Source organism: Patagioenas fasciata, chromosome 30 (genome assembly GCF_037038585.1).
Source record: "Patagioenas fasciata isolate bPatFas1 chromosome 30, bPatFas1.hap1, whole genome shotgun sequence".
In the NCBI taxonomy this organism is placed as follows: Eukaryota; Metazoa; Chordata; class Aves; order Columbiformes; family Columbidae; genus Patagioenas; species Patagioenas fasciata.
This window is the reverse complement of record NC_092549.1, coordinates 1,063,907-1,205,262: the sequence shown is the minus strand read 5'-3', so window position 1 is coordinate 1,205,262 and position 141,356 is coordinate 1,063,907. Positions and strand designations below refer to the sequence as shown.

The 141,356-nt window shown below is 52.7% G+C and overlaps 2 protein-coding genes, 2 long non-coding RNA genes, 1 other non-coding gene and 1 pseudogene across 10 annotated transcripts in view; 5 read left to right on the top strand and 1 right to left on the bottom strand.

Moving 5' to 3' along the window:
• The window catches only part of LOC139825914 (uncharacterized), a 9,235-nt gene extending 7,770 nt beyond the window's left edge, over nt 1-1,465 (top strand). Inside the window, exon 3 of the long non-coding RNA XR_011736080.1 lies at nt 1,012-1,465. This is a non-coding gene — a long non-coding RNA (uncharacterized lncRNA). The remainder of the gene's footprint in view (nt 1-1,011) is intronic.
• An 848-nt stretch (nt 1,466-2,313) lies between these two features.
• On the bottom strand, nt 2,314-5,574 carry LOC139825911 (uncharacterized). Its single transcript, XR_011736077.1, has 2 exons — nt 5,015-5,574; nt 2,314-2,865 (listed from the first exon to the last, which is right to left on the bottom strand). It is a non-coding gene; the product is annotated as an uncharacterized lncRNA (long non-coding RNA).
• A 259-nt stretch (nt 5,575-5,833) lies between these two features.
• On the top strand, nt 5,834-15,156 carry LOC139825907 (ral guanine nucleotide dissociation stimulator-like 1). Of its 6 annotated transcripts, XM_071800493.1 has the most exons (9): nt 7,744-9,619; nt 10,326-10,373; nt 10,938-11,039; nt 11,541-11,764; nt 12,213-12,279; nt 12,940-13,155; nt 13,387-13,490; nt 13,641-14,193; nt 14,504-15,156. In XM_071800493.1, the coding sequence occupies exons 4-8, from the start codon at nt 11,670-11,672 to the stop codon at nt 13,795-13,797; spliced, it is 639 nt and encodes a 212-aa protein (XP_071656594.1). In that variant the 5' UTR covers nt 7,744-9,619; nt 10,326-10,373; nt 10,938-11,039; nt 11,541-11,669; the 3' UTR covers nt 13,798-14,193; nt 14,504-15,156. The 6 variants fall into 6 exon arrangements, 4 of the variants coding, with proteins under 4 accessions (XP_071656595.1, XP_071656594.1, XP_071656593.1 ...); XM_071800492.1 differs by lacking the exons at nt 7,744-9,619; nt 10,326-10,373 and adding an exon at nt 10,380-10,532; XM_071800494.1 differs by lacking the exons at nt 12,213-12,279; nt 12,940-13,155; nt 13,387-13,490; nt 13,641-14,193; nt 14,504-15,156 and adding exons at nt 5,834-6,089; nt 7,567-7,731; nt 10,497-10,532 and having other exon boundaries at nt 9,528-9,619; nt 11,499-11,640.
• On the top strand, nt 6,562-6,646 carry LOC136113058 (small nucleolar RNA SNORD45). Its single transcript, XR_010652963.1, has one exon. It is a non-coding gene; the product is annotated as a small nucleolar RNA SNORD45 (small nucleolar RNA).
• Nucleotides 15,157-31,992: 16,836 nt separating the features above from the next.
• On the top strand, nt 31,993-89,538 carry LOC136112680 (dynein axonemal heavy chain 9-like; annotated as a pseudogene).
• A 564-nt stretch (nt 89,539-90,102) lies between these two features.
• Nucleotides 90,103-104,428, top strand: LOC139825444 (dynein axonemal heavy chain 9-like). Its single transcript, XM_071800308.1, has 6 exons — nt 90,103-90,684; nt 93,642-93,815; nt 95,199-95,406; nt 100,040-100,205; nt 104,255-104,379; nt 104,424-104,428. Exons 1-6 carry the CDS (start codon nt 90,544-90,546, stop codon nt 104,426-104,428), a joined length of 819 nt encoding a protein of 272 aa, XP_071656409.1. The 5' UTR covers nt 90,103-90,543.
• Nucleotides 104,429-141,356: the final 36,928 nt, after the last annotated feature.

Genomic DNA, 141,356 nt, shown 5'->3' with positions numbered 1-141,356 from the left:
TGTGACACCGTGGGGACCCCCTTTGTCCCCAGAGCCCATTGTGACATCCCAGGACCCCTCTATGTCTCCAGGGCCCACTGTGACATCCTGGGGACCCCTTTTTTCCCCAGGGCCCATTGTGACATCGCAGGACCCTCCATTGTCCCAAGGGCACATTGTGACATCCCGGAGACCCCCTTTTCCCCAGGGGCCATCGTGGCACCATGGGGACCCCCTTTTTCCCCAGGGCCCATTGTGACATCCCAGGACCCCCAATTGTCCCCAGGGCCCATTGTGACATCCTGGGGACCCCCTTTGTCCCCAGAGCCCATTGTGACATCCTGGGGATCCGCTTTGCCCTCAGGGCCCATTGTGACGTCCCAGGACACCCCGTTGTCCCCAGGGCCCACTGTGACATGCTGGGGACCCCCTTTGTGCCCAGGGCCCATTGTGACACCGTGGGAACCCCCTTTGTCCCCAGGGCTCATTGTGACATCCTGGGACCCCCCTTTGTCCCCAGGGCCCATTGTTACACGGTGTAGACCTCCTTTGTCCCAAGAGCCCATTGTGACATCCCAGGACCCCTCTTTTTCCCCAGGGCCCATTGTGACATCCTGGGGACCCCCCTTTGTCACTTGGGCCCATTGTGACATCCCAGGACCCTCCTTGTCCCCAGGGCCCATTGTGACATCCTGGGGAACCCCTTTGTCCCCAGGGCCCATTGTGGTGTCCCTGGACCCCTCATTGTCCCCAGAGCCCATTGTGACATCCTGGCGACCCCGCTTTGTCCCCAGGGCCCATTGTGGCACCATGGACACCCCCTTTGTCACTGGGACCCATTGTGACTTCCCAGGACCCCACTTTGTCCCCAGGGCTCATTGTGACATCCTGGGTACCCCCATAGTCCCCATGGCCCATTGTGACATCCGGGGTACCCCCTTGTCCCCAGGGCTCATCGTGGCACCGTGGGGACCCCCCTTGTCACTTGGGCCCTGAGGTCCTGGTTTTGTTAAAAACAAGTTTCTCTTTTAGTGAATTTGCCTGTCAGCTCAAGCTTCATATCAGCTGCATTTTCCTGGAGAACCCAACACATGTTTTGGCAAACCCAGCAATGGAATGGAAACTTATTGATAAGCACGGATGGACATCTCGCGAGAGGGGCAACGAGAAACTGGTGACCGAGAGACTGACCAACGGTGAATAACATTCCGTTCACGTGAATACTTCATATAAAAGTGGGAGATCACGAGGATCTCGGCCCTTTTTCCCTTTTTCCTTCCCTTCTGCTCATGGCCGACATTAGGAGAGGACCTTGCTGGTTGTCCCTGCGAACTGAGGCCAGTGACAGACTGAATCCAGCTCCGGTTGGCTGCAGAGTCCAATCCAGGACTTTGGGTGCCTGCTCTGCAGTTGCTGAGACTTACAAGATTGGTTTTGTATATTTTGTATTATTTTCTCTATTCTTATCAGTAGCATCAGTAAAACATCTTGAACTTTTCCAACTCTCTCCCCTCTGTGCTTCTTCCCCTCCCGATCGCCTGCCCTGAGTGGGAAGGGGGGAGAGGGAGGGGCAAAAGGGGGAAGCGGGGGGGAGAGGAGGTTGACAACACATCTGCCAGGGTTTGATTGTCACCCCGCAATCTTAACCCTCGACACCAGCCTATCTCCATTTCCCTGCCCACCTCTATGTCCAGGCCTCCTGGGCACTGGTGCCCTCTGCGAGGAAAAAGTGGGTGGCCCTGTGGCATCCCCAGGGATTTTGGGCCATGAAGGCACCCAAGAGTGGCCCTGAGCAGGCGAGCAGGTGCCACCTGCCAGCGATGCCCTGACCACTCAGGACAAGGAGCCTGGACCTTCCTGCGGTCTCAGGGGAGGCGCCCACCGCAGTGGCCCAGGAGGGAGGGGCCGCAGCTTTTGTTGGCTTTTGTTCACTTTTAAGAGAGGCCTTTGGAGGAGTCAGGTGGGAATCAGGAGCTCCCTGCCGCAGGTTCCCTGTACACTGCCTTTTAGGGAGTTTCATTTGCAGACAAACGATTAAACTCCACTGCTTCATCAGATGAAGTGAAAAGATCAAATGCAGAACTCAGAACATCACTTTGTGGAGCAGCAGTGTCTACATTCATGGCAATCTATCCAAGACAAACTTACACTCAGAGGTGCCCCAACAATATCACTCCTGTTACACAGTTTTAGTACAAATGCCCAAGTATTTAAGGACAAGAAAAGGAATCATTTAGCTGCACAGAACTGTCTTCCAAACATATGGAAGGTATTCGTTTGGGTATTTCTTTGAAGCCCCAAGTCACAAGTAAGAAACAGCACCAAGTTTAACAATAACGGTTTCTCAGTGGTTTTTGAGAACTTTTCCAAAAACCATTAGGCAAAAAAAATGCATTGAAAAACAAGAGCTGAGTGATACAATGTGAAAATGGCAAAAACCACACTCCAAACAATTGTTATTGCAAGAAACAGAAATCACACACAAGCTGTACAAACATACACATTACCGGCTCTGGACAGACAGACGCAGACCACGGCAGCACGTTCAGCTGTGCAAACCTTGAACCCACACGATCTAAAACCAATCTGACATTATCTGTACAACACGAGCCAGACTGGAAATATTCCAGCACATTCACAATGAAATACAATGTGTTGCTGGGCACAAACACCAATATTCACATCAGAACTGTGCAAACCATGGCATTACTCGCTTTGGATTTACAACACAGCCTATGTCTTACTGGAAAACACATTATGTTAATGTTTGGAAAGTTAATACAAGGCTACATTGCTTAGAATTCAGTGTAGTGTGTAGGGAAAACAGTGAGAACGTGTGTTTTTCGTGCTGCTTTTGATGTTCCACTCACTGGCTCCTTTCGACTTCTAAAAGAAAACATAAAGGTGATCAGAACTTCAAGTAAAACCCAACATGAAGCAGTGAAAACAGATTGTAAAGCCTGGACATCAAAACCTTATGTTCTGACAGGCTAGGGAATGTGGCAATTTATTTGTATAAACTGTTCTCTCTCGGTACATTCAGGGCAACTAAAAAAAACCCAAGCCAACATCACATTCCTACTTTGTCAGAAATTCAGAGTTACAGATCTAGAACACAACCGTGCCAGAGGAACTCCTCAGATATTTTGTCTCTGCTGCTTAAGCATCAGAAACATGAAATCTGCACTCCAGGTTTGTGTTCTTACACAGTCAGCCACCAAAACAGGAAGGCACCTTTAGCCAACCCGTATATCCCAAGTATTACAAATGGGTACCATCCACAGTACTTGAGTTTCTGGGAAACAACAGTGACAGTCCGGACACTTCAGAGTGCAAATTAGCCCTCTGACAAAGAAATAACCAAAAAGCCTTTAGAACAGCGTTTAGTCGTGGAAGCTCAAGTGCTGTGTTCAGATATCTACCATGTTAGGGGAACACCGTGCAAGTCAGATTATATACTCTGACGCAAGAGGACGAAGAAGCTATCGATCCTATAGTATGGTATAGGGACAAGGAGAAACAAAGAGTAAAGGTAAACATCTGAGTAGCTGCAGTGAAGGAGTAATGGTTTGAACTTCAGCAAGCAGAGAGAGAATCACTGACAACAAATGAATCACAGGAGACTTGCAGAACAGCCTGCAAGATGCTTTTTAGTACTAACTTCTTTTCCTTGTAGGTATCTGTTTAAACGGTACAGTAAGATCACAGATCGACCCAAAACATACATTGTGTGACGATGAGCAATTCAGCTCTTAACTGTGCGAATGTGGCGATGAGGTTTTGTGTGTGACAGCCGTTACTTTTCTTTCTAGCACGCCAGCTTCATTCCAGCATCCAGACTTGCGCAGCTCTGTGATCGGCTGTGTCTCATCTCGGTGTGCTAAATGTGGCTTTTCTTCCGTATGCACAGCGAGTACAGACCCCTGGTTTTGGGATAACAGTTGTATCACCCAGATGGACACCAATCAAAGCCTTGCCCAGCCCAGCTCGCTGGAGCAGCGGGGCGGGTGCCGATGGGGCTCCAGCCGCACTGCCCTGTTTGTCAGGAGCCCCAGCGGTGCCTCCACCCGGCTGAGCAGCGAGCGGCCCAAAGGCGCAAGGCTAAAATCGAGATATTGTCTTCAATGAATGTAACTGTGATCTGTTTGTATATTTGAGCTTGGCGTGCGGTTTGCGTGTCTGAGCTCAGCCTTTTACTTCGCATATTTATATTTGGTACCAAAAGAATTTTGTTCGGGGAGATAATTACAAAATGAGAACCGGTTCCATTATTAAAGTGCCACCGCGCTCCCCGTTCAGATGCATCTGTACACATGAGAGTAAATGAGAGGGGGAAGTGATGTGAATGTGAAATTCTGGGTTAGCTGTGTTGACGTCAGTGTTGTTCTGCGCACAGACTGATCTGGGTCTGAAATTAGTGTAAGAAACTACAAAAGGGAGGAGCTGAGGGATGTAACTATTGCTCAGCTAATTGAAATTGCATATAAAGTTTATAGTCGCAGGAACTAAATGAAGGGAGAAAGAGATTTTAAATCAGACTCTGCCTTTAGGGTTTCCGATTCATAAAATACAACCTGGGGATAAAGTACTAATTAAAACCTGGAAAGAGGAAACTCTGACCCCACGATGGGAAGGACCTTTTCTTGCCTTATTAACTACAGAACCAGCCGTTCGGACTGCAGAGAAAGGGTGGACACACGGCTCTCGAGTTAAAGGACCACGGACGGGAGAAAGAACCTGGGGAGTAACCCAAGGACCAGGGGAACTGAAATTGAAATTGAAATGGACACGGGATTGGTGATGTAACCACTATCAGCATGGTTAATGTGAATGTCCAGTACAGAGAGTGAATCGCCCGTGCACCCAGCGCTGTTTGGCTTGTGCTCTAACGAACACGTGTTTGAGGAATACAGTTAAGGAATTGGATTAAATGTTGTTTATCCATAGAAAAAGCGTAAGCTACTTATTTCAGTTCTTCATTTGGCAAAAATGCTGTAACTCTGTGCAGCACGACCCCTCATCTTTATCTCTTTACCTTTCCACCTCTTTCTGGCGTTAACAACGCCCAGATCAAACCTCTCAGCACAGACACTGAGAAATGCCCGCGGCCCATGCTCTGTCAGTTCCTTGGAGCTGCTGCTGTTCTGAGATCCCAGGAGGAGAAACTTCTCTTCAGCCGAGTTTAACACGGAACCTGTTCTCAGCAGCCGAGCCTTCTCCTCTGTGCAAGGGCAGCAAACCGCAGGTTTGGAACCCACAGCCCCTCAGTCCCGCTGCAGCCAGCGAGGAGGCGACGAACGAGCGCGGACACCGAGTCCGCCCGCGGGACGCGCCGGTCGCGCTTTGTGCTGCGGGGTCAGCGGTGCGGAGGGCGGGGAGGAGCTCATCTGAGAGCTGAGGCTGACCTGCAGTTCAGGGGGTTTTCCACTGCACTGAGCCACCATGACGGCACGGCTGCCAGAGACTTTGTTATTTTAATAACTGCTCAACTCATTCACATTTCGTATAAAAATTTGGCGGGTCAGGCGAATAATCGGACAGCTCTGGCGGGGTCCTGCCGGCAGCGCCGCTCGGCTCGCCCCTCCCGGTGACGCAATTTCCGGCTACAGGGCTGGGGCGAGCGGAGGCTGCTGAGCGGGTCCGGGGGGGCGAGCGGCGGGTCCGGGGGAGAGAGCGGCGGGTCCGGGGGAGAGAGCGGCGGGTCCGGGGGGGCGAGCGGCGGGTCCGGGGGGGCGAGCGGCGGGTCCGGGGGAGAGAGCGGCGGGTCCGGGGGAGAGAGCGGCGGGTCCGGGGGAGAGAGCGGCGGGTCCGGGGGAGAGAGCGGCGGGTCCGGGGGAGAGAGCGGCGGGTCGGGATGGGGGCGGGAGAGGCGCCCGCGGTCGGGGCGCGCGCACAAAGATCCGTGTGCGAACGGGCCCTTGGAGACCCCGGTCCCGGGAACCCCCGGAGCTGAGCCCACAGCTGCCGGTCTCTTGGTGCTTTGTGCAGGTGACAGCGCAGAGGCCGCCATGAGAAACCCGGGTGTCCCCAGCACGTTCCTGTTGGAGCAGCGCGTGGCCTGTGCAGCTTCGTGTGGGCCAAGGGAGGCGACTGTGTCCGTGTTGGCTCAGGTCGGTGCAGCTGCGCTTGGATTTAGAGCAGTGATCCTGGCTGGCTGGTTGAGCCTTGGGGGTTGTTTATTTCTGAGAATGGCAGGGGTCTGTTCAGCAGGTCTTGAATTGCTGTGCACTTTACCCTGCAAGAAGGGTTCATTTTCAGTGTTATTCATTCAGCGTAGCTCTCTCCATTGTACGGATAAGTTTTCCCGCTCTCAAAGGTTCCCTCTCCATTTGGTGGTTGAATTTCTCAGCGTCTCTTCTGCCGTTTGTTTTCCTTCTCCTGCAAAGTGGGGTGGGAAGGAGAAGGCAAAAGGCTCCGCTGCTTCCAGGCGGGGACTTGGTTGCTTGTATAACGTATGTCTGGTTCATCTCGAAGTAAGACAGAGAAGAGTGGTGTTAGAAATCAATCAGCTGCCTCCTGTTGGAGGGACAAAGTGTGTTGGGTTTGAAGGCGTTGGGCAGGACAAGAAGAGCTGCCTTCCTGGGTCAGTGATGGGCGTTGGCATGTATTGTCTGAGCTGGAGCTGATGGCTGTCACCACTTGAGCTCTAGAATTACTCTGAGACCCAGGAATCTCCAGTTCCTTGTGGAGCTTTTCCAGGCTGTGGAAGCCCCTTTCTGTCACAGATTGTAACGCAGCCCTTGGAGAAGGGGGCACTGCTTGAGGTTCCTCAGTTTGGGCATTGGGGAGGCGTCGTTCTTGGGCTCACGCTGGGCGTTACGAGGAGACGTTTTCACGTGAGCTGAAGGCAGCTCTGGGTACCCAAAGCTGTGAACCGGTGTTAACAAACGCTGCTGCTGAGATTTGGGGGTAAAAGTGCCACAAATGTGATTTCCCAGGGAAAACAGAGAGATTTGTCAGTGCCTGGTTGTTCCATGGCACATTGTAGTTAAGCACAGTGGTAATTTTGCATCGATTTTACACAGGATTACTGGCTCTAACAGACTGGTTGCATCAAATGAATGTTGACTTGCTGCACTGGTGGCCTTGTGAACAGCAGATGGCTTCTGGAGGGGGTGACATCTCCTGTGAGCCCAGGAGTGCTGAGCCCATCATACAGGGAGCGACCTCCCCTCCCCGAGCAGGGCAGAGGACCCAGGGGTCCGGGCTGCCTGTCTGTGCTCCTCCCCTGCCCCAACACCAAAATACATTCCTTGGGGACAGATGTGGGCCTGGACTAAGATGTTACATAAGATGTTTTTCCAGTAATTGTTATTAAAAACACACTAAAGTCATGTGATGTTTATTTCAGTTACATTCCCACTCGTTGACAGACCAGGCCCAAGGACATTCACACATGCCATGCATTTGGGGGCGGTTATCCGGCCCGAGATACCATTCTCACGAGTCTGGGCTATAACTTTTTACAGTTATGAGAAACGTACTTCAAAGTACTCTGTCCAAGGCCCTTTCTATGTTATTATGTTAGTATTATGTCTTTGACCGTCCAGATGGTCATGTTAGTATTGATGTTCCTTTATCATCCAGATGGCTGGAACCGCACATCTTGCTTTTCCACATTTACTTTCCAAGAGGCTGCTGAACTGTGGCAAGGTGTTGCTGTCTGTACGGAGAACATGGTTGTAAAAGTACATCATGGAGATGCTCACACAGCCCAGGGTCAGCCACTGAAGAATATCAAAGCAAACACAGGTATGTCCCTGAAGGGCTGCCAGCTCTGCAGGGACAGAAATCAGGTCTTGGGAATCTGAGATCCCTCTTCTGCTCCAGTCAGTGAGCACAGACTGGTGCTGGAAACCGCTCAACATCCAGGTCGCCCGGGCAGCAGCCACTGAGACTGGAGTTATAAACCGATTGATTCCCCCACTGTCACACTGCCCCACAGTGCCCAGAGGATGCTGACCAGGGCCCCCAGGATGGGGATGTTTGGGCCAGGGGTGCAGTGAAGGGAACCCCACGCCCCGCAAAAAGCCAGGGAGAGCTGCAAGGCGGGCGGGGGAGAGGGCAGGGGAGGCCGTGCCCCTGGGGACACAGCTCCATCCCCCAGCTGCTCTGAGCCCCACTCCGGCAGGACTCCCCAGGCTGTCCCGAAGCAGAGCGGCACCCCGCCTGTCCAGCTGCTCCCCTGGGACCCCCCGGCCTCTGAGCCCCAGGCGTGCGGGTGCCCCAGGACCTGCTCCTCCCCGCTGCCCCAGCACTGCCCTTCTCTGTGGGCTCTGCCCGCTGCCAGGGCTGGGGGAGCCCAGGCTTCCAGGCTGCTTTAACTGCCCTGGATCCCCGATCGGTCACTCTGTGAGGCACCGATCTTGGTGAACGGGCTTCTTGTGCCATGGGCCCTGGGCAAACAGAGCTTATCAGAGCCGCTGTGGGAGCAAACATCCCTCCTCGTGCCAGGGGAGCTCCGTCCTGCAATGAGCTCTGAGCAGCTGCCTGGGAACAAGCGCCCGCTTCATCACGTCCCTCTGGATGGCCACGTCCTGCTCAGGGACAGCGCTGGCCTGGGCCGAGGATGGGGGCATTGAAGGGACACTCGGTGGGGACAAGGGCCTTTGGTGAACTGTGGCCAAGTCCCAGGAAGGGACAGGGCTGGAGCCAGAGCCTTGGTGGGGACAGGGACACTGGGACCCACCATGTGGGATCAGCTCTACAGGGCGGGACCCAGGTTGTCTGGGAGGGCACAGTGACCCCAGGCAGGGACAGGTGAGAGCCAGGGCAGGGGATGCTCCCTCTGCTCTGTTCTCAGCTGTGGCTGCAGACTGGACCAGTTGGGGGCTGGCAGTGCAAGGGAAATGGGGTGGGCTGGAGCTGGGCACTGACACCACCCCAGCACTTCCCCCAAGCCCAGCCCTCCTCTCCCAGAGCCCAGGATTCACCAGTGCTCCCCATGGGCAGCGCCACCAGTGACTGAGGATCCCAGTCACCAGCTGTCCACATTGCCCCAGCTGTCCTCCCACCTCCCAGAGTTCCCTAATCCTGGGGTCCCTGGTGCCCCAAGAAGAGGAGTGACTCCCAGCCCCTCATTTATTTAAGGGGCTGGAAAGGGCTCAGAGATAATTGTGCTTAGAGACCCCAGATTTGAGGCTGGTGTCAACTCTGGGGGGGTTCCATAGGGAAAGACTGGCCTGGGAGGTGAGGGGCACTGGGAGGTGGGGGGATCAGGCTTTTGGGGTTGTTGCAGGATGGTTTCGAGTTGGAGCAGTGGGTCATCACCATAGGGTGTCTGGCTGTCAGGGACACACTGCTGTCCCCCCTCACCACTGTGGATGCTTGGGCCCTTCCCCGTGCAGCTGCCCCATGCAGGAAGCGGCACTGATGCCAGGGAAGGCAGCTGGATCAGTGCTCAAGGCGGGAGTGACTCTGTGCCAAGGCTGGGTTGCCAGGGCGGGTGTCTCTGCCAAGGTTTGCCCTGGGGGCTGGAGGCGTGGGGAGGGGCAAGGAGTCGTCCTGGGAGGGATAAAGGTGCCCTCACCTTTTCTGGCATCACCCAGGACTCGCTGCACCGCAGAGGAAGATGAAGGTCGCAGTGCTCAGCGTGGCCGTGCTCTTCACCATCCTGCTGTGCACCCTGGAGGATGCGCAGGTGAGGCTCCAGTGAGGGCCCCCACCGGTTTCTTGTCTTGGTGCCCCCACACCCCTCTTCTTTGGGCCTCCCCATTCCATCCTTTAAGACCCCTCAGGTATCTCCTCCTCAGGATCTCCTCTGTGTCCTATAGAGGGTCCCCAAATGCTCTCCCTTTGATGGATGCCAACGCCTTTCTTTCCATCTTTCCACTCCGCCCTTTGCCTTTCACCCTGTCCCCTGCGGTAGTGCCCCCAGATCCCCCTCCTTGAACACCCCCTCCCAAGCACTTTCCCGATCCCCGCGTTTTGTTCCTCTGCTGTCCTCTTCCTCCTGCCCCCACCAACAACCTCACTTGAATTCCCCGTGTCCCCTCCCCTTGAATTCTTTACCCCTCACTTGCATCCCATGCAGTCCTGTCCCTCCAGCACCCCCAGCCCGGTCCCTTGGGTTCTGCGAGTTCACAACAGTGCCCTGCCTCTGGGTCCCCCCCAGCCACCGTCCTCCTTGGAGGCCCCAAATTCCCATGTTATCCTTTTCTCCAACCCGAGCCCTGGTCCGCCATGAACAGGTATCCCAGGTGAAACTTGGAGGAATGAGGTTGGGGGGAGCAGAAGGGATTTTCACGCTCAGATGAGGGAGAATCCAGGGGCCTGGGTGGGGCTGGGGACACCTGTGCCCCACCCACAGCCCCATTTGTCTCCAACCCCTTTCTCTTCTTTCATAGGCATTTCCAGGAACATTGCTGGAAGCAAGTGGAGGGTCCCTCCTGCATGTGAGTAGGGGGGCGGACTTGGAGGACATCCAGTCTGGGAACTGGAGGGCACCTTGGTCCTCCCCTCCCTTGCTGGGGCTGGGACATCCCAGTGACCAGTGAGGTCTCATGGTCTCTCTACAGGAGGGACTCAAACTGGGGCGAGTGAAGAGGGCTGCGGTAGGTGTCACAAGTTCTGCTGCCCCACATCCTCCCTCCCACGGCCACGAAACTCCAGGGCATCCCAGTGTGCCCCAGAACATGCCAGTGTGCCCCAGTACACTCCCATGCACCCCCTGCAGCCCCACAGAACATCCCTGCTCCCCAGTGTTTTCCCAGGGATGCCCCATTGCCCAGGGCTCCCATTGCATTCCCTTCCATCCCATCACAACCCACTACAGCCCAGTGCACCCCACGATACCCCAGGACACAGCCCCTTCCCCAGGACCTCCACTGCTTTCTGTGCCCCACCACACAAGCTCACGCACCCCATTTTCCCTGGAGTCACCTTCCCCAAGGACCCCATCGCTTTCCCCTGCCTCCCAGTGCACCCAAGTGTGTCCCTCACCCAACCTTTCTCCCCAGCTCCCTCTGTCTCTCAGGGTGGATGATGTTTTGCAGCAGAAACACCAGGTTCCAGATCTTCCAGATGCTGAAGTGCTAGTGCACCCATCTCCTCCATTGCTGGTGAGCAGCATCAGGGCATCTCCAGCCCCACAAAGGGTCCTGGGTGGGCAGAACGTGGATCTAGGAGAAGAAAACAGAGGAGACTGTCCATGCCCTGTGTCCCAGGCCACGCTGGACAGAGCTGCCCCCATGACTTTTGGTGCACCCAGCGGGGCTCTACGGACCCAGAGGGTCACCGTGCAGGCCGGGCTGGGGCTCTGGGGCCTTACAGACCCCAAGGATCACCCTGAGGGCTGGGCAGGGTTCTGGGAGATGTAGGGGCATCCGGGGCTAATGACACACTGGCCAAGGAGCTCTGGGTGCCACATGGATCTCAGGAGAACCGAGTCTTGTCCTGGGTTGATTGAGGGCTCCAACTCTTCTCTCCTTCCCTGGGTCTCTGCAGAGAGAGACGGTGGGGAGAAGCCTCCCCTCGTGTCCCAGCTGACACTGGAGATCTAATTTGGGCTCTGATTTCAGAACTGAAACTGATGGTGACAGCCGTGTCCTGTCCCCCTCCAGTGACATGAGGAGATGATCATCCCTGGATGACCCCGTCTGATCCCCTGGGAGCCCTGGGCCATTTCCCTCTCATGATCAGTAAATCCCTTCAGCAAAGCTACGCCTGCGTGTGGATGTGTGTCCGTGTCCATGCTCCCACTGCTGTGCCGGTGCCCGGACACCTGGGTCCTCTCTGTCACTCTGCCCGACACGTTGCCCCTCATGTCGTGGCCTCAGCAGAGGAGGTTTTTACCCTCATGATTCTGCAAGTATTGCGCTAAAAAGCTGCACCCAGCGCATGTGCCTGATGTGCTGCTCTGAATCACATCAATAGTCAAAACTGCTGTGTTTGCTCCCCTCCCAACTAGAGCAAAGTGAACACCTGCATTTCACTCTCTTTCCCAAAGAGCCGATCGTAGGAAGTTACATTCACATCCTAGGATGGAAAAAAAAAAAAGAGAAATAGGAAAAGCAGTCCAGACAATGGAAAACAAAATGGAAAAACATTCTATAAGGAAACAAAAATTTTGCAAGAGGCATCCACCTGTATTTCATATCAGAAATACGCTCAGTGCCGATGTTTGCAACACGAGGTGTACAACGTGGCATTCTCTGCACTGCTTTAAATCTGTTATATAGTATTACTAGATAAGTAAAACAATGATTAACTTGTATGAAACCTTGTTTCATCAGAGTGCACCCACTTCACCTTGTTTCCTCTGACAAGCTGTTCAACTGGCCATATGGGAGAGATTCTAAGGTAATGTCTTGAGGACTCATGTTGGAAAGTAAATGTGGAAAAGCAAGATGTGCGGTTCCAGCCACCTGGATGATAAAGGAAGATCAATACTAACGTGACCATCTGGACGGTCAAAGACATAATACTGACATAATAATATATAAAGGGCCTTGGACAGATTACTTTGAAGTACATTTCTCGTAATTGTAAAAAGTTATAGCCCAGACTCGTGAGAATGGTATCTCGGGCCGGATAACCGCCCCCAAGTGCATGGGATGTGTGAATGTCCTTGGGCCTGGTCTGTGAACGAGTGGAAAAACAAGGGAGACAAACATCACATGAGTTTAGTGTGTTTTTAACAACAATTAGTGGAAAAACACCTTTTGTAAACATCTTAGTCCAGGCCTGTACCTGTTTTTGAACAGTGGTACTGTCTGATGGCTTTCCTCCTCGTCTCCAGATGAATGTGGTAGAAAATATAAAGCAAGGAAACGTCCTTTGGCCCAGCCGAGCGCCCCCTAGGGGAGGGGGGGCCTGTCATCCCCGGGCCTGTCACTGCCTGCTGTCCCCCCTGTGAGCAGCGAGGCCTCTGATTCAGCTGCAGTTTGTACTGTAACCGTGCATTTCTTGCTGTGGGCAGTAGCGCTCCAGGCTGAGTTGGACACCTCTGTTTCCCTCTAGACACTCTTCCAGAACGTTGTGCCCCACCACTGCCTGGGCTGCATCTGGTCCCGAAGGGACAAGAAAGAGAACAAACAGCTGGCACAGAGCATCAGAGCCACCATCTCGCAGTTCAACGCCGTCACCAACTGCGTGCTCAGCACCATCCTGGAGAGCAAAGAATTAAAGACACAGCCAAGAGCGAAGATCTTGGAGAAGTGGATCCGTATCGGACGTGTAAAGCGTTTATTCACGACTGTTTAACGTTCCTTGTGCGGGTGCCGTGGAGCTGGGAGGGGACAGGGGGGTTGTAGGGGGGAGTGATATTTTTGATGCTCAGTATTTGTAGAGCTGCCCGCTTAGCAGGGAGAATGTGCAGCAAGCAGGACACGGGGCAGACAGAAGAGCACTGACTATTGGTGATGCTGACGTTTAACGCTCCTGTGTTTCTAACCGCTCCTTTCACAGCAATGTAGGATCCTGAACAACTTTTCGTCTCTGAAGGCCATCGTTTCCGCCTTGCAGTCCACCTCGGTTTATCGCCTGAAGAAGACCTGGGCCTGCGTTCCAAAGTAAGGCTGTGCAGTGTGTCACTGGATGTGTTTTGGTGCTTTTATCTTTTCTGTGCCCAACTGTTAACGATTCTTGAGAAAAAAATTGTACCCTGGTCTGATTCAGAGTGCTTACAAACAACTTAAATCATTGAATCTTTTCCTGTACAGGGACACAATGCTGATGTTCGAAGAGCTTTGCGAAATCTTCTCCGACTGTGACAACTTTGCGACGAGCAGGGAGCTGCTGCTGAAGGTGGGAATGAGCTTGAGTTGCCAGGTTGTGATCTCACCCAAAGCCGAGCTCAGCCCTGTTCCTGACCAATGAGCTCCCGTATGCGGTGCTTTGGGGAAGACGGGTCTGTAAATCCCGGCTTTTCTGCTGGGGCGAGAGGTGCCGCACAGCGAGATTTGACGCAGAGGAGTTACGAATGAGCACTTTGGCTTATATACCGCTCTGTGCAGACATGAACCGCTGGCTGAGATACCAAGGATGATGTCGTGAAAGCATCATTTACAAGAGCGCTGTTTGGTGAAGCAGACTAGTTGTGTTTTGTTTGCTTCCACAGGAGTATTCTAATTAGTATAATTATTACTTCTCAGTCAGTTAATCCACCATTGCTCTGACCGTTTGCAGGGAGTCACACAAGGCACGGTACCTTACCTGGGTACCTTCCTCACTGACCTCGTCATGCTGGACACAGCCCTTCAGGACTATCTCGAGGTAATTTGGGGCAATTTTTGGAATCCTAAATCTCCTCCCTCCCTTGCAGACACTGTGTCTGCTCCTGCATCTTCCACTGGGTGCTAGTGCAGTTCTTAAAAAGAGAGGAATGTATTTAACAAATAGACTCAGGTACACGAGTGCTGTGGCTTATCCTAGAGCTGGAAACGGGTCTTTGTAGAGGCCTTTGGTCAGGGCAGCTCTGGCCTGTCCCTTGGTGTCGCTACTTCATCCTGTTCATCCTGTTTGTGATCAACTCCAGCTGAGCCTGTGCTCTTCTCCTCTGATCCCTTCTCTGTCCTTCCAACAGGGCGGCCTGATCAATTTTGAGAAGCGGCGAAGGGTAAGTGGAACGGTGACTGTTCTGTGATCGTTAGTGCCTGACGCTCTCTGCTAGAGCGTTCTCTTGGCGAGGCCTGTTGTCTTTGCTGGGCGTATCCAACAGCCGCTCACGTTACTCAGAGGGTGAGGAAGGAACAGTCCCCGGCACGCTGTGAACCTCTGCCGGGCTGTGCGGGGCGGCGCGGGAAGAGAAATTCCTTTTAGATGCGGGCAGCAGGGGAAGAGGAGCCGCAGGGCACTCGCTGCCGCGGGAGTTACGTCTGGGGCACGTTCCCCCCGTTTGGTGTTCACGGGAACACGTTACACGAGCGTGTTCTGTGTGCTGGGAGCGCATCAGACCTGCTGGCGTGAGACCTTTGCTGGCCACAAGATGCAGTCTGTGACCATCTTCCTTGTGCTGCAGTAAATAGTTGTGGGTCAAAGGTGCAGAGAGCGAAGCGGGTACCTGGGACCGAGAAATCAAGGCTGAGCGTTGCCTTCCAGCCTGAGCCTTGTTGGTCAGAGATCAGTAGGAGCGAAGGTGCCGGGGTTTCCTCTGTCCGAGGGCAGTTTGTCCTGGATCTGTTGCTGCGTGTGTTTAGTGTATTAACGAGACTGGCTTGATTTTTCTAATTAGAATTCCTATTTTATTATTTGTTTTCTTAGGAGTTTGAAGTAATGGCACAAATTAAGCTGTTGCAGTCCTCATGTAACAGCTATTGCATGACAGGAGATGAGAAATTCGTGCAGTGGTTTAGGAGGCAGCGGCATTGAAGTGATGAGGAGAGGTAGGGTCTCAGCCCAGCTGGCGAAGCAGCTTTTCTTCCCCCGCAGGCAGGTTCAGGTTCTCTCAGCCTTGAGCTCTGCGCTGCCAGGAGCTGCTCCCGGAGAGTGGAAATACACACGCACAGAGCTGCGCTCCTCCTCGTGGGGATGAACCCTCTGGGACGTGGGAGTGACCCAGGGCTTCTCAAATATGGCCACTTTGAGATATTTAACTAACGGTATTGCCTGTTCTGCAGTTTCCGTCTGTCACGTGAAATCGAAGGAGCAGCTCCTGACCAGAGCACCGCAGCGGGCAGAGCTCAGAAGAGCGTGGTGAAGAGATTCAGCCTGTGAGTACAACGGGGAGGGGGTTTGGTGTGTGAATATGAACTGGAATAAATCAAACACCAGCTGACAAACCTGGCTGGGGATCCAGAGCACTGCAGTGCTGCGAGGAGACACCGCCAGCTAGAAATACGTATTGCTGTTGTCTCTTTCTATTGGTGTAAGTAGCCATGAGGGTTATCGACTAAAGACTTCAGAAATAACTCTAAGGTGTCAGACAAAGGAACGATTTTAGTGCTGGATTATAAATTCAATTCAAATTTGCAGCAGCAAAACAGAGCAAATAAGGATAGAGTCTAATTTGCTATACACACACAAACAATAGGCCACTCGAGATAGGAAAACACAACAGCAGGTCAGATTGTTGAAGCAAGTGACAGCTGTGCTCAGCCCAGCTCTGTTGTGCTTTCTTTTCTCCCCTAGGCCGTTCCTGGGCTTGGGGGTGAGCGCCCTCAGCACCCCCGTCAACGCGCAGCCCAAACCTGCTCCAGGTGGGAGCTCTGGGGACAGCACCGTCACCATCGTCCCTCCCACCGACACTGCTGAGGAGCCTCAGCACAAGGTAGGGCCCGGGCCCTGTGTTCAGCACAAACAGCCTGTGCGAGGCTGCTGACGCTGCCGGCGGCCCCAGGCGCTTGCCCAAGCCTGTGGGTCTTGACTGGAGCGTTGCTGGCAGTGGAATGGAGGGACCTGAGCTCTGGGAAAGGCGATTTTGGGGGGAGGGCTCATGTACATCAGCACAGCCTAATTCTGGGGCAGGCAGAGCAGCTGAGCAAGTGAGAAGCAGGTGAGGTCAGAGCTCACCAGCCCTGTGGTTTGACCTGCCAGGAACTGCCCAGACCAAGCCTTGGCTGGGCTGGGTTCCGTTCCCAGGGAGCTTTGTCCTGCAGACTCTGCTCTCTTGACCTAAGCTGCCTTAACTGGGTTGCCGAAGCCCTTGTTAAGGCTGTTGTGCTGAAGAGTGTCATCTTTAGCTTTTGGATCTTTGAAATTCAATGGTAATGAATGTGTTTGATCTCGTCTCCCCCCTTGCTGCCATCTGATGACAAGTGCTCCAAGAAGTGCCCCGGCCCCGTGACTCCCGTTCCATCAAAAGAAGTGCCGCCAGTCCTGCCAGTCTACAACCAGCAGAGCGGAGAGAGCTGCGTCATCCGCACCAGCGTAGAAGAGGACAGAAGCGGCAACATCTACAGGAGCATCCTGGTGAGCGGTGGGAACAGCAAAGCGCTGTTACTGTGGGTGGTGTTTTCACCCCAGGTGACTTGAATGGTGCTTTTAGTTTCGGAAACACCTATTCCCCGATCAGACCTCCTTGACAGGGAACGTGACTGATGTTACAAATCAAAACATGCGGAGCAGGGGATGAATGAGAGGTTTGCAAAGAGCATCTCTCAAGGTTTCTGGCCTTGAAATTGAAGCTTGTATTTGATCAACAATGCCAAGGGAAGCACTCTGAGCAAGTGCCGGCTTTGCTGCCCCTGCTCTTCTGCCAGCGCCGGCTGTTGTGTGTCCAGCTCAGCACTGGGGTGTGTGAGCTGTGACACAAGGTGCCCCTTCCCCAGCAAACCCAGCTCCAAGGCCCAGAATCTTTGCAGGACATCGCAGAAAGTGTTTAGCAGGGGAGACTGTGGATTAATGGATGTCTGCAAACAGCAGCTGGGGCAGCTCTTGCTGCGGATTCGATGGCTGCTGAGAACAAGGTCTCACCTCTCCGAGCGGTTGCTCAGGAGAGCAGAGGCTGTGATTCCCTGCTGCATTTCTAGAGCAGTGTCTGTTGTCTTGAACTAACTCCACCCCCAGGTGTCGCAAAGAGCGTGTTTTAGCGTCTGGCAGAATCTGCGACTTGGTTACCAAGCGACTCCTTGCAACTCCCTCTTTGCAGCTGAGTAACCAAGAGAAGGCTCCTGCTGTCACCCAGCGAGCCGTGGAGAAGCACAACCTGCAGTCTGGCTCGGCCGAGGATTACGAGCTGGTCCAGATCATCTCCGAGGACGAAGGTGGGGAAGCAGAACTCTGCTGCTGCTGCTGCTGCTTGAAGAGCTCTGCTGCATTTTGCCGGCAAGAGTAACATGCGAAGCGACGTCAGAAACGCCATCGCCACGTTGTCCCAGCTGCCGGTGAGAATAAACCCCCAACGCTGAGTGGGGCGCCCATGAACGCTCGCTCTGCTCCCTCTCTTGCGGAGCTGGCGATCCCACCCAAGGCGAACGTGTTCTACGCCATGAGCACCCAGGGCAACTTCGACTGCATCCTGAGAAGAAAAGCTGCAGCACAGGAGGAGCCCGCACTTCATGGGTTGTAATGGCTGAGCTCTGGATAGGATTTACTGTTTATATTATAAGTATGTAAACTTTTTTCCCCCCAGTTTTAGTCTGGAGTTCATATATTTTAATATGTGACCTGTATATAATGTTTGAGCTTTGTATCATATTTAATATTTCTACAACGAGTATATTAACTTTTTTCCAGTTTTTGTCTGCAGTTAATGTATTTTAATACTCGATGTGTTTATCGTATTTAATCTTTCCATACTTCTACAGAAACCTTCAATATTATATCATCTTTTTTCTACTGATGTCTGCTTGGAGTTACTATATTTAAATAGCTTAGCTTTATAGAATATTTTAGCTTGTATAATATTCAGTATTCACAGAATAAGTACGTAAACTTTTTTCCACTAATTTCTCCTTGGAGTTAATATATTGAAATGGTTTAGCTGTATCTCGTATTTGAGCTTTATTTAATGTTATTTATTTAACATACTGATATTTAATATTTATGTGATATGTTTATTTAATGTACTAATGTTTAATATTTATTTAATATGTTTATTTAATGTACTAATATTTAATATTTATTTACTATGTACATAGACCTTCCCCAATAATTATTTTCTGGAGTTGATATATTTTATTACTAAATCTTTATACAATATTTGATCCTTGTATAATATTTAATATTGATATGATAAGTATATCAACTTTTTTCAACCCATTTTTGTCTGGAGTTAATGTATTTTAATGTTTCTTCTGTAGATAGTGTTTGAGCTTTATATCACATATCTAGAGATGCATATAAAATAAATAGAGAAACTTTTTTCCACCCTTTTTTCTGGAGTTAATAGATACTAATAACTGAGCTTTATAGAACACATCATCTTTATTTAATATTTATAGAATAAATACTTGAACTTTTTTCCACCAATTCTTGTCTGGCATTAAAATATTCTAATATTTGATCCCTATGTCATATTCAATCTTTACATGGATGTAACATCTCTATCATAAATACGTCACTTTTTTCCACTAATTCTTCTCTTGAGTTAATATATATTAAGATTTGAGCTTTTATATCATACATAATCTTTATTTAATACATAATCTTTATTTACATAAGAAATCTGTGAACTTTTTTCCCCCACCAATTCTTGTCTGGCGTTAAAATATTTTAATATTTGATCCTTATGTAGTATTTAGTTTTTATAGATATGTAACATTTCTATCATAAATACGTAACTTTTTTCAACTAATTTTTGTCTGGAGTTAATATAGTTTAATATTTGATCTTTAGATCATATTTAATCTCTATATATTATTGAATGTTTCTATAAAAATACGTAAACATTTTTCCAGTATTTTTTGATCTGGAGTTACTAGGATTACTATTTAAGCTTTATATAACACATAATCTTTATTTAATATTTATATAATAAATACTTGAACTTTATTCCACCAATTCTCGTCTGGAGTTAGTAGATTTTAGTGTTTGATCTCTAGATAATATTTGATCTTTATATGATATTTAATCTTCATATAATATTGAATGTTTCTATAATAAATAGATTAACTTTTGACCACTAATTTGTGTCTGGAGTTAATATATTTGAATGTTTGATTTTGTATTCTATTTAATCTTTAGTTAATATTTAATACTTATATAATACTTATATACTTATATACTTATATACTTTATACTTATATAATACTTATATAATAAATATGCAAACGTTGTCTGGAGTTAGTAGATTTTAATGTTTGATCTTTAGATCATGTTTGGGCTTTGTATAATATTTAATGTATCTATAATAAATAGATGAACTTTTTAACACTATTTTGTGTCTGGAGCGAATGTATTTAAATATTTGATCTCGTGTAACATTCCATCTCTCTATAACCTTTAATGTTTCTATGATAAATACGTCAACTCTTCCCGCTCATCAGTGTCTCGTTCATCTCTTTTCCTCTCTGAGACTGCACCGCGGTCTGAGAGTTTCCACCTTTTCCCCGTTGTCTCCATCACGGCATTTGTTGCTCCTGGCAAAAAGACGACCCCGAATTTAAGCTGCCTCTTGCGTTCTGGTTGTACTTCAACTGCCCGGGGAGCCAGCACACTGTTGTCAGGTTGTCAGGTTCTGGTGACAGCCTTAGAACCGGTGACGTGCACCAACCCTGCCTGTGCCCTTGGTGTGAGCAGCTCCACTTGCTCCTCACCCTGGGGAAACTGCTCCTGGCTCCGGGTCTGTCACCCTCGCTGCGGGGTCTGCACCAGCCGGGGCTCCGGGGGCTTCGCTCTCGTGCTCCACAGCAGAGGACAAACCCCACGCTCACAGGAGAACACAATAACTCATGGAGCAGCTGAGCTTCACAGCAAAGGGGAAAAATAGCAGAAAAAGAGCAGAACAGCGGAGAAGGGTTTGCACTGGCTCCTGCCTTCCCAAAACACAGTCAGTGCTGAGCAGGGAAAGCCCGGACAGCACCAGCCCAGGAGCTGAAAGCACAAGTGCGGTCACCTGCTGAAGTGAAGGGTGTTTGGGGTTGCACTGGGAAGCAGTTTTAGTCCTTCTGGGTGAGCAGCCTGGGTGGTGCTCACCGCATTGGGAAGAAGAAACCCAAAAGAACAAAACAAGTAGAATTTCTGGTAGATATGGGGGCAACACTAATGAAAACCTGGATAGAAGAAACTCCAACCCCATGATGGGAGGGACCTTTTCTTGTTTTGTTAACTACAGAAACAGCTGTTGGGAGGGCAGGGAAAGGATGGACACGCGTCTCGCGAGTTAGAGGAGCCCTGACGGAAGAAAGAACCTGGAAAGTAACTCAAGAACCAGGGGAACTGAAATTGAAGTTGACACGGGATTGGTGATGTAACTACTATTAGTGTTATTGATGTGAATGCCCAGTATAAATGAAAATGAGAATGGCTTAATAGCTAAATGTGTTGAACCGAGTTGTATATGTAATTCTCATTTTATATTTGATGTTTAGGTTGTAAATGGACTGTGGTATAAGCATATCCACAAAGGGAACTTACCGACAGGATTGTGTAAGAAATGTCTAAGAACAGAAGATAAGGAAACCGGGGCTCGGTTGAGGATTCCAGTTGCCGCTGGAAGAATAGAAAAAGAATAGCGGAGAATGGTGGGAGGTATTTACTGAAGGGGTGAATGGGAATTTAGAGAGCCCACCAGTGATGAGGAGAACAGAGTGCAGACAGAGAAACCACATTCCGTGTTGCTCCTGTTGTTCCTGGGAACTGAAGGCCAAGAGTTGGGAAACGATAAAAAGTCGCCACGCTAACGGTAAAAACAGGAAAGGCGGGGACACGGCCCTTGCTGCCGAGAAGATGACGAACTCGGCTGCAGCTGCAGCCTGCTCGGCCAGAGAGGCAGAGGGTGCAGAACCCTGGACCTGATCCCCTTGCTGGCAGTGGTGACTTATTGTTCCCAACTTAGCCTGGCCAATCCCTGTACCAAGTGCTACGAGCGTGTGAGAATAGGGAGACTAACCCAGCATGTTCTACATTATCACGCTCCTATTAATTCTGGATGTTATGATAGAAAAAAATTGGAGAAGTGTGAAATCCAAGGGCAGGAATTATGGGTAGCAACTAACCTAGAGTGTAGTGGCAGAGCCCCCCCCCGCCCCAGGGGGATGGGGTTGTCCCCAGCCTGGCTGAGAGGTGAAGCCAGAGACAAAAGAGACTAAAGGAGCACCATTAGAAGGTAATAATGAGTGAGCAATCGCCGGACACATGCGTGCAGAGCGCGTGGACAGTACATGCAGCCTATCATGTTATTGTATAGCACGAGTTACAACCAATCACGTTGTTGTAAGGCGCGTGGACAGGGCAGCTTTGCTATAAAGCCAGCCCGGTCCGACAATAAAGCGAACTCTGTGAACATCATATTGGTGTGTCAGGTTCCGTGGCTCGCACGGATAAAGCAACACTTTGGTGACCCCGACGTGATCCTTCGTATCGAAGCAAGATCGCCGGAAGTGAAGACGCGAGGACGCCACCTGGGGGCGACACCAGCCCAGCGCTCAATCATAGCGGAAAGTAGGCCTACGAAGAAGCAGGTGGCATGGGAAACACGGCATCCGTGGAAGAAAAAATAATAGTGAAAAGTATTCTGCAGCTGGCTGCAAGAACAGGAAGAATTTTGGAAAAAGACGCGGTGGAGCGCCTTTTACTATTCGCCCAGCGTAAGGGCTGTGTTCGTTCGACGGACGAATTTTTTTCTCCCGGTACATGGGAGGACATAGGGACCGAACTATGGGAAGCGGTTACAAGGGGGAGCCGCGAGGCTTGCGATCTCGCCGGACCCTGGCGGGAGGTCAGGCAGCTAATGCGGGAAGTCTCAGAGGAGCCGGAGCTGTGTGCCGTCCCCTCGGAGCCGCCCGCCGCGAGCTGCCCACCCTCCGAGAACTCCGAAGAATCAACACCGCTGGTATGTCCCGTATCAGATCTGGAGTTCTGGGGCGGAGAGCAAATTACACCCTCTGCGCCCATTGAGCCATTGCCTGGCTCCGACAACGAATGGCAGCAACCGGCAAGTTTCAACAAGCCAGGACAAGTTAATCCAGCCGACGTGCCTTTGCCGGAGGACCCGATGGAACACCGGGACGGAGCCCCGCAGAATCGCCCTGACTGCCAGGAGGAGAGCGACGTGCAGAGCCTGAAGGACTTACTGAGACGGCAGGAGAGCCAGATGCAAGAAGTTCTAGAAGCTATGAAACGACTAGATGGCGGTAACAGTAAAACTTCGCGGTTGATAGCATATAAAAAGGCGTCAGATGCAATTAAGGACGGGCTGGAGGCAATTGGCAGGGAATGTGAAAAACGGGGAAAACAGGAAGGGGAGGGGGTGGAATTAGACCTCACTCCGGAGGAGCTCCGTATCAAAAGGGAGCGAATACAAAAATGGACTAGACAATGTGTTGAAGATGGGATGTGGTCTGTAAGAGAAGCAGATGAATATTTGAGAGCGCGATATGGAAAAGGGCTGGAGACTGGGTTAGCAGATCGGTTTGCAAATATGCGTCGACTTACTGATCCACAGGGAAACACAAGGGAATTGTATAGCAGTGATAATAATGATAATTTGGGTGCTGCCCCTGTGCATCAGGGTAGAGATATTCCTCGAGATCATTCTTATAATGCAGGGCAACGTTGGCAAGGGGTAATCAGAGATGCAACTATTGAAGGGATCATGTTACCTGGTAGTATTACAGCAATGCCAGTGCACATAGATAATAGAGGACAAAGGCAGTGGTCGCCTTTTGATTGGAAAACGGTTAAGCAATTGCAAAGTGCAGTTATGCAATATGGTATGGATAATAAGCATGTGATGCAGCTAATCAATTCATTTTTCAAGGGGCAAGTACTAACTCAAACAGATATTAGGGCATTGATGGAGTTATTGCTTCCTCCAACGGGGTATTTGCTGTTCTTGGACACGTGGCAGGGGAAAGTGGAATTGGCAGTATTAGAAAATGTTCGTTTACCAGCTGATGATCCGTTGCGGTTAGCTAGCATGGACCGGTTACTGGGTCGTGGGCAATATGCGGATGGTGCTACTCAGGCAGCACTTCATCCAAGGATTTTGCAGCAAACGCAAGGGCTTGCCTTGGCAGCAGTGAAAGAATTGCCAAATAGAGGTAACCCTGTGCCACCCTATTCTACAATAAAGCAGGATCCTGGGGAACCATATATGAAGTTTGTAGATCGTTTGAAAGAAGCTATAGATGCCTGTCCTAACTTGACTCCAGAGGCAAAAGCTGCTGTGGGGAAAGATTTGGCTATGATGAATGCAAACACCCAATGCCAACAGATACTAGCCGGTTTGGGAAAAAGTGCTTCTTTAGCAGAGATGGTGGAAGCTTGCACACGGGTACCAATTATGCAACAGGAGGTAGAAAAAGCAAAAATACATGCTCAAGCCCACGCTGCGGCCTTGGCTGCAGCACTTAAGCCTGCAATGAAAGGTCGAAGCCCTTCTTCTCGCGGCCTAGCATGTTTTACTTGTGGACAAACAGGACATATTAGAAGAAATTGCCCTCAGTATACTCGGAGAGGGGGACCTAGTAATGGCACTAGTCAGTCACCAGCCCCTCTCAATAATTTGCGCTTTGATGGCACGTGCAGTCGGTGTGATAAGTATGGACACCGAGTAGTGGAGTGTCGATCAAGATTTAAAAAAGATGGGACACCGCTGCCGGGAAACGGGAGGACCAGCGCCAGGGGCTGGGGCGCGATGACACCACAATACCAGCCGAGAGGGGGAACAGCCATGGTTGCTTGTCCGAGCTCAGGGCAGCAACCTCAGGAAGCGCAGGCGTCGATCTGGCCGTGGGAACAGACGTCACAATAACAGACCGGTCTGTACATGTAGTTCCATCTACAGTAACAGGGCCCCTAGGGTATGGATTGAGTGCACTTTTAATAGGTCGTTCTTCTGCTTCAAGACAGGGGTTGTTTGTTTTGCCAGGATTAATAGACTCTGATTATGTTGGACCCATAGGTATTATGTTGCAAGTCTTAACACCCCCTGTGACTATTAAACAGGGGACCCGTATAGCACAATTGGTACCTTTTAAAGCATGTGTTCCAAAGGCTTTAAATACAGAAAGAGGTCAGAAAGGTTTTGGTTCTACTGGAGCCCCTGTGGTTGCTTTCACGGAAAAACTGACTTTGGACAAACCATCTAGGGTAGTTTCCATTATTGGGCCTGGCAGTGAGATTAAGAGGAAAAGAATGCTTTTAGATTCAGGCGCAGATGTGACGATTATCCCTCGCACTGACTGGCCTTTGTGTTGGCCTTTAGAAGCAGTAAATACCATGGTAGTGGGGATAGGGGGGGCCACTCCCACCCACATCAGCACACATATGGTTAAGATAAGGGAGGAGGGCGAGGGCTTAGAGGCATGGGTACGACCTTATGTTCTAAACACAACAATTGCATTATTGGGAAGGGATGTGATGTCTCAGTGGGGAATAGTTATGCAGTCACCTTTTTAATAATGGCCATTGCAGCGAGCGACACCCGGCCATGTATGAAGCTGAGTTGGGAAACAAATGATCCTGTCTGGGTGGATCAATGGCCATTACCAAAAGAAAAGCTCGCACATTTAGAGGAGCTGGTTGAAGAGCAACTCAGTCTCCGACATTTGGTCCCTTCCACCAGCCCGTGGAATACACCTGTTTTTACTATCCAGAAGAAATCAGGGAAGTGGCGTTTGTTACAGGACCTCAGGGCAATTAATGCAGTAATGAAAGATATGGGGGCACTACAACCAGGTCTTCCTACCCCAACCATGCTTCCAAAAGATTGGGATATAACTGTCATTGATCTGAAGGATTGTTTTTTCACGATTCCTTTACACCCAGAGGATTGTGAAAAATTTGCCTTTACTGTTCCAGTGCTTAATCATCAAGCTCCCACAAAAAGATATCATTGGGTAGTGCTACCTCAGGGAATGAAAAATTCTCCTACTATTTGCCAATGGTATGTAGATTTGGCTTTAAAATCATTCAGGCAACAACACCCTCAGATGATCATCTATCATTATATGGATGATATCCTTTTGTGCAATAAAGAGAAAATTAGTAAGGACATAATAACTCAGTTGACAAAGCAATTAGGTCAATGGGGTCTGGTTGTGGCACCAGAAAAGGTACAGCAAACCGCGCCATGGAAATATTTAGGATATGAACTAACTCAGGCCATGATTAGACCTCAGAAGCTTACTGTGAAAGCAAAGATAGCAACCCTTCACGATGCAATGAAGTTAGTAGGGGACTTACAGTGGATAAGAAATGTTGTGGGTATTACAAATACAGATTTGCAACCGCTGTTTAGTCTCCTCCGTGGGGGACGAGACCCCCAAGAACCACGGTGCCTCACACCAGAAGCACAGAAAGCGCTTGAGCAGATTGCAAGAAAAGTTTCACAGAATACTGCTCAGCGGGTAAGATCAGAATTGCCTGTTACTCTCTATGTCTATAATACCAATAAGGAAGTGGCAGGACTTTTGGCCCAGTGGAGCACGGAAGAAAAGGATCCATTGGTAATATTAGAATGGATATTTTTAAACAGCCAAAAACAAAAAACCATCATTCAGAGGTGGGAAGCCATTGCCCAAGTGATAGTGAAAGGACTAAGCAGATTTCTGACATTGTCTGGACTATATGTTGCTAAAATTGTGATCCCTATTTCCCTCAATTTGTTTGAACAGATCCTTCTCAAACATGACGATCTTGCCTCAGCTCTTGCCCGGATTCCGGTGCAGGTGGACAATCATTATCCACCACATCCTATATTTAAGACCAACCTCCCCTTAGAGCCTATGTCAATTTTTAGTGAGCATCCACTAGATGCTATAACCATTTTCACAGATGCGAGTAGTCGCTCATGCAAAGGAGGCTTTGTATGGTTTGAGAATGGTCAGTGGCATTCACAGATTGTCATAGCTGAAGGATCGGTTCAAATTTTAGAATTGCGAGCGGTGACAGCAGCATTGCAAAAATGGCATAACTCTCCAGTTAATCTGGTAACAGATTCTCTTTATGTTGTGGGAATTGTACAAAGAATACATAGAGCACTTTTGCAGCGAGTTTCCAATTCCTTATTGTTTGAAGCATTGTTAGATTTGTGGAACGTATTAGATTATAGGACAGCACCAGTATTTATCATGCATATAAAAAGCCATACTAACATACCAGGTGGTCTAGTAGAGGGAAACAGCACCATAGACAAACTTGTGGCAGTAGCAGATATATCCCCTTTTGAACAAGCCAGACAAGCTCACGAATTCTTTCATCAATCCTCAGCAGCACTCCGAAAGCAGTTTACAATTACAAAGGAACAAGCTCGAGCCATTATCGCAGCTTGTCCTGATTGTGCCCGCATAGTCCCTCTCCAACAAAAGGGAGTAAATCCTCGGGGCTTGCAGCCAGGTCAGTTATGGCAAACTGATATTACTGAATTTGCACCATTTGGCAGACAAAAGTACATTCATGTCTCCATAGATACCTGTTCAGGACTGCTGTGGGCTACAGCCTTGACCTCAGCAAATGCAAAGGCAGTAAAACGTCATTTACTACAAGCTTTTGCTGTCATGGGTGTCCCTACACAAATCAAAACAGATAATGGTCCTGCATACCACTCTGACAGACTTGCAGCCTTCCTCACCCAGTGGAAGGTACAGCACCTGTTTGGAGTCCCTTATAATTCTACTGGCCAAGCAATTATTGAGCGTGCACACCGTGCATTAAAAATCTCTTGTCTGTTTTGAAAAAACAAGGGGGAATTGGTGTGAGCCCAGAAGAGGTATTGATGAAGGCATTGTATGTGCTGAACTGGCTTAATCCTAAAAGTGAAACTGAAATGGAACCGGTTGTTATGCACCAAATCAAAAATGTCAAAGATTTTTCCGAAAATGTGCCTAAGGTCAGTGTGTTTAATCCGACAACACAACAATGGGAAGGTCCTATGTCACTAATAACCTGGGGAAGGGGATATGCTTGTGTTTCTACAGGTAACCACAAAAATTCATGGATCCCAGCAAAGTGGGTGAGACCTTGGCCAGCTAACAGAGAAGAAACCGATTGCAGTGATGACAACCCTTAACCTCAGACATGTTATCGCTTTAAGCAATGAATGTAGCCAATGTTGAGAATACCAGAGCAGCAATTAATTTTTTGTTATTGGACATGTTCACAGTTATGAAGAGTTTGATTGTATGTGTTGTTTGAACTTAAAAGTTAAAAAGATAGAAGATTTGCAGAACAAGAAAATAACAGAAGATACTGGGTTTTTTGGGGTGAATGCCTTGTTTGGTTAAAAGGAATATTGAAAACAGGTTTGTTCTTGTTAATTGTAATTGTATTAGCCTTAATGTTCTTACCCTGTATTTCACACTGTATTTAAAGCATGATATGGCGTATTGTTAATATTAAATAAAAGAGGGGGAGATGTAGTGGCAGAGCCCCCCCCGCCCCAGGGGGATGGGGTTGTCGCCAGCCTGGCTGAGAGGTGAAGCCAGAGACAAAAGAGACTAAAGGAGCACCATTAGAAGGTAATAATGAGTGAGCAATCGCCGGACACATGCGTGCAGAGCGCGTGGACAGTACATGCAGCCTAGCATGTTATTGTATAGCACGAGTTACAACCAATCACGTTGTTGTAAGGCGCGTGGACAGGGCAGCTTTGCTATAAAGCCAGCCCGGTCCGACAATAAAGCGAACTCTGTGAACATCATATTGGTGTGTCAGGTTCCGTGGCTCGCATGGATAAAGCAACACCTGGGCAGTGCCAGGCGGTGTGAGCAGGACAGAGCTGAGCACACAGCGGGTGGGACGGGGTCTGTGACACGGACAGGGAGCAGACCCAGGGACAGAGACACAGCTGCAGGAGCACAGACATGGGCAGGAAGAGTTAACTGCTACCAGAAATGCTGGGGATGGGATTTAGGAACCTCTCTCACATCCCCTGCAGTGCAGACACATTTCCCAGTGCAACCCCTGATCTCCTCTCCTCTCCATCAGAGCCTCTGCCCCGAAGCCATGGGGTCCAGGTCCTGAGTCTCCACCTCAGCAGCTGGACCTCCAGGGGAAGGGTTCCTGGAACGTGGTACACAAAAAAGGTGCTAAAAGTACTTGCTCTACAGTGTCATTTCATGAGTGGCAGCAGCACAGTCGGGTAAGGAGAAGGTTCCACAGCATGCCCGTCTGCCTTTCTGTCCTTGCTTTATTTCTCAGAAGCACTGCAGTGTCCTTCCCTGTTTCTTCACCTGTTCCTGGAGCTCTTGCTCTCTGGGGTTGGGGTGGGACATGCAGCTGAAATATTCCCATGGTATGCATGGTCTTAGGAGCAAAGCACCGTGACTCAGCCTAAGTAGATCTGCCGCTTATTCTTTTGTACTGCCAGCAGATTGTGGAAGTAGAGTATAAAACCCATCCTTATGGAGAGATCTGTGCATTTTAGGCTTACTCTAAGTAAGCGGGACCGGCGGGCAAGGACTGAACCGGACCGGACCGCACCGGACCAGCGGGAAAGGACTGAACTGAACCGGACTGCACCGGACTGGCGGGAAAGGCCTGAACTGAACCGAACCGAACCGAACCGGACCAGACCGCTGCGGGACAGTGTACGCGACTCTACGAGTCGAGCTTTTCGACCCTCGCGATCCGTGCACACGCTCGGCGAGTCCGTGTCTGGAGTTTCGGGGCTCGCGCGTGGCGTGGGGATGCGGGTTTCGTGGCGGTGGTTTTTTTTTTGGTGGGGGTTTATTTCGGCAGGGGCGGCGGGGTCGTGGTGGTGTCGTCGTGCCCCCCACCCGCACCTGCCGCCGCCGCCGCCGTATAATTTCACTTCGTGTTCCGGCTCAGACTGCACGGCGAGCACAAACACCCCCCCCCCGCCCGCACCCCAAAGCGCGGTCTCTCCCGCCCTCGCCTTGCCCCCCGCCCCCTCCGGCCCACCCGCGGGAAGGGCCGGAGGGGGTCGGCAACTGCGCGCGCCGCGCATGCGCGCTCTCCCCGGCAACCGGCCCCCTGCCCCCCGCCAGGTGCCCAACGGTCAGTCGCTCGGAGTCAAGCCCGTCGGGCGGGCGGTCGCGGGGAGGCCAGCGCGGGAGCGTCTTGCCGATCGGCCGAGGAACCCCGCGCGCGGGTAGGCAGGGAGGCAGGCGGGCCGGGACGGGGAGACGGGGACGGGGACGCGGTGTCTCTATGCCTCCCCGGGGGGAGGCAAAGCCGCTGGCGGGGTCGGTTTCTTCTTCAGCCCGCGGCCGGGGCGGGCAGCGGGCCGAGGGACCGAGCGAGCGAGCCACCGAGGAAGAAGCGCGGGAGGCGGCAGCACGGGCAGGTGAGGGGGTTAGGCCTCCGACAGCGGGGCTGAGAAACCGCGGGACGCCCGCGTGCCCACCCCCCCCGCCCACCCCCCCCCGCCGTCCACCCCCGTCCACCCCGGGCACGGAGCCGGCAGGGACGCCCCGGCTTCCCGGGGGGGAGGCGAACTCGCTGGCGAAAGGCCGGGGCGGGGGGTGGGGAGGAACTCTGGGCGGGGATGGGCGGCCGGGCTCGCTGCGGCGGACTGGGGCGGGCAGGCGGTGGTTGGGGCCGGGGAAGGCCGCCGGCTGTGCTCTCATTGCCCCTCCTGGTACAGTGTTATTTGGAGCACAGAGTTTAGGGGATGGACAGTGAGCAATGAACGGTTATAGAGTTGCAAAGAAAAATGACCCTATCTAAAGGACAGTCTCTCCCAGGATGTGAGTCTCTGCAGTGCAACCCTTTGCTAATTGCAAGGCAGAGAGCAGATGATTCAGTAAGTGGGGTTTATGGATCACAAATAGACATTAGTAGAAAAGATGCCCTGGGAAGGTTCAAAATATATGGAGGTACAAATGCCTGGGTAGAATGGATCAAATATATGGTGCAAAGCCTAAACGAGCAATTGCTATGCCTGTGCAGCAGGAAGGCCTGTGGCCCAAGTGGTACCCTTCCCTCTGGGGTGGAGCGAAGATTGACAGGGGATGGAGTGCGTCTTAGCCTTATGCCAAGACTCTACGGCATGGAGAAATAAGTCGTGTCATACTCTCTCCCTCCTGTTTCCAGCTTTGCAGGGGAAAATATCAAAATTCCCCTGGCATTTTCAGGAATAATTGGAAATCATACTGCCTGTCTCTCACGACGCGGCAGGAATGATACCAAGTTCCTAGGAACATGAGTAGGTGTGCAGAGACACGGGAAGTTGGTCCTCATATGTCCTCAAATGCTTCTTGAGTGGATCTTTGGTGGTACTGTGGGAAGATGACACTTCATTCCATTTTATCCCCCACTGGGAAGGTACCTGTGACGTCGTACAATTGGAAATTCCTTTTACCCTGGCATTTGAACACTGTGATCCATCAGGGCAACAGAAAAAGGAGTTGAGGGCTTTCCTCTGATGACAGGGTTTATTTCAATTAGATTGGGGTCCCCAGAGGAGTCCCCAAGGAACACAAAGCAAGAAGTCAAGTTAGCTGCGGGTTCTGAGTCCTTTTTGTTTTGGTAGGTAACTACAAACAAGAATGTAGACGGGATAAATAACATTTATTTATAAGTTATACTAGACAAGCAGTTAAATGAATCACCAAGCAATTAGATGCTACTAGTAGAATGGCATGGGAAAATAACATGGTCCCAGATACGATGTTGGCAGAAAAAGGTGATATATGTCTAACCACAGCTTCAGCAGAAGAATTGGCTGAGAATTCAGGTGTAGATAGTCCACTCATGGGATTGTTAGAATCTTGGTTTGGAATATTGAGAGAAATTACTTCTTTAATCGAAGTAACAGAAGCACTGATTTCTATAGCATGCTACATCATTCCGTGTCTGCGAGGACTTGTTCAACACCTTATTGGACAGCTCTATCAAAGCAAGTGCCTTTAGGGCCACTGCCATGCTCAGATAAAATGATCCTGCTAGAAGAACAAGAAGAAAGAAAGAACAGCAAATGCATAACTCCAGAAGAAAAACGTGAAATCGTGTTGTCTAGGCTTGAAGCCACCTATACAACTGTATCATAAGAAAGTGCAAAACCTCCTCCATTTCAGTCCTGCAGCTCAGCACTAGTTTTTCCTCTTCCCTCCCTTTGTCCTGCTCCCTTTGCTTTCTCCCTTTGTTCCATATCCTTCTGCACAAAACCACCGTGACTCAGCCTAAGTAGATCTGCCGCTTATTCTTTTGTACTGCCAGCAGATTGTGGAAGTAGAGTATAAAACCCATCCTTATGGAGAGATCTGTGCATTTTAGGCTTAGTCTAAGTAAGTGGGACCGGCGGGCAAGGACTGAACCGGAACGGCGGGGCGGTTGGTCCTACGCAGGGACAGGAGCTGGACGCGACCGAGCGAGCCTCTCGCGGGTGGCTGCGGGACAGTGTACGCGACTCTACGAGTCGAGCTTTTCGACCCTCGCGATCCGTGCACACGCTCGGCGAGTCCGTGTCTGGAGTTTCGGGGCTCGCGCGTGGCGTGGGGATGCGGGTTTCGTGGCGGTGGTTTTTTTTTTTTTGGTGGGGGTTTATTTCGGCAGGGGCGGCGGGGTCGTGGTGGTGTCGTCGTGCCCCCCACCCGCATCTGCCGCCGCCGTATAATTTCACTTCGTGTTCCGGCTCAGACTGCACGGCGAGCACAAACACCCCCCCCCGCCCGCACCCCAAAGCGCGGTCTCTCCCGCCCTCGCCTTGCCCCCCGCCCCCTCCGGCCCACCCGCGGGAAGGGCCGGAGGGGGTCGGCAACTGCGCGCGCCGCGCATGCGCGCTCTCCCCGCCGCCCGGCAACCGGCCCCCTGCCCCCCGCCAGGTGCCCAACGGTCAGTCGCTCGGAGTCAAGCCCGTCGGGCGGGCGGTCGCGGGGAGGCCAGCGCGGGAGCGTCTTGCCGATCGGCCGAGGAACCCCGCGCGCGGGTAGGCAGGGAGGCAGGCGGGCCGGGACGGGGAGACGGGGACGGGGACGCGGTGTCTCTATGCCTCCCCGGGGGGAGGCAAAGCCGCTGGCGGGGTCGGTTTCTTCTTCAGCCCGCGGCCGGGGCGGGCAGCGGGCCGAGGGACCGAGCGAGCGAGCCACCGAGGAAGAAGCGCGGGAGGCGGCAGCACGGGCAGGTGAGGGGGTTAGGCCTCCGACAGCGGGGCTGAGAAACCGCGGGACGCCCGCGTGCCCCCCCCGCCCCCGTCCACCCCCCCCCGCCGTCCACCCCCGTCCGCCCCGGGCACGGAGCCGGCAGGGACGCCCCGGCTTCCCGGGGGGGAGGCGAACTCGCTGGCGGGGGGTGGGGAGGACTTGGACTGCTGAATGTATTAACTGAACAAAGCACGGGGTCGTACGTGGCACAAACAGTAAACCCAGAAATGCACATACTATCATGAAGCCTATTTTCTTCCACCAGGCTCCCCCAAATAAGTTACCCCACCAATGGCTAGTAAGTACAGAATTCCACTTCTGTACTGGTACATGTGCAACGCGTTTTATCTCCTCTGCTATTTTCATTATGGCTTCCCCATCGTTATCTCTTTCCAAACAACACTCCGAAGTATTCAGTTTCCCACAGACGCCCCCCTCTCTTCAGCTAAAAGCCAATCTCACGCTCCCTGATTTTGGTACACTGCAGCTCTGGTCTGAGACAATTGTCTCGCTATGAGATTCGGTGCCTCAGCCGTCTGGTTGCTTATTATTTCAACCACTGCTTGCAACCGAATAATTTGGTTTAGCATATATATAGGGGTACGGGATCCCCAGTTTCCACCCCCCGCAGTGAATCACTCCCTGACAGCCGGGCAGGATGGGGGTCTCGGGCCCGGTCCCACTGCCCTGGGCGCTGAGCAGGCAGCAGCTGCAATAAATGGTGATGGGCAACCAAGCACTGGTGTGGTCTGAGTGGGGTTCCATGGGGCAGGATGGGAGAAAGCCCCACTGTGTTTGCTTTTTCAGGAGAAAAATAAGTGCTAAAAAGCCACTTTGGGGGTGCCCAGGTGGATCCAGTGGTATCCAGACCCCCCCCAGAGGGAGCATCCCCCAGCACCCCCAAGTCCTTCGCAGGGCTGCTCTCAGGCCCTCCATCCCCAGCTTGTGTTGATAGCCGTGGTTGCCCGGGGCAGCTGCGTCTCCCAGGCGAGCTGGGTCCCGCCCCGGCCCGCCCCCGGCTCCTCGCAGTGTCCCTTCCCCCGGGCAACGCGGCTCTTCCCCGCAAACACCCGCCGGTGCCGGCCGGATGGAGCAGGCGGTGGAGCCGGTGCCTGGCGCCGAGCGGCTGTGCCGGTGCGCGGCGCGGGGGCTGGGGGTGCCGGCGGAGCGCTGGGAGCGCTGGGCAGGCGGGGAGGCGGCGGGGCCGCTGCTGCGGAGCTTCCTGGCGGGGCCGGCGGGGCCGGCGCTGCTGCTCTGGCGGGGCCCGGCCGGGGAGCTGGAGCTGGGGCCGCCCCCGCCGCCCCCCGCCGCCCGCCGCAAGGGGCTGTTCTTCCTGCGGGCCCCCGGCGCCGGCCCCGGGGAGCTGCTCTGCGGGGACCTGCCCGCCGATGCCCTGCGGCACTTTGCCGCCCTCGTGGAGGAGGTGAGGATGAGGGGCCACGGGGGCAGGCTCAACATGAGGAGAAATTTGTTTGCTGGGAGATGGCAGAGCCTGGCCCAGGCTGCCCAGGGCGGGTGTGGAGTCTCCTTCTCTGAGACATTGAAACTCGCCTGGACCCACCTGTGTGATCTGCTCTGTGACCCTGCGTGAGCAGGGCTTGGACTGGGGGATCTGCAGAGATCCCTTCAACCTAACCAGGCTGGGATCCTGTGAGGCCTGGGCAGCCCCGGAGGTGCAGAGGGAGCCCTGGCACCCATGAGTACCGGGTGCCCCTCGCACATGGCAGCGGGGAAGGTGTCCCCTCCTACAGACAGGCTCCTTGGCCTCCCTCCCTTCTCTGCTGATGCACTTGTACCCTTAACTCTGCCCTTTGCAGTACCATGGACGGCTTTAGAACTCATATAAACCACCTGAATGCTGATCCACATCAGCTCTGTCTATCAGTGGGGTCCTTGTGGGACTGATGTACCCACAGGTGCTGGAGGGGACATCTGCAGGTCACCTACTCCAAACCCCTGCTCAAGCAGGGCCATCCAGAGCCAGTTGCCCAGGGCCATGTCCAGGTAGCTCTTCATTATCTCTAAGGATGGAGACTTCACAACCTCTTTGAGCAACCTGGGCCAGTGCTCGATTACTCTCATAGTGAAAAAGTGTTTTGTGATGTTCAGGAGCCTCCTGTAGCTCAGTGTCGGGTTATCTCAGGTGGGCTGATGTTTTCTTAAAGAGATCGTCAAGAGGTTCGAGTGCTTTTGCTTTGCTGTGTTATTAGCCTGAACTAGACAATGTTGTTTCGGTTTATTCCTGATGGCTCCTCACCTGGAGAAGTCTCAGGAATGAGGCTGTAATGGGAAAGCAGAGGAGCTGCTGGATTTGAGAAGCTCTGATCATGATGTTTGGTATATTAAGATGGTGACTGATAGATTGGATTCCCAAGAGCAGGCTGCCAGACTGGTTATCCTGGTTTTGTGAGAAAACACATTATTTATACGGGGAGCTTTTGTTTTGATGAGCCCCGTGGTCTTGCGAAGTCTGCACAAACAGTGGTTTTGCATCACGGCTGGCCAATAGCATTGCAAGCACCGTCTGCTATGGGTAGATGGTGGGGTAGGAACACTTTGGCAGATCCTGTTAAATCCTGTTTTCTGAATGCCTTTGGGAGCCGGGATTGTGCGTCCCAGCTGCGTGTTTGCAGGCTTTGCTCTCCCCTGTGCAGACATGCAGTATTTCTGCAGGGAGCAGATTGTGCCTGGTTTTCATCCTATTTTCCTCTCAAGCTTCACTTGAAGGCAAAAGCAGCGGTGGTGCTGGGTCAGGCAGATGGGGTGGGTCTGCGTGAAGGTGAAAAAGGTCTTGAATTTCCTGGGGTTGGGGTCGTGTGTTCCTCTGCCCACACTTTGTCTTTATTCAGTGAGGGGTCACAGCTGGTGACCTTGTCCACTTGTTGCTTCACTCCTGCGGTGCCGAAGGGAACACACCTGCTCTGTGGGCTGGGGCTTCATCCTGAGTCCAGTTATCATTTTAACAGTCAGAAAGAAAATGAACGGCTATCATTTGCCTGGTTACAACATCACTGGCATTAGCAGTCCACATGCTTTAAGTAATAGAGACACATCTTGCTAATAATGCAGCTAAAACTGCTGAAGGTGAACTCGTCAGCACCTGCCCGTGTGTTCCCTGGGGTTGTGCTCCCCCTTCCCACGGCTCCCTGGGCACGAAGGTGGCTGGTCGGGTCTTCTTCGGGTCTACAGAGCCAGCCACAGTTCCAAAGAGTCTTCAGCATCCTGGGACAGCACCATGGAGGTGCTGAGCTGCTTTATTCCGTTTCAATTTTATGTCCATTTGCAGCTATTTTTATGCCTTTAGTCACCTCCCCCCCCTCCCCTACCCCCACCCTGAGTCCAGTAACACAAAGGGCTGTTGTTTGTCACTAGGGACAACCTGGCTTTGTTAGGCTGTTGCCACAGGCTGGTCCCAGTGCAGAGCCAGCCAGGATAGGTGACAGACACGGTGTTGCTGTCACAGCTCAAACAAGCCAAAAGCAGCTCAAATCTGGGCAAACCCCGACCAGCCCCACAACCCCATGCTGCCGGGTCAGTAAAAGTGCTGATAAAGGCAAAGCTCCTGTTTGGTGGGCTGCAGCTGGGACCTGGGGGACCCTCACCACCAGTGTATCCCAGGGGGTACCAGCAGACCTTCCCTTGCAGCACACTGAGCTCAGCCCAGCCCTGGCAGGCTCAAAGGGCAGCCTGACGGCTGTGCCCATGGGCAGGGACATGGGGACCAAGCACCGGGGACAGTTGTGAGGGCAAGGGACAGCAGCCCATGGGGCCATCTCCAGTTGCGGGCTTGAAAGGCTGGGAGAGCCTGGGGATGGGGCTGCTCACTTTGCCTACTGGCTTCCACCCTCCTTGGCTGCTTGGATTTGGGGAAAAGGGTGTTCTGCTGTATAAAGTGGGCCTGTAGAGATGCCCATTCATCATCAGCTGCCTCTATTTCACATGGGAACTGCTTGAGACAGCAATGAATATGGGTCTCCAGGCTTGGCCAAGCACAGACCTCAGAGCCTGGTGGCCCGTCCGTCTCCTGCTGCACTTTTTTCTCCATTGGTCTTCCGTGACTCCCGCTGTAGGTGATCGTGCCCATCCTAACGAACAAGAAGAACCATCAGGGCTGGCCACAAGTGGTGTCACAAGACATCGTGCGTCATGTCCACAACCTCAAAAGTACCATTTTCACAGTTGTTGGCCAAGTAGACGGCAAGACCTTGCTGCCTCTCCCAGCTGGCTCAGAGGGAATTGAGGACATTGATCTGGAAAATGAGAAATCGTGAGTACCACCCCAAAATAACAGGTTCTGGAAGGTCCAGAGAAGCAGATGCGTTTGTACATCAAGTTGTCATCGTGTCTGGGCTGCGTGCGTGCCCCTGTGGAACCCCAGGAGATGTGTGGGTGCAGTGGAATGAATCACTCCTCAGACAGGACGTGGTGCGGGTGGGATTTTGTGAGAAGTTACTGCTTCCAAGGCAGTGGGGTGACCTGTCCTCAGCTTCCCAGCCCACTTGGTGGTGTTTCTTGCTGAATTAAGTGAGTTAATGACTGCAGGGATGTAGAATATTTTGAGGGAGAATGGTATGGGGAGAGAGAATCTTGCTGGATGTGTGAGTCTCCAGGTCAGATCCTGAACCTGAATGGATCTGATGTGACAATGACTGGCTGTGCAGAGAGGTGGCGACTGGCTCTTCATTTCCACCATTCACTTTATGAACAGTGTTGTTGCCCACACTGCTGCAGACATTCAGCCATTTTCTCCAGAGTGTAATTCCTATATTAAACCAGTGACAAAATCTTATGGGGTTTGATTGTTTTGTGGTTTTGAAATGTGAAACCCTGTAAAATCCAGCTGCCCACACGGCCATTGGAAGTAGATCCAACTGAGCAATGCACATCAACAAAGTTAATCACGTACTCTGTTTACTACAGCATGGAACGGATAGATAAATCTCTGGTGTATGCCATGGAGTCGGCCATCATAGACTGGAGCCACCAGATCCAGGAGGCACTGAAGAAAGAGTCTTCAGAGCCTCTCCTGCAAGGCAGCAATCCGAACCCGAAGGTGGAGCTGGAGTTCTGGAAGAACAGGTACCCAGAGCAGCCTGGCCAGTGCATGGTGCCCTGTGGTGCTGGTTTTGTGTAGAGGGAGAGTGCTGGTGGTGGAGCTGCTAATTCCATGAGTTGAGAAGAACAGGCCACCTGGGGTTCATGTAGGCTTCAACTAAGGAAAATTGCTCCCGCACAGAAAATCATCATGATCTGCAAAGTGCCTGGGAGGTCACTGGGCAGCTGGCTGTGTTTTAACTTAGCCCCACCACAGGGGCTACACCTCAAGGGACTTTTTTCAGAAATGCCCTTTACAGGATCCCAGGCTGGTTGGGCTGAAGGGCCCTCTGCAGATCCCCCAGTCCAAGCCCTGCTCACGCAGGGTCACAGAGCAGATCACACAGGTGGGTCCAGGCGGGTTCGAATGTCTCAGAGAAGGAGACTCCACACCCGCTCTGGGCACTCTTTCGTCACTGTTCACTAGGAGCCATCCACAGGAGTAATTGCTGATGGACACCTGCTGGGGGCTGTCTGGAAATGGTGCATCTCAGCTGGCTGCTGTTCATCTGTCAGGGCCAGAGGGGCTTTAGATGCTCAGGAGCCTGGGAGTGGTATTTCCTCCTGCCCTTTGAAAACCTTTGTGCTGTACTGGTTCAGGCTGACTCGGGGCAAAGCCCTGCTGGCTGGAGAGCTGTTGCTAATGCCTGCAGAAACACGATGGCTTTTTTTCAGCGATGTTCTGTCAGTAGCAGAGCTGCTGTCATGCTGAACTCAGCACTTTCTGTCCTGTAGGGTTTGTCTGTGCCTCATGCAGCTTTCTCCCATTTCCACAGTCCATGTGTAGCTGGAGGAAGCCCTGAATCAGGCCCAGGGGAAACAGATGATGTTGGGGGACAGCTGATGGCCCAGTGTAGGTGGGTAACATGGCCACCAGCATCCTGGTGTGCATCAAGAACAGTGTGGCCAGCAGGCCCAGGGCAATGACTGTCCCACTGTACTCAGCGCTGGGGAAGCCAAACCTCAAATCAGTTTTGGGCCCCTCAGGCCAAGAAAGACCTTGAGGTAGTGGAGTGAGTTGAGAGAAGGGAATAGAGCTGGTGAGGGGCTGGAGCACAAGTGTGATGGGAGTGGCTGAGGGACCTGGGGGGTTCAGCTGGAGAACAGGAGCTGAGGGGAGACCTTCTGATCTCTGCACTGCCTGAAAGGAGCTTGGAGCCAGGGGGGGTCGGGCTCTGCTCCCCAGGAACAAGCGCCAGGAGCAGAGGAAACGGCCTCAAGTTGCGCCAGGGGAGGCTGAGGTTGGATATTAGGAAACATTTCTTCCTAGAAGGGGTTGTGAAGCATTGGAACAGGCTGCCCAGGGCAGTGGTGGAGTCACCATTCCTGGAGGGGTTGAACAGTCACAGAGATGACATTCTCAGGGACACGGGGCAGTGCCAGGGGTTAGGTTATGGTTGGACTCGATGATCTTGAGGGTCTCTTCCAACCAACTGATTCTGTGATTCTGTGTCTCGGTTGCTGTAGGTGTGATGACCTGGAATGCATTTACAACCAGCTGACAACGAGGAAGGTCAGGAACATGATGGAGCTGCTGGAGAGAGTTGAGAGCAGCTACATCCCAGCCTTCAAAACCATGCTAATGGATGTTGAGGCAGGTGAGATGCTGGGGCAACTTTACCACAGTGCTGGCTTCTGGCCTTTCTTCATGGCCTGGTGTGACTGATTTCAAGCCAAATCTTTCTAGTTTGTGAATTGAGACTGGGCTGCTTGTGCTTGAGTCTAGGCTTTTGTTTCCAGGCTGGGACAAGCTCCATCGCTGGTCTGTTGAGCCAGACTCTTGCCAAAGTTCAGGGTGAATGGGTTTGGGAATTTATTCTGCTGTAATAAAGTGTTTGCATTACTCTAACAGGACTCACCTCAACTTCCACCAGCTCCTCTGGTGTTATTATGCAGGAATGGGAGTTCAGACTAAGAGGACAGATCTTGTACCTAAGACTGCTTTGTTAGAGCGCTGCTTCTCAGGCTTTGGCCACTGCAGCCCGAATTTCCTTGCTTTGCTTTGCTTAGGGGAGTTGAGCGCAGCCCAAGGAAATATTGCAAATCCCTGTCTGTAGTGAAAAACAGTGTAGTCCTGCTGGTCTGTCCCTGCAGACCAACACAGCTGGACATCCATGTCCAACCCAGCTGCTCTCTGGCACAATGAAACCATCCAGACTGTGTTAGCTGTGCACGTGCTGGCAGAAAACACTGTTCTTCACCACTTCACGTGCAAACATTGAATCTCTTAAGGATCTGTGTCACACTCTGCATTGTGCAGTTTAAATGGGCTGGAGAAACACCCCTTATATAAGGAGCCAAGGGTTCATTGTTAAACTAATTAATACTTTAAGGGTTTAATCAAAATACAACAAATATTTGGTTTTAATCCGGCTACAGCGATACTAACCCTAATTGGATAATTTGGACTATAATTGTTAATTTCCATTACAGCGCAGTTCAGATTTGTGTGCACCTGCTTTTAAGTCTCTGCCCCTTTCCCTGGCATTGTACTGGTGTGGCTGCTGTTGGTGGATTTGCTGGGAGGGTGATGCTGATAGTGGGAGTCTCTTCTTCCTTGGTCTTGGGCCTTAGGGGTTATTTTTGCATGCATTCAAGCACTTCTGTCACTTCTTGTTGGTCCGCAGGTTTAATTGCACAACGATCTGGTTTTATTAATGCTTGCGCTCTGGGGTAATTCTTCAGGGTAAAACCACACAGCTGTACAGAGCTAAGCTAAAGCTTTCGACGAGTCAGACATCAGTTGCTTTACTGTTGACAGGTTTTCTATTACAGTCAGGACTAGTGGGGCCGTCGTCATCTGCCCACTGGACAAGGAGTTGCTTGAGCCAAAACTGAGCTAAAAAGGGCTCAGGCCAAGGCTGTACAGCCTGTCGTGCTGTACAGCAAGGCCATGGCTCACAGCCATGGCAGCACTGTATTTTTGGTGCTGTTGGGCAAATTCCGTGTGACTTTTTAGCAGTTGTGGACTCAGGCTCTCCACGAAGCCCTGTCCCAGCTCCCTGTCCCCTGCCATCACATCAGCTTATTTCTGTTCTGGTTACTGCTGCAGGTGAGTGATGTTCACGAGTGAGTGACCTGCAGCACACAGGTGGCTGAGGGTGCTCAGTGCTTGTCAGGACAGTTTCTTTTCCCAGGCACTTTTCCATGTGGTGAGGCCAGCACCTAGCTGGGAACCCAGCACACCGCAGCTGGGTGGTTCTTACCGCTTCTCACGTCTCTCAACACAGCTTTGACTGAAGCTCAGGACGTTCACCTGCACCTGACACCCCTCAAGCGCCGCTTGGAAGACGTAGAGAGGGTTGAGTTCAGCGAGGTGAAGCCTTTCCTGCTCCCCCTGCTCCACGTGGTGTGTTTGATCTGGGTCACCTCCAAGCACTACAACATGCCCGTGCGGATAGTGGTGCTGCTCCAGGAGATCTGCAACCTTCTCATTGAGCAGGTCTGTGGCTGTGATGCCTGTGTTTGCAGTCCCCTGTGTCCCCTCTCCCCTTCTTCCTATTGTCCTTCCCTGGAAAAGTGATTCTTTAGGCAACATTTAACTTAATAAACAGGTTCAAATGTGTTCAACACAAGAAGTCCTTGTTTTCCATGATGGCATTAGTGACCTCTCAGGTGTGATTTTGCTCTTCCAGGCCCTGGTGTACCTGTCTCCAGAAGACCTTCTGAAAGGGGACATGGAGGAGAGCCTGGGCAAGGTGCGAATGGTGCTCGGTATCCTGAACATGTTCAAAGAGGCATTTGAGGAGAGAAGGGAAAAACTGCACATGTATTATGAACCAGGCCAAGAAGTGAGGGAGTGGGACTTCAGCTCCACGATGGTGTTTGCGAGGCTGGACACCTTCCTGAAGAGACTGGAGATGGTGGAGGTGAGACTCTGGTCTTGAAAAACATTGCAAACCGTCAGGAGAACTCTGTAGCCAGGAGATCACTTGCTGGCATCTTTCCTTTCTATAGCTTCACCTGATACCAGGGAATGGGGCCACTCTTTTGCTGTTAGGTCTCCTGTTACAGCGAGTCTAAGACTGTGTTTTACTATGTCCTGCTCAGTGCATATGTAAGCTGGTCAGGTTGATAGGTGTGTTTTTTGCTCTCAGGAGTCCCGTTGGACTCCTTGCTCCTGTTGGGGCAAGAAAAGGAGGATTACTGGAGGTGTGGTTTGCACAGCTGTAAATAAAGCAATGTAATCTCCCAGGTCTCCTGGTGCCATCAGAGACAGATTTAGGTTATGGTTGGACTCAATGATCTTAAGGGTCTCCTCCAACTGAAATGGTTCTATGATTCTATGACACCCTAGAGCTGGGTCCTGCCTGTCTTGGAGAGGCCAGATGGCAGGATCCCCTTGGCTGTGCCACGTGGGCCTGGGGAGGAGCAGGGACACGTTCCTCACCAGGTTGTCCCTTCGCATCCTCATAGTCCATCAAACTGGGGTGCTGTGGCTCAGGGGTGTCCCTGTTTGCCAGATCTGTCACCTGAGGCAGGGACATTGGGGTGTCATCCCTGAGCTCCCAGTGTGGCCAAGGGCTCCTTGAGCCACAGGAGATGTTCTGCAGAGAGCAGGTCTGAGTGTGAATGTGGGAGCTCCCTATGCTCTCCTTACCACATGGCTGTGTCTGGAGACCACAGACATACAGACACCATATGTACCTGTTATACAGACACTGTATATACCTCTTATACAGATACTGTATGTACCTCTTGTACAGACCTTGCATGTACCTGTTATCTCTCACGTGGCTAACCACACACATTCATCTGCTCTCCACACACATCCCAAATGAATTTCTTTGTTGATTGTTGCTGCGTTCTCAGTGTGTAGGGTTGGATGGCCAGTGTACAGGTTGCTGGTGTTTGCAGTTTTACTGCTTTAAATGTGCCATATACTTTTATGTGTTCCTTAATTAACTATGTTGAAAACTGTCATGGCTGGTGCCTATTTTAAAAGTATTCATAATGATGGTTTCCAGTAGGGTTTGATGTGAAATAAACCAAATTATGCTGGTCAGTGTAGAGAGGAATATAAATAGACACAGGAATAACTGCAGGTTATCATGAGGACAGTGTTGGTGACAGGTTTACTGGGACCCTGTAAAGGCTCTGGGGCACTGACTGCTGGGATTCCATGGATGCCATGGGCACACTGTGGATATGGGCTGCAGACAAAAGCCAGTGGGGAGGTTTTGAGCTGGGGCACTGTGCGTTTTGACCAGTGTCTGTTTCCTCCTTCCGTGGCTGTCCCACACTCCAGGGACAGTAGAAGCTGCAGTATCTGGAGTCAGAGGGAGAGCCTGCGGAGTGAGCTGTAAAACAATAATTAAAAGCATAGTGCACACCAGCCTGTTAATGAGGAAAACTGCTGCATCTCTCTCCGTCTCAATTTCCCCTCATCACTTCATTTCAAGCAACCTTGCAAGACAAAGCAAGGGACAACTGGTATTTCCACATTATTTTTTTGCCTTACTAGGTATTTGTTCAAGCGGATGTGCTGGTGTGTCGAAGTGAATATGAATGCATATGTGCATTTGTTTTCGAATTTTCATAAAAGCTGCAGTTACACTGGTGCATGGGTAGCCCGTGAGCACGTGAAGAGGGAAGGATCCCTTTCCTTTGGTTCGTTGCACTGTTTCATATTACGTGTCTGTGGTAAAACCTGCTGCCCTGCTCGGGTGGCCCCAGGACAAGTGCAAGCAGAGAGTGGCCACCAGTACATTCCTGTGCACATTTCTCCTGGTCCTCTGAGACAATGGATGTTCAACCAGCCCTTACTTGGCCCTACCTAGGGAGACAGATGAGGTGGGATGGCAGCAGAGCTGCCCAGTGCTGCCACCACCACTGGGGGAGCGGGACATTTTCCCAAGAGGTGACACTGCCAGGCTGCAGAGGATGGGAAGGGAAGGGAAGGACCCGTGTGCCACCTCAGCAGAGAGGGCCAGCGGGGCAGGTGCTGCAACACCCACTTGGACACGTGGAGGTTTGACTGCGCAGGAGCTTTGGACAGTTTGGGTGCCTGTAAACATTAGAAATCTGTCCTTGGTTAATACCTATAAAATTGGGATTCTTAGCTATGCTGGATGACATATAAGAGTCTCATATCCTGCTTTGGATCTGTCCTTTAAATACACTTAAAAGCGATTTTACAGTTGTCATGGTATTTCTAGTGGCTGCAGCAGGTCTCACTGGGCAGGGACGTGTTATGAGCAGCCACTGATGCTCAGGACAGGCAGATCAGGCTCCCCCCTTCCCATCCCTGCCACCCAGCCTGAGCACCAGCGCTGTGCTTGGGAAGGTCCCTCAGCAAGTGCAACTCTGTCGTGACAACTGTTGTCATCTTCTTTTGTCAACATCATGACCTGTGTCTCCCTCCGTTGACTTTGAAGGATCTCCTGGCAACTTCCTTGGACTTGATGAAGCTGGAGAAAATTGAATTCAGTGGGATTAAAGGGAAGACCCTGGGCCAGCAGGTCCTGGACATGTATGAGGAATTCCAGGAGGCATACAAGGTGTTTTCAGAGCGAACCTATGACTGTCTTGACCTGACCAACACGGTAGGTGGGACCAGTTTGCGGGAACATCAGGAACATGTGCATGTTTCCAAAGCAGCAGTTTCCTGCTATCTTCTTCCCAGCTCTTTCCTCCTTTCATTATGATCTGATCTGGTACTGGAGGGAACAGGGAGCCGCTGGCCTTTCCTGCAGAGATTTGGGACTTCTTGCACGTCTATATCTAACATATCTTGCTAGATCAGCACCTTAGATCAGTGCAGCTGGGAAACTGGGATTTCCATGAGTTATGCACAAGCTTTTGCTGTACATGGTGCTTGCTGAGGTATAAGAGCTATACCAACACCCACATCTCTTTGCTTTCCTGCTCTTGGTATTTACCATGTTTCCCCAAAAATAAGACCTACCCCAAAAACAAGCTATAGCATGATTTTTCAGGATGCTTGAAATATGAACCCTATTCAAAAAATTAGCCCTAGTTACAGTTCATAAAAAAGTCAATTTAAATAGGGTCCAGGCAGCTATACATGTAAAAAAGTAAGCATCTTTTGCAGCAAAAATTAATATAAGACTCTGTCTTAGTTTTGGAAAAACAAGGTAGTTTGCCTGATGAGGGCCAACTCAGATCATCTCTGGGATGTGTTCGCTCCTGCCTAGATGAACACATGGCATCTGGGGCTCTCAGAATTCAAGGATGCTCTATTTTATTATCAGTAGTGCTTTAATTAAAGGAATATTCCCAGCCCTCTGGGACCTGCCTGGTGTGGGGATGGGTGGCTCGTGCTTTGCTTCCTGCAGCTCCCAGTACATCTCTGCAGGGGGTGGCACGTCCCCAGTGTTTCTTGCTGGAAAGCTGCTTGCTCCATAGCACCCCTCCTTCAGCAGGGCAGGCACAGAGGAGAGGTGACAGTGGCTCTGCAGGAGGTGGCTTGGGTTTGGTGACCCCATGGCCATTTGTGTGACTCTGAGTCATGTTTGTTCTTTCAGTGCTCTAGTTTTGCACCCTCTGCCACTGCTGGAGCCGTTTTTTTTAGCTAAAACATGGCATCTGGATCTGCTGGAGCTCAGCAGTAGCAATAGTAAAAGCTATTTCCTTGCACTTTGTCCTTTGGAAAAGAGACACATGACCTCATTTTTAGTGGTTTTGTCCAAGCTAGAACAGAAGGACTGTCACGGACTGTCAAGTTCAGTCTTTGATTTGGACTCTTTTACGTGTAGGAAAACAAATAGAGATGTTACTCTTGAAGTTCAAAGGATTTATTACAATTGAAGCAAGAAAAGCAGTGCGAGAAGATGATGGAAATTACAGAAACCCAGTACTGTTGAGTTTGAAAAGGACCTCTGGAGATCACCCAGTCCACCTTCCCTGCTCAAAGCAGGCTCAGCTAGAGCAGGACTGTGACTGGTCAGGTGAAATATCTCCAAGATTACCTATGTCCAAGTGTGGAGACTCCACAGCCTCTCTGGGCAACCTGTGCGAGTGTTTTGAAACTGCCTCACTCACAACCAGCTCACCATGGAACCACAGGCTTGTTTTGACTTGAAAGTAGGTTGGATTTGGGACTCAGCAGGTGCATCCGTGGGTTTTCTGGATGATGGTGTGGTCTTCAGGCCAAGTGGTGGGGGAGAGGGTGTGGAAATAGTCCATCTTGCCTGTAGGCTGAAGATAGTGCCATGTGGGCTGTGGAAAGCCCTCAGGACCAAAGGGTCCCTCCCAGAGAAAGGGCCAACATCTCAGCCATGGGACAGCACAGAAATGTTCTCAAGCTTCGTGAGGACTTTGCCACGTTGCGATGGCTGAAGATTGGCCAGAGGAGTGGCTTAGTTCACGGTGAATAAGAGAGGGCATCTCTGGATCGAGGAGTTACAGGTACCTTCCTAGTGCCATCTTGCAGCCTCACAGCTTGTGTTTTGCCTTTGTGCAGGACTTTGAGCAGGATGCCTTTGGTTTCCAGCAGAAAGTAGAAGACATGGACCGTCGGCTGGGCACCATTTTCATCCAGGCTTTTGATGACGCCTCCAACTTGGACCACGCCTTCAAGGTTTGTTTATCGCTCCCTTGCTCTTCCCTAAAAGGGAAATCAGGGCACCCGGCTCGGTGAGAATCACGCTGAGGAGACCAGGCAGTGCTGGAGCCACAGGCACATGGGGCTGGTGTTTGCTGGTGGGACAGTGGGACTTGTAGCTTTTGGGCTGCTCTTGGTTTGGGATGCTCAGGCTGGTGGGTCCCTCACAAAGCTTTTGGATGCCAGGAGATATATTTGTGTCTCTCTCTGCAAGTTGGGGGAAATCATGCTTTTTCTAGGATTTCCTGGTGAGAATTGATATTGTTAGTATCAATTTGTTAATATTATTAATACATGGATCTGTTTCAGTTTTGGAAACAGGTTTTCTAGAAACAAAGCTGGTTTATTTATCAATTAATCTATCTTGCAGAAATAATAAATGGTATTTTTTTAAAAAAATCAATATAAGCATTTGTAGAAAAGCCTTTAGCAAGTGACAGTGTTTATCTTTGTAAGTTTTTTGAAAAAAATAGAAAATCTTGAAGCATTTGAAGAACAACAGTTGGAATGTGGTCCAACCCCAGAGAAAGTCGGAGAGGCCCCGTAACAAAGGGAGCAAATTTCCTTTTTCCAAAGTGCCCGTCGGTGCGGACAGTATTGAAGCATCTGGGCTGGGGAGGAAGGTCCCAGCTGATCTCTCTGCAGGAGTCGGGGTTGTAAATTTTTCCCCTCTTCTTTTCCTGCGTGTTCACCCCAACAGCTGCTGGACATGTTCGGGAGCCTTTTGGAGCGACCGGTAGTCGCTGCAGATGCTGCTGGCAAATACTCCGTCCTCATCAGCATGTTCAGCAGGGCCCTGGACCACGCCAGGCTGATCTACTCCCGGCACATCCAGGCAGAGCTGAAGCTCGGTAGGTAGAACGTGCTGAGTGAAATGGGTTTTACAGGGAGTTTGATTGAGATTAATTTGGGGGGGAAATGATTTATTTTTCTAAGGAACCCAAAACTTTACAAATTGCAGATGTTTTCAGCCTCTGTAGCTCCTAGTGGCAATGGAAATGCCTGGGAAAGCTCTGTTCTTAGTATTAAAGCAAATAATTGGTTAGGAGTAAAAATACCCTTTTTCAAATGTGTATGCATGATATGTGACTGGGAATGGAGACACATGCTGAGCTTTTCTCCCAGCGAGGCTGTGACAGGAGGTTTCTCTCCACATTTGTGTGCTGCCTCCAACACCCCATGGGACCTGCAAACCCACTCATGTGCTCCTCAGAATGAATTTATTTTGTTTCCCTTACAATGCTTAAAATGCAAAGTATGCGAGTGGGACTTTGTAACCAAGGGTTTAATCAGCCTTTTCCAAGTTTATTATTCCCCGTGACTGTTGGCACAGGGGGGAATGGGTGGATTTCTATCAGATTATGAGGATTCAAGTGTGTCATTTTGAACAATAACCTATTTACTTGCCTCAGAAAGATCATACTGGAACGAGACAAGTCCTGGACTGGAGAGAATCATGGAGAGAATCCTTTGCTGTGAATTTGTGGTTATTGTTCTGTGGCTGTTAGATAAGACGGACAGAAGTAACTCCTGGTCAGAAATCCCTATGTCAGTGTTTGTGAGGGGCGGGGAATGTGTCCCAGGCAAGGGACACCTCACATCAGCTCAGGTTTGGACATAGTCTGGGCTTCTCGTTCGATCTCAGCTCCTTATTCAAGATCCAGAGGCACTTGCCTTGGTCACAGACCTACATCAGTGTGGCAGATGTTGGATTTAAGGAAGGAAGCTGGGAAATCAGAGCAGTTTTCTGCAAATGAGGTTCTGTTGTTGCATCTTTGGGGTTACAAGTGCAGCGTTCAGTCAAATGCTGTTCCAATGTGCCCTCCCCAGGATCCCCCCTGTGCACAAGAACATGCCGCCGGTGGCTGGAGCGCTGCGCTGGGCGCAGGAGCTGCGAGCGCGAATCCAGGTGCCGTTTGATCACTTCAGGCACATCCCACGTCTGTGCGTGTCTGTTCCAGCTAAGTTGCTTTATGACCACCTTGCTATCTTCTCTGTAATCAATCTGATTTTCTTTCTGTGGTGAACATTATCCCATGGTTATAGCTGAAATAATTCTTAGTCAAAGAGGTGTGAAGTGGTTGCACTGGTGCTTTTCAGCTTCCTTGTGATCATTATTTTTTTTAAGAAACTCATTAACTGGATTTGTTTTGAAGCGATTAAGAGGCACAGTGGGCTATTCAGCTTTCAGACATAGTTCCCGGGTTGCAATTGAAAGAGGTATCAGAACCTTTCCTGCTGCAATCCCACTCAGCATGTTCTCCAGGACCTCCTCAGCTGCAAGTCCTGGTTCTGGCATCATCCAAACTGTGAATAGCAGAGAAGTGCTGGGCTGGACTCAGCTGAGATGGATCGATGGAGCTGGGTTTGCATGTTGGGGAGCAGACGAGCATTTTGTTGGGCAGAAGAAAACTTTCTCAGCGTTAAACAAAGGAGCCATCTCCCAAGATCAAGGAAAGAAACCAATGCTGGTATATTTATCACCCAAATGCTTGTTATAACGGATGGTGTCAGGGAAGTATGGCCTCATACTCACAGCTGGCACCACATGAGACAACGTTTAAGAGCTCTGTAAGCAAGGCAGTGTTGGACTTATGACAACTGAGGATGTTCTAGGGACTGCACCTGGTAGCTCACAGGAATGGCTTCACGTGTGCTGGTCAGGATTCTGTGTAAATGGATCCACTTTTTTAATGTACTTGACCAAAATAACTTGACCGTCACTGTACCATGTTTGTAACCTTCTCTCACTGTATCTTGCCATTAAGTGTCTTTAAGTGCACAGTTATTCTGCAGCAGCAAAGACATTGGTGCAATGAAACAAACTCTTGGGCTGTTCCCAGCACAGAGCCCAAGTTATCATGTCTGATTTGAACCTAAATGGCAAATTTTTGTCCACCATGAAGGACCCAGATCTGCATTTCACACTGATTTTCTGTCCTCTGTTTAGAGTAGTTAATAACATGCTCTGCAACGGTGGTGACATGATGCTGTTGAAAGGGAAAAAGGATTAAAAAGGAGAAACAAAAGTGGTTTTGCTGGGATTTACTTGGATTTGCTCAGAGGACTTGTTTACTTCCAGCAGGTTTCTCAGCACTTGCCCAGCGGTGACTGCTCAGGCGCTCCTTTTTTCCAGCTTTTGGTTAAGTTAATTCAAGTTTTGTCAATATGTCCTCCAAAATCAACAACCATCTTGAGGAAAACTTGGATATTGTAGATGAAACAGTGGGGAAAAGACAGCATGATAAGAATTCCTCTGGCCTGCTGTTCCCTGGGCTGTACAGCCCTGGCAGCGTGGCCAGGGCTCTGCCTCCCGCACTCTGGGACACCTTTGCTCTTCGGTTTGAGGGGCATGAATTGGGCACCGCCAAGAGCTTCATCTGCCGGGAGCCACACTCTGCTTCTTTCTGTGCCTCTTTGACCTCAGAAAGTGGTGGCTGGTGAGCAGAGGTTGCCCTGCTCTGTGCAAACACCGGAGCATTGAGTATGTTACGGAGACCAGTGTTCCTCCAGCAGCTCTGGGCCCTTGTTCTTCCCCCAGGACGTGGTTCTCATTTGCCAGTTGCCATGCAAACACCCGCAAAAGGGCGCACTGGGGCTTGGAGAGCTTTTGTGCAGTGAAATGGTTTTGGGCGATATGGTGGGGTTGGAATGTAAGATCCCCAGCCAGGCTCTGCCTGCAAGGTGGTGGGTGGTTTTGGGAAGGGGTAAATAGAGACTGCAGCCTCACAGGGCTAAATGTAACGCTGAGCTTGTCTGTTGTGCCACCAGCTGCTTGGACTCTGCTGAAGGAAGAAGGGTGGTAGAGAAGTATGAAGAAATGATCCAGCTGCTCGACAGGTAAGTGGTGGCTCAGGCATGACTGTAACTATATGAAAAAAAGCCAAACCTTATAGAATCATAGAATTGTTTTGGTTGGAAGAGACCCTCATGTCCATCCATTAACACAACCCTGGCACTGCCCCGTGTCCCTGAGAACCTCGTCTCCACGTCTGTCCACCCCTCCAGGGATGATGACTCCACCACTGCCCTCGCAGCCTGTTCCAATGCCCGACAGCCCTTTGGGGAAGAAATGTTTCCTAATATCCAGTCTGAACCTCCCCTGGTGCAACTTGAGGCCATTTCCTTCTCCTTCTCTAAACCACCTTTCAGCACATTTGCAAGCCCAGGGCCTGAGAATGTCTCTTTCTAAGCCAGAAGGAATTTTGTGATGAGAGAGGAGGAGGAATCCTTTGCTACACACCACAGTCTTTCTGTGATATCTTGAAATGAGAAGTTTGCATGGGAGGGACAGGGGCTGTGCAGCCCAGCAGAAATGTTGGAACGAGATTCTTTTGGATGTAGGAGATGCTGTGGTAGAAAACCTGAGCTGACCAGAAGTCTCGATCCACTTGTGCCCATTCACAGTGTACTTACCGTGGCTGTAATGTGTGTATTCCACAAGTGGGAGTGGGATTCGTTGCACCTCACTTAATATCTTAATGTTTGATGCTAAAACTGAACTGATTGCTCTGAGCTTTTGAATGTTTGTCCCCAAATTTGAATCCTCTGCTAAGAATGGTACTTGGGGGATCTTTGTTTTCCTGACTTGATGCTGTCACTGGTTTTCAGGTGTTTGTCTTTGAAGCCAAGATCTTTATGGAGGTGGTGTGGGTGGGTTTTAAATATTCCTTGATGTTCTTCAGCCCTCAGAAGTGGACTTGGCTTTTATTTGGTTCTATGTCTTGGTGTGCGGGCTTGGCAGCTACGTGGTGGATGTTTTAATTTGTTTGTTTGTTTTTCGGCAGGTATCAGGAGAAGCTCTATGCAGACTGGTCCCAGACAGTCTCTGAAAAATCCCAGTACAACCTTACTCAACCGCTTATCCGGCGAGATCCAGAAACCAAACTGATCACAGTTAATTTTGATCCCCAGGTAAGAACTAGCTTTCCTGTCTGCTGGAGGGCACGTCTCCAAGCTGTGCCCCACCGTGCATGGCAAGTCTGGTGGGATCGCTACTAGATCTGTTCTGCTGAGGTCCCTGGAGCATCTGTTACGGGTGACATGAATTAACCATCCCCTTTGTGGGCTCTGTCTCCTGGTAAAATATCAGGATTACAGTTTAAGCAGCGCAGATTGTAATTAAAGCCAGAAAGTCTGTGAGTAGCCGGATGTTAACTGGTGTCAACATCTCCAGAGCAGGTTGGTTTGACGCTGGTGTGGGGAGCGTAGGAGCATCATCCTACAGACGTGGGTTCGTGTTATGTTTACCTGAAATCTGAGCTTCCTGAAAGGGTATAAAAATCCCAGGAAAGGTTTGTTTTGTTACTTCAGTGTTGTGGCTGTTGGATTTCCTTAATTGTGGTGCAGGAGGCTTCCAGTAGGTCTCTGTTCCCTAGGGCTGCCCTCTCCAGCACAGGGAGGCCTGACCATCCCCCTGCCCAAAGCAGAGGCAGGGTCCAAGCCAGCAGAGTGCAGAGGTGGATTCAAAGGTTCTGGGGCCTGATGAGAGCTGGGGCCTCTCAAATGTGAAATGCCATTTGCTGCGGAGGTGCTGAATCTCAGGGGCCTGGGAAAACATCAAACACTTCCCCCTTTCCCTGGGACTTGCTGCTGTTAGAGAAAAGTGTTGAGGTTCCAGAGCTCATTCCAGCTTGGCTCTCAGACAAAGGATTTGTCCAGCTCCTTGGAATCTCCTTGCTAAGGTGGGAAGCAAATGGCCCCAGGGCATGTTTTCCACCCTTCACCCTGGTGCCAGGGTTTGGAGCCTGTGACGTGCTGAGCGTGTTCTCAGCTCCAGTCTCTGAGTGCTTCTGCGCTGCTCTCAGCTTTCCATACTGAGGACTGCCTCATGTCCTCAGGTGCCTGCTTAGCAGCCCCTTCATGCCCTTCAGAGCAGATAGGAGCACCTCATTTTGCCTAAAGGGAGGATGTATTTGCAACCCTTCAACATTAAAGAATCTTCCAGAGCTCACCTTCCATGGAGGAGAGGGAAAGAGGGTAAGACATCCTTGACACCATGGTGGGGATGTCTCAGACATTCCAGTGCATAAAAGGGAGGGGAGTTTGGTTCTATCTCACTTGGCCTCCTGCTCCCTCAATCCCCTGCTTTTCCCTTCCTCCCATCCCATCCTCTTCCATCCACCTCCTCAAACTGCTCCCTTCACCCTTCTGCGCTCCATCTTTCTTTCCTCTTCTTGTCATTGTGGACATAGTCACTTTAATATTGTAGATACTCCTCACCCCTGCCATTGCCCATACAATATACTGAATTTCTGTCACCCAGCCAAAATGTGCAGTTTCAGGAGCATTTTCCCTCTCACAAGCCACTAAACTGAGCAAAGATTTTTTTTTTTTGTCTTAGAAGTGATATATTGCGTTGGAAGACCTTGCTGCTCCGTTTGTTGCAGGGACTCACTTCTACTTGGGTTTATAGTTTAATAACCCACTCAATCCCGTTCCATCACAACTCAAAGATGCTTTTGGTTGTGCCTCCTCCTGCAGGCACAGTATTGCTGAAAGACTGTATTGATGAGGATAGCTGAGAAGACCAGAGATCATCATGGCTTTTAGAGGCTGCACAGGGTTTGCTGGCTGGGTAGTTAACAGAGCTATATGTCTTTGATTGGGAAGCAAATCAGAGGCAAAGATCAATGGGAGGGAGATGGTCTGGACTAGGAGGTGTCCAGGCCCTTCTCAGAGCGTACTGCTTTGTGAATAAAACAGCAGGAACCCCCTAAGATCCCCAGAATTGACGGGAGGGTGTCTACCAGGTGAATGGGGAGGATTGTCTCACATTCAGCTCTCTGCCTTGTTTCTGCAGCTGGTGTCGGTGCTGAGGGAGCTGAGCTACCTGTCTGGCAGCCGGCTGGGAGCCATCCCACCCACGGCAGCAGAAATCTATTCCTCCAAGGAGTCATACCGGCAGCTGGCGGCCAACTTGGAGCTGATGGTGAACAGATACAACAAGGTCCTGAAGACAGTCCTGGAGGTCGAATACCCTCTCATACAGGAGCAGCTGTGGGATATTAACTTGAAGCTGAAGAAGGCAGAAGAAACACTCAACTGGAAGATGGAGGGTGAGCTAGCTCTGTGTTAGGGCAAAAGAGGCCGTACAGGATTTCACAGAATCCCAGCCTGGTGAGGGCTGAAGAGACCTCTGGAGATCTCCCAGTCCAACCCCCCTGCTCACGCAGGGTCACAGAGCAGATCACACAGGTGGGTCCAGGCGGGTTTCAATGTCTCAGAGAAGGAGACTCCACACCCGCTCTGGGCAGCCTGGGCCGGGCTCTGGCACCTCCCAGCAAACAAGTTTCTGCTCATGTTCAGATGGAGCCTCCTGTGTTTCAGTCTGTGCCCGTTGTCCCTCACCCTGGCGTTGGGCACCACTGAACAGAGTCTGGTCCATCCTCTGACAGCCACCCTGAGATATTGATCCCATTGATCAGATCCCTCTCAGCTTCTCTTCTCCAGCTCAACAGCCCCAGCTCTCTCAGCCTTTCCTCAGAAGAAAAATGCTCTAGACCCCTCAGCATCTTGGTAGCCACCGCTGGGCTCTCCCCAGTAATTCCTTGTCCTTCTTAAACTGGGGTGCCCAGAACTGGACACACCGCTCAGATGGGGCCTCACGAGTGCAGAGCAGAGGGGGAGGATTCACCTCCCTCGACCTGCTGGCCACACTCCTACTCACGCAGCCCAGGTACCATCAACCTTCTTGGCCACAGGGCACATTGCTCATGGTTAACCTGCTCACTTGGGTCTCATCAGATTCCTCCCATGTCCCCAGCCTCCATCACCTGGTTCCCAGTGACAGTTCACAGCAGGGCAGGGGACTCTCCAGCAGAGCCAGCACTGGGGAGACAAAGGGCAGCCCCCAGCCTGCCTGCTCCTTCCCATCTTACCTTGATCTGCTTGGGCTGGGGACAGGATCCTGATCCCTTCAGCTTCCCTCTGGGCTTTTGGGGAAGAGAGGCTGCCCTGTAAGCAGTGATGCTGAGGAAACGGCAAGATTGGGGTTTGTGAGAGCTGGCAAGGCTGGGGTTGAAGAGTCTGCTCCCTGCCCGTGCCAGCCCAAGTGACCCACTGTGTGGTCATGTCCCTGTGTCCCCAAGGCACTGCTTTCTCCCTGAGTTGTGCAGGGACTGGGACCCCTTGGCCCAGCCATCTGGCTTGGGACAGACTTCTCCCGGTGGGGGCCAGGGCCACCTCGTTATCCTTTCCAGCCAGATGAAATACTGTGGTTAGTGGTGAGGTTTGTGCACCGTGACTTTGGGATGATTTAACCAGTGTTCTTGCTTGATCAGTTTTAACTGCAAAGCAGAATGGAGGAAGACAATTTGTTTCCTCTTGGTGAAAGCAAACTGCTCGCTGTTGGAATATATATTTCTGTCATCAGGCTTGTGGTATGAACAGGAACAAGTGTCCTCCCTTGGGAACTTGCAAAGCAGAATTCCTCATGCTGAAAAACTCTTTCTCCATTGCACAACAAAGATGAAGGGACTTTCCTGCAGATGAAGTTCCCTGAATCTAAATGCAGCCCTCGCTGGTACCTTGGGCTGTCACAGCCTGTGTTTGTGGGGCTGTGGGTCCCTGCTCTAGTGACAGTGGCAGGAACACTCAGCCTGTTGTCCTTGTTCTCTCTCTGGTAGCAGATTAAATCTGGGTACGGGAAAGGGGGAAGTGTCAGACGTCCCCACGGTGCTGGTGCTCCTGGCAGAAAACAGAGGCTGCAGCTGTACCATGGATTGTTGGGGTAGGAGGGAGCTAGAAGTGACTCTTTTGGTTGAGGTGGTAAGTCTCTTGTGTTAATGATGGGTGAGAAATACATGAAACCGTGGGGGAAAAGTCTTATGGAGAGTGCACAAGAGCTTGGCCATGCAGCTCTGAAAAAAAGTAGTCAATCATCTCATTTTTTACCAGGTGTCTGGGATCACATCTCCATGGTGATGGATGATGTCCATGACCTCGAGCAGAGGATACAGAAAGCCAAAAACAATGTTGAGGAGATCCAGACCATCGTGGGATCGTGGGCGTCGCCCATATTTGTGAGAAGAGATTGTAGAAGAGAATCGCTGCTGAGCCTGGAGGACTGTCAGGACCGCCTGGAACGGCGTTACAGCCTTGTCCGAGAGTCAGGGCAGAGGATTCATCTGCTGGTGAAGGTGAGGGGGGACCTTCTCCAGGGGTTTGTTGACTCTTCATAGGCTCTGGGTGTCTCTCCGCTCTGGTGAAAATGTCCAGAGCTGCTTCACCTTAAAATTAACTCCCTTAACTCATTTGAAAAACTTACCTGTTGTTGATTAAGGAATACTTTGATGGGTGAGCTGGTACAGCTGAGTGTGCGGGGCTGCTGACCAGGCACCGAGTTTGGAGCAGGAGTGGGAGCCGATGCAGCCCAGTCTGGCTCCCAGTCCTGGTTCTTGTGAAGCCACTAGAGGGGAGTCGTGCATCAGGCTTTGGGATCCTGCTCAGAGGAAAAACTCCTCCGAAATATTCACCTTAAAATGGAGAGGCAGCTGGCTGTGGCTGACCTTTCTGCCTTAGGCTTGTTGTTCCTCTGTGGGAGCAGGAGGTGACGCTGTCAGTCCAGGGAGAAGCTGAGTAACAAGAAAAAAGCTGCTGTCTGAACCCTGGGTTTTTTCCAGTGGCTTTGCCAGAGCTGAGAGTCCTCTTTGCAGAGCAGGAGAAAGCCCAAATCTCTGCGCCTCACCTGCCCAGAGGTTTTAGCGTGTCAGGGACAGCACCTTGGCTGGAAGGCAGATGGATTTTAGGTCCAGCCCACTCCTGAGGGTCACCATCTGGCCTTGGACTCTGGAGAGACTGGGCTGACCCTCTCTGGGACACTGAGCCCTTGTTGCTCACCTTACTTCACTGTCTGCACTCAGCCTTGGGCTTCTGACCCACTTCTGTACCCTCTGAACCCACGGCGAGGATTTTACTATGCCCACGTTGTCCTGCTGCTACAGCTGTGACAGGCTCAACCACCTCCAGCTACACCCAAAAGATGGGAACACTTCCTAAATTGACCGGAGAGAACATGGGGCTGTGGCCAAGGCAGAAGGGCTGGCACCGCTGCTCTGGTGGCTCACAGGGCAGGACCAACTGCAAAGCAGCATGAAGGTCCTGGGGAGGGAAAGGCACCGTGGCCCAAAATAGGATGTCCCCATGCCTCTGTCCTGCTGTGCTGGTCAAACCTGGAGGAACAGCAGCAAAGGGGCCAAGAGCTGGTCTGCTGTGTTTCCCTTGGGTGTTCAGGTCTTCTTTTGAGCAGGTGAGTCTTGAGGCTGCTGAGAGAAGAGCACAGAGAGTTTGGGTACGTGCACCCACAAGCACAGGCAGGACAGTGAGATGCTGGCTTGCATTGCCCTTTTGCACCAGGATGAGGCCTCTGGAGTAAAGGTTCAGTAGAACACCAGTGACAAGGGGGCATTGTCAAATACAAGGGCATGGGACGGTGAAGAGGGGGTGGTGCTTTCAAATGGGCATTCCCATAGTGTTCAGTCCTGTGAAGTTCCCCTTTCTCTTGTGTCAGCAAAATGTGGAGGTGAGTCTGCAAGGCACCAGAGCCCTGGCTTGCTCTGTTAACAGTTTAATCACTCAGCGTTGATGTGTAAAGTTGGGGAGCAGCAACTCTGGGTTGACTCAAGCCCAACTGGCAATGCCACTCTATCTTGAGGAGGCTGAGGCCAGACCTTCTTGCTCTCTGCAACTGTCTGAAAGGAGGTTGGAGCATGGAGGGGGTTGGTCTCTTCTCCCAAGTAGTAAGAGATAGGATGAGAGGAAGTGGCCTCAAGTTGCACCAAGGAAAGTTCAGACTGGATATTAGGAAAAAATAATTCACAGAGAGGATTGTGAAGCTTTGGAATAGGCTGCCCAGAGCAGTGGTGGAGTCACATCCCTGGAGGTGTTAACAAATGTACAGATGGGGTTCTTAGGGACATGGGTTAGTGGTGGAGTTAGGTTATGGTTGGATTCGATGATCTTGAGGGTCTCTTCCAACCAGAATGATTCTATGATCTCATGTGTGCCAAGCTGCCATGCCACTGGGAATGGCACCCTCTCCTGTGTCCCCAGAGATGAAATACAGCCAGCTTTGAACCCCTGGCAGCAGACTGCAAGCTGGACCTTACGTTTTTTTTGAGCCCGTGCCTGTGTTGAGAGCCCCTGGCAGGCTTAGGAGAAAGAGCCCTCAGAGGGCATAGCAAGGCCGGAACAGGATCACGGCAGAGCCTGGGAGGTGCAGGGGATGGATACCCAGGCTGGTCTTGTGGGTGTGGAAGAGGAGACGCAAGAAGGATGGGGCCATTCTGTGGCCTAGAAAACCGTGAATTTCCTGACTGTGAACTTGCCTGGAGGTAAGGAACGCAATAAGCTGAGAAGGGAGGCTGTAAGCCAACCCTTTGTCTTCTGATCCCAATCTTTAACTATTTTCACTTGGTTTATTTAAAAACCCTTTTCTGAATTTTAAAGTTCTCTTGTTTTGAGATGACCATTTGTAGGGCAGAGGTGTAAGCAGTCCACTTGGAAGGACTCATCCACCCGAGGTAACATTATACAGGCCACAAGGACTGAGGCTTCATGCATTGGGATGAGCCTTTGGCCCAGGTCTGCAAAGCACCCTTGAGCCCTTTGGCCTCAGAGAAGAGGGAGGAGAAGGTTGCAGGGCTGCTAAGTCTCTCACGCACTCCATTTTTACCTTGTGATTATTTTGAGTTGCTTCAGATGACAAAGCAGCCCTTGACAGAAGGAGAAAATTGTGGCCATGCTACCAGCAGCAACATCCGTCTGTCTGGTTTCTCACCCCCCGCAGGGCTGGTACCTGTGTGCTCATTGCCATGAGTCCTCAGCTGTGGGCAGCTCTTGTAGGACAGACTCAGCCCCGCTGTATTTCAAAGTGTCGTCTTTTTCTTCCAGGAAAACCAGAGCCTCTTACTTGCAGACCCAGCATCTGACATCTGGAAGGCCTATGTGGATTACGTGGATGAGATAGTTCTGGATGGATTCTTCACTGCCATTGAGTGCTCACTCAAGTACCTCCTCGAAAACACAGGTAACTGCTGGTTCCTCAGCTCTGGCCGTGATACCATCTTCAGTCTCACCAAAAGGAAGTTTCTGTTTTGTGCTTTGACTTGTGGTGGTCTTTCTACTCTGCCTCTTGCATTGTCTACAGCAAGTGCTGGAGGAGCCTCCAGACTCAGAGGGTAACTCTGTCCCCTGGTCACTGGAGCAAAGCCTTGCTCAAGGGAAGGGACAGAGATGACTGTGCACCATTTGCTGGGATTTGTGAACAGACAAAATTGAGGCATCATTCCAAGTCTGTTCTTGGGCATCAGCCATCTCCTGACCTCCCATGCACAAAGCATCAAGGTGACACAACCTTTCGTTTGTGGAGAGTCTCAAGAGTTGGTTCTGTGGATGAAAGACATGAAAGAAAAACCTCCATCACTGAGGAGTGAGGAGAGGGGTCACCAAAGCAGAGCTCCTGCCTAAGGCTGCCACGGAGGGTCACTCTGCTGAGAGCAGCTGTGTCCAGCTAAAGCACATCTTCAGAACGCTTCCCTCCTGGATGTGGAGGCACACTGAGCTGGAGAATTGCATCCAGTTCCTCACCATCTTGTTAAAAACAAGCACAGAATTTCACATTTGTGGAACCAGTTGGTGTTTTATTTTTTCATGCCTTTCTCCACTAAATTAAAGAGCCTCTTGGTTCCTGTTGTTTTTCTCCTCTTTAAGTACTTATGCGCTGTAATTGTTCAGCTCTCAGACTCCCTTTTGATTAGCTGAAGAGCCTGGTCTCTTTAAGGCTTCCCTCCACAGCATTTTTCCGGTCCTTAAATCACTTGTGTCTCATCTGTTCTCCAGTATCTCCTGTGGGTACCAGAACACCAGCTGGTTTGGCAGCCTCCCCTCTGCGTTGTATGCAGACACAATGTCACTGGACCCAGCGAGTGGGTGTCCCACCTGCCTGGTGTCCCTGTGGGGCATGTGTGTGTCTTGTGGTGGGATGTTAGTGGTGGCTCTAGATCACTTTTCTCCCCTTCAAAAATAACCTGGCACCTCTGTTCTTCCCTACCAGATCCCAAGGCAGGGCTTCCTCCCCTGTTTGAGGTGCAGCTGGATTTGGTGATCCCAGATTTGATATTTCAACCCTCCTTGGACCCTGGCACAAACGATGGCTTCTGCGATGTGGTGGAAGGTCTTCTCAACGACATCTACCGGATCTCATCGCTGGTGCCCAGGCTGGCTGAGCACAGCGGCTTCCTCCACTACCAGGTCCGTGGCTGTGGAGCTCCCTCACGCTGTGTGGCAGTGAGGAGGTGCCACGCTGCCCCCGCATCACTGCGAGCTCCTCTCCTCTTCTCTCCAGGCTGACATGGAGGACATGGCTGACCTGGCCGACATGCGCCATGAGCTGATGGGGCGTGTGCAGGCCGTGATGGCGGCCTGCTGTGATTACCGCAGTGCCTTCGACCACTACTCCTACCTGTACGGGGAGGACAGAAAGGAGTTCTTCCGCCAGTTCCTCCTCTACGGGCACATTCTCACTGCGGCAGAAATCGAGGCCCATGCAGAGAACGGGGTCCCTGAGTCACCTCCCACGCTGCAGCAGTTCCGAGAGCAGATTGACTCCTACGAGAAGATCTATGAGGAGGTGAATCGCATCGAGCCCATCAGCATTTTCCAGAGTTGGATGAAAGTTGATGCTCGGCCTTTCAAAGCGTCTCTGCTGAATGTGATTAAACGGTGGAGCTTGGTGTACGGTGGAGCTTGGTGTTCAAGCAGCATCTCATGGACCACGTCATGCACAGGTAGGAACCGTTCTACCTCTTCTTCCCAGAACCAAAGTGGGTTTCTCTTGTGTTGGCTGGGCTTTATCATTTCACACTGATAAGCAAAAGGCTAATACAGGAGCGAGAGGAGGGGGCACACACCCCCTGCCAGCTCCATCGCATCTCTGCTAACTTTCATCCCCTCGTCTCTGCTGGGAGCAGCTGGTCCAGCTGAGTGTGTAAAGTGCAAACAGTTCCACGAACTCGGTACCATCGACATCCTGCGAGCTGATGCTCCTACGACCTACTGTGTGGTGTTGGACAGGATGTCTGTTTGTCTGTTCATCCTGGTCCAACTAATCTAATCTCTTCTAGGGCTCTATGCTTATTTTGTTGAATTTGCCATCAGTAAAGCTGCATTAATGCCATGAGATACTTGCTCCGTTTCTAAATGCAGTGCTCTTTTGAGTGCACTCTTTGTAAAAAAAGTAATTTGGGTTGCCTGGCATGAGCAGTCATGGGGAGGCAGTTTCAAGGTTACAAAAAGGAGGAGCTTTGGATGTAAGTTTTGAATTAACATGTGTTCCCTGCTCTGAATAGCTGCTCAGCCGCCTGGTCTCTGCAGGATGATGTGTTAGGTGATTTATTTGAGTAGTAGCAGCTGAAGGATGCCACAGGGCTTGGATGCTTACGAAGAAATATTTACAGACATATGTACTAGTGAAGGCTGCTGCGTGTGGTGGCTGCTGTGATCTCTTGTGTTCTTTTCAGCACGATAATTCCTGTGCAAAGAGGTTTTTGCATAGGTTAGAACAGGCATTTAGGAGTTCTTATTAAGAGCTCCTGACTCAGCAGTTTAGTCTTTAATAGGTGAAGTGTTTAGGGCTATGTTTTGGTCCAGCAGCATCCACAGAATTTAAGCGGGCACTTCAAAAGTAAGCGTTTTGAGAAGGGAAGAATGGAAAGGACCAAAGATCCAGGAGCCCATCAAGCTCTGCTAACAGTGTCCAGCAGCTGGTGAGATCAAGAAGCAGGTAGGGAAACTTCCCCCAAATAGTCTCCTTGTCTCTAACCATTCATACCTGAGGACTTTGAGAGTCATGGGTTGTACCTTTGTATCTAAAGACCTGGATGGATTTTTTTTTCTCCCACAAATGTTCGGTTGCTTTTCTGAACCGCTGTGAATTTTTAACATCTGCATCCTTCTGCAGCAGAGACTTACCCTCTGAAATAAGGCAGCGTGCGAAGAAGAATCCCTGTTTGTTGTAGCTTTACAACCTACCAGGTTCATTTGTTGAATTCTTGTATTGGAAGAGATGACATGAAAACTGTCCTTTCAAATTCACTCTCTTCAGACCACAGACCCGAGCTCACAGGTCTCCCTTATAGAATCATAGGATAGAGTCATAGAATCTGTTTGGTTGGAAGAGACCATCAAGATCACAGAGTCCAACCATAACCTAACTCTGGCACTACCCCATGTCCCTGAGAACCTCATCTATATGTCTATCCAACCCCTCCAGGGATGGTGACTCCACCACTGCCCAGGGCAGCCTGTTCCAAGGCCCGACAGCCATTTCTGTGAATAATTTTTTTCCTAATACCCAATCTGAACCTCCCCTGGAGAAATTTGAGGCCATTTTATCTTATCACTTGCTACCTGAGAGAAGAGACCAACCCCCTCCATGCTCCAACCTCCTTTCAGACAGTTGCAGAGATCAGGTCTCCCCTCATCTCCTGTTCTCCAGGCTGAACAGCCCCAGCTCCCTCAGCTGCTCCTCGTAAGACTTGTGCTCCTCAAATGCCTTTTCTCCAACCTGTGAAGTCCCAACCCATTTATCCGTTCCTCACAGGAAGCCGTACCACATCTATGGATCCCTGTGAGCATGAACTGTGGTTCTGATGCCCTCAGCATGTTGCCATGTGATGGGCAGAGTTAGCCAGGCCTTTCCCTCTCCGTGCCAGTCCAGCTGCCTGGATGATTCCGGTAGGAACTGCTCTCATTTGGTGCTTTCCTGTTTTGTGTTCTACAGCTTGTCTGACCTGGACGAGTTCATAAAAACTGCTGACAAAGGTTTGAGCAAAAAGGTTGAAAAAGGCGATTATGATGGTTTGGTGGAGATCATGGGGCATCTCCTGGCCGTTAAGGAAAGGCACAGTGTCACCGATGCCATGTTCGAGCCCCTGAAGCAAACCGTCGAACTGCTGAAGACGTATGAGCAAGAGCTGCCGGAGGAAGTCTATAAGCAACTGGAGGTGGGTGAAAAGCTGCGGTGGACACGGCGGTTTGCCAAGTAGCCAGCGTCAAAGAGTATGAGCTTAAGAGCATTGCAGGAATATTTAAAGCCCCACTCCCTGTCATTAGAGGGCCTCAGTGGATAGTATTTTACTATTGTGGGATGTGCCTTAATAGCTCTAAATTTTGGAGTTATATTGAGGTTTTTCTTTTAAAGCAGAGATTAAGCCTTTTGCTATGTATGAAAAACATAGAATTGCCTGCTCCAACTCTCAGCGATTACTCTTGAAAAAAATTAATGCATTTTCAAATACATCTGTTAATTAGTTTGAATTATAATTATTTTTAAATAAGCCAGTTCTTGGCAACTGTGGAGATGGGAAGGATAATGTTGGCAGAGGAGTCGCCTTCTCATAGGACTTCAGTCCTCCACTAGGTCTATAACACCCAATCTGCTTGACCCAAAGGACATCACTGGGAGCACGTTATGAAAGTATTTCAGCACCTTTCCACATCTGGCCCTGATGAATCAATTTTTCTTTGGGGAATTCTTCTCATTTCTGGACAGGGGACCATGAGGTGAAGGTTGGAAAAGCCTGTGGGATGCCCAGCCAGCCTTGGGGAACTGGCAGCAGTCACCGTGTTACGGTGGAGGAGCGTGTGGCTACGTACTGATGGATACCCCTTAGTCACGGGGCGTTGTGTGCAGAGGGCTCTGTGTAGGACACCAGGTTTAAGGCAGAGCTTTTTGGGGAGAAGTTCCTCCCTCTGCTGCAGGCTTGGATGGGACCTGAGCGGGGTTTAGCAATCCCCCAGTTTTCTGCTGGTGCAGCCGTGATCCACGGATGGTTGTATCACCAAATCTGACACGGGTAAGGGTCCTAAAGATAACTGGATTCCTACAGACACCCTGAAAAACAGAAGAGCTGCATTAAATGAATGTTTTGGCTGCTACAGCAGCTTCAGTTCAGCATAAAAAATGGTGCTATGGGGAACCCAGCTCTGCTGATTCCTCTGCCCAAGAGCTGCTTGCTTGGTGCCTGTTTGTGCGTGTAGATTTGAACAACTGATTTATTTTTCTGACAGAAGAAATGAGGTATGCAGGGCAGCCATTCAGATGGAGGAGATAACAAAACAGTTTCGTTCTTTCTGGCAAGTGACAGCAACACATAGTTGAATAATTCATTCACTGCTGTACACAGTAGGAAAACCAAAGTAAGTTCCTCCAGGTACCGCTCCCTCCATGGCCATGAAGATGGATGGGCTGGAGCTGATAGTTTGTATGAGAAGGACAAGGAAGCAGCTCCATGTGTGCCCTGCTATGGTCATGGATAGTGATTTCTACAGAGACTGGAACATGAAGTGCCAGAAAGAGACCCCTCAGGAGGGACTGGCCCTGCTCTGGCCGCCTCTGCTGCCTCCAGGTTATTTCGCTTCTTTGCATAGTGTTGGTGCATCTCCATTAGTCTTCTCAACTATGTGCACTGGGATGAAAAGAAGCCCAAAGTCTTTCCTGTAGGCTGGCACAGTACCTGGGGAAGTGGGAGAGCAAAGCTGTGGGACTTGAGGACAGCAGAGCCCTGGCTGGTGTCACTGTCTGGGGTGAGGATTTGGCTCGAGAAGTCTAGTGAGAAGAGAAGAAATCAAATCTCTTTCTAAATAAAATCCCAGGTGCAAAGGGTGGATTGTTAGCAGTGCTGTGCACCAGCAGCTTGGATGCAGTCCTGAGAAAGAAACTGTCTTATTTAGTACTAATATTATACAGGCAGGCTGGAGGGATTTGCCCCAGAAAGCTCTGTAGAAGTCCTTCTGGCATAATATCTTCTGCTCTAAGAGCTGGCTGGAAATTTCCCAGGCTCTGTTTCTTAATTAGCTCTGGGAAGCCGGACGATGTGATGAACTTGCATCCTCAGCCCACCCTCCTGCCTCCAGCCAGCTCTGGGTCCCGCTGGGCTCGGTGTCAGGAGAACTGTGCTCTCTCAACCACTGAGCCATCCTGGGAGCCCAGGATCTGGTCTGGGACCCTTCTTCTGAAGTTATTTAACATGTTTTTGCAATCAGAGCAGTCAGTTTTAAAGTCTCAGTCTTCATTCGTCTTCAAAATTGTGGATAACTGATAAGTTTTATCCCAAATTGTGTTTAGCTTTTGCATCACAACAAAACTTCCTTGCAGTTTTAGGCATGGAATCTGTTGCTTTTCCTGTTCTGTGATTGTCCATAAACAGATCAGTCACATCTTATATCAAATAGCAAATACTGCCTACCGTCATTTAAATTTTGCTTGCAGGAGCTGCCAGAAAAATGGAACAATATAAAGAAGCTGGCGATAGCTGTGAAGCAGCATGTGGCTCCTCTGCAGGCGGACGAAATGACAGTTGTGCGCAAGAGCTGTGCGGCGTTTGATGTTGAGCAACACAGATTCAGAGAGCGATTTCGGAAAGAAGCACCATTCAGGTACAGTGAAATTATAACATCAGAGAAGCCCTGAGGAAGAAAAGCTTCATGGGATCATCTCGGAGTGTCCTGAGGATGTGTTCTTGAACCCTTGCGTACATTTCCTACCTGCTCACGGTGTTGTATCTGTTATGCCCTGGGTGTTTTGTCCCTGCAAACACTGTAAGGTGTTAGCAAGAGATTCAATCTGGATGCTGAGTGCACAATATTGCTTAAAGGGGTTGTCAGCAGTGCCATGTGGCTGCACCATCAATGGGTACTATAGATGTATCATGTCTGCTTTGTGTCTCAGAGGCACCATTTGTTTTATGTTTTCTTTAGAAGTTGTTACAATATCACTTATGAAGAATAAACGTTTCTTTCTAGGTTTGACACCAAAAAGCCTTATCAACTGCTGGATACAAAGCACATTGAGATTAAACAAATGGAGTCAGCCATGACCTCGATTTATGAATCAGCTGGTCTGTTTGAAGTCATAGTGCCAGACTATAAACAACTGAAGCAGTGCTGAAAGGAGCTGTGTCTTCTCAAAGAGCTCTGGGATATGATCTCCCTTGTGGGCACTTGCCTTGATGACTGGCAGACCACCAAATGGGCGGATATTAACGTGGAAAACATGGATCTGGAGTGTAAAAAGTTTGCAAGAGAGATTCGGAATTTGGATAAGGAGGTGAGGGCGTGGGATGCTTTCACTGGGCTGGACAGCAAGGTGAAGAACATGCTGACGGCCCTGAAAGCTGTGGCAGAACTTCAAAATCCCGCCATTAGGGAAAGGCACTGGAATCAGCTGATGCAGGTGACGGGTGTGAGGTTTGTGATGGACTCGGACACCACGCTGGCTGACCTCCTGAAGCTCAACCTCCATAACTTTGAGGATGAGGTTCGTGGCATTGTGGACAAAGCGGTACGAGAAATGAGTATGGAGAAAGTCCTGAAGGAGCTAAAAATGACTTGGAGCACCATGGAGTTTCAGTATGAGCCTCACCCCCGGACGAACATCCCGTTGCTGAAGTCAGACGAGGAACTCATAGAAACTTTAGAAGACAACCAGGTGCAGCTGCAGAATTTAATGACATCCAAATGTATTGCTTTCTTCTTGGAGGAAGTGTCCATATGGCAGAGGAAGCTGTCCACAACAGATTCCGTCATTTCTCTCTGGTTCGAAGTGCAGCGTACGCGGTCTCACTTGGAGAGCATATTCATAGGCTCAGAAGATATACGGGCACAGCTTCCTAAGGTATGAAATCCCAAATCCTATTTTTCCTGTGTGGAAAGCGTTGAAGAAGAGCCTCCATTACACAGAAGAAGGTTGTCTATATTGCCGTGTTCCCCCAAGCAGGACTGTTCTCTTGCTGCATTGCTTTCTTGGAGGCTCCCTTAATGCTACAGCAGTTTCCCCAGTGTTGCCCCAGGATGTTTTTGTACTGTTGGTTGTGCCTGAACCCTGCTGAGAAACTGTTTTTCCTCCCCTCCACCATTGCACAGCAGATGCAGAGTTCCTGGAGGCTGAGCAGGAGGCTGCTGGCTTCCTTCAGTGATACAGGCATGTTCCCTCTTTCCTTGGAGGGGAGAAGACGGAGATAATTACTCAGATGGTGCAAATTGTCAAATCAGAGCTGGACCAGGCAGCTTTGCAGTATCCGCTTCCCTGCCTCCAGTGCTGGTGCAGCAGGAGAGCAGCTCTTCTCCCACTTCAGCTTCAGAAAATTGAGCAGAGTTGTCACTGATGCCCTCCTCAGGGTTGTGACCTCCTCAGGGCTGTCTTTGAGTCCAGCTTCCAGTCTTATTCCCTATTCTCTTGATTATTTAGAAAATCTTCCAAGCTTGTTCCTGGCCCCGCTGGACCACTCGCAGCCCTGTGGAGGAACCTGCCTTTCACTCACGAGTGACCCACAGTTGGCTGTGTGACCCCCATCCCTGTTCACGAGCAGCATCGCTGACAGCACCACTGTGGGACGAACACCCACGAGGGGATGTGCGCAGCCCATTGACCCCTGGACAACACACTGTTCTGTCTCCAACCCTGCACTCTGCTCTGCTTGGACTGTTCCTCCATCTGCTTCAGAGAGCACGCTGTGCTGAGTGTCCTGGGGGCAGTTTTTGGCCCCTCACACCAAGAAAGCCCTTGTGGTGCTGGAGCAAGTTGAGAGAAGGGAATGGAGCTGGTGAGGGGCTGGAGCACAAGTGTGATGGGAGCGGCTGAGGGACCTGGGGGGTTCAGCTGGAGAACAGGAGCTGAGGGGAGACCTTCTGATCTCTGAACTGCCTGAAGGGAGCTTGGAGCCAGGGGGGGTCGGGCTCTGCTCCCCAGGAACAAGCGCCAGGAGCAGAGGAAATGGCCTCAAGTTGCGCCAGGGGAGGCTGAGGTTGGATCTGGGGAACAATTTCTTCCCCAAAGGGCTGCGGGGCATTGGAACAGGCTGCCCAGGGCAGTGCTGGAGTCACCATCCCTGGAAGATGTATAGATGAGGAACATGGTTTAGTACTAGATTTAGGTTATGGTTGGACTCAGTGATCTCAATGGTCTCCTCCAGCTAAATGATTCTATGATTCTGGGCACACCTCGCTCACTGGGCAATATATACAGGTGCTGATAACCAGTGCCCTGAGGCTGTACCATGTGCCAGCAAGCTCTTAATATCCAGGAGCTATCTAATGTCATGTATGAAATTGCATCATGATTTACATTTGCATCCTGCTGGGCAGCTGTCTGCATCTCAGTAGCTGTCTGGCAGTGGTATGAACCATAGAACCATAGGATGTCCTGACTTGGAAGGACCCATCAGGATTGTCAAGTCCAACTCCTGTCCCTGCACAGGACACCCCACAATTCACCCCATGTGTCTGAGGACGTTGCCCAGTCTCTCCTTGAACACTGTCAGGTTGGGGCTGTGACCCCTCCCTGGGAGCCTGTTCAGTGTCCAGCACCTCTGGGTGAAGAACCTTTTCCTCATGTCCCACTGACCCTCCCTGGCACATCTTCTGCCATTCCCTGGGTTCTGTCACTGTCACAGAGAAGAGCTCAGCCCTGCCCCTCCTGCTCCTGCTGAGGAACCTGCAGCCCCATGAGCTCTGCCCTCAGTCTCCTCTGCTCCAGCTGAGCAAACCCAGGGACTTCAGCCGCTCCTCATACGGTTTCCCCTCCGAACCCTTCGCCAAGTTCATGTCCCTCCTCTGGACACCCTCCAGTAGCTTTATCTCCTTTTCTCCTGTGTCCCCAGCCCTGCACACAGTGAATGCTGCAGGTGAGGCCGCCCCAGCACAGAGCAGAGCGGGACAATCCCCTCCCTGCCCGGCTGGCCGTGCTGTGCTGGATGCACCAGGACACGGGGCCCTCTTGGCTCCAGGGACACAGGTGGCTCAGTCAGCAGCTTCTCTTCCGTAAAAGAAAGACTGAAGCTCAGAGTCTCTGTAGCTGAGCACCCTCAGGATGCATCCAGGGCTGGGGGGATGTGCTGACAGGCTGTGGGATGCTCACCTGGAGCTGGATCTGTGGCGTGAGTGTAGGGAGGGCTCAACCTTCCAGATGGAGCCTTGCTCCTGGGGCTGAACACAGGGTAGCGTGGAAGTGTTACCTGGACTGCTTGGAACACTTGTTCAGTGTCCCGCCTCACTTAGGAGGCCTGACCTGGGAAGAAGGGAGGAGCAGAGATGTTTTGAACATAGCTTGCTTTATTCTTCAGTGTTTAGCTCCAGAAATTCAGAGTCCCTGTTAGATATGGAGCATAATTGTTGATGTGGGCCTCCGGTGCTGACGTGGGGTTTCCATACCCTCATTGAAGGCAAGGAAGGGCTCTCCTCTACAAGAGTCATCATACCCGTTTTGTGGATGGGTGTTGGGATTCCTGTGCTGTAGCAGGAGGGGAGGAGTGCACTCACATGAGGCTGGGAGCCTTTCCACGGTGTGGGAGCATCTCCTGCTGCTGCAGCCAGGGAAACTTGGTACTTCACCTGGACATGGGAGAGAGAGATTTATGAGGTTTTCCAAGGGGAATTAAATCCCATGAAAATGGTTGGTCCTAGACATTGCCTCCTGCATGGAGCACTTTATCCACAACCCCTTTGGGATACAGTGACAAGAAGGCAAGTGCCTGTTTGCAGACTAGTTTCAGGCAAGTCAGTGGAAGAGCCATTCTGGAATGGTGGAGGGGTCCCTGTCTGCACTGGACAGAAGGTTTTCCCCTCAACCCAAAGACAGCACCCAGAGGATGGAGACCTTTAGCACAAAATCCATGTTTTACCATGAACATGTTTGTGTTGCTTTTTAGGACTCCAAACGCTTTGAAGGGATTGATGTGGACTTTAAAGAACTGGCCTATGAAACTCAGAAAACCCCAAATGTGGTTGAGGCCACCAATAAACCAGGTCTGTCCCAACAACTGGAGGACATTCAGAGTAGGTAGGTACAACTTCAGTCCCAGGATTTTGTCAGAGACTGGGATCAGCTCTAATAAGTTGGTTTAACCTGTGCTCCAAGGCTTTCCTTCTGGACTGTGCGTTCTTTGCATTCACGCATTGAGTCTTTTTATTCATGATCCATCACCCTGAAGCCCCCAAGGTGGATTCTGGCTTTGCGTATGTGCAAACTCTTATCTTGAATATTGATTTGCACACATACAAAGCTAGGCACTCAGTTGGTTTTAATAACATGTGGCCTCACTGCCACCCCAAATTTGGTGTCTTAAATATCTATTTAGCAGTCCAAGCAGGGATATCTGCAGCAGAGCTGATCCCATGTGCTTTAATTAACAAAATTATCTTTGTGTGTGTACCCTTCACAGATGGTATAACTAAACTCCCTGAGAAAGACCTTAATGTCCAGAGATGGATACAGTTCTCACCTAACATATGAGCTGCTCTACCTGGAACACACCTAACAAGTTAACGTGATAGCTGTTGTGTCAGTAATAACTATCCATTTAAAATAGAGATCTAATTTTACTTCCTAAACAGATAAGGCCCGTGTTCCCCACAGAGGACTAACTGCATGTTATTTATGAACTTTGAAAGCTCAGCAGCAGTTTAACATGTAAACACTGAGAGATTCATTTTAGAACGGAGCAAACAAGTTTCTTTTCAGGCTTCACAAGCACAAAAAGCTGAGTAGGTTTGAATCAGACTTTAAAATGTGCTCATTAGAATAAAAGCAGTTTTGGAAACTTTCATCCTAGTGTGAAATCACCTGTGGCAGTTGAGAGCTTGTCTAAAACAGTAAGTCAGACTGCAAAGCCTTTCTAGCCTCTTCTTCCACCTGTGTTTCTGCTTTTTGGTGAGGATTCTCTGACTCTTTGTCTGTTTGACCCTTGGGAGTGGAGAGAGATCTATGAGTTACTATGTGCTTTGTTATCTATTTGGAAAATGCTGTAAAGGACCAGCCTGCAGGCTCAGCTCATGTCTGGCATTTCCCCATGGGAGGGGAGAATCTGCTCGATAACCCAAACTGTAGCACGACACATTAAAGGATATTCACCCGCCTGTCCTGGGCTCTATTTTTCTGCTCTTCTCCCCAGGTTGTCCCTGTGTGAGAAGGCTTTGGCTGAATATTTGGACATGAAAAGATTGGCCTTTCCCAGATGTTACTTTGTTTCTTCAGCAGATTTATTGGATATTCTTTCCAATGGCACCAACCCACAGCTGGTAAGCCTTGCACTATGTCACCTTCGCATTTTCCAGCTGTCAGTAATGTCAGGGTGGAAGATGCTGTCTAGGGACTCAGCTGTAGCTTATCCTCTCTTGAGTGCCTTTTCTCCCACCCTCACTTGGATTAACAATAACTCTTTCACTGCTGGCCTTCATCTGTCGTCTCTGAAAGGCAATGCGCACACTGTATGTTGTCCCATCTGTCCCTGGTGATGCTTGCAGATGGTTCTGAAAGCACTGCACAGAGCAGAGCTATGTTCTTGATACCATAAAAACAGTGGGTTTGTTTCTGCTGGGATACAGTGAGGTTGGGGGAAACCATTTCTTGAGGATCTCAGCCAAAACTTGTTGCTGAGCTTGGTTCCCCAAGCTGGGATGCCAGCAAACAGCATCTGTTGTTGAAAGAGCCACAGACCGATCATTCAAATGTGACAGTGTTGACAACCGAGGGCTTGGAGACGTCTCTGTTTTTAGGCAGAGGAGACATCTGCTAGTCAGCCACTTCTTCCTTCCCCATGCAAAGGTCTTTGGGATGGCCTGTTTACAGGGGAAGAGCAGAACACAGCCTGGAAGAGGTAAGACAGCTGGTGGTCAGACAGTGGCTGTGGCCAAGGCAGGACTTCCTTGGGTTGCCACCCACCCCTGCACAGCTCTGCTTGGCCTTGTTTGGGACGCATCTTTTATTCAGAGGTTGGTGCATAAAACCAGTCAAAACGTTCACAGCAAAAGGCGAGTGTTGGATGATGAACAAAGTCCTAATTCTGTCTTTTGGTAGCGAGTATTTTCACTTTCTTCAGGCTTTCCACCATTTTCAGTATTGATGTGAGCACAGGAATGGAGCAGGTTTGCATGTGTATTTGGAAATGCTGTTGTTTACCTCTAACCTTTAACGCTGCTTCTATCTGTGTCTGCTGCTGGGTGATTTCAGCCCACAGAGTATCATAAATACATAGTTGATTGATATTTAAAATGAAGAGGAAAAAAAAAACACAGGAAGCAAAGATACTGTGTTGAAATGCTCTATTGAGTAAGAAGAAATTCCTGGTGTTTTCTGTTATTCAAAAGTATTTGCAGTAAAATCAAAGTAAATGTCAAGCAGTATCATACATAGATACACTCTCAGCCTTCCCAATGTAGTTTCAAAGTCTGATGATTCCTAAAGGAGGATTAAATACACAATGACATTATCCTCGTGAACTGGGTGCTGAACTTGTGCAGATTCAGGTGCGCTCGGGCTCTGGCAGCAGGATCGCAGCAAGTGCTGGGGTTGTGTCCGAACCCTCCAGACTGGACAGGGTCTGGGAAGGGGCAGCTGGGGATTTGTGACCAGAAGCTTCTACATGTAAGAAAAAGTTTCTACGGTTTACTTACGGTTTGAAAAGAGATAAGCTTATGGCCTCAAGATACGCTTAATGGCCTCAAGTTGTGCCAGGGGAGGTTCAGATTGGATATTGTAAAAAAATTCTTCCCAGAAAGGGCTGTGGGGCATGGGAACAGGCTGCCCAGGGCAGTGCTGGAGTCACCATCCCTGGAGGGGTTTAAAAGACGTTTAGACGAGGTTCTTAGGGACATGGATTAGTGCCAGAGCTAGGGTATGGCTGGACTTGATCCTGAGGGTTTCTTCCACCCAAAATGATTCTGTGATCTGGGGGGATGCTGAGTGCCCTGTGCTTCTCAGAGTCACTTAGCACCTCCCAGGGTTTGGCCCTGCTTGTATGTGTGTGAGAAGCTGCGTCCACTTGCAGCACAGCTCGTGAGAGGGAGGGTTGTAGTTCTTTGTGAGTCAGTGAGTCAGAATTAGATGGACAAATCCACCTCCACCCTTCCTTCTCTGAAAGCATCAGAGCATTGGGCATCTCACGCAGAATCCCAGAATGTCAGGGTTGGAAGGGACCTGGAAAGCTCATCCAGTCCAATCCCCCCCATGGAGCAGGAACACCCAGCTGAGGTTCCACAGGAAGGTGTCCAGGGGGTTTGAATGTCTGCAGAGAAGGAGACTCCACAGCCTCCCTGGGCAGCCTGGGCCAGGCTCTGCCACCCTCACCAGGAAGAAGTTTCTTCTCAAATTTAAGTGAAACCTCCTGTGTTCCAGTTTGAACCCATTCCCCCTTGTCCTATCACTGGTTGTCACCGAGGAGAGCCTGGCTCCATTCTCCTGACACTGCCCCTTTATATATCTGTAAACATGAATGAGTCCCCCCTCAGTCTCCTCTTGTCCAGCTCCAGAGCCCCAGCTCCCTCAGCCTTTCCTCACACGGGAGATGCTCCACTCCCTTCAGCATCTTGGTGGCTGCGCTGGACTCTCTGCAGCAGTTCCCTGTCCTTCTGGAACTGAGGGGCCACAACTGGTCACAATATTCCAGATGTGGTCTCCCCAGGGCAGAGCAGAGGGGCAGGAGAACCTCTCTGACCTACTGACCACCCCCTTCTAACCCACCCCAGGTACCATTGGCCTTCCTGGCCACAAGGGCCCAGTGCTGGCTCATGGTCACCCTGCTGTCCCCAGGACCCCCAGGTCCCTTTCCCTCATTTCTCATCTCCCCTATGGGAGTTTTTCTACCTCTCTGCTGTAATTGAGAGAGGCAGCTCCTGTCTGGGACTGCTTTGGGAGCTTCCCCTTTCTGTGGGGACGTCAATCCTAGGAGAATCTCACCTTCATTGGCGTGGGGCGCGCAGTGATGCAGTTGTGTGTTACGCAGTGGTCTGGAAGAAGTGCTGGTGACCTGCTCAGCTCCCAGCAGGCAGATGCTGATGTTGAGAGCCCACAGCATCTCCCTGTTGGCTTTGCAGACTCAGATGGAGGTGAACAGGAAAGAACTGAATTATTCTTTTCCTTCTGGAAGAGTGCTTTTGGTGAACATGGTTGTTCTATAGGAGGTCTGGGCTGTTTATCATAGGTCTTAGGCAGAAATAAAGATCTTTCTTCTCCATGAAAGAGAATTTAGGATATTTCACTAGCACAAAATCAGTTTCTAGTAGTGGAAAAACAGGAAAGTTCATAGTGAAGAAAACTCCACGTTGTGCTGAGAATAGGATGAGGTGGAGAAATGGCTACAGACTTCTCATCACTACATGTAGGGAAATTTGGGGTAGGAGTCATGAGGTGTTTCAATGTTTTCTATGCTTTTGCTCTGTATGGAAGATTTCCCAATGGAGAAACATGATTTATTAAGGCATGTCTGTTTTCTAAATTACGTAGAAATAGGTGGAAGTATTACAAGAGACAGCAAGAGGCTTTTGTTGGCAGTATGTTGGCCACATTTGAGAAGATGTGGTGCTACCTAAATATCCGAGATATTTTGTTAACATGATTTTGCTTGTGACATGTATAGTGATCTTCATTCCGCTCGTCCTATCTCGGTTGCTTTATTTATACAACCCGTTTTGCAGGTGCAACGTCATCTTTCCAAACTCTTTGACAGCTTGGCCAGGATGAAATTCCAGCTGGACTCTGAGCAAAAGCCAACCAAGGTTGGCCTGGGAATGTACAGTAGAGAGGAGGAGTACGTCAGCTTCAGCGAGCCCTGCGACTGCAGTGGGCAGGTGAGAGGGAAGTCCTTGTCTATCAAAACTGTCCGGTGGAGTCTGCTCCCCTGCCCCTCGTGTGAGATCCCTTGCCAAGACGTCATAGAGCTTCACTGCTCTCCCTTGGTGCATGAGAAAAGCTGGAAGAGGTGGTGATTTAGTACCTCCTTACACCACAACCTTTCGTGTCACTCTGGATAGGTCCTCACTAAGGGGGGACGTGGATGTCGCAGTCCACTGTGAGAGAAAGAGCTGTGCCATTTTTCTGACTAGGTTTTTAATTTGATTTTTTCTAAGACCTTTTGAAGGTTGGTCTTAAAGCTTGCTACAAATATCCTCGGTGAGGGAGGGGATGCAGACTGAAAAGAGACTAAGCTATTCCATAGTACCTCTGCACGGGTGTGTTTGGCAGGAGAAGGCCTTTTACCTGTTTCTCAAGTCTTCATTATTTCATACCACGAGTGAAAGTATGAAATGTAAGAATCAAGCTACTGCTCAGCTTATCTATCCTGGTAGTTTCACCTTTCTGCATGGTCTATTACAGGAAGCTAAAGTACGTAATACCGGCTACTGAGCTCCCCAGCAATGGAGCTTGCTGCGTTCAGTCTGTCTTCTTGTTGAGGGCTTTGCCTGTGAAATATGAAACTCAGCAGGAATTGTGTTCCCAAGTTTGGCAGCATCTTTCTTCTGCTGCTGGCAGACTGCCCACATCCCACCAGGGATTCTGTCATGGCCTGGAGGTGGAACACACCTGACCAAATTATTCATTGACGGAGTTCATTTTGGTTCCTCCTGTAGCTAGAGTTCAAGAAAAAAATCTGTCTTCTGTTCTTGGTGTCTGGAAGTAGATGCTAATCCTACAGTACCAGAATTAGCCAAATCTACCCAGTCTGAAGGAGGCTGTGAGGTTTGGTTAACTCATAGAATGTCCTGAGCTGGAAGGGACCCACCAGGATCATGGAGTCCAAGTCCTGTCCCTGCAGTGACAACCCCACAGGTCACCCCGTGTGTCTGAGGACGTTGCCCAGTCTCTCCTTGAACACTGTCAGGTTGGGGCTGTGACCCCTCCCTGGGAGCCTGTTCAGTGTCCAGCACCTCTGGGTGAAGAACCTTTCCCTCATGTCCAGTCTAAAGAGAACTGAGATGCTTGCCTCATTTCCTATCTTCACTAATTACCAAAGGCACTTAAGAAGAGCAAATGTGTTACTGGGATTTAATCTCTTTTCCAGGTTGAAGTCTGGCTCAGTCATGTACTAGACAGCATGAGGGCTACTGTGAGAGATGAGATGACAGAAGCCGTCATGGCTTATGAGGAAAAACCAAGGGAACAATGGCTCTTTGACTATCCTGCCCAGGTATCTGCCACTGCTTCTTATCACCACTCAGGCTGGCTCGTGGAAAGGTAGCTCTTGGGTTCCCCATCAGTCCTGCCCTTCCCTTCTTTCAGCAGCTGTGGACAGGCATGTTTCTGGCCTCCACCTTGCTATCCAGGAGAGAGGGAGGATGAGTTGTCCTTTATCCTGGCGGTCTCCTGATGGAGTTTTCAGGCTGAGCTCCATGCTCTGGTTGGGGCTCTTGGTTGGGTGACAGAGCCCAGGGGCTTGGGCAGTGCAGTCTGTACAGCCAGAGCAGTGAGAGGTGCAGCAGGAAGGCAAAGTGGTGAGGCCTGACAAGAGTGAAGAGCCCCTCAGATGCACCTCTGACAACCTCGTGGTCTCCAACTCTTCCTCCTCTGCTGTGTCAGGCATGTGAAAGGTGCTGATTTACTTATAACTAGCTGCTAAATGTGTCTATCACTGATATGGTGTTTTAAATGAATGTCATGGAGCAGATCCTTGTTGTACTGTCTGCTGTGACTACTGTATGAAAAAATACTTAATTTCATGTCACGGATGTTTCATCCTTGATCTCCCTGTGGATCCGACACTCTTGAACATAAGGAAGCTTTGGTATTTTCCCTGATACTGAACCAGCCTATTTCCCTAGGTGGCGCTTTGCTGCACCCAGATCTGGTGGACAACCGAGGTTGGGATTGCCTTTGCCAGGGTGGAGGAAGGCTACGAGAATGCGATGAAGGAATAGCACAAGAAGCAAGTGACCCAGCTGAACACCCTCGTTACCATGCTGATCGGGCAGCTCTCCAAGGGCGACAGACAGAAAATCATGACCATTTGCACCATCGACGTGCATGCTCGGGATGTGGTGGCAAAGATGATAGCACAGAAGGTTGGTGTTGGCAGTTCAGCACAGTTCTGTGGGTGCTGGAGAGGGGGCTTCAGGGGGCCCAACCACTGGCCATTCAGATCACTGCCGGTCTCAGTGGGAGACGTATGACTAAATTTATTTCTACAATGTTTGTAGTAAGTGTGCAGAAAGCCCCTGTAAGCCTGCAGAGCTGTGCTGTGTCATGGCCCTGCAACACCAACTTGTAGTTGCTGCAGATTCACACCAGGAGTGAGAGCGCGGCACTGCGTCCTGGTGCCAAGACATGTGCTGGTGGATGATGGTGGTGTGTTGGGAGGCTGCTGGACTCAGTCTCAGTTTTGACTTTAGAAAGTAAGAAAAAGCATTCAAGCTTTGTTCTTTGTAGCGTCCTTTGTCTGGTGTGGGGCCACAGGGACTTATGTGGGACTCCCTTCTCCTGCAACACCTCTCCCACACTACTCCCCTGTCCCTGACACCATGCCAAGTGTTTAGCCTTGCAGGTGGGTGGGAAGATGCCCTGAATGTATTGGGTTGTGGCTCTTCCGTCATCTGTGTCATCTCAGAGGCAGCCAGGCTGCTCACAGGGTTTCTGTCTTCAAGGCTCAGCTGGGCTCAGTGGTGCCTCGGTCCAGCCTGGGGTGAAGTGATGCATCTGGACCTGCCTGCTGGTTGTGCAGAGAGCGCTGGCCATGCCTGTCTTTGTCCACCTGTCCCCAGTCTGTTTCCTTGGTGCTGTCTGCAACCTCTTCCTTGTCTAGATGGCCTCTGCTCCTTCTCTCACTCTGGTTGCGTTATGAGACCTTCTTCATGACTTGCTGCTTCTTAAATCTATTCAGGAGTCTTTTTGTAAGGCTCTTTCTCTTGGCCATTAATTTTTTCCTCTCCCACCAATGTGGTCACTAATTTGGTTCCTCCCCTTTACTGATGGGAGATGGGGAGGTGACATTTCTCACCGCATTGCAAGGAGGCGGCCTTCCTCACCACACCTGCCTTGCAGTGAGGACCAGTCATCCCCCATGAAAATTTTATAGCAGTCGCTATTTTGGCCCCCGAGCTGCATGTGTCTGGCATCCCCGGCCTTCCTGTGATGGTGTTTGTGGGTGTGTTGCAGGTGGACAAAGCCCAGGCCTTCATTTGGCTGTCACAGCTCCGGCACAGATGGTCAGATGAGGAACGGCACTGCTTTGCCAACATCTGTGACGCCCAGTTCCTGTACTCCTATGAATACCTTGGCAATACCCCTCGGCTTGTGATCACTCCGCTGACCGACAGGTAAGTCCCTGGGACACAATGTCATAGCTGGGCTTTGCCACACAGGTAGAGAGAGAGATGCCAACCAAAGATGGATTTAGTTCAGACACCTGTATCCCTCTTGTTCTGTCTCCATGTCCCAGCACTCCAGTGGTCGAGCTCTAACTCTTATCTGGTTTTTGGTGGTACCCTCTGGGGAATTTGTACATCAGATCCCTGGGTGGGATTCAGCTCACACATTAAAACACTTGTGGGTGTCTTCCTGTGCACAAGATGTCCACAGTCCATAAAGCTGGTGAGTCTAGAGAGCTTTCATCCCATCTTGAAGCAGACATCTACCTGGTTGCCTCAGTGGGGACACCTAGGGTTACTTGAGATACTCTGTGTTGTCCCACCTGGCTTCCAGCTGCCAATCCAGAAGTGTAAAAGTCTCCTATGGACCCCTTGTCATATCTCTCCACCCTATGTGACATTTCAGCAACCAAGAGCATCTCAGGTGGCTCTAGTCACCTGTGTTAGTCAGCTGCGTCAAGCCCCCAGGTATCATCAGGTTTTGTTGGCTATATTGACTACACCTCTGTGGCTTATACAGGTAGTATAGATACTCACATGTGGACACCACCCCAGTGTCCATCATCAACATGATGGAGAAACTTTGGGACTTGCTGCAGCTTTGAGTTGGGTTCACTCGTAGGCCACCTGAGCAGGTTTCTGTCAGTGACAGGTCTTCCAGAAAAGCTGTCCTTTTCTCATACTGCCTGAGATGTGCCCAATATCCATGAGTTGTATGAGGATCCAGAGAGAACACAAGCTGGACATGAAGAGGTTTGGGCAGACCTTGGTGGAAGATGAGTATCTCTTGGAGAAAACAGAGCTGAGCAGAGGTGGTAATTAATGCCAAGAAGGCTTTCAGCTCAGACATGACCCCTGCTCACGTACAGCTTTTCAGAGGAGAGGCTCTGCTGAGTGCAATGCTCTAGTGCTATTGCCCTGCAGCCCACAGTTGACCTATTGGACATATTTCCTTTTTTCATTCATCATTCACTGTGAAAGATGTTACATCACCCTGACCCAGTCACTGCACCTGACCATGAGCGGAGCACCTGCAGGCCCTGCGGGCACTGGCAAGACGGAGACTACGAAAGATTTGGGGCGAGCCCTGGGCATCATGGTGTACGTGTTTAACTGCTCCGAGCAGATGGACTACAAGGTATGGCTCCCACCTCGGCTGCAGTGCGGTCACATGGGGCTGGGGATGCTCAGGGCCCGAGCAAACCTGAAGGATGAGAGTAATCCAATGGTACCTGGGGTGCATTAGGAGAGGTATGACCAGCAGGTCAAGGGAGGTTGTTCCTTCCGCTCTGCTCTGCCCTGGTGATGCCACATCTGGAGTTGTGTCCAGTTCTGGGCTCCCCAGTTTAAGAAGGAATAACTGCACAGAGTCCAGCAGTGGGCGACAAAGATGCTGAGGGGTCTGGAGCTTCTTTCTTGTGAGGAGAGACTGAGAGAGCTGGAGCTGTTGAGCTGGAGAAGAGAAGCTGAGAGGGATCTGATCAATGGGATCAATATCTCAGGGTGGGTGTCAGAGGATGGACCAGACTCTGTTCAGTGGTGCCCAACGCCAGGGTGAGGGACAACGGGCACAGACTGAAACACAGGAGGCTCCATCTGAACATGAGCAGAAACTTGTTTGCTGGGAGGTGCCAGAGCCTGGCCCAGGCTGCCCAGAGCAGGTGTGGAGTCTCCTTCTCTGAGACATTGAAACCCGCCTGGACCCACCTGTGTGATCTGCTCTGTGACCCTGCGTGAGCAGGGCTTGGACTGGGGGATCTGCAGAGGTCCCTTCAGCCCCACCAGGCTGGGATTCTGTGATCACCTCTCTCCAAATCCCTGCTACACTCCTTTAAGCTGAATGCCTTTTCCTTCTCCTCCCGTTCCTTCTCTAAGATTTGCACAAGGTTCTTCAGGAGGCAGAGACCCGAACTATCTTCTCTGCCTCATTATGCATTTCCCTTCCTTTCTGGAGTTAGATTTCATGTGTAATTCTTAAAAAATGTTGGTCTGTTCAGTTGAGACCAAGGCTGTGCTGATAGTTGGGCCCTGGTCGTTTCTTCTCGGCGTGCTCGCGACCTGGCAGCCCCTGGCACGGGGAGGGACCTGTCCTGGTTTTCTCAGGATCCTCTCCCAGAATAAACCCAAAACATAGTGAACCTTCAGCCGCTACAGAGCACTGAATCATTAGGCTGAGTCTTGCTCTCTGCCAGTCTGGCACGGTACAGTGATTTTGGTAGCCTCGGATCATATTTCATTTAGCTTATGGGCTCTCCCAGGAAACGGGACCATCAGTAATTCAGCACAAGTGACCTTTAAATGAAACTGGTGCACAGATATATCGAGAAAGTGCAATTAGCAGATAAAGTGGCAAGCTGCGCAGAGCTATAAATATTATAATTGAGTTGTGCCTGCTGTTTCCATGCACTTTTCTAAATACCCACAATAGACTGTAAATTGCTATAAATAAACAGGCTGGGAAATAAAATCAATTTTTTGCTGGAGTTGATTCCATTTATGATTTCACTCTTGTAATCTTTGTTTTTGTTTTGTTTTTCCAGTCTTGTGGGAATATTTACAAAGGCCTTTCCCAGACGGGAGCCTGGGGCTGTTTTGATGAATTTAACAGGATCTCAGTTGAGGTCCTTTCTGTGGTTGCTGTACAGGTGAGTGGAGAAACACTCATAAATAAATACAAACAGAGCAGAGCCGTTCTGCAGTCTTTGGAGCAAGGGTAAAAATGGCAATTGCATATTGCCGGTTTCAGTTCTGTGTATAGGCAGGTGTGGGATTAGATCTCAAGATTAATCACATGAATATCACAGCACTGCCAAGATGTCGCAGTTACGTGCTGCAAAGATATTTGTCACTTTTCTTGCCCCAGTTACAGCATTTGTGCCAAGACAATTCTTTGTAGCATCTTTTCCCAGACCACTACGCACCATGGCTCTGTACCTGTTCCTCCTCAGGAAAGCACTCGTGTCGTTAATCTGCTGTGAGATAATTGCAGCACATCGTTTCAAGACAGAGAAGCTGCCTTGACTTGCGGCTGCTCAGTCTGCAATGTAGGGAATAATTTTCACGGAGGGGAAGAGGGGTGTTTGGGGCAGATCCGCTGGACTTCTGGGGGTTCCTTATCACCCCTGGTCAGGCACAGGTTGTGTGTCATACTCAGGAAATGGGAATACATTCAGGATTAATTTTCTTAACCTGTCTCCAAAACTGTATGGCTGTGGATTTAGTTCTGGTGTCTGTAACGACAGCTCTGCCAAGTGGCTTTGGAAGGTATTCCTGGCCAACTGGCACCATTCCTTGGAGGAATGTGTGCAGCCCCGTGGTGCTCCCAAAAGCCAGTGTCAGCTGGTGACACTCGGGAGCTGGAATCTGGGGCAGATCTGCGGCCCTTGCTGACGCGCTTGCCCAGGGTACCCTGACACCGTGGGATTAAACCTGGGACAGAGCTATTGGAGCGGTGCCCAGCTGGGCATGGGTGTTTCCCCTGGCGAATGGTTTCTCATCTCCTCTGTAGTTCAGCTGCTCAGTGCATTGTGTTGGTGAGTCTCGTGTGAAGCGCAGCAGCATCCCTGGAGAAGGGCTGGAAGGGAGACTGGCCTCCCCATCGTGCCAGAAAGTCCTGTGCTCTCGTGCTTATATATATAATCTGTCACTTCGCGTCCTCCTTCCCCTCCTCTTACCAGCCCATGAGGAAACCTGGCATTATTTTATACAGGGGAAGCCTTGGGGGGCTTCAGTGCAGAAAACTGAGGTGCCAAAGTGCCCAAGTTCTTCAGGATCCAACTGTCAGCTGAGTGCGTGTTTTAGGATCCTAATATCTGATTGAGGTGCTGAATTGTTCCTGGACTCCCTTTTGGGCTCAGTGTTATAGAAAGATATAAAGCTCAGAAGTTTCTACACTTCTGTAAATGTTTCGGTCAAAGACATTGTTCTTAACCCCTCCATGAACTCCTCATTCTTCTCATCTGTTTCACTCATAATTGGTACCTTATGTGGCATCCCAGAGAAGCCCCAGGCAGGTACAAGAGTTTATGTATCATTCCCTCTCAATTTCTCTTCCGTCAGGTCCTAGTTTAAAGTTGTCATTGAAAAAAAGTCTTTGAGGATCTTGAAATAAAAAGGGAAGCTGAACAAAAGAAGCCCAGGAATGACTCAACTGCTAATGGTTCCCTCGCTCCTGGCTGGAGCGTGGCAGCTGAAGGAAGCGGCACGGCCGTCATTCCATCATGGTGTCTCCTGGCTGCTATTAGGAGTGTTACCATGGCGATGTTTAATTGGCTGTCTTACTCATGCAGCTGATGTCGATATGGTTCCTTACAGGGAAAAATTCCATTAATTGCTTTACTTTGAGATGGCAAACAGTAGTGAGGTTAGAGCGGTGAATAGAGAGAGATTTGCCCCTCGCTGAGGTGCTGTTTGCAGAGAGGTGAACTCTTCGGAAGGAGAGGAATGAGCAGAACAAAGCTGCAATCAGGCAAATATAAAAAACAATATAATATTAGTGAGTGAAGGTGTTAGGAGAGGTTTTACAGCTTCTGCCTTCTGGTTTTGGTTTTAAATCAAACATCTGATGTCCCAAAATCTTTAAAAGTGATATCAAGTGGTCAGTTTACAACTGAGCTGAGGCCAAGCTTATTGGGAGGTGCTACCCCTTCTCTGGGCCTGGTCAGGGAACGGAGCAGGCACAGGAGGGTTTTGGGATGTCCTGAAGAGCAACGCTGTGTGGGGAGAGGTGAGATGGGTAAAGGGAATAATGGGCCCATATTGTGATAGACTTTGGGGAGTGCGTTTGGGTGTTGGCTGTGTTGTGGATACCTGTACTGCCCTGTGTCTCTCTCACACATCAGACCTCTGCTGGGCTGGCTGGTTCAGAGATGGTGGAGCCTTTGGTGGTGTTTTTGCTGTGAGATGTGCTGAGCAGTGTCCCACAGGTGATGTCAAAAGCCAAGGTGAATGCAGGCAGTGCTGGGGACATTTCCCGCTCCTGAGTTGCTCTTCCTGACCCACGTTCATCATTGTCTCATGGAGCAAAGGTGTGAAGTCTTGCAACTCCTTTGCATTTTGACTTTCCACTCTCTTCAGCTCTTTTTTCTGCTTTGCCAGAGTTTGACTGAGATGGGAAATTGATATTGCCATGCTGATGTACTCCAAACAGTGTATAAAGCTTTATGCTGCCGGTAAAAAATAAAACAGTGATTAGCCCCATTTGTCACGAGGCCAAGAGTAACGAAGGAAGCACCGTTGTCTGATGTGTTTTTCATAAGTGAACGCTGATACTATAGTACTGTCTTGATTTCTAGGTGAAGAGCGTGCAGGATGCAATACGGGAGAAGAAGAAATCCTTCAATTTTCTTGGAGAAGACATCAACTTAGTACCATCAGTAGGCATTTTCATCACCATGAACCCTGGTTACGCAGGGCGAACAGAGCTACCTGAGAATTTAAAAGCTCTCTTCAGGTGAGTCCAGGTCAGGGTTTGTGACCTGGCAGAAACTGTCTTTTGGAACATCCAGGCTCGACCTCATGTCCTTGGGGAATTCACTTGCACAGGGCATTCGCAGGTAGTTTAAGCCTTGCACAACAGGCCTGGGTCTGGGCACGCACAGGCAGGGCAAAGGAGCTCTGTCCCTTGTCGTGGGGAAGGCAGAGGGTGACCTGGCTCGTAAAAGAAGGCCTAGAAGATGAAGCTGCAAATGCGCTGCCTGTAAGACCTGTAGTCAAGAAATACTTGTTCTGCAATGCCTCCTCACCTGTCATTTTAGGCCGTGTGCGATGGTTGTGTCAGACTTTGAGCTGATCTGTGAAATTATGTTGGTGGCTGAGGGATTCATCGAGGCCCGGGTGTTAGCCAGGAAGTTCATTACTCTCTACCAACTCTGCAAAGAGCTCCTGTCCAAGCAGGTGAGCCTGGTTCTGTGGCTGAGTGGTATGATGAATCTCCAAAATCAGCAGAAACATGGCACTGTGCTGCTCAGCTCCATGGCTAACGTTTCACAGCTTTTATTTAATGGCTGCATTTGCACTGGCTGCTGGGGGAGGAGAGGGTTGGTGATCATCGGAGCAATAAAATTTTCAGACTGCTTTACTGGAGCATCTGCAGGGACAAAAGCATTTGACCAGCTGCATTAATGGGAGACCTTTCAGTGAGTTTAAATGACACCATGTTTGGGGTAGTATTCAGTGACCTTTTGCTTTCCAGTCTCTTCCTGTTGATTCTCCTGCCTGCAAAGGGTTTATGGTGTCCCTCTCTGAGTTCAGCCTTAGGCTGGTTCCAGGTCTTGTTAGAGTTACTGTCAGTGCAAAGCAAATCAGATTTTTCCTTGTCATTATTTGTGTAGATCGAAGCTGGGTCCAGAGGAGACCTGAATCAGGATTCCTGATGATACAAACCTGATCTTGGCTGTGCCAGCATGAGGCTGGGTGGGATATGCTCTGTCGCAGAAACTTGGTGCTGTGCCTTGAGGGGCCTGGTGGAAGCCATGGCCTCCCACACAGAGCAGTCAGCTGTCGAGCTGTGCTCTGGAGGGTGTTAACAGGACAGAAATATGAACAGTTGTTTGTTGGCTTGAGAGTTCTTCTCATGCCGTTTTGTGGTACTTTTTCAGCAATGTCTTTACTGACCCCTTATTCCTGGACCTCCTCTGAGACCAAACAGGCTTGTCATCTTGTGATGGGCAGGGTGGAGAAACTTGGGTCTTTGGGGCCTCATAATGGACTCACAAGCCTTTCACCTTGGTGGCTCCTGCAGATGCAGGGGGCTGGCTGGCCTTGCTATAGGTGCTTTATGATTTAGGTGAAACAAATTGCTTTGGTCTCTGGAGTGCAAATCCTGCTGCTGTCTTACTGCCAACTGTGAGCCCATGTGATGGTCTGAACAGCTGAATTATTTGACTCTTTAATACTGTCCCTGACGGGAATCTCACCTACTGAGATGGAAACCAGGTCACTCAGGCTGGAGAAGGTCTCTGGCCACAATGCAAATAACAGATTTAGATGTATTTTCATTGCTTACTAGTCTGGCAGTTTGGGAATGGTGGTTCTTCACCCTACATGGTACTGTCTAAGCATAAACTCATGCCTCTTTTTTTTTCTTCCTCTGGTGTAGGATCACTACGACTGGGGCTTGCGTGCCATTAAGTCAGTGCTAGTTGTTGCTGGCTCCCTCAAGCGAGATGACCCAGAGCGACCCGAAGACCAGGTTCTGATGCGCTCTCTTCGTGACTTCAACATCCCCAAGATTGTGACGGATGATGTGCCGGTGTTTATGGGGCTGATTGGGGATCTGTTCCCTGCACTGGATGTGCCTCGGAAGCGTGACCTGAATTTTGAGTCGTTTGTGAGGCAGGCTGTGCTGGACCTCCGGCTGCAGGCTGAGGACAACTTTGTGCTCAAAGTAAGACCAAGAGATCTTCTGCTACACCCACGTCGCCATCAAATCATTTGGGTTTTCTCAAACAGCTTTGCTTCTACAAAGAGAGCTCTGCACAGCATTGTCCTTGCAGGCAGATCTCGCTGGAGGGCAGTCAGCTGTGCTGGGTCTGAGGCAGTTGCACCTGCTCCTGAAGTCAGCACTGGATCAGTCTCTGGGCTTCCAAAGGGGCCAACTTTTGTAGGCTCATGAAAGTGTAGCCCCTGGAGAGCAGGGCCTCATCAGGTGGTGGTTGTCAAGTATAAACAGCGCTGAAAGTTTATCTGCAGGCTGAGGATTTCACCCATTGTGATTAGAGTGGCTGGACCAAACTCAATTGTCAAATCTGCTTGTGTCTCAGGGTCACGTCTTTCTAAAGAGGTGGCCCAGTGGGACCTATTTTATAGACCTGAACTTCAGTTTGGCATCTTTGTCTAAAATTTGGGAGTGTTTTTCTCAGGTGGTGCAGCTGGAGGAGTTGCTGACGGTCCGGCACTCTGTCTTCGTGGTGGGTAACGCGGGCACGGGCAAGTCTCAGGTGATGAGATCCCTGAACAGGACTTACCAGATAATGAAGCGACGTCCTGTCTGGACAGACCTCAACCCCAAGGCAGTCACCAATGATGAGCTCTTTGGCATCATTAACCCAGCAACAAGAGAATGGAAAGACGGTAAATGTCATTTCATGTCTGAAATATGTAGATAAAGACGGGTATTTTTAATGAATTTCCCGAGCAGCAGCAGGGTGACTGGTTCTTCATGTGCAGGTCTGAGAGCCCAGGTGCTTGTCTGCTGCCTACAGCCACATGACAGTTTGTTGTTGAAAGGATACACAGGATGTTTTAGCTCTTTGATCTTCAAATGGGAAATATAGCATAAGCCTACTTGATCCTATTGCCCTAAGAATAATTTTAATGCCCATTAATACCAACACTTACCAGTTCCTAAGTGGGGCAGGCAGTTTTTGGGAGTTGGCTGGACCAGTGATGGAAGAGATGTCCCTCCTGCACTGTGGTGTGCACTGGGACCCCAAAAAATGTCCCATCCCCAGGTTTTCATTGCTGATAGCACGCACAGCAGCCTTAACGTCAGTTTTTCCACTCAGTATGGCTGCCCGATCTCTGCAGCACACCAGCGTTTGCCAAGCTGTTGATCCTGCTCACTCCTGAGGAACATTTCAAACTTGCTGGAAGATTACAGAAAATCTGGAGTGGAAATGTTGGGTTGTGACTGATACATAAAGGCAGCTTCGATTTACGTGTGCGGCGGGTTTGGGAGGTGTGGGGGAGGTGAGGGAAGACATTACCATGAATCATCCACAGCAGCAGATGAGCTGCCACCCACCTCCCCTGGCCCCGCCATGGACCCTTCCCGACCCCCTGCTTTGCTCCAATGCCAGGTTAATTTCTTTCTAATTGTAATTAGGGAGCCTAAATCAAAGTGGCAGAGGGACGTGCAGGGTACAGCCTGAACTGTGCAGACTGGCTGCAGCAGTGGCTGCAGATCGAGGGCAGCGGTGACACCGAACAGCAGGAGGGACATTTTACAGGTGACTGTCCAGTGGTTTCTGGCCTGCGATGGTTTAAATGAAATAGTGGCACTCCTCCCTGAGCTTTCAAGGCAGATATTTTCTGCAGTAACCATTCCTGAAAATGTTGTTTCATGTTGTCAAAGACCAGCAAGGCAATCTTCACCACAGCCTAGCAAGAGGTGACCTGTTCCCTTACAGATCAGCCCCTGCTTTTCCGCTCCCCAGTTTTATCCTGTCACATTATCAGAAGTTGAAAAGGTCCTACATGTTAGGTGGTAAAAGGTCCCATATGGGAATCCCAAAAGTGTTCTTTGCAGAACAAAACTCTTCTTTTAAACCCCAAGAGAGCCGTGTGCTGTGGATGCACAAGGTCAGGACAGAGGCGCTTTCCTCTCCCCGCTGCCGCGGTGTATCCGAGGGAAGCCCCGGTGCCCTGAGACAGCAACTGTTTCTGATGCTAATAATGTCGGAGTGGTTCCCAAGGCGTGTGTCCAACACGTAAGGAACTGGCTGGAGGCAGAGGCGCTGAAGCGTTATTTTTGTTGACCCAGTCTCGGGATCACACACCTGTTCCAGGTGAGCCGTTCTGCATTTGCTGAGCACAAGCTTTGTCTTCAGTCAGATGGTGCCACCAGCTGTTCCTGATCTGGATCACAAAGAAATAGCTTGTCCTGGAGAAAAAAAAGAAAAAAAAAAGAGTTCTTGTCACAATTCACTGGAAGAGAGGCTTTTTTTTAATGTTTGCCTGATGTTTTTTCATGAAGACCAGCATCTCCCGAGGTATTTTCACATGTAGAGGAGAGCAATAGTTTTGTGGAGTTTTCATTTGCTCTGCAGTGCTGCTGCTCTATTGCCAGCCTTCGTGGTCTTCTTAACATTCATTATTTACTCCCCTTGAGACTCTGTATCCTCTCTCTCCTTGATTTTACCAACATTTTGTTCTGTCATTCAATGTCATTCTGTGCTTGTTCTCCCCTCAGTCTCACTAAAGCCATGACCCAGCGTTTAATGCATCTTGATTGCCCTGATATACTTTGAGCCACAAAAAAATATTTATAAGGATTTCCTAGGCATATTCAGGTGGTTTTCTCTGCATTGTATAATTCATGCCGCCTTTTGCCTTTGAGTAGCTACTCTACGTTTTTCTTATCCCTTATGATTCTCGGTGGGAATGAAGCTCGTGCGTAGGTCTGCAATCATTTTCAGTAGTGATAACTGATAACCCTTTTTTCACTTTAAAGCAAACTAGAACCGTATTGTGATATAGTAATATTTACGTATAGGCACATAGAGTTGTGCATGTTTGAGAGGAAAGCATTAATTAGAGTAATTTTTACTGTGTTGCTGGAGAAAACCGTTAGAGCAGGTGTCAAGTTCAGTGTTCATCACCATCTTCCTGTCACCCTCCCAGGCCTGTTTTCATCAATCATGCGAGAGCTGGCCAACATCACGCATGACGGTCCCAAGTGGATGGTACTAGATGGAGATATTGATCCAATGTGGATTGAGTCTCTTAATACTGTGATGGATGATAATAAGGTAATGAATATAAGTTAAAGAAGGAGATATTCTTTGACTGCATGGCATGGTTCAGCCTAAAAATGCAGATGCTGAAATAACACCTCCTAGAATAATGCGGTTGTGTTTCTTCAGATACACCAAACAATATCACATATAGAAAATGGTGCATGAGGGGAAATAGCTCAAATCATGGTTTCATTGTAATTTCCCTTCCTGGAACTGGGCTCATGGATAATCACAGATGTCCTGATTGTAACTCCAGGCCCTTCAAAAATAGGGTGGGGTCATAATTCCACACCTTTTTCCGCCGCTCGAAGGGAGTGCTGTTCCTTTGAGTCATGGAAGACAGTTCTACTACCTGCTGGAAATCAGCTGCATTCCCTCAAGGAACTGTGCTGGCAGCAACCAAGCTTTTTAGTGCAAAGTGCTGAATGCTTTTCATTCCTGTTCCTGGGGAAGATGTCATTCTGTCTGTCTGTCTGCCCAATGCAGGTGCTGACCCTGGCGAGCAATGAGAGAATCCCTCTGAACCCAACGATGCGGTTGGTGTTTGAGATCAGCCACCTGCGCACAGCCACCCCAGCAACCGTGTCCCGAGCGGGTGAGTCCTGGCCTGAGCTCCGCACTGGGATTTGCCGTGAACCCAGGAGGATCTAGTGCCATTAACCAGTCTTCTGTTGGCCAACTTGACTCCTGTTGCAAGTACCCAACCTGAGATCACAGCGGCCGTGGGTGGACAGGGCAGGTTTCTGACAGACAAACTGAGGATCCTGACCCCAAATGCACATGTGGAGCTGTCATCATCCTGGAGATTTACCCAGAGCACTCTGACTGTTGGTGGGTGATCATGGCTTCAGCGTTGCTGAGTGCTCCTGTTGTGCAAAGCCCTTTGGATGGACTTTATGAGGAGAAGGACAGTATCTGTCTCAAAGAGTTCTTGATCTTCTGAAGAAGTGCATGAAGTATGGGAGAAGGGAATGGAGGTGTCCCCTAGTTTTACACATGGGGAAATGGGGCCCAGAGCAATGAAACTGCTCAGACAAGACAATGTTCTGAATTTAGGGCAAGGTCATGAAAAGCGCCGTGGTTTCAAGGGTGAAGTTTCTTCACTGTTCATGTTTCTACTCTGCAGTGGGGCAGGAAAAGGGGGCAGGTAATGGGACGTCCCGTCATATTTGATAGGGTTTTAGTTGTGTGAAAGTACCTGGTAAACTCTGCTGGAAGAAAGGAACAGTTTCTGCTATGTCTTTACTATATGTTCTCTCCTACCCTGGGCCTAAAGGGATCCTGTACATCAACCCGTCGGATCTGGGCTGGAATCCTCCAGTGAGCAGCTGGATCGACAGGCGAGAGATCCAGTCCGAAAGAGCCAACCTGACCGTTTTGTTTGATAAGTACCTGCCCATTTGCCTGGACACCCTCAGAACAAGGTACCATCTGATGAGTGATTGTGTCACCCGTGGTGAGGGCATGGGGACACCTGCCACTGTCCAGCCCAGCTGTGCTGCGCTGGGTTGTGCTGCACATGATCCTCCTTGCCCCTGGAAGCCCTGAGCATCATTGGCTTAAGCTCAGAGAACCAGCAGGGCGAGGTGGGCAAAGTGACGCTCCTGCCTGTATCGTGTTGGTCAGATCTGGTTTTCATCTGATTTTGATTTGATTTTTATTGTATTTCCTGTATCAACTCTCTATCTCTTGGAAAATAATTCCGGCAGATCCCAAAGAGAAAGCTTTTCAGCCTCCTGATGTGTCAGGCTAGACCTGAGCCCACTCCACAAGTTATTTTTCATTAAGAACTTGGGTATTTGGAAGGGTCCTAGTGCTTCTTGGCTTGATTTGGCTTTAAAGCAGTGTCCACAGGGAAGTCATGTGGTTCTTGCTTATCATCATGTGAAACCATTCTCTTTCTCATACTGTGGTGAGGACTGGCCAAAGTAGAGTCCCAGAAAACTTAAGGGAGCATCTCCCATCCTCTACTTGCTTCCTATAGTTGCACTTTCCTTTAAAAACAAAAGAAAAATCAGTGAGCATGGGAGATGTCAGCCAAAAGGGGGATGTGTCAGAAGGGTCTGGAATCAGGACTTAAACATTGTGCTAGGGAACTTCTCTCTGTGGGACCAAGTTGGTTTTGACTGTTGGTAGCAAAGTCAATCGGACGTTTCCCATTCTGTTTGCTGAACATTGTCTCAGAGCGTGAAATCCACGGGATTAGCTGCAGGCAACCCTGAGCTGAGTGTTTTGGTAGCTTGCTTAATTCAGAAATCGTAGAACCAACCTTTCAAATAGCTATAATTACTTTATGGAGGACTTCAGTGCAGCTACAATATTAGTTTGGAATTCTGTAAGTGTAGCTTAAATGAATGTAAAATGGCAAGATGAAAGGGTTTATTTTATTACTCCTCTATTTGACCGCTTTTGAACTCATCGTGCTTGCAGGAAATCATTGCCTTTAGCAAGTCTTCCATTCTGCTTCTTTCAAGAAGATCAAAGTTTTAAAATGCTTGAACTTCTGATTATTGTTATTACTTGTATATGTGCCGGTGCCAGCGGGTCTGAGTGTGAGAATGGGTGTTCTCTTTATTGTACCTGGGAATAGGACACGTACCGCTGACAAGCAGAATGCCAGTATTCTGAAAGAGCATTTCTAGTCTTCCTGGGTTGTGATGGACGTATTGCTTTCTAATTTCCATCCCTTAGATTTAAGAAGATTATTCCCATTCCTGAACAGAGTATGGTTCAGATGTTGTGCTACCTCCTTGAATGTCTCCTGGCAGAGGAGAACACACCTCCTGACTGTCCCAAGGAGCTTTATGAACTTTACTTTGTCTTTGCTGCCGTCTGGGCCTTTGGTGGATCAATGTTTCGAGATCAGGTAAGACGGAAGATGCCTCTTCAGCATCTTTCACACAGTTTGTTTGTGTGGTTTTGTGTTGTTTTGATTTCTTCATACTTTCTGAAACATAGTGCTATGCCAGTAATGCTGTTTTCCTGGGGCTCTCATATAGGTGATAATAAACTAGAAACACAACAATTCCTTTTACGAAAGGCCTCGTTATCCAGGGTGTAACACCACCGGAGAACAGCTGAGGGGTCAGTGGTAAAGGTGGAGGGATGTTTGCTTATGCAGATGCATTTCACTGGGGAGAAACATAAGGTTAACTTATAGAAGCCTGTGGATGTGCATAATGTGATCAAATTAAGACTGATTTATCAGATGGATGTATCAGTGGAGCAGTCTTTCAGCCTTCTGACTGCACAGGTAGACGTGCTACATAACACAAACCAGCCGGTGTTTTGTCACCAGGGCAGAGCAGAGCCGGAGGAACAACCTCCCTTGACCTGCTGGTCATACTTTTCCTAAGGCACCCCAGGTGCCATTGACTTTCGTGGCCACAGGGGCACACCTACTCTTGGGTGGTTGCATCCCCTAGTCAGAGGACGCCTTATCCTCAGATCTAAAGTGTGTAGTCCTGATGTCTGGGTCTGCCCACACTGCACTGCTGTCAAGGGCTTGGAGATCCACGTCTGATCTCCGCTGGGCTTGTGTCAAACTCTGTGTTGTCTGGACTATGCGGGAGGTCTCTCCACGAATGTAACACCAGACACCCCTCCCCAGCTCGGGTGGAGGCACTGCCGTTCTTGATGGCTGCTCAAGTGCTCCCAGGGGTCTCTTTGTGTGTTTTCATGTACCTTAACGCCAGACCTAGAGTGTCTGCTGGTCTCTTCAGATTTGCTCCATGCCAAGGATCAGATGCTTCAGGAAGTGCTGAACAACACAGCTCAAGCTCAGCTGGGTGCTCACTTGGTGCCATCACACCTTGTGACCATTGAATGAGCTGTGCGAGACCAGCTTCCTTGGTCCTTGTGGAGCCTCCATTTCCCATGTGCCAGCTGGGAAATACTCAGCCTTAGTGTTGCCAGTCTAGGATGACTTAAAGAAACAAAACAAAACACAATAAAGCCTGGGAAGCACTACTTGTCTTTGCTTCAGCAGTACAAGCGCAAGTATGCTGGTGTGCGGTGCTGTGGCAGCTGGCCGCTGTGTTCCCCATGCCGCACAGTCAGTCTCGGGTGCATCAGGCCGGGCTCCTGCCTGCGGTAGTGGCTCTGGGTGGGCTGCAGGAGCAGCTGCAGGCACAGCGACCCTCCGGGAGGCTCCGCCGGGAGCCTGGCTGTGCGTTACTGCCCGCGGTGCTCTGTAAATGTCAGAGCTGAGAGTGCGAGGATACAGCAGTCCGAGCAATGGGGAGCCTGATGAAAAATGATCCAATATAAAATCTGTTTATTGCTTTCCACCGAAGGTGCCCTTCGCGCTGACCTTTCGCGGCCAAAATGTCAGGAGAAACAGTCTGGGAGGCTTCCCACTACTCGGTGCTTGTTGGTGGGTAGCGGGGCCCCTGTATAAAAACAGATGATAGATTTGCCATTTCCTGGCTCTGAAATTAGCGGTAATCCATATGGGGTTTTTATTAAGGAAGTGGTTTGAATTCCACACCGTTCTGGCAATAGAGCTGGGGCTGGAGTGGCTCCATTTAACCGCGGGGTCAGGGAGGGCGGGCAGCGCGGCACAGCGCGCTTGCAGGCGGTCTGGCTGTGCGGGGTAAGGGCACCCTTGTGGGAAAGCTTTTAGCAGCCATGCACGTCCCGCTCCACTGCGGGCTACTCTGCTGCCGCTGCTGAGGAGTTATAACAACAGGAGAATGGAGAATTACAGGGATTCTGCCTCTCTGAATAGCACGAGTCTGCAAAATCGTGGATACTATTAATGTGTTTTTCAAATCCACTGGTCTTTTGAGGGACTGTGGCTCAGGAGGCTTTATGGAGGACACTTGGTTCAGTTCAGCAACAAACCCAGGTTTCCTTATGGAGGCCGAGCAGCCTATGGACAATGTGTTGGTGACCCCACATTGTATGGCTATGGGGAGGAGAGACCCGCAGACACCCCAGGAACAAACTGTGCTGTTAAAACGGGCTAAATGATGCGTCCGGTATTTCACAAACATCTTTCTCACAGCAATTTTCCTCTCCTCCTCCCCTCCACCTCTCTCCAGTTCCCATTGTCCACATGGGAAGGTGTTTGGGCAGAATGGCTGGCCCAATGTCATACAGGAGACCTAGGGCAGAGGAGGGGACTAAGCACATTTTGTGAGTCCTGACCCAGCATCTAAAGCAAAACTGTCACCCCAGTTGAAAAAATTCAGATGCTCCAAAATCTCCATGTGTAGAAAGATACAATGGGGAAAAGCAAGGAAACGGGTGCTTTGAGGGGAATGTGGCAGCGCAGAATCACGGCGGGGTCAAAGGGGCAGCCCCTCGCTGCTGCTTTGGTACGCTGGGGTCTGCAGTCCTGCTTGTCTGAAACGTTGTGGCTTGAAAAGAAGCCAGAAGACAACAACTCACTCTGAATAGAGTGGTGTGATTGATGAGGAAAGGCTTTGGTATGCATGCTGTGACTGACCATGAGCACAGATGTAGACGGATGTTGTGTCCTTGTCTGTTGGAAGAAGTAGGCACCAAGAATCAATCAAGTGGTCTGTTTAGTCATAGGCACGTATTTCTCTTTTTCAAATTGATCCATCTATCTAGTCTCAGACATACCAAGAGTGATCAACACAGAGGATGAATTATTTAGATGAATAAATAGGACTGATGAGCAGAAATGAAGAAAATGAAAAATTAGGCTTAATAGCAGGAAAAATGATAAGAACTTTATGCTGTGGAATATATTTTAAGGACTAATCCCGCTCTGGTGGACTGGGATAGATAACATTCTCCATTACTAATTAATTGATCCAGATTAGTGTATTTTCTCCACTTTTTGTCTTATAGCTTGTGGACTACAGAGTGGAGTTCAGCAAGTGGTGGGTGGCAGAATTCAAGACTATCAAGTTTCCCTCTCAGGGCACAGTCTTTGACTTCTACATTGATCCAGAAACGAAGAAGTTTGAACCTTGGTCTAAACTTATTCCTCAGTTTGAATTTGATCCAGAAATGCCCTTACAGGTATGTGAACCTTGCACGTGTTTTGTCTGGGAAGAGCACATGCATTTTAGTGACTGTATGCAGGCATTGCAATTGAAGTCTCATTCGAGGTCAAGCACTTCATAATAAGAATGGCATTCCGTCCTGGTTTTGTTAAAAACAAGTTTCTCTTTTAGTGAATTTGCCTGTCAGGTAAAACCTTCATATCAGCTGCGTTTTCCTGGAGAACCAGATCCATGTTTTGGTAAACATAGCAATGGAATGTGAGGTTATTGATAAGGACAGATTCGCATCTCGCGAGAGGGGCAATGAGAAACAGGTGACCAAGAAACTGACAAACAGAGTATAACATCCCATTCACGTGAATACTTCATATAAAAGTGGGAGATCACGAGGATCTCGTCCATTTTGCTTATGGCCGAGATTAGGAGAGGACCTTGCTGGTCGTCCCTGCGAACTGAGGCCTCATGACAGACTGAATCCAGCTCCGGTTGGCTGCACAGTCCAGTCCAGGACTTCAGGTGCCAGCTCTGCAGTTGCTGGGGCTTTCAAGATTGGTTTTGTATATTTTGTATTATTTTCTCTATTCTTATTAGTAGCATTAGTAAAACATCTTTAATTTTTCCAATTCTCTTCTATCTATCCTTCTTTCCCTCCCAATCACCTGTCCTGAGTGGGAATGGGGGAGAGAGAGGGGCTGAAGGTGGGGGAGAGGGGGCTAACAACACATCTGCCATGGTTGTATTGTCACCCCACAATCAAAACCCTTGACACATTCTTTATGAAGTACAACTCAATTACCCATCTTTCTTTACTGTACTTTGACTGTGAAGACTCATCCTCCATCCATCTTCCAGAGCTGAGTGATGTACATGAGGCGCAGGCTCAGAGACACCTATGAGCCAGGGCTGGTGTGCCCAGGGTGCGGGATGGAGGTGCGTTTGGCCTGCAGAGAGAAGCAGGATGTGGGACAACGTAGTGACAAAGTCCCTGAGACACCATCTCGTCATTCTGCGTGGCTGAAAATAGGGTTGTTTATATGATTTGGACGAAAAATGAGAGTTGCTGCAGGTAGTGAATTGCGTTTGCCAGCTATGCCTTTCTTTCCTTTTAGAGGTGCCACAGTGAGCAGGTGACTTGTAAAAATTGTTACCATTTTAGCAAAATGTGTGTTTGCGGGGAGATCCAGATGTTGCTCTCAGCATCCCGCTGTCATTGTTTCGTCTGTACAGATAGTTTGACTTGAATGGTTGGTAGCAGTGTATTGTTCCCTTCCTAGCGCCATCTAGAAACTCAGGTCACCGCACTCATTCCTGGCTCTCCCAGTTTGATGTCTCCTCAGAACATGGCAGTGGGGTGGTGCCACAGATGGGTACACTTACCTGCTCGTTTTGCCCCTCTCAGGCTTGCCTGGTGCCCACCACCGAGACGGTCCGTGTGCGGTACTTCATGGACAGGCTCCTGGAGCGCCGGCGCCCCGTGGTGCTGGTGGGCAACGCCGGCACGGGGAAGTCTGTGCTGGTGGGGGACAAGCTCTGCTCACTGGATACAGACGCCTATGTGGTGAAGAAGGTCCCGTTTAACTACTACACCACCTCTGCCATGCTGCAAGGTAAGACAATGGCTGAGATGTGGGACTTCTGCCTGGCAGGTCACCAAATTCCTGGGGTGTCCGTCGGGGTTTGGAGCTGGGTGTGCACTGTGGGCACTGCACTGGCACCCACTGACTCTTAAATCCCACTGTGAAACTCACTGGTCCGCAGACTCCTGGTTTTATGGAAAATGGCATTTCCCAACATGAGGGATTGAATTCTGAACACCACGACTCTGGTTCAGGGCTGTGCAAAGCACACACTTAAATCTGCTGCTGTTCTCTACAGCACACAGCTCGTACTTGACTTGAGGTGTGTCTTTAATACGCTTGAATTTAAGCCCGTGCTGAATAGAATGGGTTGCTTGGCTGGGATCTAAGCTGTCCTCAGAGTGCAATGCTGGGAATTGCATCCCAGTTGTCAGTGAGGACAGTGCTAATGGGGATGTGCAGGTGCTGCTGGTTCCTGGGCTGTCCCCCGCATCCTGATGCAGCCCCGTGTGCTCCCACGGAGCGGGTGCCACATCCCACCGCCCCAGGGGACACGGCTGCTGACCCTGGGAGGCTCTGACCTGGGGAAGCCCATGAGAATATCTTTGATGAGGATTTTGGCACATCAGTGAAAGATGAAGTTTGAGACCAGGATAAGGTCAGTTCTGCTGTGTAGTCTTTTCACAGATGAAGAGAAAGAGGGAATTGTTGAAAAGTGACTCATTTTGGAATGGTATTTTCACTTTCAGTTGACCTAAAGAGAGAGGATAATTTTCTACATGTATTTATTAATCAGGAATGAAACAACCTTGCTTGTTTTGAGTTGAACAACAGCTGTGGGTCACTGTAAACCAAAATAACTTCCTTTATGGAGTTTGGTCTGACCCAAGTGTCCTGAAATCCCTTTACTCCCTCTACAGGACCAGCACCAGTGAGACCAAGGTTTTAACCTTCACCATGTGGGTTTTTCCTGGCCAGGTGGCCCTGGGGCGAACACGCTCACGGCCATGAGCATCACAGCCCCTGTCTGTGCTCTGCTGGGCTCCCGGCACTGCAGATGTTTTAAGGAAGGTGTCAGAGTTTAAAGTTGCCCTGTGGGACTGATCCACTCGCAGAGGTGACAGCACAGGCTCAGCCCACGCTGTGTCACCTGGGGCTGTGTCGTGGAGTCACGGCAGCTTTCTGGGGCAGGTCTGAAGGGTTTTGGGTCTTGCTAGTGTGTGATGGCTGCAGTCTCCCTCCTCCCTCCCAGGTGCCCCTTTGCTTTTTTCCCTGTGTTGGGGTCTCTGCAAAATGCCCTTGAGCTGCTAAATGGGCTGAGCTGTCTGGCAGTCTGTCTGTCTGTCTGTCTGTCTGTCTGTCTGTCTCTCTGTCCAGCTGCCTGGGTGGGGGACAAAGATGCTGAGGGACCTAGAGATTCTTTCTTATGGGGAGAGACTGAGAGCTCTGGGGCTGTTGAGCTGGAGAAGAGAAGCTGAGAGGGATCTGATCAATGGGATCAATATGTCAGGGTGGGTGTCAGAGGATGGACCAGACTCTGTTCAGTGGTGCCCAACGCCAGGGTGAGGGGCAGCGGGCACAGACTGAAACACAGGAGGCTCCATCTGAACATGAGCAGAAACTTGTTTGCTGGGAGGTGCCAGAGCCTGGCCCAGGCTGCCCAGAGCGGGTGTGGAGTCTCCTTCTCTGAGACATTGAAACCCGCCTGGACCCACCTGTGTGATCTGCTCTGTGACCCTGCGTGAGCAGGGCTTGGACTGGGGATCTGCAGAGGTCCCTTCAGCCCAACCAGCCTGGGATCCTGTGATTCTGTGAATGTGCAGCCGTTTGTCTCCAGCTGGATGGGCGAGTGTGTGCAGGTGTTATTTGTACAGGCAGACCTGGCACCGTGTCCCTGGTCATGAGCTGTGGGCTGAGTCAGTGATTTTCTTCCCCTGCACAGAGGAGCAAGTTGTCTTGTGTGTGGATGAAGATGTGGTGGTGAGATTTGCATTGAGAAGCATGATTTATACTGCTTGGCCTGGATCCCTGCTGCTCATTTTTTAGAGTTAATTTGTCCCTTTTTGTGTAGTTTGTCACTTGGCTGCTTTATTCTTTTCCCCAGCAGGCACATCTTTAAATTTGTAAAACATGGGCACAAAGTAATTTTGGATTTTTTCTTACTTAAAAAAGATCCTAACCTGAGTTCCAGTAGTTCCTTAGACAAGGTGCCTGTTGCTGCAGAGATGTATAAGATGCAGCCCTTAGGGGAAGCAGAGTTGTTGTTCAACCCATCCCTGCATCCTGTGGCTTCCAGAAGCGCCATGTGCACAGGGGTTAAAAGGAGCCCAACACTCTCTCTGCCTGAACCTGGGGCCAGTTTGGGGATTTTCTGTAGTTTATTGTGACTAAATACCACATTCTGTGGCATTTGCCCTGGGCCTCGCTCTGCTTCGTGCCCTCTTGGGCCTCTGCCCCTCCATCAGATGTAGCCCTGACTTCTGTCATTCAGAGAAATTGCAATAAATCTTGTGGTTTTTTTTGTTTGGGTTCTTTTTTTCCCTCTCCCTTGCTCCCCAACCAGAAGGTACGAGGTGTCCAGACTGTTTCTTTGAGGTGCTGGTTTGAGTATGTGTCAGGATCTCACACAGACACACCGCCCCTTATTATTATTGTGAGATACGGCTTTGAATTAAAATACCACTTCCACGAACATGTCACTTGATCCCCAGTAATTGTATTTCAGTGTGATGAATCTCTTGCGTACTTGTTTAACCTCAAAAAGGGCTGATTTTATATGTTAATTAGGGACTAATTAAATTTAAATTAAATGCTTATTTGAAACACTTAATTTAACTTGCTACCAGAAATTTCAAATATTGTGGTTTTATTGAACGGGGAGAGAGGCTCCGCTGAGGAAAGATTCATCATTTTTCGTAGCACAAACCATTCCTTTGTGCAGCAACTGTCTGTGACAAGAAATCAGCTGCACTTTGAGTGGTGAGCAAGGCGAGCTGTCTGCAGTGCACCCAAGCAGGAAAACCCAGCGTTTTGAAAGGTCTGTGATCTGAAACAAACCAACGGAATATAAATCTTCCTTAACAACTTTTGCACGTGATAATAAATGGCTTAAAAAAACTCCCAGTCCCGTTTACATTTGCCAGTCTTCCCTAATTACAAAGAATTGCTACTTACCGTGTGCTGCTTTATAGCACCTTATAGGTCTGTTGCCAACCCAAAACTGCTAATGAAACAAATTCTTCGAGTAAGCACAGGGCAGAAAACCCACCCGGGGTCTGGGCAGAGGAGCGTTGCTTCCGTTTGCTTTTCCACTTACTGAGACAGTAAAGGTTGCCTGGGCTGCAATCAGAGGAATCAATAACCTATAGAACATGATGTGCAGCGACGTGGGGTGATTTTTATTAAATATCAGCCCAGGATTATAAATATTCCCCACGTTTTATGAGCTAGAGCAACATATGACCCCAGCCTTCTGCTAAAACAAATTAAAGTCTTCCAAGGCTTTGAAATGCGAAACTGTTCTCTCCGTGCTTTCCTTTGCGTGTGCGTGACCCTACTTGAAACTAGGTGGTAATTTGACAGCTCGTGTTGGAATTAAGTCTTGTCACATTATCTGGAGGGTTGGGTAACGCTGGTGAGAAGATCAGGGAACTTATGATTATTTGATGCATTTAAATAAAAGTGTCATGTTGGTTGTTCTGAAGATGTCCAGGAATTTGGCCCTGAGATCGCCTATTTTTGTCTAACAGGGTAAAAGATGCATATATTCACAAAACCAGCAGCTTTGCTCGTGGGCTTCTGTGCCCACAGCATCCATCTCCCTTTCTCCATCGCAGCGCCCAGTGCCTGCTGCCCTGGCCACGCTGCAGTTGCCGCATCGCCGGGGCAGGCAGCAGGGGATGCTCACTGCTCTGGCACAGCCACCTCTGCAAGCAAGATTTCGTTTAAAAAATTATGCAGAAGAGATTCAAAAGGCTTTATCTTGCATGAAAAGCTCTTGTTTGCTCTGAGGTAGACATGTTTTGTAGCAGACGAAGTTTGTTGTATTTTTGTTTGGAAGGAAGAGTTGAGAGCTTTCTGATTTAAGTCAAACCAAAGTGCTGACCAAGGGTCCCTGCAGGGCTCCCAGCTGCACTGTAGAATCATAGAATCAGTTTGGTTGGAAGAGACCTTCAGGATCATCGAGTCCAACCGTAACCCAGCTCTAGCACTCTAGTCCCTGAGAACCTCATCTCCACGTCTGTCCAACCCTCCAGGGCTGGTGACTCCAGCACTGCCCTGGGCAGCCTGTTCCAATGCCCCACAGCCCTTTGGGGAAGAAATTGTTCCCCAGATCCAGCCTCAGCCTCCCCTGGTGCAACTTGAGACCATTTCCTCTGCTCCTGGTGCTTGTTCCTGGGGAGCAGAGCCTGACCCCCCCTGGCTCCAAGCTCCTTTCAGGCAGTTCAGAGATCAGAAGGTCTCCCCTCAGCTCCTGTTCTCCAGCTGAACCCCCAGGCCCCTCAGCCGCTCCTCATACAGCTGCAGCTGGGGGACATCTCAGCTCCTTGAGGGGCCGCTGTAGCTACACACAGCACAGCATTGAGCTGGGCTGAGAAATCATTTTTATTTTGCAGCAGTTGCTCTCCCAGTAGATGAGCTTTGCACCTCTGCCTCCCTACAGGTATGCTTGAGAAACCTCTGGAGAAAAAGGCTGGTAGGAATTATGGCCCTCCAGGTACCAAGAAGCTCGTGTACTTCATTGATGATCTCAACATGCCCGAGGTGGACGCTTACGGGACAGTGCAGCCCCATACGCTGATCCGGCAGCACCTGGACTACGGCCACTGGTAGGAGCCTGCTTGGGCTTGGTTGTCGGAGACCTTTTTGTTCAGCTCCAGTGCTGGGGAGTGGGTTTGAGAGAATCTCAAAGCGTGGGTCCCTCTTCCCATTGCATACTGCTGGGCTAGAGCTGGTTGGGAGGCTCTGGGTGAACTGAGAGTTGAGCACCCTCAGGGCTTCCCCTGTCCCCAGCAAACAAATTCACTTAGAATCACAAAACGTCCTGAGCTGGAAGGGACCCGCAAGGATCATCGAGTCCAGCTCCTGTCCCTGCACAGGACAACCCCACAGTTCACACCGTGTGTCCGAGGACGTTGTCCATCGCTTCTTTAATACCGCTTGATTGCTTACTCATAGCTGGGTTGAGAGGAGCTTTGCTCTGCTCTTGCTGTGGCTTGTGACTGTGGTCCCAGTGCAAAGCCTGCGAGGGGAGCGCGATGCTCGGCCTTGCTGCCCCGCGACGCTGAGAGCAGAGGCGGCTGTGGATTTGGCCTCAGCTGGGGTGAACCCCCCTGCTGTGAGCACCTAACATTGTCTTCTGTCAGGCAGCAGCAAACAACCATTATCTAGGCAGAGGTGATTTGAAGGAAAAGCAGTGACTGTTTTGGAAGGAGATTGGTGTGTTTTACACTTTAGCCAGCAGCTCTGTGTGGGACATGAATATTTGCATCTCTCCACAGGGAATACAGGGCAGGGACGCATTGCAATTTCCACTCTCCTCAGCTGTGTGCATGCCTGAGCTCTGCCAAAAGCTTCCGAGGAACAGAGACAGTGGAGCGGAGGCAGAAATCTTGGGCTGTGGGTGTCAGGGAAGTCAGGCAGATAGAGGGTGAGGGAGCTGCGAGGGAGCGTTGGAGGCACAAGGGGCTGCAGCGAGGAGTAGGGGGATGCAGTGAGGCGCAGAGGGATGCAACGAGGTGTGGGGGATGGAGTGAGGCATAGGGGGATGCAGCGAGGTGCGGTGGGATGCAGCAACGTACAGGGGATGCAGCGAGGTGCGGTGGGATGCAGCAACGTACAGGGGATGCAGCGAGGTGCGGTGGGATGCAGCAACGTACAGGGGATGCAGCGAGGTGCGGGGGGATGCAGCAACGTACAGGGGATGCAGCGAGGTGCGGGGGGATGCAGCAACGTACAGGGGATGCAGCGAGGTGCGGGCGGATGCAGCAACGTACAGGGGATGCAGCGAGGTGCGGGGGGATGCAGCAACGTACAGGGGATGCAGCGAGGTGCGGTGGGATGCAGCAACGTACAGGGGATGCAGCGAGGTGCGGGGGGATGCAGCAACGTACAGGGGATGCAGCGAGGTGCGGGGGGATGCAGCAACGTACAGGGGATGCAGCGAGGTGCGGGCGGATGCAGCAACGTACAGGGGATGCAGCGAGGTGCGGGCGGATGCAGCAACGTACAGGGGATGCAGCGAGGTGCGGGCGGATGCAGCAACGTACAGGGGATACAGCGAGGTGCGGGGGGATGCAGCAACGTACAGGGGATGCAGCAACGTACAGGGGATGCAGCAACGTACAGGGGATGCAGCGAGGTGCGGGCAGATGCAGCAACGTACAGGGGATGCAGCGAGGTGCGGGCGGATGCAGCAACGTACAGGGGATGCAGCGAGGTGCGGGCGGATGCAGCAACGTACAGGGGATGCAGCGAGGTGCGGGCGGATGCAGCAACGTACAGGGGATGCAGCGAGGTGCGGGGGGATGCAGCAACGTACAGGGGATGCAGCGAGGTGCGGGCGGATGCAGCAACGTACAGGGGATGCAGCGAGGTGCGGGGGGATGCAGCAACGTACAGGGGATGCAGCGAGGTGCGGGGGGATGCAGCAACGTACAGGGGATGCAGCGAGGTGCGGGCGGATGCAGCAACGTACAGGGGATGTAGCGAGGTGCGGGCGGATGCAGCAACGTACAGGGGGTGCAGCGAGGTGCGGGCGGATGCAGCAACGTACAGGGGATGCAGCGAGGTGCGGGCGGATGCAGCAACGTACAGGGGATGCAGCGAGGTGCGGGCGGATGCAGCATGCCATGGGTCCCCTCCCAGACACATCGAGGCCTTCTGCCCATGTGCTCAGCAGTGCCCACTGGGCACTGTATTGCATGCAGGAAGTTATCATCTCACCAATATAATAGGCTCAGGTAGGATCTCTCAGCAAAGCATATTTTATTAACGATTTTGCAAGGTCGGGTGTTCCACCTAAAGGTAGGCACACAAAACAGGGCAAAAAGCCACTGCTTATATCCACCCCTAATCCCAACTGCAAATTCCCTCCCCAGTTCCCCGTTGGTTGGGTACGGCAGGGTTTACAGACTACCTGACACTTCCTAGCTGCCAAGGCTCAGTTTACCTGTCTCACGACTCCATTCTAATAACCCTTCCCATTATTTCTTTATTTTCATTGAAGGTGTGTTTTCTTGACTGTCTGAATTTTAACCACTGGAATGGTTTTCAATTCCTCCACACCCGCTCTGGGCAGCCTGGGCCAGGCTCTGGCACCTCCCAGCAAACAAGTTTCTGCTCATGTTCAGATGGAGCCTCCTGTGTTTCAGTCTGTGCCTGTTGCCCCTCACCCTGGCGTTGGGCACCACTGAACAGAGTCTGGTCCATCCTCTGACACCCACCCTGAGATATTGATCCCATTGATCAGATCCCTCTCAGCTTCTCTTCTCCAGCTCAACAGCCCCAGCTCTCTCAGTTTCTTGTCACAAGAAAGGTGCTCCAGATCCCTTAGCATCTTTGTAGCCACCGCTGGACTCTCTCCAGTAATTCCTTGTCCTTCTTAAACCAGGGAGCCCAGGACTCCCTGTCCTCCCCCGGCAGCAGCAGCCTGCTGACCCTTGTCATGTCCCACCTGGCGCTATGGTTGGGGGAAGTGTGACTGAGATTTGTCAGTCCCCTGGGTTGGAAAAAAGTACATACAATCCTGAAGGTCCACAAACAAAAGACCTTTATTTTTTGTAGCTTGGTCCAATTGGCAAATGACTCAGTGGCAGAAGGATTTATGTTATTTAAGCTCAATCGATAAACAGTTTAGCAGCGAAAAGATTCACATGAAAGAGTTTTGTGGCACAAGTGGGGCTCTAAACCTTATGTTACTGTATTACTCACAAAAAGGAAGGCAAAGAAATAGGAATATAGGAAGGAAAGAGAGAGGAAGAAAAGAAGGGGAAAGGAAGGGGGAAGGAAATGGGAAGGGAAGGAAAAGGAAAGGGAAAGGAAAGGTCTCACCACCCTTAGGGCTCCGTGGTGTGTTTGAGGGGTTTGTAGTCTCAGGTCCAGTTCCTATGCAGGAATGCTTGGGTCTGTAGTCAGGGTTCAGCACCCTGTGGTGTGTGGTTCGGTTCCCGTGGTCAGCCCGGTGGGTGGAAGGGTCCCCAGGGTGGCACCCTGCCCGTGCTGGCACAGGTTTTATAGGGTTTATAGCCCTCGGGATCACCTGGGCTTTTGTGCAGGCGTCACTGGGGGTGATTGTGGAAGATGGGGGAGGCCCGGAGGGTCTCTCAGCCTGGGCCTTGACACCGTGTCGGGCCTGTCAGCGCACAGGCTGCGTGTCCTTCAACACAGCACTGCCTGTGTCACCCAGCCTTTGTCTGTGGCTGTCACCTCGGCCTTGACATGTAAATCACCATTCACCTGCTCACGATGGCCCGTCTCCCATGACTGGGTGTTGCAGGGCTGGGTTTGCCACAGTGTTTGAGAGTCACCCTTGTAGTCTCTCACACCCTGTCCCGGGTTGGGATCAAACCAGAGACACTCCTGCTGTTTTCTGCCATTTCCATGCAAGTGAAGAGTATGGCCCAGGGGCTTTGCTCAGTGCTTATTACTGATAGAAATATTAGCTACAGGTTGTTGAAGCTGAAGGATTTCCACCAGGAGCAGGACTCGCGTGTGCCAGGCCGTGTACAGATAGGCCGGCAACCTGGGCCTGGGCCTCATCTTGGCAAGACGCAGAATTTGACCCCCTGAAGACAAGCGGCCTCTGGCAGCCCAGGGACATGTACTGAGAGAGGCAGTGGCCGTGGTCACTGTGCTGCTGCTTGTGTTTTGCCCGAAGGTACGACCGGACCAAGCTGTCGCTGAAGGAGATCACGAACGTGCAGTATGTGTCGTGCGTGAACCCGACGGCGGGGAGCTTCACCATCAACCCTCGGCTGCAGGTAAAGCCCTGCACAACGGCAGGTGCATCGCTGGGTTTATTTTGGGGTGGATCATTTAAACGTGAGGTTAGAGGACAACCACTGGCAGATCCTGCTGTTGTTTTATCAGTACAAATGGCACGAATCTGTCGAGTGACTGTGATTCCTAATAGTGAAGCACCGAACTGGGTCCCTTATTCCCTTGTTTGTTTTTCCTCGCATTCTGCAGCTCCGTCAGAGGAGGAAGTCAAAAGTTGCCAGCCAGCTTAACACCTACTTTCAGGACAACCTTCTGGTCCATACAGGCAGATTTTGCCTTCATTTAGCTCGTATTTAGCTCTGAAGCATGGTGCATTAACGCCGCCTGCTTTCCAGAATTGTCTGATGCAGCTGTCAGTAAAAAGAGGTGTGGGGGAGAAACCCAAACGAAGAAAACAGACAAAACTAAAAAAAAACCCAAGCCACACCAAAACACAACAACAACAAAAACCCCAACAAACCCCAAACCAAGCAACCAAACAAAACCAACAAAACAAAGAACACCAAAACCAACCAACCAACCAAATCCCCCCAAAAACCTAACCGAACAAAAAAACCCCAAGCCAAACAAAAAGCAGTTCAAGCGCTGCTGATAACAGAAGATTTGGGAAGAGATCTTAAACATTAGACTTTGATTTTTGGGAGCTGCCAACCGATGGAGGGACTGGGTAGCAGTGAGCAAAATTCATTTCATCATGGAGAAACCTAATGACCAGAGTCAGCTTGGACCCTGGCTCCTCTTCAGCAAGGTGTGGAGTTAAAATGAAGTGTCCCATGGGCAACTTTGCAAGTTCCAAATTAGTAAAGAGGTCCTCTGGGAGATGGCACCTTCCAGGGGCTGCTCTTAATAGAGACAGTGACTGGGCTTTGTCAGAGGTCGGTGGGACCTTCAGAGCCCTTTGGCTCTTCAATGGACTGCACTTCCAGTGTAGCATTGGTGAGATGCAGTTGAAAATCCCTGGTTTAGTGAGCAGAGTGATGTCACTTCCCACCTGAGCTCTGCTGGCAAACTGGGAGAGGGAAATAACCTTGTTCAGGTGGACTGCAAATCAGAGAATCATAGAACAACCCAGGTTGGAAGGGACCTCAAAAGATCATCTGGTCCAGCATTTCATGGGAAAGGGAGCCTAGATGAGATTATCACAGCAAATCCCCAAGGGCATTTTGCTTGAAAGGTGTTTTTCTACCTCTCTGACCTTTCCATGCCTTCCTTTCTCTCCCTCAGCGTCACTTCTGTGTCTTCGCGCTGTCCATCCCTGGGCAGGATGCCTTGTCCAGGATCTATAGCACCATTTTAACGCAGCACCTGACAAGTGGAAATTTCTCGGGGGCTGTGCAAAAATCAGCTCAGCAGCTGATTGCCCTTGCCCTGGGACTGCACCAGAAAGTAGCCGCTACATTCCTTCCAACAGCCATCAAGTTCCACTACATTTTCAACTTGAGAGACTTCTCCAATATCTTCCAAGTAAGTGCAGTTGCTGTCCTGTGGGACTTGAAGCTTGTCCCGATGCTACAAGAGGCTGCGGAGCTGTGTTCCTCTAGCTCTGGTGGGCAGAATGCAGTCTCCTACCTAAAAATGACACAGCACATGTGTGCCCTGAGTAAAGTGGGTGACCTTAGGCCATTCCTTAATTCCTTGTTAGTTTTGGATGGATTCCAGAACCATTGCCCATGGCTTTGAGAAGCTTAGTTACTTTCCAGCCTCTTGTGGTCAGCGGGGAGGGATGAGTAGTTCCAGATGGATGTGCAGGTTTGGGGTGGGTTGAAACGCCCTCTGGCTGTAGAAGGGACCAGCTGAAGGGAGCTTTGGGCTTCCGACTTCAGCACTTAAATGACTGATGGTGAGTGCGATGGAGCTGCGCTCATCTTTGGGAGCCTCAGTTCCACACGTGTAAATGTGGGGATTAATGGCACTGTTCCACCACACAGGCAAATTATTTTATTGTACTGAAGCAGGTGGTGGATAGTTAGTGGGTTACTGGCCCTGAAGTTAGATCCAGCTTAGCTTGTTGGCCTGTACTGGCATGTCCTCTTAGCTTCTGATGGTCAGATGCTCAGTATGTGCATGAAGGGTGGCATTTAAAAAGGTGATAATTGAATCAAACCCAGCTTTGACTTAATTGCTAAAACTGAATTTCCACCAGAGCCAGTTCTGTACCAAGGGGAAGTTGTTCAGATTTAGAAATATTTTCTTCCAACAACGGAGAGACTTTTTTTTCCCCTGAAATCTCATACTTTGAAGCAGTAGATATTACTGCTCAAAGAGCCTTTCAGAGTTTAAGGCTGATTAGTAAAATTTGAGAAGGTTCTCAGCAGCCAAATCGAGAGGTTTGGAACACCATAAACTCTTGTAGAACCCCGGTTTGTAACTTGTTGCTGTCCTTCTTAACACCTGTTCTCCTAAGTACGTACTGAAAGTTTGGTGCCTTGTGGTCTGGTCCATCACACAAGAACTGAAGTAATGACGTAGTGGGAAATGCAAAAACAGGGCCTTGAAAAAGTTAATAACTCTTTTGTGCCAAGAAAGAATCAGACCTGTCACTTATGCTCAGCTAAACATCAGCAGCTTTTGATGTTAGATGTGGGTCGTGTTAACTCCTGACTTCTAGTTAATCTGTGCTTTGAAAGGCAGAGAGAGAAAAGCAGCATTTCCATGGGAAGCTTTAATTTTAACTGTAACCTGCTTGAAAGGTGCTCAGGTTGTGGGATATTAGGAAATGTCCTGCCAGGTCTGGATGCTGGGGCAGGAGCAGCGACTGAGCTCAGGTGTTGCTTTGTTTATCACGTGGCTTCAGGAGTGGGGGAGTCTGGCTCCTGGGCTTCATGATGTTTATTGAAATAGTGGTCCAATTTTTCTTGAAATCCTTCCTTACCTTTTGGATTCATTCTTGATTATTCCTTCACATTAAATATTCTTGAGTTTTTGAGATCTCCTGATATCCTGTTTGTCCCTACGGGAACACAATTTTCTTCCTGAAATTGAGTGTGAAAGAAGCTCTGGACTCCGGGAATGCATTTCCATGTGTTACTTTCATTCAATCTTCATAAACTCATAATTTAGCTCACACTCTCTTGTCCAAACCCTTCTTGTGCAGTGCTGGCTTCAAAGTCAGGTCAGGCTGATCAGCCAAGTTTTGAATGTTTCCATGACTGGAGTTCCCATAACCTCTCCGACCCTTGTCACACCACTAAACCCACTCCACGGTGAAGCTGATATATTTTTATTTCAGTTGGAATTTCCCTTCCTGCAGTTTGTTACCTCTTGTCCTTTTGCTATACACCTCCAAAAAAAATTGGCTCAGTCTTCTCTATAACTCCCTATTAGGTAGTTGTAGACAGAGTGTCGAGGGTTAGGATTGCGGGGTGACAATCAAACCCTGGCAGATGTATTGTTAACCTCTTCTCCCCCCCACTTCCCCCTTTTGCCCCTCCCTCTCCCCCTTCCCACTCAGCACAGGCGATCGGGAGGGAAAGAAGGACAGAGAGAAGAGAGTTGGAAAAGTTAAAGATGTTTTACTAATGCTACTAATAAGAATAGAGAAAATAATACAAAATATACAAAACCAATCTTGTAAGTCTCAGCAACTGCAGAGCCAGCACCCAAAGTCCTGGATCAGACTCTGTAGCCAACCGGAGCTGGATTCAGTCTCTCACTGGCCTCAGTTCGCAGGGACAACCAGCAAGGTCCTCTCCTGATGTCGGCCATGAGGAAAAAAGGGGAAAAGGGGCGAGATCCTCGTGATCTCCCACTTTTATATGAAGTATTCACGTGAACGGAATGTTATTCACCGTTGGTCAGTCTCTCGATCACCAGTTTCTCGTTGCCCCTCTCGCGAGATGTCCATCCGTGCTTATCAATAAGTTTGCATTCCCTTGCTGGGTTTAACCAAAACATGTGTCGGGTTCTCCAGGAAAATGCAGCTGACATGAAGGCTTTAGCTGACAGGCAAATTCACTAAAAGAGAAACTTGTTTTTTACCAAAACCAGGACATTCCACCCCTTATCATATGACATTCACTGAATACTTAAACCTTATCAATACAATCTATCAATACAATCTAATTAATCACTACTACTATATATATATATATATATATATATATATATATATATATATATATATATATATATATATATATATATATATATATATATATATATATATATATATATGTACATATATACACAGGAGTAATTAATCAGTGGACCATCCTTTGAAAAGTTCATTAAGTTCATTTTGTCACCACAGTCTCCCAGGGCAGGGAAAATGGTCCAAGTGCATCTTATGACCACTGTTTGTGGGTTAAGGACACCAACTTCGAAGAAGGTGTTGGGCGCCACTCGAAGAAGCCAGCGCTGGTTTCATCACCATTGTCTTGATCTGAAAGACACATCCAAAAGAATAGGAATTATTCTCTCACCTTTTTTGAAGACTTCTTTCGCTGTGTCGCCCCATACGATGATGTCATCAATATATTGCAAGTGTTCTGGAGCTTCACCTTGCTCCAGCGTGGTCTGGATCAGCCCATGGCAGATGGTAGGACTGTGTTTCCAGCCCTGGGGCAAGCGATTCCATGTATACTGGATGCCCCTCCAGGTGAAAGCAAACTGTGGCCTGCACTCTGCTGCTACAGGAATAGAGAAAAATGCATTAGCAATGTCAATTGTAGCATCGCACTTCACTGCCTTTGACTCCAGTTCAAATTGCAGTTCTAGCATGTCAGGCACAGCAGCATTCAGTGTGCTGTAACTTCATTCAGGCCACGATAGTCTACAGTTGGTCTCCACTCGTCACTAGACTAATGCACCGGCCAGATTGGGCTGTTAAAAGGTGAGCGGGTCTTACTGATCACACCCTGGCTTTCCAATTGACGGATCAGCTTCTGGATAGGAATCAAAGAGTCTCGATTGGTGCGATATTGCCGGCGATGCACCGTCGTGGTAGCAATTGGCACTGCTGATCGTCAACCATCAGCAGTCCTACAACAGAGGGGTCATCTGAAAGACCCGGTAAATGAGACAGTTGTTCAATTTTCTCAGTGTCCACAGCTGCTATACCAAATGCCCACCTATACCCTTTTGGGTCCTTAAAATACCCTCTCCTGAGGTAGTCTATACCAAGGATGCACGGAGCATCTGGACCAGTCACAATGGGATGCTTTTGCCAGTTCTTTCCAGTTAGGCTCATTTCAGCCTCTGCAACAGTCAGCTCCTGGGATCCCCCAGTCACTCCAACAATATTGATGGATTGCGTTCCTTTATAATCAGAAGGAATTATTGTGCACTGAGCACCAGTGTCCACTAAAGCTTTGTACTCCTGGGGTTGTGTTGTACCAGGCCATCGTATTTGTACAGTCCAATAAACTCTGTTATCCCTTTCCTCCACCTGGTTGGAGGCAGGGCACCTCTAATTCCTGTTTTGCACAGTCTCTGGGTGTGAATTAGAGGTTCCTTCAAGAGCATCAGAATCTCTTCTGCTCCTTTTGTAAACTGGAGCAACCACCTTCCTAGGAGTTTTTCCTTTTATCTCACGTACTCGTTCCTGAAGTTCTGAGGTCGGCCTTCCATGCCACTTGTTCATGTTTTCTCCCTGCTCATGTAGGAAGAACCACAGTGAACCTCTTTTTGTGGGCTGTCTCTGCCCTCTCTCTCGAGATTGGAAACGCCTTCTCCTAACAGCTGAAACATAGGTTTGTGCAGGTCGTGAACGGTACGAGTCTGCTCTGAGCTCTTGGATTTCTTGCAGCAGCTTTTCAAACCGGTCATCAGATTTTTCACACAGTTTCTCCACAGCGGAGACACAAGCCCGTAGAGAACCAGCAAGGCTGTCCTCAAAGTTCCGGAGCTGCTCAATCACTTCATTAATTTCTTGTGCACCTCTAGCTGACCAGACCATTCCTGCCAATGACTTAGCATATGCAGGTGGTGCACTTTGTACAAATCTGCGCCACATAGATTTTGTACAATTGATTCTATCTGGGTCTGTCCCCTCTTGGCTGTTTGGTCCTAGATAGATGATCTCTCGCACAGCTCATTCTCTCAGGAACTGTATACCTCTCTCCATAGTATTCCATTTCCCTAACTTGGATATACAATCTTCCTTGTAGGGAAATCTGACTTTCATAGCTGCAGGAGTCGGGTCCAGAGAGTAGCGGCATTAGACTCTCTTGAAATTGCCCTATCAATGGTGGAATCTTTTGACAGAGATCCCGGCTGCCTGGCTTCACCACCTTCTAATTCAATTGTTTCTGCCCCATTGTCCCAGCATCGCAGCAGCCAGGTTAAAATATTCTCGCCTTCACGACGACTGAAGTCTTTTCGCAGGTCTCTCAGCTCACCTGGAGAAAAGGACCGAGTGGTGGTCACTTCATCTCCACCCTGTCCTGATGATGATGCCTCTTGGGTTGATGTTGGCCCTGTGCCATCACCTGCTGCACGGGTGGTCTTTCTAGTGACTTTCTTACAACCAGCAACTGATGCTGATATGGGTTCACCATCATTTGATTCATTTTCAGAGTCTGAATGACTGTCACAGTGATTGCTGTGGTTACAGCAGCAACAGTGCCCAGTGTGTGAAGGCGGGGGGGCTGCCTTGTCAGCCTTTGAGGCTGGAGAAGTAACGTTATCTGCAGCGCCCTTGGCAGAGGAGCAATGCGGAGGAGCTGGAGCTTCAGCCTGCGAAGCCGCGGTTGGGGGGCAGTGGCTGCAGCAGCAGCTTTGGCTGTTTTCCCTTTTCTCGAGCGGCCAGGAGTGCTTTTTGCTAAAGCTTCCGAAGGCGCACCGCAAATCTCAGGACTAAAAAGAGACGCAAACCTCCTATTGAACCTCATTTCTCTTAACAGTAACACAAACTGACACACATTCAGCAAACCAGATAACACCATCACAGTTCTATCAAAGCTCCAAGGGTATTCAAAGTTCTCTAACACATTTGCAAACTGTCCCAGCGAAATCACAAAAGTATTGTTAGTCAGCCTTTCTAAAGATTCGCTTGACCAATTAGCAAATATAGAGCCATTCTGCTCTTTAATCTCTCCTGGAGGTTTTTCAAGGTAAAGCAAAAACGAGTAAAAATACATTAGCGGCTGCAGTATAATGAAATAAACCAGTGCCAAACCACACAGGATCATCATCACGACTAAATAATATCCGAATCAAACAGACGCGCGAGTATCACAACTCTATGAGCTAGCACCGTGCCAAGAAAATTGAAAGGTACGTCAGAGCAGTAGAAAAGCCAAAAATCTCCAAATTTACCCCATTCTCTGGCCCCACGTTGGGCGCCAATTATCTGTCGAGGGTTAGGATTGCGGGGTGACAATCAAACCCTGGCAGATGTGTTGTCAACCTCCTCTCCCCCCCACTTCCCCCTTTTGCCCCTCCCTCTCCTTCCTTCCCACTCAGCACAGGCGATCGGGAGGGGAAGAAGCACAGAGGGTAGAGAGCTGGAAAAGTTAAAGATGTTTTACTGATGCTACTGATGAGAATCGAGAAAATAATACAAAATATACAAAACCCATCTTGTAAGTCTGAGCAACTGCAGAGCCAGCACCCAAAGTCCTGGATCAGACTCTGTAGCCAACCGGAGCTGGATTCAGTCTCTCACTGGCCTCAGTTCGCAGGGACGACCAGCAAGGTCCTCTCCTAATGTCAGCCATGAGGAGAAAAGGGAAAAGGCAAAGGGGACGAGATCCTCGTGATCTCCCACTTTTCTATGAAGTATTCACGTGAACGGAATGTTATTCACCGTTGGTCAGTCTCTCAGTCATCAGTTTTCTCGTTGCCCCTCTCGCGAGATGTCCATCTGTGCTTATCAATAAGTTTGCATTCCCTTGCTGGGTTTAACCAAAACATGTGTCGGGTTCTCCAGGAAAATGCAGCTGATATGAAGGCTTTAGCTGACAGGCAAAAATTCACTAAAAGAGAAACTTGTTTTTAACAAAACCAGGACATTCCACCCCTTATCATATGACATTCACTGAATACTTAAACCTTATCAATACAATCTATCAATACAATCTAATTAATCACTACTACTATATATATATATATACATATGTACATATATACACAGGAGTAATTAATCAGTGGACCATCCTTTGAAAAGTTCATTAAGTTCATTTTGTCACCACAGTCTCCCAGGGCAGGGAAAATGGTCCAAGTGCATCTCATGACCCCTGTTGGTGGGTTAAGGACACCAACTTCCAAGAAGGTGTCGGGCGCCACTCGAAGAAGCCAGCGCTGGTTTCATCACCATTGTCTTGATCTGAAAGACACTTATTAAACATTGTTAGTGCGGCAATTCACATCGTACAGTTCAGCATTGCACATTTTCACCTAAAATCAAATCCCCTTGAGGTGCACACCGAACTTCTCCATCCTTAAGCATCACCCACCAGGTGCTGCCAGGTCCCTGGGCAAAAACAATCCCACGAATAGGTTTGCCTGTGCCTGAGGCAGGAGGAACCCAGACTGCCTTTCCTAACATATTTTCCATGTGTACTACAGGGACTTTATCTCCTTCTACAGTCCATAGAATTTCTGATTGGGCAGGCCCGGCTCGATTGGTTGATCCCCTGGTGTTGACCAACCAAGTGGCTTTTGCTAAATGTGAATCCCAGTTTTTAAAGGCTCCACCACCCAGTGCCTTTAGTGTAGTTTTTAACAAACCATTGTACCTTTCAGTTTTCCCAGAGGCTGGTGCATGATATGGAATATGATATACCCACTCAATACCATGTTCTTTGGCCCAATTGTCTATAATACTGTTTTTGAAATGAGTACCATAGTCTGATTCAATTCTTTCTGGCGTACCCGGCCACGAAAGGACTTGCTTCTCAAGGCCCAAGATGGTATTTCGGGCTGTAGCATGAGGTACGGCAGATGTTTCCAACCATCCCGTGGTTGCTTCCACCATTGTAAGTACATAACGCTTACCTTGGCGTGTTTGTGGAAGTGTAATATAATCAATCTGCCAAGCTTCTCCATACTTACACTTTAACCATCACCCCCCACATAAGGACCCCCATCTAAGGACCCCCCAGTTGTGCCCAGGGCTCATTGTAACATATCAGGACGCCCCATTGTCCCCAGGGCCCATTGTGACGTCCCAGGACCCCCCGTCATCCCCAGGGCCCATTGTGACATCCTGGGGACCTCCCTTTGTCCCCAGGGCCCATTTTGACACCGTGGGTATCCCCCTTGTCCCCAGGGCCCATTGTGACATCCTGGGGACCCCCAGTTGTCCCCAGGACCCATTGTGACAACCTGGGGACCAACCTTTGTCCCTAGGGCCCATTGTGACATTCCAGGACCCCCCATTGTCCCCAGAGCCCATTGTGACATCCTGGGCACCATCCTTGATCCCCAGGGCCCATTGTGACATCCCAGGACCCCACTTTATACTGAAGACCCATTGTGACATCCTGGGGACCCCCATTGTCCCCAGGGCCCATTGTGACATTCAGGGGACAGCCTTTTTCCCAAGGGCCCATTGTGACATCCCAGGACCCCCCTTTTTCCCCAGGGCCCATTGTGGCATCCTGGGGACCCCCTTTATCCCCAGGGCCCATTGTGACATCCTGGGGACTCCCCTTGTCACTGGGGACCCATTGTGGCACCGTGGGGACCCCCCATTGTCCCCAGGGCCCATTGCGACATCTCAGGACCCCCCAGTTGTCCCGAGGGCCCATTGTGGCATCCGAGGACCCCCCTTTGTCCCCATGGCCCATTGTGACACCATGGGGACCCCCTTTGTCACTGGGGCCCATTGTGACATCCCAGGACCCCCTTTGTCCCCAGCTCCCATTGTGACAGTCAGGGGACCCCACTTTGTCCCCAGGGCCCACTGTGACATCCTAGGACCTCCCTTTGTCCCCAGGGCCCATTGTGACATCCGGTGGACCCCGTTGTCCGCAGGGCCCAACGTGGAACCATGGGGACCCTCCTTGTCACTTGGGCCCATTGTGACACCATGGGGACCACCCCTTTCTCCCCAGAGCCCATTGTGACATCCTGGGGACCCCCATTGTCCCCAGGGCCCATTGTGACATTCAGGGGACAGCCTTTTTCCCAAGGGCCCATTGTGACACCGTCGGAACCCTCGTTGTCCCCCGGGCCCATTGTGATATCCTGGGGACCCTCTTGTCCCCAGGGCCCATAGTGGCACCCTGGGGACCCCCTCTTTCTTCCCAGTGCCCATTGTGACATCCCAGGACCCCCATTGTCCTCAGGGCCCATTGTGACACCATGGGGACACCCCTTTGACTCCAGGGCCCATTGTCACATCCCAGGAGCCCCCTTTGCCCCCAGGGCCCATTGTGACCTCCTGGGGACCCGCCCTTGTACGCAGGGCCCATTGTGAAGTCCCAGGACCCCCTTTGTCCCCAGGGCCCATTGTGACATCCTGGGGACCCTCTTTGTCACTGGGGACCCATTGTATACACCATGGGGACCCCCAGTGTCCCCAGGGCCCATTGTGACATCCTGGGGACCTTCCTTTGTCCCAAGGACCCATTGTGACATCTCAGGACCCCACTTGTCAGTGGGGACCCATTGTGACACCATAGGGACCCCCGTTTGTCCCCAGGGCCCATCGTGACACCATGTGGACCCCCCTTGTCACTGGTAACGCATTGTGACAGCATGGGGACCCCCCCTTGTCCTCAGGGCCCATTGTGACATCCTGGGCACACCTCATTGTCCCCAGGGCCCATTGTGACATCATGGGGACCGCCTCGTCCCTCTGGCCCATTGTGGCACCGTGGGGACCCCCCTTATCACTCGGGACCCATTGTGACACCATGGGGACCCCCTCTTTCTCCCCAGGGCCCATTGTGACATCCTGGGGACCCCCTTTGTCCCCAGGGCCCATTGTGGCACCATGGGGCCCCCTTTTGTCACTGTGGCCCAGTGTGACACCCCAGGACCCCAGTTTGTACCCAAGGCCCATTATGACACCGTGGGGACCCCCTTTGTCACTGGGGCCCACTGTGGCACCATGGGGACCTCCTTTGTCCCCAGGGCCCATTGGGGCACCATGGGGACCCCTTTTGTCACTGTGGCCCAATGTGACATCCCAGGACCCCACTTTGTACCCAAGACCCATTGTGACACCGTGGGGACCCCCCTTGTCCCCAGAGCCCATTGTGACATCCTGGGGACGCCCTTTTTCCCCAGGACCCATTGTGGCACCATTGGGACCCCCTTTGTCACTGGGGCCCATTGTGACGTCCCAGGACCCCCCTTTGTCCCCAGGGCCCATTGTGACGTTCCCGGACCCCCCATGGTCCCCAGAGCCCATTGTGACATCCTGGGGACCCCCATTGTCCCCAGGGCCCATTTTGACATTCAGGGGACAGCCTTTGGCCCAAGGGCCCATTGTGACACCGTCGGGACCCCCGTTGTCCCCAGGGCCCATTGTGAAATCCTGGGAACCCCCATTGTCCCCAGGGCCCATTGTGACATCCTGGGGAACCCTTTGTCCCCAGGGCCCATTGTGACGTCCCAGGACCCCCCATTGTCCCCAGGGTCCATTGTGACATCCTGGGGACCCCTCTTTGTCCCCACGGCCCATTGTGAGATCCTGGGGGCCCCCTTGTCCCCAGGGCCCATTGTGACATCCTGGGGACCCCCTTTGTCCCCAGGGCCCATTGCAACATCTCCCGTTGTGACACCGGGATGGCGGGAGAAGGGGGGTGGCGGGGGCGGCAGCGGCGGCGATTGGGGGGGGGCAGTCGGGGCTGGGCGGACAAGCGGCAGGTGCTGGGCTGCTACAGCGGGACCTGTGGGGCAGCCATAGGGCTGCTATGGGCTTGGTTATGGGTCACAGATGGGAGGGGGCAGCTGGGTGTGGCCCCGCCTACATGGGGTGGGGTCAGTGCCGAGGGGCGGGTACTGAGAGGGCACGCCCACGGGGAGCCCCTCGGGGGGGCGGAGCCTCTGTGTCACGCCCCATGGGAGGTGGTCTGGGGGCGGGCATTCTCTGGGGCACGCCCCCATGGGAGGAGCCTCTTGGGGTAGGGAGAGGGTGCGGTCAACATGGCACGGCCCCAAGGGGGCGTGGCTTAGCTCGGGAAGAGGTGGAGCCGAGAAGGGGCTGCCCGACCCGGCTCTCCAGGCGGCTCTGAGACGGAGCGGAGCGGGCCGGGCGGGGCCGGGCCGGGCACTCCCCGGGGCCTCGCAGAAACAGCGGCGCAGCGAGTCCGCTCCGGGCTCCAACGGTGCGCGCACGTGGCCGCCGAGAGCGCCCCGTGCACCTCGCAGCGCCCATTTCTGCGCATGCGCATTGGGAAGCCCTCGAGACAACCCTTCCCCCGCGGCCCGCCCCTTCTCTTCCCTCTCCGCAATCTGATTGGCCAGCTAAGCACGTCAATTTCCATTCTCTCCGCCTATCATCACCCGTCCCCGTTTGTCCCGCGCTGCGCTCTGATCCAGTGTCTATTTACACTTAAATACATTTAAACTTCCATTTTAACACTCAGGTATCTTTTCAAATTTACAGATTTTGACATATTTACAATTATATATATTTAGACTGGGATATCGATTTACATTTATTAATAAATTAAAGGTATGTATACGGGTGTGAGTGGATATATATAGATGATGTTTATTACCTATTTAGACTATGTAACACGTAGTAATTATACAGAGCTCTGCCTACTCACACTTTTTTCTATTTTAAGTTCCTATCTAGATATTTTTTTCTTTTTCAAGTCCTTCACTTTTTAATCTACAAATAGATAAGATGTTTGTATTCTTAAAACCATCAACAGAAATTTTTTACATTCTAAAATCCTTTATATAACAGAGTAGAAAAGGGGTTTTATTTTAAAATCATTTTATATCTACATGAATACCATTCTGCAATATATAAATACAAACGACAGACTTCTCTCTGTTTGAAATTCTCACGCTCATATTTACAGGGTTTAATAAGTTTTATCCTCCCCCAGGAATTTTCAGGCATTTTTGGACTGTGACCCCCTCTTTTCAGGGGGACTCCCTTTTGAGCCCCACATTGTGGGGGATTTGAGGGATTTTCTTGCAGTCAGTGAACATTGTATGGAACTGAACTGAACTGAACAGGGCTCTGAGGCCTCTGTGTCCTGCAAGAGAGCAAGAGAGCAGGAGTGGAGCAGCCCCCGTGTCTACGTGACTGTACAGCCTTCTTCAGTGTTGGAACCGAGCTGCTTCGCCTTCTGTTTGTCCACGTGCACACACACCATTCCTCACTGGAAAACAGGCAGAAACCTTTCCACACGCACCCAGGTCTGTGCACCCAGGCCTTGTCTATTCCTGTCGGGTTTGCTGGGCTCTGTCAGGCTCCTCTGGCTCTGTCGTGCTGTGACAGCCTCTGTCAGGCCCGGCCAGACTCCACTGTTCGCTGTCAGGCGCTGTCGGGATTTGTCGGCCCCTGTTGAGTTCTATCAGGCTCTGTCAAGCCCTGTTGGGCTCTGTCGCGCTTCGTCAGGCTCTGCCTGGCTTTATCATGTTCCATAAGTGCTCCAAAAACTGGATGCTCTTGCGATGCTTGTATTCACACAATTATCGCATATTCATTACAATTTGGGGGAATTTTTAGCATCAAACGCATCTATAGTAAGAAAAAATGTCATAAACCTAGGGTTAGACTGAGGTTAATAATTTCATGGTCTTTGCTGCCATCTAGCGTCCCTTAAGAGAATGCACAGAACACACATTCGGAGGTGCCTGCAGGTATGTGCCTGTTCTTGGACGAACCTGTGCGCGAAAGCCTTAGTGCCTATAAACGTTGGTCTGTCCACATGTGAGTGCCTTGATGTCAGCTCCATTTATGCTAAAGCTGGGGCATTATCGTTCAGACGTGTGCGTGTGTGCAGTGTGCCAAACATCCACGACGTGTTTACCCTCAAGCATGTCAGTACATTTCACGTACGTCTTTCTGTCAATAGATGGGACTGGGCACGCTTGTGGAAGTGTGCGTGTGTGTGGCCACGTGTTTGCTTACACATCAGTGTGTAGCTGCGTGCGCGTGCACGCGGTGATGGGTGCACATACCTGGGTGCCCCACAGGTCCCGCTGTAGCAGCCCAGCACCTGCCCCATAGTCGCCCCATAAGTGCTCCAGACATGCCTCTTAAGACCCCTACAGCAGCCCCATGAGTGCCCCACAGGTAATTCCACAGCCGCCCCATCCCGACCCACAGCAGCCGCTGCGGGACCCCCGGAGCCCCCCGGCCCCACAGCCGCCCCATCCCGCCCCACAGCGGCCTCTGCGGGACCCCCGGAGCCCCCCGGCCCCACAGCCGCCCCGCAGCCCCACAGCGCGCGGTCTCGGGCCCCGGTGCCGGCGAAGCCACGTCCTGGCCGCGGCCGGAGGAGCCGCCGCTTGTCCGCCCCCCACGTCCCCCCGATCGCTGCTGCTGTCGCTGCCTGAGGAGCCGCAGCAGCCGCCGCTTGTCCGCCCCCCCACGTCCCCCCGATCGCTGCTGCTGTCGCTGCCTGAGGAGCCGCAGGAGCCGCCGCTTGTCCGCCCCCCACGTCCCCCCGATCGCTGCTGCTGTCGCTGCCTGAGGAGCCGCAGGAGCCGCCGCTTCTCCGCCCCCCCACGTCCCCCCGATCGCTGCTGCTGTCGCTGCCTGAGGAGCCGCAGCAGCCGCCGCTTGTCCGCCCCCCACGTCCCCCCGATCGCTGCTGCTGTCGCTGCCTGAGGAGCCGCAGCAGCCGCCGCTTGTCCGCCCCCCACGTCCCCCCGATCGCTGCTGCTGTCGCTGCCTGAGGAGCCGCAGCAGCCGCCGCTTGTCCGCCCCCCACGTCCCCCCGATCGCTGCTGCTGTCGCTGCCTGAGGAGCCGCAGCAGCCGCCGCTTGTCCGCCCAGCCCCGACTGCCCCCCTCCAATCGCCGCCGCTGCCGCCCCCGCCACCCCCCTTCTCCCGCCATCCCGGTGTCACAACGGGGACTTTGAGCGCGGCTGTGGAGGCAGCAGCTGTTCTGATAGCGAAGCCAAACCGGACCGGGAAACAGGACCGGGAACCAGGAACCGTGGCAGGGAAGTTTTCCCTTGGAGCAAACAAACCCCAGGTGTTCTTCAATGTTTATTGAGAAAGCAGAGTCAGGATGTACCAGTAGTCCGATTAGTGACCTTCTAAGACAAAGTGGGGTCCTGGGATGTCACAATGGGCCCCAGTGACAAAGAGGGTCCCCATGGTGCCACAATGGGCCCTGGGGACAAAGGGAGTCACCAGGATGTCACAATGGGCCCTGGGGACAAGGGGGGTCCCACCCTGTAACAATGGGCCCTGGGGACAAAGTGGGGCCCTGGGATGTCACAATGGGCCCTGGGGACAAATGGGGTCCTGGGACGTCACAATGGGTCCTGGGGATAAAGGGGGTCCCCAGGATGTCACAATGGGCACTTGAGACAAAGGTGGGGTCCCCATTGTGTCACAATGCGTCCCCAGTGACAAGAGGGTTCCCCATGGTGTCACAATGGGCCCTGGGGACAATTGGGGGTCCTGGGATGTCACAATGGGCCGTGAGGACAACAGGGGGTCCCCACGGTGTCAAAATGGGCCCTGGTGACATACGGGGCAGCCCAGGATGTCACAATGGGCCCTGGGGACAAAGAGGGGTCCCCAGGATGTTCACAATGGGCCCTGGAGACAGTGGGGGGTCCAGAAATGTCACAATGGGCCCTGAGGACAAAGGGGGCTCCCCAGGATGTCACAATGGGCTCTGGGGACAAAGGGGGTCCCCACGGTGTCACAATGCACCCTGGGGACAATGGGGGGTCCTGGGACGTCACAATGGGCCCTGGGGACACAGGGGTCCCAAGGATGTGATAATGGGCTCTGGGGACAAGTGGGGTCCCCAGGATGTCACAATGGGCACTGGGGAGAAAGGAGTGGTCCCCATGGTGTCACAATGGGCCCTAGTGACAAGGAGGGTCCCCACGGTTCCACGATGGGCCCTGGGGACAAGGGGGTCCACCAGATGTCACAATGGGCCCTGGGGAAAACAGGGGGTCCCCACGGTGTCACAATGGGCCCTGGGGACAAAGGGAGGTCCTAGGACGTCACAGTGGGCCCTGGGGACAAAGTGGGGTCCCCTGAATGTCACATTGGGGCCTGCAGACAAAGGGGGGTCCTGGGATGTCACAATGGGCCCCAGTGACAAAGGGGGTCCCCAGGATGTCACAACAGGCCCTGGGGACAAAGAGGGCTCTCCTGAATGTCAAAATGGGCCCTGGGGACAAGGGGGGACCCCAGGATGCAACAACGGGCCCTGGGGACAAAGAGGGGTCCCCTGAATGTCACAAAGGGCCCTGGAGACAAGGGGTGTCCTGGGATGTCACAATGGGCCCCAGTGACAAAGGGCGTCCCTGTGGTGCCAAAATGGGCCCTGGGGACAAAGGGGGTCCCCAGGATGTCACAATGGGTCCTGGGGACAAAGGGCATCCCCATGGTGCCACAATGGACCCTAGTGACAAACGAGGTCCCCAGGATGTCACAACGGGCCCTGGGGACAAAGGGGGGTCCTGGGATGTCACAGTGGGCCCTGGGGACAAAGATGAGTCCCCTAAATGTCACAATGGGCCCTGGAGACAGAGGGGCTCCCCATGGTGCCACAATGGGCCCTGAGGAAAAAGCGGGGTCGCCAGGATGTCACAATGGGCTCTTGGAAAAATGGAGGGTCCAGGGACGTCACAATGGGCCCTGGGGACAAAGGAGGTCCCCAGTATGTCACAATGACCCCTTGGGACAACGGGGCCATTGTGGACATCACAATGGGTCCTGGGAACAAAGTGGGGTCCCCAGGATGTCACAATGGGCCCTGGGGACAAAGGGGGTCCCCAGAATTTCACAATGGACCCTGGGGACAAAGGGAGTCCCCACACTGTCACAATAGGCCCTGGGGACAAAGGGTGTGCCCAGGATGTCACAATGGGTCCTGGGGACAAAGGGGGTCCCCAGGATTTCACAATGGGCCCTGGGGACAAAGGGGGTCCCCATGGTGCCACAATGGACCCTGGGGACAATAGGGGGTCCCCAGGATGTCACAATGGGCCCTAGGGACAAAGGGAGTCCCCACCCTGTCACAATAGGCCCTGGGGACAAAGGGGGTGCCCAGGATGTCACAATGGGTCCTGGGGACAAAGGGCATCCCCATGGTGCCACAATGGACCCTAGTGACAAACGAGGTCCCCAGGATGTCACAACGGGCCCTAGGGACAAAGGGGGGTCCCCAGGATGTCAAAATAGGCCCTGGGGACAAAGGGGGGGCCTAGGACATCACAATGGGCCCTGGGGACAATGGGGGGTCCTGGGATGTCACAATGAGCCCTGGGCACAATTGGGGGGTCCTTAGATGTCACAACGGGCTCTGGGGACAAAGGGCGTCTCCAGGATGTCACAATGGGCCCTGGGGACAAAGTGGGGTCCTGAAATGTCACAATGGGCCCTGGGCACAAAGGGGGTTCCCAGGATGTCACAATGGGCTCTGAGGACAACGGGGATTCCAACGGTGTCACAATGGGCCCTTGGGACAAAGGCTGTCCCCTGAATGTCACAATGGGCCCTGGGGACAAAGCGGGTCCCCAAGATGTCACAATGGGTCTGGGGACAATGGGGGGTCCGGGGACGTCACAATGGGCCCTGGTGACAAAGGGGGTCCCCCGGAAGTCACAATGGGCCCTGGGGACAAAGTGAGGTCCTGGGAAGTCACAATGGGCCCCAGTGACAAAGGGGGTCCCAATGGTGCCACAATGGGTCCTGGGGAAAAAGGGCGTCCCCAGGATGTCACAATGGGCTCTGGGGACAAGGGGGGGGTCCTGGGACATCACAGTGGGCCATGGGGAACAAGGGGGTCCCCAGGATGTCACAATGGGCTCTGGGGACAAGGGGGGATCCCCATAGTTTTACAATGGGTCCCAGTGACAAGGGTGGTCCCCACGGTGCCACGGTGGGTCCTGGAGACAAGGGGGGTCCCCACGGTGTCACAATGGGCCTTGGGTACGAAGTGGGGTCCTGGGATGTCACATTGGACCACAGTGACAAAAGGGGTCCCCATGATGTCACAATGGGCCCTGGGGACAATGGGAGGTCCTGGGATGTCACAATGAGCCCTGGGGACAAACGGGGGTCCCCATGGTGTCACAATGGGTCACCAGTGACAAGGGGGGTCCCCAGGATGTCACAATGGGCCCTGGGGACAATGGGGGTCCCCATGGTGTATACAATGGGTCCCCAGTGACAAGGGGGGTCCCCAGGATGTCACAATGGGCCCTGGGGACAAAGGGGGTCCTGGGACTTCACAATGGGCCCTGCGGACAAGGGCGGGTCCCCAGGATGTCACAATGGGCCCTGGGGACAATTGGGAGGTCCTGGGATGTGACAATGGGCCCTGGAGTCAAAGGGGTGTCCCCATGGTGTCACAATGGGCCCTGGGGACATAGGGGGGTCCTGGGATGTCACAATGGGCACTGGGAATAAAGAGGGGGTCCCCAGGGTGCAACTATGGGCCCTGGGGACAAGAGGGTCCCCAGGATGTCACAACGGGCCCTGAGGACGAGGGCAGGTCCCCATGGTGTCACAATGGGTCCGCAGTGACGAGGAGGGTCCCCATGGTGTCACAATTGGCCCTGGGGACAACGGGGGTCCCGATGGTGTCACAATGGGCCCTTGGGAAAAAGGCTGTCCCCTGAATGTCACAATGGGCCCTGGGGACAATGGGGGTCCCAAGGATGTCACAATGGGCTCTGGGGACAATGGGGGGTCCGGGGATGTCACAATGGGCCCTGGGGACAAAGAGGGGTCCTGGGACGTCACAATGGGCCCTGGGGAGAAAGGGGTGGTCCCCATGGTGTCACAATGGGTCCCCAGTGACAAGGGGAGTCCCCAGGATGTCACAATGGGCCCCGGGGATAAAAGGGGTACCCAGGATGCCACAATGGGCCCTGGAGACAACTGGGCGGTCCCCAGGATGTCACAATGGGCCCTGGAAACAATTGGGGTGTCCTGAGATGTCACAATGGGCCCTGGGGACAAAGGGGGATCCTGAGATGTCACAATGGGCCCTGGGGACAAAGGGAGTCCCCACCCTGTCACAATGGGCCCTGGGGACAAAGAGGGTCCCCAGGATGTCACAATGGACCCTGGGGACAAAGGGGGGTCCTGGGACGTCACAATGGGCCCTGGGGACAAAGGAGGTCCCCAGGATTTCACAATGGGCCATGGGGACAAGGGGTGTCCTGGAATGTCACAATGGGCCCTGGGGATAAAGGGGGTGCCCAGGATTTCACAATAGGCACTGGGGACAAGGGGGTCCCCAGGATGTCACAATGGGCCCTGGGGACAAAGAGCATCCCCAGCATGTCACAATGGGCCCTGGGGACAAAGAGGGGTCCCCTGAATGTCACAATGGGCCCTGGGGACAAGGGGGTGCAGTGGATGTCACGATGGGCCCTGGGGACAATGGGGGGTGTCCAGGATGTGAGAATGAGTCCTGAGGACAAGGGGGGGTCCCCATGGTGTCACAATGGGTCTCCAGTGACAAGGAGGTGTCCCCATGGTGTCACAATAGGCCCTGGGGACAAAGTGGGGTCCAAGAATGTCACAATGGGCCCTGGGGACAAAAGGGCTTGCCATGGTGCCACAATGGGCCCTGGGGTCAAAGGGGGTGTCCCCATGGTGCCACAACGGGCCCTGGGAGCAAGGGGGTGGCCAGGATGTCACAATGGGTCCTGGGGAAAATGGGGGGTGCCCAGGATGTCACAATGGACCCTGAGGACAATGAGGGTCCCCAGGATGTCACAATGGGCCCTGGGGACAATGGCGTGTGCCCAGGATGTGAGAATGAGTCCTGAGGACAAGGAGGGGTCCCCATGGTGTCACAATAGGCCCTGGGGACAAAGTGGGGTCCTAGAATGTCACAATGGGCCCTGAGGACAAAAGTGGTCCCCATGGTGCTACAATGGCTCCTGGGGACAAAGGGGGGTCCTGGGATGTCACAATGGGCACCGGGGACAAGGGGGTGTCCCCATGGTGCCACAATGGGCCCTGGGAGCAAGGGGGTGGCCAGGATGTCACAATAGGTCCTGGGGACAATGGGGGGTCCTGGGATGTCACAATGGGCCTTGGAATCAAGGAGGGATCCCCAGGATGTCACAATGGGCCCTGGGGACAAAGAGGGGTCCCCTGAATGTCACAATGGGCCCTGGGGACAAGGGGGTGCCGAGGATGTCACAATGGGCCCTGGGGACAATGGGGGTCCTGGGATGTCACAATGGGCCCTGGGGACAAGGGTGGGTCCCCAGGATGTCACAATGAAGTCCTGGGACAAAGGGGGTCCCCAGGATGTCACAATGGGGCCTGGGGACCAGGGGGGGTCCTGGGATGTCACAATGGGCCCCAGTGACAAAGGGGGTCCCTATGGTGCCACAATGGGCCCTGGGGACAAAGGGGGTCCCCAGGATGTCACAATGGGCCCTGGGGACAAAGAGCGTCCCCAGCATGTCACAATGGGCTCTGGGGACAAAGGGGGTCCCCTGAATGTCACAATGGGCCCTGGGGACAATGGGGGGTCCTGGGATGTCACAATGAGCCCTGCAGACAAGGGTGGTACCCACGGTGTCACAATGGGCCCTGGGCACAAGGGGGGGTCCCATAGTGTCACAATGGACCCTGGGGACAAGTGGGGTCCCCACGATGTCACAATGGGCCCTGGGGACAATGGGGGGTACCCAGGATGTGAGAATGAGTCCTGAGGACAAGGAGGGGTCCCCATGGTGTCACAATAGGCCCTGGGGACAAAGTGGGGTCCTAGAATGTCACAATGGGCCCTGGGGACAAGGGGGTATCCCCATGGTGCCACAATGGGCCCTGGGAGCAAGGGGGTACCCAGGATGTCAGAATGGACCCTGAGGACAAGCAGGGGTCTCCATGGTGTCACAATGGGCCCCCAGTGACAAGGGGGAGTCCCCATGGTGCCACAATACGCCGTGGGGAGAAACGGGTCCCCAGGATGTCACAATGGGCCCTAGGGACAAAGGGGGGTCCGCCGGATGTCACAATGGGCCCTGGGGACCAGGGGGGGTCCTGGGATGTCACAATGGGCCCCAGTGACAAAGTGGGTCCCTATGGTGCCACAATGGGCCCTGGGCACAAAGGGGGTCCCCTGGATGTCACAATGGGCTCTGGAGACACGGAGGATCCCCAGGATGTCACAATGGGCCCTGGAGACAAAGAGGGGTCCCTAAAGTGTCACAATGGGCCCTGGGGACACAGAGGGGCCCTGGGACATCACAATCAGCCCTGGGGACAAAGTGGGGTCCTGGGATGTCACAATGGGCCCCAGTGACAAAGGGGGTCCCCATGGTGCCACAATGGGCCGTGGGGACAAAAGGGGTGCCCAGGATGTCACAATGGGCCCTGGGGACCAGGGTGGGTCCTGCGATGTCACAATGGGCCCTGGGGACAAAGGGGGTCCCCTGTATGTCACAATGGGCTCTGGGGACAAAGGGGGGTCCTGCGATGTCACAATGAGCCCTGCGGTCAAGGGTGGTACCCACGGTGTCACAATGGGCCCTGGGAACAAGGGGGGGTCCCCATAGGGTCACAATGGGTCCTGGGGAAAATGGGGTCCCCAGGATGTCACAATGGGCCCTGGGGACAATGGGCGGTCCTGGGATGTCACAATGGGCCCCAGTGACAAAGGGGTTCCCTGAATGTTACAATGGGTCCGGAGGACAATGGGGGGTCCTGTGACGTCACAATAGGCCCTGGGGACAAGGAGGGATCCCCAGGATGTCACAATGGGCCCTGGGGACAAAGGGGGATCCTGGGACATCACAATGGCCCCTGGGGACAAAGGGAGTCCCCACCCTGTCACAATGGGCCCTGGGGACAAAGAGGGTCCCCAGGATGTCACAATGGACCCTGGGGACAAAGGGGGGTCCTGGGACGTCACAATGGGCCCTGGGGACAAAGGGGGTGCCCAGGATTTCACAATAGGCACTGGGGACAAGGGGGTCCCCAGGATGTCACAATGGGCCCTGGGGACAAAGAGCGTCCCCAGCATGTCACAATGGGCCCTGGGGACAAAGAGGGGTCCCCTGAATGTCACAATGGGCCCTGGGGACAAGGGGCTGCCGAGGATGTCACAATGGGCCCTGGGGACAATGGGGGGTCCTAGGACGTCACAGTGGGCCCTGCGGACAAGGAGGGATCCCCAGGATGTCACAATGGGCCCTGGGGACAATGGGGGGTCCTGGGACGTCACAATGAGCCCTGCGGACAAGGGTGGTACCCAGGACGTCACAATGGGCCCTGGGGACAAGGGGGTTCCCCATAGTGTCACAATGGGTCCTGGGGACAAGTGGGGTCCCCAGGATGTCACAATAGGTCCTAGGGACAATGTGGGGTCCTGGGATGTCACAATGGGCCCCAGTGACAAAGGGGCCCCCTGACTGTCACAATGGACCCTGGGGACAATGGGGGGTCCTGGGACGTCACAATGGGCTCTGGGGACAAGGGGGGGTCCCCAGGATGTCACAATGTGCCCTGGGTTTCAAAGAGGCGTCCCCTGAATGTCACAATGGGCCCTGGGGACAATGGGGGGTCCTAAGACGTCACAATGGGCCCTGAGGACAAGGAGGGATCCCCAGGATGTCACAATGGGTCCTGGGGACAATGGGGGGTCCTGGGACGTCACAATGGGCCCCAGTGACAAGGGGGGGTCCCCAGGATGTCAGAATGGGCCCTGGGGACAAAGAGGGGTCCCCTGAATGTCACAATGGGCCCTGGGGACAAGGGGGTGCAGTGGATGTCACAATGGGCCCTGGGGACAATGGGGGGTCCTGGAATGTCACAATGGGCCCTGGGGACAAAGGGGATGTCCCCATGGTGCCACAATGGGCCCTGGGAGCAAGGGGGTCCCCAGGATGTCACAATGGGTCCTGGGGACAATGGGAGGTGCCCAAGATGTCACAATGGACCCTGAGGACAAGCAGGGGTCTCCATGGTGTCACAATGGGTCCCCAGTGACAAGGGGGGGTCCCCATGGTGTCACAATGGGCCCTGGGGACAAACGTGGTTCCCCTCAATATCAAAATGGGTCCTGGGGACAAAGTGGGCTCCTCGGATGTCACAATGGACACTGGGGTCAACGGGAGGTCCTGGGACGTCACAATGGGCCCTGGGGACAAAGTTGGTCCCCACGATGTCTCAATGAGCCCCAGTGACAAAGGGGGGTACCCAGGATGTCACAATGGGCCGTGGGGACAATGAGGGGTCCTGGGACATCACAATGGGTCCTGGGGACAAGGGGGGGACCCCAGAATGTCACAATGGGCCCTGGGGACAATTTGGGGTCCTGGGATGTCACAATGGGCCCCAGTGACAAAGGGGGTCCCCTGAATGTCACAATGGGCCCTGGGGACAATGGGGGGTCCTAAGACGTCACAATGGGCCCTGCGGACAAGGAGGGATCCTGGGACGTCACAATGGGCCCCAGTGACAAGGGGGGGTCCCCAGGATGTCACAATGGGCCCTGGGGACAAAGAGGGGTCTCCAGGATGTCACAATGGGCCCTGGGGACAATGGGGGGTCCTAAGACGTCACAATGAACCCTGGGGACAACGGGGGGTCCTGGGACGTCACAATGGGCCCCAGTGACAAGGGGGGGTCCCCAGGATGTCACAATGGGCCCTGGGGACAAAGAGGGTCCCCTGAATGTCACAATGGGCCCTGGGGACAAGGGGGTGCAGTGGATGTCACAATGGGCCCTGGGGACAATGGGGGGTCCTGGAATGTCACAATGGGCCCTGGGGACAATAGGAGGTTCTGGGATGTCACAATGGGCCCTGGGGACAATGAGGGTCCCCAGGATGTCACAATGGGCCCTGGGGAAAATGGGGGGTGCCCAGGATGTGAGAATGAGTCCTGAGGACAAGGGGGGGTCCCCATGGTGTCATAATGGGTCCCCAGTGACAAGGAGGGGTCCCCATGGTGTCACAATATGCTCTGGGGACAAAGTGGGGTCCTAGAATGTCACAATGGGCCCTGGGGCAAAAGGGGTTGCCATGGTGCCACAATGGGCCCTGGGGTCAAAGGGGGTCCCCATGGTGCTACAATGGGCCCTGGGGACAAAGCGGGGTCCTGGGATGTCACAATGGTTCCTGGGGACAAAGGTGATGTCCTCATGGTGCCATAATGGGCCCTGGGAGCAAGGGGGTCCCCAGGATGTCACAATAGGTCCTGGGGACAATGGGAGGTGCCCAAGATGTCACAATGGACCCTGAGGACAAGCGGGTTTCTCCATGGTGTCACAATGGGTCCCCAGTGACAAGGGGGGGTCCCCATGGTGTCACAATGGGTCCTGGGGTCAATGGGAGGTGCCCAAGATGTCACAATGGACCCTGAGGACAAGCGGGGGTCTCCATGCCCGACAGATCCTGACAGGGCCCGAGCAAACCTGACAGGGCCCGACGGAGCCCGACAGGGCACGAGCATACCCGACAGGGCCTGACGGAGCCTGACAGGGAACGAAGGAGCCCGACAGGGCCCGAGCAAACCCGACAGGGCCCGACAGAGCCCAACAGGACCCGAGCAAACCCGACAGGGCCCGAGCAAACCCGACAGGGTTCGACAAAGCCTGACAGGGCTCGATGGAGCCCGACAGGGCCCGAGGAAACCCGACAGGGCCCGACGGAGCCTGACAGGGCCCGAGCAAACCCGACAGGGCCCGAGCAAACCTGACAGGGCACGAAGGAGCCCGACAGGGCCCGAGCAAACCCGACAAGGCCCAACGGATCCCGACAGGGCCTGAGCAAACCTGACAGGGCCCGACGGAGCCCGACAGGGCACGAGCAAACCCGACAGGGCCTGACGGAGCCTGACAGGGCCTGAGCAAACCCGACAGGGCCCGAGCAAATCTGACAGGGCCCGACGGAGGCCGACAGGACGCGGGCAAACCCGACAGGTCCCGAGCAAACCCGACAGGGCCTGACAAGGCCTGACAGGGCCCGAGCAAACCCGACAGGGCCCGAGCAAACCTGATAGGGCACGAAGGAGCCCGACAGGGCCCGAGCAAACCCGACAAGGCCCAATGGATCCCGACAGAGCCCGAGCAAACCTGACAGGGCCCGAGAGAACCTGACAGGGCCCGACGGAGCCCGACAGGGCGCGAGCAAACCCGACAGGGGCTGACAAGGCCCGACAGGGCCTGAGCAAACCCGACAGGAACCACCAAAGCCTGAGAGGGTCCGATGGAGCCCGACAGGGCCCGAGCAAACCCGACAGGGCCCGAGCAAACCTGACAGGGCTCGATGGAGCCCGACAGGGCCCGAGGAAACCCGACAGGGCGCGACGGAGCCTGACAGGGCCCGAGCAAACCCGACAGGGTTCGACGGAGCCCGACAGGGCCCGAGCAAACCCGACAGGGTCTGACGAAGCCTGACAGGGCTTCAGCAAACCCGACAGGGCCCGAGCAAACCCGACAGGGCTAGACGGAGCCCGACAGGGCCCGAGGAAACCAGACAGGGCCCGACAGAGCCCGACAGGGCCCGAGCAAACCCGACAGGGCCCGAGCAAACCCGACAGGGTTCGACAAAGCCTGACAGGGCTGATGGAGCCCGACAGGGCCCGAGGAAACCCGACAGGGCCCGACGGAGCCTGACAGGGCTCGAGCAAACCCGACAGGGTCCGACGAATCCTGACAGGGCTTCAGCAAACCCGACATGGCCCGAGCAAACGCGACAGGGCCCGACGGAGCCCGACAGAGCCCGAGAAAACCAGACAGGGCCCGACGGAGCCCGACAGGGCCCGAGCAAACCCGACAGGGCCCGACAGAGCCCGACAGGGCCCGAGCAAACCCGAAAGGGCCCGACGGAGCCTACACAGGGCTCGATGGAGCCAGACAGGGCCCGAGGAAACCCGACAGGGCCTGATTGAACCCGATAGGGCCCGAGCAAACCCGACAGGGCCTGACGGAGCCTGACAGGGCCCGGGCAAACCCGACAGGGCACGCTGGAGCCCGACAGAGCCCGAGCAAACCCGACAGGGCCCGACAAGGCCCGACAGGGCCCGAGCAAACCTGACACGTCCTGACAAAGCCTGACAGGGCCCGACGGAGCCCGCCAGGGCCCGAGCAAACCCGAAAGAGCCCGACGGAGCCTGACAGGGCTCAGTGGAGTCCGACAGGGCCCGAGGAAACCCAACAGGGCCCGACGGAATCCGACAGGGCCTGAGCAAACCCGACAGGGCCCGAGCAAACCCGACAGGGCCCGAAGGAGCCTGACAAGGCCCGAGAAAACCTGACAGGGCTCGACGGAGCCCGACAGGGCCCGAGCACACTTGGCAGGGTCCGACGAAGCCTGACAGGGCTTCAGAAAACCCGACAGGGCCCGAGCAAGCCGACAGGGCCCAACGGAGCCTGACAGGGCCCGAGGAAACCCGACAGGCCCAACGGATCCCGACAGGGCCTGGGCAAACCTGACAGGGCCCGACGGAGCCCGACAGGGCACGAGCAAACCCGACAGGGCCTGACGGAGCCTGACAGGGCCTGAGCAAACCCGACAGGGCCCGAGCAAATCTGACAGGGCCCGACGGAGGCCGACAGGACGCGGGCAAACCCGACAGGTCCCGAGCAAACCCGACAGGGCCTGACAAGGCCTGACAGGGCCCGAGCAAACCCGACAGGGCCCGAGCAAACCTGATAGGGCACGAAGGAGCCCGACAGGGCCCGAGCAAACCCGACAAGGCCCAATGGATCCCGACAGGGCCCGAGCAAACCTGACAGGGCCCGAGAGAACCTGACAGGGCCCGACGGAGCCCGACAGGGCGCGAGCAAACCCGACAGGGGCTGACAAGGCCCGACAGGGCCTGAGCAAACCCGACAGGAACCACCAAAGCCTGATAGGGTCCGATGGAGCCCGACAGGGCCCGAGCAAACCCGACAGGGCCCGAGCAAACCTGACAGGGCTCGATGGAGCCCGACAGGGCCCGAGGAAAACCGACAGGGCGCGACGGAGCCTGACAGGGCCCGAGCAAACCCGACAGGGTTCGACGGAGCCCGACAGGGCCCGAGCAAACCCGACAGGGTCTGACGAAGCCTGACAGGGCTTCAGCAAACCCGACAGGGCCCGAGCAAACCCGACAGGGTCGGACGAAGCCTGACAGGGCTTCAGCGAAGCCTGACAGGGCTTCAGCAACCCGACAGGGCCCGAGCAAACCCGACAGCGTCGGACGAAGCCTGACAGGGCTTCAGCGAAGCCTGACAGGGCTTCAGCAACCCGACAGGGCCCGAGCAAACCCGACAGGGCCCGACGGAGCCCAACAGGGCCCGAGGAAACCAGACAGGGCCTGACGGAGCCCGACAGGGCCCGAGCAAACCCGACAGGGCCTGAGCAAACCCGACAGGGTTCGACAAAGCCTGACAGGGCCCGACGGAGCCCGACAGTGCCCAAGCAAACCTGACAGGGCCCGACGGAGCCGGACAGGGTACGAGCAAACCAGACAGGGCCTGACGGAGCCTGACAGGGCCCGAGCAAACCCGACAGGGCTCGACGGAGCCTGACAGGGCCTGAGCAAACCCGACAGGGCCCGAGCAAACCTGACAGGGCTCGACGGAGCCTGACAGGGCCCGAGCAAACCCGACAGGGCCCGAGCAAACCTGACAGGGCACGAAGGAGCCCGACAGGGCCCGAGCAAACCCGACAGGGCCCAACGGATCCCGACAGGGCCTGAGCAAACCTGACAGGGCCCGACGGAGCCTGACAGGGCCCGAGCAAACCCGACAGGGCCTGACGGAGCCTGACAGGGCCCGAGCAAACCCGACAGGGCCCGAGCGAATCTGACAGGGCCCGACAGAGCCCCACAGGACGCGGGCAAACCCGACAGGGCCCGAGCAAACCCGACAGGGCCTGACAAGGCCCGACAGGGCCTGAGCAAACCCGACAGGACCCGACAAAGCCTGACGGGGTCCGATGGTGCCCGACAGGGCCTGAGCAAACCCGACAGGGCTCGATGGAGCCCGACAGGGCCCGAGGAAACCCGACAGGGCGCGACGGAGCCTGACAGGGCCCGAGCAAACCCGACAGGGCTCGACGGAGCCCGACAGGGCCTGAGGAAACCAGACAGGGCCCGACGGAGCCCGACAGGGCCCTAGCAAACCCGACAGGGCCTGAGCAAACCCGACAGGGCCCGACGGAGCCCGACAGGGCCTGAGGAAACCAGACAGGGCCCGACGGAGCCCGACAGGGCCCTAGCAAACCCGACAGGGCTTGACAAAGCCTGACAGGGCCTGAGCAAACCCGACAGGGCCCGAGCAAACCCGACAGGGCCCGACGGAGCCCGACAGGGCCCGAGCAAACCCGAAAGGGCCCGACGAAGCCTGACAGGGCTCGATGGAGCCCGACAGGGCCCGAGGAAACCCGACAGGGCCCGACGGAGCCCGATAGGGCCCGAGCAAACCCGACAGGACCCGATGGAGCCCGACAGGGCTCCAGCAAACCCGACAGGGCCTGAGCAAATCCGACAGGGCCCGATGGAGCCCGACAGGGCCCGAGCAAACCCGAAAGGGCCCGACGGAGCCTGACAGGGCTCGATGGAGCCCGCCAGGGCCCGAGGAAACCCGACAGGGCCCCACGGAGCCCGATAGGGCCCGAGCAAACCCGACAGGGCCTGATGGAGCCTGACAGGGCCCGAGCAAACCCGAAAGGGCCCGACGGAGCCTTACAGGGCTCGATGGAGCCCGACAGGCCCCGAGGAAACCCGACAGGGCCCCACGGAGCCCGATAGGGCCCGAGCAAACCCGACAGGGCCTGATGGAGCCTGACAGGGCCCGGGCAAACCCGACAGGGCACGCTGGAGCCTGACAGAGCCTGAGCAAACCCGACAGGGCCCGACAAGGCCCGACAGGGCCCGAGCAAACCTGACAGGACCTTACAAAGCCTGACAGGGCCCGACGGAGCCCGACAGGGCCTGAGCAAACCCGAAAGAGCCCGACGGAGCCTGACAGGGCTCGATAGAGTCCGACAGGGCCCGAGGAAACCTGACAGGGCCCGACGGAACCCGAGAGGGCCCGAGGAAATCCGACAGGGCCCGACGGAGCCTGACAGGGCCCGAGCAAACCCGACAGGGCCCGACAGAGCCCGACAGGACCCGAGCAAACCCGACATGGCCCGAGCAAACCCGACAGGGTTCGACAAAGTCTGACAGGGCCCGAGCAAACCCGACAGGGCCCGAGGAAACCCGACAGAGCCCGACGGAGCCTGACAGGGCCCGAGCAAACCCGACAGGGCCCGAGGAAACCTGACAGGGCACGAAGGAGCCCGACAGGGCCCGAGCAAATCCGACAAGGCCCAACGGATCCCGACAGGGCCTGAGCAAACCTGACAGGGCCCGACGGAGCCCGACAGGGCACGAGCAAACCCGACAGGGCCTGACGGAGCCTGACAGGGCCCGAGCAAACCCGACAGGGCCCGAGCGAATCTGACAGGGCCCGACGGAGCCCGACAGGACGCGGGCAAACCCGACAGGTCCTGAGCAAACCTGACAGGGCCTGACAAGGCCCGACAGGGCCTGAGCAAACCTGACAGGGCCTGACGGAGCCCGACACGGCTCGAGCAAACCCGATAGGGCCTGACGGAGCATGACATGGCCCGAGCAAACCTGACAGGGCACGAAGGAGCCTGACAGGGCCCGACGGAGCCCGACGGGGCGCGAGCAAACCTGACAGGGGCTGACAAGGCCCGACAGGGCCTGAGCAAACCCGACAGGACCCGCCAAAGCCTGATAGGGTCTGATGGAGCCCGACAGGGCCCGAGCAAACCCGACAGGGCCCGAGCAAACCTGACAGGGCTCGATGGAGCCCGACAGGGCCCGAGGAAACCCGACAGGGCTGACGGAGCCCGACAGGGCCCGAGCAAACCGGAAAGGGCCCGACGAAGCCTGACAGGGCTCGATGGAGCCCGACAGGGCCCGAGGAAACCCGACAGGGCCCGACGGAGCCCGATAGGGCCTGAGCAAACCCGACAGGGCCCGATGGAGCCTGACAGGGCTCGAGCAAACCCGACAGGGTCCGACGAATCCTGACAGGGCTTCAGCAAACCCGACATGGCCCGAGCAAACCCGACAGGGCGCGACGAAGCCCAACAGAGCCCGAGGAAACCAGACAGGGCCCGACGGAGCCCGACAGGGCCCGAGCAAACCCGACAGGGCCCGAGCAAACCCGACAGGGTTCGACAAAGCCTGACAGGGCTTGATGGAGCCCGACAGGGCCTGAGGAAACCCAACAGGGCCCGACGGAGCCTGACAGAGCCCGAGCAAACCCGAGAGGGCTCGACGGAGCCCGATAGGGCCCGAGCAAACCCGACAGGGCCTGACGGAGCCCGACAGGGCCCGAGCAAACCCGAAACGGCCCGATGAAGCCTGACAGGGCTCGATCGAGCCCGACAGGGCCCGAGCAAACCCGACAGGGCCCGACGGAGCCCGATAGGGCCCGAGCAAACCCGACAGCGCCCGATGGAGCCCGACAGGGCTCGAGCAAACCCGACAGGGTCCGACGAAGCCTGACAGGGCTTCAGCAAACCCGACGTGGCCCGAGCAAACCCGACAGGGTTCGACGGAGCCCGACAGAGCCCGAGGAAACCAGACAGGGCCCGACGGACCCTGACAGGGCCTGAGCAAACCCGACAGGGGCTGACAAGGCCCGACAGGGCCTGAGCAAACCCGACAGGACCCGCCAAAGCCTGATAGGGTCCGATGGAGCCCGACAGGGCCCGAGCAAACCCGACAGGGCCCGAGCAAACCTGACAGGGCTTGATGGAGCCCGACAGGGCCCGAGGAAACCCGACAGGGCCTGACGGAGCCCGACAGGGCCCGAGCAAACCCGAAAGGGCCCGACGAAGCCTGACAGGGCTCGATGGAGCCCGACAGGGCCCGAGGAAACCCGACAGGGCCCGACGGAGCCCGATAGGGCCCGAGCAAACCCGACAGGGCCTGACGGAGCCTGACAGGGCCCGGGCAAACCCGACAGGGCACACTGGAGCCCGACAGAGCGCGAGTAAACCCGACAGAGCCCGACAAGGCCCGACAGGGCCCGAGCAAACCTGAGACGTCCTGACAAAGCCTGACAGGGCCCGACGGAGCCCGCCAGGGCCCGAGCAAACCCGAAAGAGCCCGACGGAGCCTGACAGGGCTCAGTGGAGTCCGACAGGGCCCGAGGAAACCCGACAGGGCCCGACGGAACCCGACAGGGCCTGAGCAAACCCGACAGGGCCCGAGCAAACCCGACAGCACCCGACGGAGCCTGACAAGGCCCGAGAAAACCTGACAGGGTTCGACGGAGCCCGACAGGGCCCGAGCACACTTGACAGGATCCGACGAAGCCTGACAGGGCTTCAGAAAACCCGACGGGGCCCGAGCAAACCGACAGGGCCCAACAGAGCCCGACAGGGCCCGAGGAAACCCAACAGGGCCCGAAGGAGCCCGATAGGGCCCGAGCAAACCCGACAGGACCCGATGGAGCCCGACAGGGCCTGAGCAAATCCGACAGGGCCCGACGGAGCCTGACAGGGCTCGATGGAGCCCGACAGGGCCCGAGGAAACCCGACAGGGCTCGACGGAGCCCGATAGGGCCCGAGCAAACCCAACAGGGCCTGACGGAGCCCGACAGGGCCCGAGCAAACCCGAAAGGGCCCGACGAAGCCTGACAGGGCTCGATGGAGCCCGACAGGGCCCGAGGAAACCCGACAGGGCCCGACGGAGCCCGATAGGGCCCGAGCAAACCCGACAAGACTCGATGGAGCCCGACAGGGCTCGAGAAAACCCGACAGGGCCTGAGGAAATCCGACGGGGCCCAACAGAGCCCGACAGGGCCCGAGCAAACCCGAAAGGGCCCGACGGAGCCTGACAGGGCTCGATGGAGCCCGACAGGGCCCGAGGAAACCCGACAGGGCCCGACGGAGCCCGACGTGGCCCGAGCAAACCCGACAGGGCCTGATGGAGCCTGACAGGGCCAGGGCAAACCCGACAGGGCACGCTGGAGCCCGACAGAGCCCGAGCAAACCCAACAGGGCCCGACAAGGCCCGACAGGGCCCGAGCAAACCTGAGACGTCCTGACAAAGCCTGACAGGGCCCGACGGAGCCCGCCAGGGCCCGAGCAAACCCGAAAGAGCCCGATGGAGCCTGACAGGGCTCAGTGGAGTCCGACAGGGCCCGAGGAAACCTGAAAGGGCCCGACGGAACCCGAGAGGGCCCGAGGAAATCCGACAGGGCCCGACGGAGCCCGACAGGGCCCGAGGAAACCCGACAGGGCTAGACGGAGCCCGACAGGGCCCGAGCAAACCCGACAGGGCCCGACGGAGCCCGACAGGGCCCCAGCAAACCCGACAGGGCCCGAGCAAACCCGACAGGGCCTGACGGAGCCTGACAGGGCCTGAGCAAACCCGACAGGGCTCGACGGAGCCTGACAGGGCCTGAGCAAACCCGACAGGGCCCGAGCAAACCTGATAGGGCCCGACGGAGCCCGACAGGGCCCGAGCAAACCTGACAGGGGTCGACGGAGCCTGACAGGGCCTGAGCAAACCCGACAGGGCCCGAGCATACCTGATAGGGGTCGACGGAGCCTGACAGGGCCTGAGCAAACCCGACAGGGCCCGAGCATACCTGACAGGGGTCGACGGAGCCTGACAGGGCCTGAGCAAACCCGACAGGACCCGACAAAGCCTGACAGGGTTCGATGGAGCTCGACAGGGCCCTAGCAAACCCGACATGGCTCAACGGAGCCCGACAGGGCCCGAGCAAACCTGACAGAGGTCGACGGAGCCTAACAGGGCCTGAGCAAACCCGACAGTGCCCGAGCAAACCCGACAGGGCCCAACGGAGCCCGACAGAGCCCGAGCAAACCCGACAGGGCCCGACAAGGCCCGACAGGGCCAGAACAAACCTGACAGGACCTGACAAAGCCTGACAGGGCCCGACGGAGCCCGACAGGGCCCGAGCAAACCCAAAAAGGCCCGACGGAGCCTGACAGGGCTCGATGGAACCCGACAGGGCCCGAGGAAACCCGACATGGCCCGACGGAGCCCGACAGGGCCCGAGCAAACCCGAAAGGGCCCGACGGAGCCTGACAGGGCTCGATGGAGCCCGACAGGGCCCGAGGAAACCCGACAGGGCCCGATGGAGCCCGACAGGGCCCAAGCAAACCCGACAGGGCCTGAGCAAACCCGACAGTGCCTGAGCAAACCCGACAGGTCCCGAGCAAACCCGACAGGGCCCAACGGAGCCTGACAGGGCTCGATGGAGACCGACAGAGCCCGAGGAAACCCGACAGGGCCCGACGGAGCCCGATAGGGCCCGAGCAAACCCGACAGGGCCTGACGGAGACCGACAGGTCCCGAGCAAAGCCTGATAGGGTCCGACGAAGCCTGACAGGGCTCGATGGAGCCTGACAGGGCCCGAGGAAGCCCGACAGGGCCCGAGCAAACCCAACAGGGCCCAAGCAAACCCGACAGGGCCCGAGCAAACCCGACAGTGCCTGAGCAAACCCGACAGGGCCCGAGCAAACCCGACAGGGCCCGACGGAGCCTGACAGGGCTCGATGGAGACCGACAGAGCCCGAGGAAACCCGACAGGGCCCGACGGAGCTCGATAGGGCCCGAGCAAACCCGACAGGGCCTGACGGAGCCTGACAGGGCTCGATGGCGACCGACAGAGCCCGAGGAAACCCGACAGGGCCCGACGGAGCCCGATAGGGCCCGAGAAAACCCGAAAGGGCCTGACGGAGCCCGACAGGGCCCGAGCAAACCCGACAGGGCCTGATGGAGCCTGACAGGGCCCGGGCAAACCCGACAGGGCACGCTGGAGCCTGACAGAGCCCGAGCAAACCCGACAGGGCCCGACAAGGCCCGACAGGGCCCGAGCAAACCTGACAGGACCTTACAAAGCCTGACAGGGCCCGACGGAGCCCGACAGGGCCTGAGCAAACCCGAAAGAGCCCGACGGAGCCTGACAGGGCTCGATAGAGTCCGACAGGGCCCGAGGAAACCTGACAGGGCCCGACGGAACCCGAGAGGGCCCGAGGAAATCCGACAGGGCCCGACGGAGCCTGACAGGGCCCGAGCAAACCCGACAGGGCCCGACAGAGCCCGACAGGACCCGAGCAAACCCGACATGGCCCGAGCAAACCCGACAGGGTTCGACAAAGTCTGACAGGGCCCGAGCAAACCCGACAGGGCCCGAGGAAACCCGACAGAGCCCGACGGAGCCTGACAGGGCCCGAGCAAACCCGACAGGGCCCGAGCAAACCTGACAGGGCACGAAGGAGCCCGACAGGGCCCGAGCAAACCCGACAAGGCCCAACAAATCCCGACAGGGCCTGAGCAAACCTGACAGGGCCCGACGGAGCCCGACAGGGCACGAGCAAACCCGACAGGGCCTGACGGAGCCCGATAGGGCCCGAGCAAACCCGACAGGGCCTGACGGAGCCCGACAGGGCCCGAGCAAACCCGAAAGGGCCCGACGAAGCCTGACAGGGCTCGATCGAGCCCGACAGGGCCCGAGCAAACCCGACAGGGCCCGACGGAGCCCGATAGGGCCCGAGCAAACCCGACAGCGCCCGATGGAGCCCGACAGGGCTCGAGCAAACCCGACAGGGTCCGACGAAGCCTGACAGGGCTTCAGCAAACCCGACGTGGCCCGAGCAAACCCGACAGGGGTCGACGGAGCCCGACAGAGCCCGAGGAAACCAGACAGGGCCCGACGGAGCCCGACAGGGCCCGACCAAACCCGACAGGGGCTGACAAGGCCCGACAGGGCCTGAGCAAACCCGACAGGACCCGCCAAAGCCTGATAGGGTCCGATGGAGCCCGACAGGGCCCGAGCAAACCCGACAGGGCCCGAGCAAACCTGACAGGGCTCGATGGAGCCCGACACGGCCTGAGCAAACCCGACAGGGCCCAACGGAGCCTGACAGGGCCCGAGCAAACCCGACAGGGCCCGAGCGAATCTGACACGGCCTGACGGAGTTCGACAGGACGCGGGCAAACCCGACAGGGCCCGAGCAAACCCGACAGGGCCTGACAAGACCCGACAGGGCCTGAGCAAACCCGACAGGACCCGACAAAGCGTGATAGGGCCCGATGGAGCCCGACAGGGCCCGAGCAAACCCGACAGGGCTCGATGGAGCCCGACAGGGCCCGAGGAAACCCGACAGGGCGCGACGGAGCCTGACAGGGCCCGAGCAAACCCGACAGGACTCGACGGAGCCCGAAAGGGCCCGAGCAAACCCGACAGGGTCCGTCGAAGCCTGACAGGGCTTCAGCAAACCCGACAGGGCCCGAGCAAACCCGACAGGGCCCGACGGAGCCCGACAGGGCCTGAGGAAACCAGACAGGGCCCGACGGAGCCCGACAGGGCCCTAGCAAACCCGGCAGGGCCCGAGCAAACCCGACAGGGCTTGACAAAGCCTGACAGGGCCCGAGCAAACCCAACAGGGCCCGAGCAAACCCGACAGGGCCCAACGGAGCCCGACAGAGCCCAAGCAAACCCGACAGGGCCCGACAAGGCCCGACAGGGCCCGAACAAACCTGACAGGACCTGACAAAGCCTGACATGGCCCGATGGAGCCCGACAGGGCCCGAGCAAACCCGAAAAGGTTCGACGGAGCCTGACAGGGCTCGATGGAGCCCGACAGGGCCCGAGGAAACCCGACAGGGCCCCACGGAGCCGGATAGGGCCCGAGCAAACCCGAGAGGGCCTGACGGAGCCTGACAGGGCCCGGGCAAACCCGACAGGGCATGCTGGAGCCCGACAGAACCCGAGCAAACCCGACAGGGCCCGACAAGGCCCGACAGGGCCCGAGCAAACCTGACAGGACCTGACAAAGCCTGACAGGGCCCGACGGAGCCTGACAGGGCCTGAGCAAACCCGAAAGAGCCCGACGGAGCCTGACAGGGCTCGATAGATTCCGACAGGGCCCGAGGAAACCCGACAGGGCCTGACGGAACCTGACAGGGCCCAACGGAGCCCGATAGGGCCCGAGCAAACCCGACAGGACCCGATGGAGCCCGACAGGGCTCGAGCAAACCCGACAGGGCCTGAGCAAATCCGACAGGGCCCGACGGAGCCCGACAGGGCCCGAGCAAACCCGAAAGGGCCCGACGGAGCCTGACAGGGCTCGATGGAGCCCGCCAGGGCCCGAGGAAACCCGACAGGGCCCCACGGAGCCCGATAGGGCCCGAGCAAACCCGACAGGGCCTGATGGAGCCTGACAGGGCCCGAGCAAACCCGAAAGGGCCCGACGGAGCCTTACAGGGCTCGATGGAGCCCGACAGGCCCCGAGGAAACCCGACAGGGCCCCACGGAGCCCGATAGGGCCCGAGCAAACCCGACAGGGCCTGATGGAGCCTGACAGGGCCCGGGCAAACCCGAAAGGGCACGCTGGAGCCTGACAGAGCCCGAGCAAACCCGACAGGGCCCGACAAGGCCCGACAGGGCCCGAGCAAACCTGACAGGACCTTACAAAGCCTGACAGGGCCCGACGGAGCCCGACAGGGCCTGAGCAAACCCGAAAGAGCCCGACGGAGCCTGACAGGGCTCGATAGAGTCCGACAGGGCCCGAGGAAAACTGACAGGGCCCGACGGAACCCGAGAGGGCCCGAGGAAATCCGACAGGGCCCGACGGAGCCTGACAGGGCCCGAGAAAACCCGACAGGGCCCGACAGAGCCCGACAGGACCCGAGCAAACCCGACATGGCCCGAGCAAACCCGACAGGGTTCGACAAAGTCTGACAGGGCCCGAGCAAACCCGACAGGGCCCGAGGAAACCCGACAGAGCCCGACGGAGCCTGACAGGGCCCGAGCAAACCCGACAGGGCCCGAGCAAACCTGACAGGGCACGAAGGAGCCCGACAGGGCCCGAGCAAACCCGACAAGGCCCAACAAATCCCGACAGGGCCTGAGCAAACCTGACAGGGCCCGACGGAGCCCGACAGGGC

Coding starts and splice junctions, on each gene's coding strand:
- LOC139825907 (XM_071800493.1), top strand. CDS start 11,670: ATGCTCCCACTGCTGTGCCGGTGCCCGGACACCTGGGTCCTCTCTGTC. Junction 12,280..12,939: donor CATATGGGAGAGATTCTAAG/GTAATGTCTTGA, acceptor GTTTCCCTCTAG/ACACTCTTCCAGAACGTTGT. Junction 13,491..13,640: donor ACCTGGGCCTGCGTTCCAAA/GTAAGGCTGTGC, acceptor TTTCCTGTACAG/GGACACAATGCTGATGTTCG.
- LOC139825444 (XM_071800308.1), top strand. CDS start 90,544: ATGGTTCAGATGTTGTGCTACCTCCTTGAATGTCTCCTGGCAGAGGAG. Junction 90,685..93,641: donor GATCAATGTTTCGAGATCAG/GTAAGACGGAAG, acceptor TTTGTCTTATAG/CTTGTGGACTACAGAGTGGA. Junction 100,206..104,254: donor CACCTGGACTACGGCCACTG/GTAGGAGCCTGC, acceptor TTTTGCCCGAAG/GTACGACCGGACCAAGCTGT.